General features: G+C 41.5%; 2 protein-coding genes across 4 annotated transcripts; one reads left to right on the forward strand and one right to left on the reverse strand.

Annotated features, from left to right (window-relative positions):
• The first annotated feature begins 14,754 nt into the window (after positions 1–14,754).
• RBBP7 (RB binding protein 7, chromatin remodeling factor) lies at positions 14,755–38,007 on the forward strand. Of its 3 annotated transcripts, none has more exons than XM_057718626.1 (12): positions 14,755–15,079; positions 15,913–16,057; positions 20,350–20,495; positions 24,065–24,238; positions 25,307–25,422; positions 29,786–29,946; positions 30,718–30,844; positions 30,961–31,038; positions 31,941–32,017; positions 33,902–33,959; positions 36,685–36,795; positions 37,552–38,007. In XM_057718626.1, exons 1-12 carry the CDS (start codon positions 15,064–15,066, stop codon positions 37,618–37,620), a joined length of 1,278 nt encoding a protein of 425 aa, XP_057574609.1. In that variant the 5' UTR covers positions 14,755–15,063; the 3' UTR covers positions 37,621–38,007. The 3 variants fall into 3 exon arrangements, with proteins under 3 accessions (XP_057574609.1, XP_057574610.1, XP_057574611.1); XM_057718627.1 differs by having other exon boundaries at positions 24,092–24,238; XM_057718628.1 differs by lacking the exon at positions 14,755–15,079 and adding an exon at positions 15,375–15,636.
• Positions 38,008–39,571: 1,564 nt separating this feature from the next.
• TXLNG (taxilin gamma) lies at positions 39,572–91,114 on the reverse strand. Its single transcript, XM_057718990.1, has 10 exons — positions 90,976–91,114; positions 64,999–65,302; positions 62,223–62,314; positions 56,787–56,957; positions 55,333–55,527; positions 53,366–53,485; positions 51,188–51,262; positions 44,982–45,074; positions 43,292–43,387; positions 39,572–42,422 (listed from the first exon to the last, which is right to left on the reverse strand). Exons 1-10 carry the CDS (start codon positions 91,075–91,077, stop codon positions 42,132–42,134), a joined length of 1,539 nt encoding a protein of 512 aa, XP_057574973.1. The 5' UTR covers positions 91,078–91,114; the 3' UTR covers positions 39,572–42,131.
• Positions 91,115–144,179: the final 53,065 nt, after the last annotated feature.

Consider the following 144,179-nt stretch of genomic DNA (forward strand, 5'->3'; position numbering starts at 1 on the left):
TAAGTGGGACCTAATGAAACTTCAAAGCTTCTGCACAGCAAAGGAAACTATAAGCAAGACGAAAAGACAACCCTCAGAATCGGAAAAAATATTTGCAAACGAATCAACAGACAAAGGATTAATCTCCAAAATATATAAACAGTTCATCCAGCTCAATATCAAAAAGACAGACAACCCAATCAAAAAATGGGCAGAAGACCTAAATAAGCATTTCTCCAAAGAAGACAAATGGATGGCCAAGAGGCACATGAAAAGCTGCTCAACATCACTAATTATGAGAGAAATGCAAATCAAAACGACAATGAGGTATCACCTCACACCGGTTAGAATGGGCATCCTCAGAAAATCTACAAACAGTAAATGCTGGAGAGGGTGTGGAGAAAAAGGAACGCTCTTGCATTGCTGATGGGAATGTAAACTGATACAACCACTATGGAAAACAGTATGGAGGTTCCCTGCAAAACTAAAAATAGAACTACCATATGACCCAGCAATCCCACTACTGGGCATATACCCAGAGAACACCAGAATTCAAAAAGACACATGCACTCCAATGTTCATGGCAGCACTATTTACAATAGCCAGGACATGGAAGCAACCTACATGTCCATCAACAGATGAATGGATAAAGAAGATGTGGTACATACATACAATGGAATATTACTCAGCTGTAAAAAGCAATGAAACTGGGACATTTGTAGAGACATGGATGGACTTAGAGACTGGCATACAGAGTGAAGTGACTCAGAAAGAGAAAAACAAATATCGTATATTAACACATATATGTGGACTATAGAAAAATGGTACAAACCAACCGGTTTGCAAGGCAGAAATAGAGACACAGATGTAGAGAACAAACATATGGACACCAAGTGGGGAAAGCGGGAGGGTTGGGGGGGGAATGAATTGGGTGATTGGGATACCAAATTGTACACTCTAAATATATGCAGTTTATTGTAAAAAATAAAAAAATAAAAAATAAATTAAAAAAAAATCATCCACAACGCTTTTATATGTTTTCAATTTAAACAGCACTGTGTATACATTAAGATGGTTGCTCATAATAGATAACCAACAAGGACCTACTGTATAGCACAGGGAACTATACTCAATATCTTGTAATAACCTATAATGGAAGAAAATGTAAAAAATAATATATATATGTATGTATGTATAACTGAATCACTTTGCTGTACACCTGAAACTAACACATTGTAAATCAACTATATTTCAACAAATATTTTAAAAATATGTAATAAAAAATAAAAATTAAAAAAAAAGATGATTGCTGATGTTTTTCAATCTAGTTCTCTTGTAACTTTCTTCACTCACTTGATTAACTAAACATCATTATCAAACATTTATGACTACCCGTAAGGAACATGGAAGGTAGTGGCTCATATAAATGTCATACCTCCCTTGGGTGAGAAGTTAGAGTGGCAGTTTATATGACCCTGATGCTCGTGAATGTCTTTATTTCATACCAGGAAAACACAATGAGGTCCATATGATCAACTGACTTTACATTATTACGTAAATTTTCATGTTCATTTAAGACTAAACTATTGCAATATTTAGCTGCAAGGCATGGTTAACAAAGAATTTCACTGAATATTTAATATAACTAAGTTTCTCCCAAAAGTTAGAACACTTACTACAACTTGAAATGATCCATCATATTTTCCACATCACTGAAGCCAAAATTGTAGATGAACGCACAAAATGGTTTTCAAAATAACATGGACAGGAAACATTTGAGAGACATAGAAACAAGTTTTCCCTAAAGTTTTCTTTAAAAGATCACCAGGGACTTCCCTGGCAGCGCAGTGGTTAAAGAATCCGCCTGCCAATGCAGAGGACACGGGTTCGATCCCTGGTCCAGGAAAATCCCACATGAGCAACAAAGCCCGTGTGCCACAACTACTGAGCCTGAGCTCTAGAGCCACAAGCCACAACTACTGAGCCTGCGCCACAACTACTGAAGCCTGTGCACCTAGAGCCAGTGCTCCTCAACGAGAAGCCACCGCACTGAGAAGCCCGCACACCACAACAAAGAGTAGCCCCTGCTCCCTGCAACTAGAGAAAGCCCGCGTGCAGCAAGTAAGACCCAACACAGCCAAAAAATAAAAAATAAATAACTAAAAAAGATCACCCAAAAGACTTGATAAAGAAAACTGTTGAATCTTCTGTGTGAGTCTGTTCTTTGCCAGAACACCCACAGCCAAGTGAGGCCAGCTCGGCTGATCTATCAATGCAATCACTGAAAGCCATGTGGTGGGGACAGATACCAATCACAAAGTAAACATCTGGGGAAATGTAAGGGGGAAACATTCATCTCTACTTCTAAAGACAGAACTTCATTCTGAGATCTAGTCTAATTCCTCACTTCGAAGATAACGAAACTGAGGCTTGGAGAGAATAAGATTTTCTTTAATTAATAGACTTTTCTTTTTTTGAGCAGCTTTAGATTTAGAGAACAACTGAGTCGAAAGTACAGAGAGTTCCCATATAGCTCCTCACCCCACCAATCCAGCTTCCCATGTTAATTCATACATGTTAATCTTTATTAATTCAATTTTACACACACTAATCGTGCATTCGTGTGGTACATTCGTTACAATTTATGAGCCAATATAGGTATATTATTGTCATTAACTAAAGCCCATAGTTTACATTAGGGTTCACTGGGTTGTACACTCTATGGCTTTGACAAACACATAATGACAAGTATCCACCATTATGGAATCATACAAAATAGTTCCCCTGCCCTAAAAATCTATTCATCCCTTTCTCCCTTCTCCTGAACCCCTGGCACACTTTTTACTGTCTCCATAGTTTTTAGCCATTCTAGTGTGTACTGGGACTTCCCTGGTGGCGCAATGGTTAAGAATCCACCTGCCAATGAAGGGGACATGGGTTCGATCCCTGGTCTGGGAAGATCCCACATGCCAAGGAGCAACTAAGCCCTCAGTCACAACTACTGAGCCTGTATGCTACAACTACTGAAGCCCACGCACCTAGAGCCAGTGCTCTGCAACTGGAGAAGCCACCACACTGAGAAGCCCGAGTACTGCAATGAAGACCCAACACAGCCAAAAAATATATATGTTATAATAATAATAATAATAAAGTTTTCTTTAAAATAAATAGTGTGTAGTAATATCTCACTGTTGTTTTAACTTGTAATTCTGTAATGACATATGATACTGAGCATATTTTCATGTGCTTATTTGCCACTAATACATCTTTTAGGTGAGATGTCTATTCACATCATTTGCCCACTTTTAAATTGAGTCGTTTTCTTTCTTTTTTTTGTTTTGGGGGGGGGTTGTTTTCTTATTGTTGCATTTTAAGAGTTCTTGATATATTTTGGATACCAGACTTTTATTAAATATACGTTTTGCAAATATTTTCTTCCAGTCTGTGGCTTGTCTTTTAACTCTCTTAACAGAAGTTTGTTTGCTTGCTTGCTTGCTTGTTTTCACAGAGCACAGCGACGTAAAAGCCACACAGTCTTGGGATGTGTTCCTTTCTTCCCTGAGAGAGTCTTGCACATGACTGTGCCTTTGAGGGTGTTGAACGTCTTGCAGTAAAAGGTCCTGGAGTGACACCCCACAGTGTACGGCTGACAGCGGGCAGGACATGGCAGGAATCCTCACTCAGAGCAGAAGTTTTTAATTTTATTTAAACATTTATTAAAAAAAAAATTTTTTTTGGCCGCACCGTGCAGAATGGGGGATCCTAGTTCCCCGGCCAGGGACCGAACCTGCGCCCCCTGCATTGGAAGCTCGGAGTCTGGACCGCCAGGGAAGTCCAGAAGTTTTTAATTTTAATGAAGTCCAGATTAGTTTTTTTTTTTTTAAATGGATCCCGCTTTTGGTGCTATATCTAAGAAGTCATCACCAAATCCAAAGTCACCTAGATTTTTTTCCTATGTTATCTTCTAGGAGGTTCTTTTTTTTGTCCTGCTTAACAGGTATAATTGCCAAATAAAATTGTAAGATAATGTGTACAGTGATGATTTGATATATGTATACATTGTGAAAGGATTCTCCCCACCAAGTTAACATATCCATTACCTCACATATTTGCATTTTTGTGTGTGTAAGAACATTTAATTTCTACTCTCTTAGCAAATTTCAATTATATAATGTAGTATTATCAACTATAGTCACCACATTATATATTAGATCCTCAGACCTTATTCATCTTACAACTGAAAATTTGTACCCTTTTACCAGGTTCTCCCTATTTCTCCCACCATCCAGCCCCTGGCAACCACTTTTCTTCTCTGTTTCTATAAGCTTGCCTTTTTTTGTTTGTTTGTTTTCACATATAAGTGATACCATGTAGTATTTGCCTTTCTCTGTCTGGCTTATCCCACTTAGCATAATGCCCTCCAAGTTCATTCATGATGTCATAAATGACAGGACTTCCTTCTTTTTAAAGGCTGAGGGACTTCCATAGTGGCGCAGTGGTTAAGAATCCATTGGCCAAAAAAAAAAAAAAGAATCCACGAGCCAATGCAGAGGACACAGGTTCGATCCCTGCTTCAGGAAGATCCCACATGCTATGGAGCAACTAAGCCCGTGCACCACAATTACTGACCCTGCACTCTAGAGCCCACGAGCCACAACTATTGAGCCCGCATGCCACAACTACTGAAGCCCGTGCACTCTAGGGCCCACATGCTGCAACTACCAAACCCCACGCGCCTAGAGCCCGTGCTCTGCAACAAGAGAAGCCACCACAATGAGAAGTCTGTACACCACAACTACACAAAGCCCATGTGCAACACCAAAGACCCAAAGCAGCCACAAAAAAAAAACAAAAACAGGACAGAACAAGGTGATATTAAAAGGAGCAATGAGAGAAAAATTGACTTTAAAATAAACAAAAATAAATAAAGGCTGAATAATATTCCAGTGTACATACATACCACATCTTTATCCCTTCAGCCATCGACTGACTTTTAGGTTGTTTCCATACTCTGGCTATTGCGAATAGTGCTGTGATAAACATGAGAGTGCAAATATCTCTGCAAGATAATGATTTGAGGAATTCCCTGGTGGTCCAGTGCTTACGACTCCACGTTTTCACTGCGGAGGGCCCGGGTTGGATCCCAGGTCAGGGAACTAGGACCCCACAAGGTGTGGGCTGTGGCAAAAAAAAAAAAAAAAGATAATGATTTGGTTTCCTTTGGAATATAAACCCAGAAGTGGAATTGCTGGATCGTATGGAAGTTCTCTTTTTAATCTTTTTAGGTGCCTCCATACTGTTTTCCATAGTGGCCATACCAGTTTACATTCCCACCAACAGTACACAAGGATTCCCTTTCTCCACATCCTCACTAGCATTTGTTCTCATCTTTTTGATGACAGCCATTCTGACAGGTGAGGAGTCATATCTCAGTGTGGTTTTGATTTGCATTTCCTCGATGATTACCGATGTTGAGCTCCTTTACCTGTATCTGTTGACCATTCGTATGTCTTTGGGAAAAAGTCTATTCAGGTCCTTTGCCCATTTAAAAAATGCTTCTAGGGATTTTATAGTTTCACATTTAGGTCTATTACCCATTTTGAGTTAATTTTTGTAAAAGATGTATGGTCTGTGTCTCAATTCAATCTTTTGCACGTGGCTGTCCTATTCTTCCCACAGCATTTGTTAAACAGACTATCCTTTGTCCATTGAATTGTCTTTGCTCCTTCGTCAAAGGAGCAAAGACACACCCAGGTGTTCTTCTTGTGTCAGTTCTTTTTGCTGATAAACTGACTATAGCTGAGTTTAAAGGAACTGCACTGGAGTCGAGGACCTAGTGTTTATATTCCAAGCTCCTTCGATTACAAGCTGTGAGATCGTGGGCAAGTTATCTCTCTAAGCCTCAGTCTTCTCAACTGTATAATGGGTTTGTAATAATAGGATTGATAATAATCAGAGGGTTATCATGAGACAAATTTGATAATATATATAAAATAACTGGCACACACTAACTGCTCAATAAATGTTAGTGATTATTATTACAGTACTCTGAATTTAACTTGCTTCCTGCCTCAGGGACTCACCATCAACATATATCAGACAAGAATATTCACATATTTTTCTTCATTCTCTAGATTTCTTTCTAATTTTTATAAAATCGTGTACCATTTAGGTTTGTTGGGTTTTTTTCAAAACCACATTCTCTGTAAACTCATCTATAGTGACAGAAAGCAGATCAATGGTTTTTCTGTGGCCAGAGACAGATGAAGGGGCACAGGGAAACTTGGGAGGACAATTAACATCTCTTTTTTATTGTGGTAGTGCTTTCACAGGTGTTTACATCTATCAAAACTTGATGAATTGTATACTTTAAATGCGTGCAGTTTATGGTACATAAACTGTACCTCAATAAAGCTAAAGCGCATACCTCATTATGTCAGGAAATGTAAATGCTATATGGAAACTGATATCAAGGAATTGTTACTAATTTTTTGTGTGTGAGAAAGTATTGCAGTTATTTTGAATTTTTTGAAAAGGAAGCCCTTAGAATCTTCATACACTATTGATGAGAATGTAAACTGATGCAGCCACTATGGAAAACAGCATGGAGATTATCCACCAAATTAAAAATAGAACTATGATACGATCCAGCTATTTTTGGCCACACTGCTCGGCTTGCGTGATCTCAGTTCCCCAACTAGGGACTGAACCAGGGCCCCAGCAGTGAAAGCCTGGAATCCTAACCACTAAGCCACTAGGGAATCCCCGCAGCTATTCCACTTCTGGCTATTTATCCAAAGAATAGGAAAACATTAATTCAAAAAGATACATGCACCTCTATGTCCATCTCAGTAGTATTTACAATAGCTAAGTGCGCATTAATGGATGAGTAGATAAAGAAGATGTGATACACACGCATGCACACGTGCATGCACACACACACACTGCAATACTACTCAGCCATAAAAAAAGATGAACTCCTGCCATTTGTGACAACATAGATGAACCCTGAAGGTATAATGCTGAGTGAAATAAGTCAGACTGAGAAAGAAAAATACCACATGAGTTAACACATATGTGGAATATAAAACACACACACACACACATAAATGGACAAACCAAACCAAAACAAACACGTACATATAGAGAACAGAGTAGTGGTTACCAGAGAGGAAGGGGGAAAGGACAAAATGAGTAAAGCTGGTCAACTGTATGGTGACAGATGGAAACTAAGTTTTTAGTGGCGGGCACACTGTAAGGTGTAGAGAAGTAGAAATATAATGCTGTACACATGAAACATGTTATAAACCAATGTTAACCTTAATGTAAAAAAATAATAAAAGGGGCCCTTGTATTTTAGAGATGTATATAGAAATATTTACATATGAAATCATATGAGATGTGATATGTGCATCAAAATAAATGAGCAGGAGTGGGTGGGGGAACAGATGAAACACATTTGACCATGAGCTGATCATTATTGAAGCTACGTGGTATATACATGGGCGTTCATTCCACTATTCTCTTTTCTATATGTTTGAAATTGTCTATAATTTAAAATTTGAAAAACCCCACACATGCAGGAACTATTATCTTTACTTCAGTTAGTAAGTGGAACGAGACTGAAAGCATCAATAAGGTTTTTTGATTGTTGCTCCACATCATTTTTCATTTTAATTTGTAAATAAAAATTTTGAGAGAATCGTGGATTCACATGCAGTTGTAAGAAGTATTATAGAGACAGCCTTCATACACTGTGCCCAGTTTCTTCCAAAGGTAACATCATGCCAAACTATAGTATATTATCACAATCAGAATATTGTTACTGATACAATCCACTCATTTGCAGATTTCCCCAGTTCCCACCTGTGCTCATTTGCGTGTGTGTGTGTGTGTGTGTGTGTGTGTGTGTCTTTGTGTATTAAGTGCTACACAATTTTATCCCTGTGTATCCACCACCGCTGTCAAGATACCAAACCATTCCAATACCACAAGCACAAGGATTCCTCATTTTGCTGTTTTATAACCACACTCACATTCCTTAAACCTCATCCCTAATCCCTAATCTCTGGCCACTACTAAACTCTCCTCGATTTCTAAAGTTTTGTCATTTCAAAAATGCTATATGACTGCAATCATGAAGTATGTAACCTTTTGGGACTGGCTTTTTTCACTCAACATAACTTCCTATAGATTCACCCAAGTTGTATCAATAGTTCCTTTCTTTTTATTGCTGAGTACAATTCCGGGGGTATGGATTGTAAAAAGGCTTGTTTAACTATTCACCAGTGGAAGGACATCTGGGCTGATTTCAGTTCTTGGCTATTACAAATAAAGCTGCTATGAATATTCACAGATGCATTTTTCATCTAACACTTTGTTTTGCTAACAGTATAATAATTTCTCCTATTCATTCATCTTAGAAGATTGGTAATTTTGCAAACTTTCCAAATAAAATCTGTTGGGTTAATTGATTTATACATTTTAACCATGTGTACTTTCCCTTAAGTGAGATTATGAAGTATTTTCTTAACAATATAATGAATTTCTCTGACTTTTCTTCTAACATATTTTGAAAAGCAAGTCTCAATAGGAATTTGTAAATGACCTTACAATTACAGAACCTTTTGATGACTAAGAAAGCTTTACATCAATGCTGGTTTCCTCTTTGTAATAATCAAATGAAGCAACCTTGCTGTAACTTCTGCACCTCATAAATATGTATCAGGTGACAAATTTTCCAACTGCTACATCCATATGCCATCACTAAGGGCCAGAGAACATGTTACAGGTTTGAAATTTGTGCCCTTAGGTCTTTCGGTATAAAGTACAATAAAGATGTAATTTACATTCAGTCACAGATATACTGAAAATTCCAATTTACCAGGAAATTCTATTTTCAAAAACCACTACGGATCCTTTTAAAGGTAAAGCGTGCTTTTGTTGTGGTTATTTACCTGCCTGAGCCTTAAGCTGACCCTTTTTTAAAAAAGAAAAATTATTTATTTATTTGGCTGCACTGGGTCTTAGTTGTGGCATGCAGTATCTAGTTCCCTGACAGGGATGGAAGCTGGGCCCCCTGCATTGGAAGTGCGAAGTCTTAACCACTGAACCACCAGGGAAGTCCCATAAGCTGGCCCTTTTTAACTATGCTCTGTGATGCCAGGGCTGGGACTCTACAAACTGCTTTTCCCAAACTCCCAAGCCAGTTGCCTTCCCCTTAGGTTCTGTCAATGGGAGGTTCTGATGGGAGATTGGAAGGAGGGACAAGGGAACTCTGGTTGCCAGCTTCCATTAACAGCCCCCACTCACCCCCCACCTCCAACCTCCAGTTTCTTTCAGCCTTCCCAGCATCACCATACCAGGCACCAGGGCCCACCAGCCATGCCTTCTTGGGGGTCTGAGCAGGGGCTGTGTGGAGTGCCCCCACCAGAGGCCCATGCACCAGTCAGCGCAGGACCTCTCCTCCAAGCTCCCTCTTCTTTCCTTTCATTCCCTGAGCCCTAAGTGTGGTAGCTGCTTCTTGCACTTACTAATATCAGCCCTAGGGGTACAGGAAGCAGTAACAAATATCCAGGTTACCTTGCTGTTCTTTCTTTCAGCTATGTAGCCAATTCTCTGTACTGAATCTGCTCTGTTGGAAACACTTTGCACGACTTTCTGTTTTCCTGTAGCTTTCACACAATTGCAAATACATATTTGCAAAGTTTGGAGTACCTTATCTAGTTCCTCTCCAACTACAAGGGTCATAGTCCTTATTCAGGAGAATCTATGGTTAAATTCAGGACTTGGAGGGGGAAGGGGTTAGATGAACATCAGACATTCTTACGTTGTAAGCAGCAAATGGACTCAGGCTAACTTCAGCAAAAAGGGAATATATGGTAGGACATGTGGAGCTCGCAGGATAAAAGAAGCCATTCTAGAGATCTTGGAAGCAGGAAACAGTGGCCAGCACCTTGGGGTGCTTCACCAGCAAAAGTCTAGGGAATCCACATTCCAGGAAGGGTGTGGCTGACTGGCCCCGCAGGGATTAAGTACCTGCCCTTTGGCTGGGGGAGAGTAGGGTATCCTGATGGACAGTCCTACCAAACTGTAAGAAGTCTGAAGAAGGAAGAGGATCTCACTCTGGAGAAGGAAGAATGGACAATGGCCAGCAATTACACATTTTCACTCCAGTGAACTTCAGAAGAGGTCTTCAGTTGTAAATTAAAATGCATTGTACACTAAAACTTTGAATAAAAGAACAACGTGCTTGGGGTAGAATGCTTAGAGCAAGCTTTCTAAAAGTAGGTTCTACGTGTGAAGTCTTCTCATCTTTGCTTATGGATTGGGCCAAAGCTGGGAGGAATTTCCTATTCAATATTTTTCGTTTGATAAGTATTTATTTACTTCACCCCATTGATTCTAAGTCTAAGCCCCAGGGATTCTGGTTTAAGTCACTGTCACCAATGCAGAGCTTGTATAGCTTAATGGTAACAGCTAGCACATCCAGGGTAAGTTAGCCTTTCAGAAATCCAGAGGGACACTCCACAAGGGTTAAATATTAATCCATTTATAAGTATAAAACAATTACTTCACTCTACCTAATATCACAATAGTAAATGAAAACAAAGTACAAGTTCAAATAAGTATAGTGTGCTTTCAATTTTATAATAATTTTCCTCTAACTCCCTCTCACACAATTGCATTATTTTAAGAGAAATTGCTTAGACTATCATCACACTAAGACAACTCTTTTTCTTTTGTTTGCGTCACTCATCTACCATTGCTTTTCATATTTTTTCTAAAATGTGTGGGGTTTTTTTTCTGTTTATAAGACTGATGTCTGTCCATTGGAGAAAAATTTTAAGTAGAGCAATACATCAAGAATAAAATAACCATCATCCATAATATCAGAAACCAAGAGACAATGACCATTAATGTTTTCATGTATTTTCTTCCACTCCTAATGATTTGGATAAAAACAATTTGGCCATAAACAAAATTGGTATTCTTTATGTTCTTCTTTCGCTTGTGTAATTTTCAGATTTTTCTGTAACGAGCTCTGCTTTTGTAATAAGAAAAACAAACAATAATGGGATGTATGAAAGAGCAGGAGAGCTGTATATGTCTCGTTCATTCCAGGTATCTCCAGTTCCCAGAACACTGCTTGGCACACAGTTAAGTACTGCAACGTTTTTTTTGAATGGCTAAGATTTTTTGCCAAAAACTAGTGAGACAGAGTTGCTAATGAACACAGAATCACCGGCATTTATGTCCGGGTATGATTTCCCTCTCTCATTCCTTTCGGTAAACAGTTCATTTTGTCACATACGATCACTTCTGCTGTCTTAATAGAAGACCGATTAAATTCAAATTCCAACTCCAACACTCACTAACTATGTGACCTTGGCACTGTCTGCCTGAGCTTCCTCGTCTGGTAAGCTCTCGTTCAGTTGGTACACCAAAACAAAGATCCCGCCACCTATTTACATTCTAGTGTAGGAGAAAAAGCCTATGCACAAACATCTGTCGGGTGGTGATAAGTGCTATGAAAAAAAAAAGAAAGGAGATAAAAAGTGATTACCTGTGGAGGCGGATGAGGGTGTGTGTGTTGCTATTTTATAAGGGTGGTCAGATAGAGAACAGACTTGTGGTTGCCAATGGGGGTGGGGCGGGAAGTATTGGGAGGTTGGGATTAGTAGATGCAAACTATTATATATAGGATGGATAAACAACAAGGTGCTACTGTATAGTACAGGGAACTATATTCAGTATTATGTGATAACCATAATGGAAAAGAATATACATATGTGTAACTGAGTCACTTTGCTGTACAAGAGAAATTAACACAACATTGTAAATCAACTATACTTCAATAAAATTTTTAAAAAATTTCATAAAGGGTGGTCAGGAATTGGCTAGAGGTTTCAAAAAATATACTGGTGTCCAGTCTCAAACCACAAGTTGTGACTCAGCGTGATCAGGAAATCAATGTAGGGGGTCATTTGCATATTTTATTTTTAAAAATATATTTATTTATTGGCTGCGTTGGGTCTTAGTTGCAGTGCGTGGGCTTCTCATTGCGGTGGTTTCTCTTATTGTGGAGCACAGGCTCTAGACACATGGGCTTCAGTCGTTGTGGCGCACGGGCTTAGCTGCTCCACAGCATGTGGGATCTTTCTGGACCAGGGATCGAACCCGTGTCCCCTACACTGGCAGGCAGACTTTCAACCACTGCGCCACCAGGGGAGTCCCTCATTTGCATATTTTAAAAAATGAAATAAAATACCAGAGTGCATCACATATATTAAAGGCCAGCACTATGTAGTGTAACTTGGTTTGGTTTACGTACAAGTGTACTAGTCCGTAATACATGGTCGGCATGGAGAAAGGGTAGTTAACACTATAGCAACTTTGAGGTAAGCAGTCTTAGAGAAAGGTACCTAAACAGGGCATCTCTCATTTAAGATAGCCCACACCTTGTGCGTGCACCTGTTGGTGCCTTATTTGATTAATAGATTCAGCTGACTGCAAGAGAGAGAAAAAGACAACCACAGAGAAAGTGGGAGAAAAGAAGAGGACCAGGTCTAAGAAGGTGGGGTGAAAGGCAAAACCAAAACTGAACAGTTCACAATTCAGGAGAGAAAAACTGATATTACATTTTTGAGGCAAGAAAGTACCTGACCAGAAAAAGACCAAAAAAATTTACAGAAACAACTGACAGATTCAATTTAATATCAACAAAATCCAAAACTAACGAAATATGCTGTACCAGATACTTTTGGATTAAGTATATGATAGTGCCTGAATATTTTCACAAACTCCCAAAATAACTGCTCCATATTTCCTACTCAGACCCTCAGTGAGGTAGACAGCATAAAGATTTTAAAGTCATATTGTCTGGGAAGATTTCTTTCAACCCTTTCAACATTTAATAGGTTTTGGAAATCATGCCTACCCATCACAAAATAAGTAAAATACATTAATGGGAGACTGGAAATCATCTGCCAAGCCTTCTCTTACTGTGCACATGAGGAAGTTCCCATTGAAGCAGAGCTATAAGACACAATTATTCTAGAACACGGTGGGTAAACTACAGTCCTACGTCTAAATCTAACTCGCCACCTGTTTTTGTATGGCCCGCGAGCTCAAAATTATTTTTCTATTTTCAAGCGGTTGAAAACAATCAAAAGAACATTTTGTGATACGTGAAAATTATACGAAGTTCACATTTCAGTGTTTATAAAGTTTTATTGGAATACAGCCAGGTTCATCCATATTGTCTACGGCTGCTTTCTCGCTATGACGCTGCCAAGTACTTGCCCCCAAAGCCTAAACTATTTACTATCTGGCCTCTTTTAGAAAAACGTTTACCAACCAGTGTTTTAGAACAAGAAGGCTGTATTGTTTAAACACCCTTCCAACCCTCTTCCCTCTCCAGCCGCTCCCCCCTTCCCCAGCTTTAGTCACTAACATTTCTGAGCCTGACATGAAAGGGAGAGCATTATAATAATGAATTGTATCATATCGGAAACCAGAGACACCAGACAGTAAATTTCTATATAAGGTAATACAAATGGTTCTGCCATGGACTAGAATAATGCCTGGGTTTGTTTCCCGATCAGAAAAGTGGGCATCAGAGCAGCAACTGCACGATTTGGTTTGAGAATCACCATTGTCACCTGCAAGAAGGCACTTGGCAAACATTACGCGGCAGCAAGTGTTCCAGGGCAGGGGTGCTTTTGCAGGGGTAGCCTCTCGGAGTCTGGATGTAGACTGAGGTTCCCTTTGCACTAGGCACCTCGGCCACTTGCCCCCAGCCCGTCCTCTCTGCTCCTGGCCCTCATTTTCATTCCCTTTTGGCCTTGCAGCCAGCTTTTCCCCTCAGGGGCTACCAAGTTATAGGGCAGAGCAAGCCTCAGGCAAGCCGGCCCCAGGTCAGCTCTGCCCAGCTCTTTCCAGCTTCGCGAGCTTGCAGTGGGGTCACCCTGGACCCCCGCAGGTGACAAGTATGACTCAGCAGGGCCCGGAGCTAGGACGAAGACCAGAACACCAGTGCAGGGACAAAATCCTCTGCAGTACGAAAGGCCCCAAACATCGCTTTAAGGACCCAAATTTGTGAACAAACAAAAATGTAATTCAAATCAGCTTCGGGGCGTTGGCGGCCTGTGCCTACACAGGCCGCAGGTTTAGCCTACTAGAGAGGCCCGGCGGCTTCTGCAGTCAGAAAACGCCCGCGGCCTCTGCAAAAGGCCCCCTTTGCCTCCGACAAACCCCACCTCAGCTCGACCAGGCCCCAGAAAAGGCCAATCGGCTGAGGGAGAACTTTCGGGGTGCACAGAATTGCATGCTCGCTACTGTCAGGGAGACTTTGAGGGCACAGTAGTCTCTCGAGACTAGAAACCATTTTCCTCTCTAGCTGAGATTTTGCTTGGCTAAGCGGCGGCAGTCTCCCTGCCCCCCACCTACCCCCACCGCCACGGCCACGGCCGTTGCAAGCAGCCACGCCCCGCGGCACGAGGGCTCGCCACCCCGGGGCTCGCAGCCCCCACGCAGCTTGCACGCCGCGCCTCCCTTCGCCCCACCCCCGCGCGCCCCCATCCGCCCCCGCGGCCAGCCCCGGGAGCGCCGGGCGAGCCCTCGCGCCTGCGCCTCGCCAACTTCCGGCCGCGGAACGCCCCGCCCACCCCAAGAAGCCCGCCTCCGAATGCCGCGTAAAACCTACCTGCCGCACGTCATTGGTCGAGACGACGAAGCCGTTGGCTCCCAGGCCCGCCTCGCCACCGCCTCTCACTTTTCCCAGGGCGGATGCGCCTGCGCTCAGCTGCCTGGGCGGGCTGGGAGGCGCGGGTTGAAAAGTCTCGTTCCAAGTTTGGAGAGAGAGAGAAGAGCGCTTCAGACCTCGGTACCCGCAAGCGGGGAGGAGGCAAGAGAGAAGGACGCAGCGTCTGGGGAGCACCCAGGCTGTAAGACGGAGCTCAGGCTTCGAGAGCTAGAAGTGTGTGACGCGCCTGGGAAAGGCAGGAGCGCCTGCGGTTGGGCTGCTCTTGGTTAGCAAGGGGAGTCCGAGGAGGCGGCGAGGGGCGAACGACCTGACGCAAGATGGCGAGTAAAGAGAGTAAGAGGCCCTGCGGGGCGGCGCGCGGCGGGGGGCGGCGGGGGGCGGCGGGCGGCGGCGGGCGTGCGAGGCCGCGACACGCGCCGGCGAAAGGCGCGAATTGGCGTGAGGAGCAGGGGGCGGGGCCGGGCGCGAGGCTGGGCGCGCGCCTCGAGGGGCCTACGCGGGACGGGGCCGCGGCGCGGACGGCTCCGAGCACTTCCGGAGCCGGGCGCGGGGCCGCGGGTTGGGCCCCCTTCCCGCCACCCCCCCCTCCGCCACCCTTCTCCGGCGGCGTCGCTCCCTCGGCCCCCGGGCGGAGGCGGCCTGCGCCGCCGGAAAGCGGGCACGGCGCCTTCTTCCAAGCGCGCGCGTCGACCGCTTCGGGGTCGCGGCCCTTGTCCGGGGGATTCTGGAACTCGCCGGCTTATGGCTGCCGACGCGGGCTCGTGGGAGCTGAGGCCTCTCCTTGGTTGGGGGATGGAGGGAGCGGGCTGGTGGGTTTCTGCTACACGTGGATTCGTCTAGCAGGGTGGGTCGGTGAGCCCCTCTACATACTGGTCGTCATCTTGGAACAGGTGCGAACAGCTGCAACCGGCAAAACAATTGCGATGTCTGTGTAATTAATTACCCAATTTTGTATACGCAGGCGGTATTGATTTCAAAGTGCAAAAAATAAGCTTCCTGGTGTTAATATCTTCTCCACGTTCTGGAATAGCAGTTAGTTGTTCGTGTCCAAATTAGAGCTAAAGGGAAAGAGATTAGGTGTGGCCGTCTCGAGGTGACCTCCAGTAAAGATTCTGACTTCGATCCCTCACAGCCACTTAATCGTGTGGGCTTTCTCCAAATTTCAGTGTTTGAAGATACTGTGGAGGAGCGTGTCATCAATGAAGAATATAAAATCTGGAAGAAGAATACACCGTTTCTGTATGACCTGGTTATGACCCATGCTCTTCAGTGGCCGAGTCTTACCGTTCAGTGGCTTCCTGAAGTGACTAAGTAAGGGTTTCTGGCAACTTTTATTTTGCATAAATTTAACTGTTGACCTGGATTTCTTAGTTGTTTTTTGGGGTTTTTTTTTTTTTTGGCGTTTTATACATAGAACATAAGCAAGTAATCAATTTAGTCCTTGGGTGATGTGGCAGGTGATTTTAATTTTCAAAACAAGCGATTTATGGGGTGGTTTCTGACGTATAAATGTGGCGTTAAAAGGGGACAAAGAATCTGTTGTGAGGTTAAAGATATTTGTAGGATGCACTGGATGTATTTGACATTTCTTGGACTTAAATATAGATCAGCACCTCCTTGGGCCCCAGACTAATGGATTTCTTTAAAACTTTATGGAGAAAATAGCATATATACAAAAAAGTACTCAAATCATAAGTGTATGGCTTGATGAATTTTTGCAAAGTGAATACACCCTTGTAACCAGCCGCTGAGATGAATACGTTTTAATTGGCAAAGGAGAAAAGAACTTAGCAGCAGTTCACCAAGGAAAAGGTGTTGGTGTTGACATATAATATGGGATACACTTTGAAGTTGCTGTTGGTCTTTGTGAAAGTGTTCTTTCCACCTCTTTGTAAAATTTCTCTGGTAATAATTGCTGACATTTATTGAGCACTTAGAACAGGGCCTGGCGCATCTGAAGAGTTCTATGTCCTATTATTTGGTTTAATACAGCAGTACAATAATTACTTTTCCTCATTCTTTTTTTTTAATCTATGTGGAAACTGGGGCTGAGATGTTAAGTAACGTGCCCCAGATCACACAGCTGGTAAGTGGTGGAGCGGGCTTTCGAACCCAAACCAGGTGGCCCCAGAGTTGAAGTGACCTCTGCACTAGGTTATCTTTCTCATACAGTTGGCACTTTTCCTAGTAGGAACTTGGCCATGTACTTTAAAAGTGTATTACATTTGAGTATGGTGAGCATATAACTAAATGAGGATTAATCAAACTCTAATCTAGAGGGGATTTTGCAACAACTTTTAAAAGTAAGAGTAAATTACCTTCCTATAAATCCCCTCATATGATGGTCAGGTTCTCCATATGCGAGCACTGACTTCCATACAGTTAGGGACTTCCTTTGGGCTTCCCCAAAATCTCAGTGTAAATATGCACATGTGGGAAGAGGAGCCAAGAACTAAATAATGGAGACTTATGAGTGCTTACAACTTTGACCATCAAATGCTTAAGGGTATTGAGGTTCTGGTTTAGAGCATCATGTGCATTTGACTCTATGTCTTCCTGTTAAGCAGATTTAAAACTTAATTTACATTCTCTTGGATCTTTTTGATCTACTCTAACAGTAGAAGAGCTGGCTTGAATCCTGCCCCTTGCTGCTTAGTGTTGTGAATTAGGGCAATTGGTCAGTTTCTATCCTGGAGTAGTCTGGTCTGTAAATGGAGGTGTTGATGGTTCTGACAGCCTACATTTGAGGAAATAAATAAGATCGTGCATGTTTAAGTGCTGGTGCAGAATGAGTACACAGTAAGTGGTGACTGACGGTAATTCTCCCACCCTTTCCTATTCAGAAATAATTTGTTAGGGTGGAATCTCTCTTCTCATTTGTATTTCAATGAAAGCTGCTTACTGAAGTCTTTATAAAATGTTACCTATAACATGTTTTGTGTAAAGATTTTAAGGATAATAAAGATAATAGATCTGTGTGTTCTCAGCCCAGATGTTACTTATATATTTACACTTAGGAACTTAACAGAAAATACTTTAAATTATGTATTCCATGGTGTTCTTTGCATGCAAAGAAGTGGGATCTGGTTGTGGGACGTGCAGTGGCTCTGGGAATGCAAGAAGATGCCAGCCAGCCTGCATTCTTGGGTGTTGAGGATGGCTGTGTGGTGCTTTTCCGGGTTCTGTTTGGGGTATGAAGGGACTGTGATTGTGTTTCATCACTATGTAGAACAGTAGAAATGTTGACTCTCTTATAGCCTGGCTCTTTGAGAGCTAGGCCCTACTCAACCTCATCAGGCTGGCCTTCTGCCTACACACAACATGCTTCTGAATGAGTACTTGCACTTTCTGAGCTGTTGTCCTTAAATTCAGTTAGGTGATCATCCAGATAGTTGATTTGGCTCTTTAAATTATTTAGGTGTCTCTAAGAAATTATTTTTCAAAACTGGTAGATTATTATTTCATATCTCTTATTGAATAATTTCCTAAACATGTCGAGACTTACTGTCTACTTAAAAACCTGTGTGCTCATTCAAACTCAGATGATACAAAAATGCATAGAGTGAAGACTAAGTACCCTTCCACATCCTTTGTTCTCCTAGTTCCCTTACTCAGAGTGGTGGCAGTTCTTGTTTGCGATTTCTTATCCATCCTGCTGGCACAAAGGAGTACATGCTTTGTCCCGCCATCTTTTTTTCTGGTAGCAAGTTGTTGACTTGACTTTGGATCTTAGTTCCCAACCGTGGATCGAACCCATGCCCCCTGCAGTGGAAGCATGGAGTCCTGACCACCAGGGAAATCCGCTTTCACTTGACTTTTTAATTAGAAGTTTATATTGGAGACATTTTTCCTATCAGCATACTCAGATATATGCTGTTTTGTTTTAAGGGCTCCATAAAATTCCTTTTATGGATATACTGTAATCTGTGTCACCAGTTCCATATTGATGGGTACTTGTTTTCAGTCTTTTACTGCTTCAGGCAATGCTGCTGAGACTAACCTTGTGATAATCTGTGATTGTTGGGTGAATTTCTTAGCAGTAGAGTCCAAGTGGTCAAAGGATCCTGGCACTGAAGATAGACAAGGTCTTTTATAATGAGTGCTTCTGCAGCCTTAGGTGCATCCAGTATTGGAGTAAAATAGTGAGACACTGATTGGCTCAGGAAAATAGGCTTGTATTTTAATGATGGAGGTGAACGAATTTGTAGTAAAAGAAAAATCCTTATATGATGATTGGGTCAGGGAAACCGGAATAATTGAATTTTAGAGTTAAAAGGAGTTTTTCAGACCTTCTAGTCCATCTTGGATCCTGCTTCTTAGAAAGGTCATGTGATGAATTGACATGTTTAACCTATAACTTTACCTTTTGGTCTTAGTTTTGTCTGCTTGATGCCATAAAAAAGAAGTCACTTTCATCCTTTTCTGTCAGTCCTAACATTGCTCTGTGGTGCCTCCTTTCTCTCAAGTATTCTTATTCCTTTTCAAATGATTCTCATGAGATATGTTGAAGTTCCCTTTCATTTTAAGCCGTTATTCCTTGTAAAGGTTTTATTTTCTCTAAATCCTCCTAAAGTACATTGCCTAGAGCCTGATTTTCTAAGTGTAGTTTTTCCAGTTAAAAATAAGTGAGTGAATGGTCACGTGTATTGCCTCCTCCTTCCCTATATAAATTCATCTAAGATGAAATTAATTACCTGTTTTGATAGCCACATCGTATTCTTGACTACTGAACGTACGTCGACTCAGACCCGTGTCTTTTTTCAAATAAGCTGCTATTGCTTAGCCATGGCTGCCTTATTCTGTTCTTGGAGTTTTTGTGTATTTATTGCTCATCTTTACCAAATCTTGGTAAGTCAAATCAATCTAAGCCAAATCTTCGTAAAATTTCATCTTGTATTTTTTAGTTATTACTAAATTACATGCCTAGAAGTAACCCACAAACCTTTTCTCTAAACCACTGAATCCTTTGTACAACTGGCATTTAGAAACAGATAAATAGTCTAGGTTGTCTGATGCTGGGGCCCAGAGCCTTATTTCACAGCCTTCCTTACTGAGATGGGACCATGAAGCACAGGCGAAAATTGCTGTTGTAGATAATACAAATGTTAATAGATACAGGTGCAAAACCGTTGCTTGTATCAGGGTGCAAAGAAGCACCAGTGATTTCTTCAGCCACAAAGTGAATTTGCACAGACTAGGGTAACAAAGATCCCACCCCCATAAAAAATGAGAATGCCTATTTTATAAGCTTTAAGCACCATAAATATAAATAAAGGGTTTTCACATCATGCCGTTTTCACTTATAACCTGTTTTTAGGTGAAGAAACTGAGGCCCACAGGGAAGTTGTGATTTAAGGAATTGCACATAACTAATTTTAGCTTGAGCCAGGATTTAAACCCAGTTTTTCTGACTCAGCACTTTATTTTTTCCATTGTACATTGTTGCCTTTTACTCAGAAAGCAGAAACATCTAGTGTATTAAAATTGAAGTTTTTTTTGTAGGCGAGAAGTCGTGATTTATGAATATGGGGATTGATGTACTGAATTTGTTAGCAGCTATATTTCTTATAGGATTAGTATGACTTATTTTCTTTCCTAAACAGACCGGAAGGAAAGGACTATGCCCTTCATTGGCTAGTGCTGGGGACTCACACATCTGATGAGCAGAATCATCTCGTGGTGGCTCGAGTCCATATTCCGAATGATGATGCACAGTTTGATGCTTCCCACTGTGACAGTGAGAAGGGTGGTAGGTATACCATGTATTCCAGTACTGGCATCCAGAGGAGTAGTCCTCTCGTTATATATTATTAAAACTTTATACTAATATCTTTTGGCCTAGCAGTTTAACCTCTAGGACTTTATCCTACAGAACTACTCACCCACATGTGTGCAAGGATTTTACAGTAGCATTATTTGCAAGGTTGAAAAATTAGGCTCAACCTAGCAACCCAGATGTTAGTTTATAGGAAATTGGTGAAACACATTATGGTATGTTTGAAATACTGTGCAGCTATTACTAAGAATGAGCGAACTCTGAATTTTACACACACACAGATAAAGCTGTGTGCACTGGTATGGAAAGGTGTCCGAGGTAAATTGAGTAACTGGTATGTGTGATTATAGTAACTGTTTTGCTAACAGTAAGAATATGTGTTGGTGTAGGCATAGAAAAAAGTCAGGAGGCATTTACACCAAACAGTTAATAGTGGGTTTTTTATGGAAGCTGTTGGCCCCCATCCCCCAATCCAAACATGCATTCCCCTGTTTTGGTATTCCCACAGCCCCCCAAGTGGTGATTTTGCTAGGAGGAGTCACACTATGCTCATGGCTAAGGTTTGTTACAATGAAAAATGCAGAACAACAGCAGGAAAAAGATACACATCAGGGAGTCTAGGAAACTCCAGCACAAGTCTTATCCAGGGCCACGCAGTGTGCTTTCTCTTTGGCAGCAAACGACAGGGAGTCGTGTGGACTGTCTCTGCTCAGGGAAACCCCTTCGAGGGTCAGGGTCAGTCTTTCATGGGGGTTAGTTTTGTAGGCACATCATACTAGCAGCCAGCCATGACAGCTTAAACTCAGGACCCCAGTAATGAAATCAGATGCGTATCGTCAATCTTGATATTTGTGCACAGGAACTCTGACAGACTGGTACAGCACGGTCTGTTGCTTCGGGTGTACACCTCGAAATCAGCCCATCAATGACATAGAGAACATTCTGAGGTCCATGTTCCCAGGAGTTGGTCAGGGGTCAGTCATGGTCCCAATGTCCATCAGGGCTGCAAGGGCTAAGCAACCAGACCTGCTGGATTAGTGCTTTTCCACAGCCCCAAATGGTTGAATAGAGCTTAACATTGTCCAGTATTTGCTTTAAGTTTCTTCTTATTGAAAATAAAATACTACTTTATAGCTACAGTCCTGCCACCCTTACTCCATTCCTCCTAGCTTTTCTCTCCAGAATTCATCACTGTCCTGAAATTAGTGTGCCATTTTCAACTATTTGTATTTTTATTATTCATACAGTAGTAAACATACATAATATTGTATTACAGTTTGCTTTTTTCATTCAGTTTTGTGTTCGTTTAGCATGTAAATGTCTAGCTCATTTTTAACTGCTGTATAGCATTGCATTGTGCTTAAACCTCGATTTATTCTTCTTTTAAGGGGCGATTGGATCGTATCTGTGTGGGTGTTTTGCTGTTAGGAGCAATGCTTCAGTGAACATCCTTGCCACATCTCATACACGTGGGAGAATTTATCTAGTGGAGTGGAATTGCTGAGTTTTTTGGTGTATTCCTTGTTAACGTAAAATAAAACTTTTCCAAAATGATTTATTTAGTTTATCACATTTACAGTTCATAGCCCATTATCCTACAACCTTATGCATTATTTCTGTAAATATTGTTGTAATCAGAAAAATTTTAATGGCTTTTAGTCCTAAAGTATGTACTTAATTAGACTTTCAGCTTAAGAATTAGTCTCTGTGCATAGTATATGGAGATATAAAGTTATTAGTCACTTGTGCAGTGAATTAACAGTCTAACAAGTGACTGCAGTAATTCACAGTTAACCCCTTTTTAAGTTTTCAGTTGTGGTATTTTTAATGGATTCTATTATCATTAAGGTAGTGATTTTTCAAACTTTTCCTTTTGAGTTTGAGAAAACAAAAAACCCTGTGTACACAGTAAATCTTACCTGGAAGCCCAGTTTTTTATTAAAGGAGAGCTTTTGAGTTTGTTTTCACTAAAGGAATTGGGAAAGTTGAGTATCTTTGTAGCAGAAGGGTGAGAAAGAATCCTTGGGGTCCATGGTGATGGGAGGTTGAAAATATAAATGTGGCAGCTTTGGAGCAGGGTCTCAGGAGTTGGCAGCTGCTAGGATCAGGAGGGGTGGTCTTAGAAAGGCTGAGGCATTTTCTTCCATTGACGCGATGGGAAGGGGAAGTGCTGAGAGGGAAATGGGTGTGATTGCGTATGGTCGTGTGAGAGGAGCTGTGTGAAATGGGATATGATTTTCAGCCACAGAAATAGTAAGCAGTGTGTGCCGTAGAGAAGAATGGCTGCATTCTGGCCCTGCCCCCACCCCCGGGCCTCGCAGCTTGCAGGATCTTAGTTCCCCAACCGAGGATCGAACCTGGGCCCCTGCAGTGAAAGGGCAGGATCCCTAACCTCGACTAAATTCTCATAGTAAGGCATGGGAGCTGGTGTTGGTTAAGCATTCCCACATAGCAAGACCTGGCTGAAACTGAGAAATAGCTTACTGCTTTCAGTGTGTTTTTGCCGGGCCCCAGCTAGTCTCTTTTACTTGTTACCTACCTGACTTTATTAGGCATTTGAGTTAGTGTTACTTGACCTGAGACACAGGGTGAGCTATAAAGGAATGTGCGAAGAAGAAGCGATATAGGTCAGGAAGAAATAACAGTTATAATGTGAAGCCTCTGAACTTTTGAAGTGTCAGCAACTAATTCAAGTTTTTATCTATGAGCACAAAAAAGAAAATGTTCTTGTTGGCTATTATCTGCTTAGATGTTCTTTACTTGTATTCTTTCCGCTATCATCTTGTTGCTTCTCAGAAGTTTTCATACTCTTTATGTAGCTTTGTCACTTCCAAGGCCTTTTTAATAACTATTTAACATTATAAGTCATATTCCCACACCAGATAGAGAGGTTAGCCCACTCATTTTAGCTTTGGCACTCTACTAGCAGTTGAACTGACATGTTCAACTGGATTGAATGTGTTCAAGGATTTTGGAGGAACTGGGGTGGGTGGGTGGGTGTGTGTGTGTGTGTGTGTGTGTGTGTGTGTGTGTGTGTGTGTGTGTCTTGGGGTTGGGTGGGGGTTAGCATGGACTTCTGATATGCTGTTTTTCACTTTAAACTCAAGGAGTGTTCATACTCCTGAGGATGAACCTGTCTTAATGAAACCTAAAATACAGTTCTAATTTCAGCACTTCCTAATAAGTTGTATTTGAACTAAAAAGGCTGAGGTGTGTTGTGTGGTTATTTGAATTTTCGTGAATAATTACGTCCTCTTCACAACTGAAGGAAGCTGATTTTTAAATGTTGTAAGTCCAAGGTGGAACTGAATTAACTTGCACAAAATAGGTATCAATATTTTCCAATTCAAATGGGCTTTGAGAATAAATTAATTCCAAGTGGCAAGCGAGCCTATATTTTTGTGTGCTCGTGCGCGTACTCTTGTTCTGTCTTGTCAATTTGTGTGGTATTCTATCAGATTAAAACCTCAGGTTGATTAAACTAAGTGACTTGTGAATTTTAATCGTAAGTGTATGTGTTTATTTCTTTCTTCTCACATTAGAATTTGGTGGCTTTGGTTCTGTAACAGGAAAAATTGAATGTGAAATTAAAATTAACCACGAAGGAGAAGTAAACCGTGCTCGTTACATGCCGCAGAATCCTCACATCATTGCTACAAAAACTCCGTCTTCTGACGTGCTGGTTTTTGACTATACAAAGCACCCTGCTAAACCAGGTATGTAGTAATAAAGTCAGACCATTGCTTGACCCTTCTTGATTTGAAGTGATAATGCTTTGACGTCATTCAAACTAGTATACTCTAATTTTTAAAGGTTTAGAAATTTTTTCAGGGGTCCCCAAATCACGCTCAAGTTCAGTGATTTAACAGAAGGACCTCACAGCAGTTTATTATTAAGTTTATTATAGGAAAGTATATAGAGCAAAAAGCAGGAATAAAAACTGGCTAAGATTTATTATAGGAAAGGATACAGAGGAGAGGAGGAGAAAGATACACATCAGGCACAGTCCAGAGAGGTCAGGCATAGACTTGTGAATCCTCCTGTGGGGCCACACACCACAGGGGCATAAATGTCTCTGCCTAGGGAAGCCCATTTGAGTCTCAGTATCTAGGGATTTTATGGAGGTCTGGTTACATAGGTACATTCTGCTCTGTGACCAGCCATGGTAAGGGAAACTCAGGACCCCAGCAGTGAAGCCAGATACATCATGAATCTTGCTCAACAATCCTACAAGTCTCAACAAGCTGCCACAACATGCCCCACTGCTCTGGGCCTACGCAGCTTCATCAGATGGCGACATGAATTTTGTGAGGGTCACATTCCCAGGGGCTGGCTAGGTCAGTCATGGTTGCAGGCTACCCTGGAGACATGCAAGGACTGAATAGCCAAACCTGCTGTGTTAACTCTTTCCTCAGAAAAATATTTTTAAAAATTGACTTGGAGGTGGGGTGGATTGTCACCATGTAAATTTGTGGGCTGGTATAGTTTTCAGTATTTTGTGTTAGAGCTTAGTACTAGATTTTGCAAAGGAACCAGTCATTTTATGAGCATTAGACCTGGTTTGCATTGAATATTTGAAATGAAGCACAGAGAACAGGCTGTAGGTCAAACCAAGTCTTTGTATGTAGTGCTTTTCCATGCATTGTAATAAATGTTATGGCTCACTCAGGAGTGAGAATTTGCTCTTACCAGCTCTGATAAATAGATAATCACTTAGTAGTTAATGTATTTCTTTTTCTTTTCTTTTTTCTTTTCTTTCTTTCTTTTTTTTCTTTTTTTTTTAGACCCAAGTGGAGAATGTAATCCTGATCTTAGGTTAAGAGGCCACCAAAAGGAAGGCTATGGTCTTTCTTGGAATTCTAATTTGAGTGGACATCTCTTAAGTGCATCTGACGACCATGTGAGAAACCTATTCTTCCTAATCTACTCATGCACTGAGAGTTAAAGACTGTGTCACGGACAGCTCTGCACTGAAGGAGACTAATAGATGAAAGGTTTTTTAAGATAACACTGATTGTTGTGATAACATTTCCACAGGATTTAGAGCAATGGTTATCACACTGCCCTTTTGGAGCCTTAGAATTCCACAAAGCTCTTTTGAAGCAGCCTTAGAGTGGAGGGAAAGTGGGCAAAAGGTGTCCCATTATTTAAAAGTGGACCTCTATAATGGAGACTCTTTAAAGTGTTTGTGAGGCCTGATTAATATAAATTACATTTTAGTTTAGTTTTTGTTTTGTTTTGTGTTTGTTTGTTTGTTTGTTTTTTACTGTTTTTTAAGTGTACAATTCTGTGAGTTTTAGTATATTCACGAAGTTGTGAAACCATCACCACTATCTAATTCTAAAACATTTTCATCAAATGTCATAAGTAACTCCATACCCATTAAACAGTCACTCCTCACTCCTTCCTTACCCCAGTTCCTGGCAACCACTAATTTACTTTCTATCTCTATAGATTTGTCTTTTCTTGATATTTCATATAAATGGAATCATACAGTATGTGGCTTTTTCTGTCTGGCTGCTTTTACTTAGCATAATGTTTTCAGGGTTCACCTATGTGAAAGCATATGTCAGTACTTCATCCCTTTTTATGGCTGAACAATATTCCATTATATAGATATGCCACAATTTAGTCATTTATCAATTGGTAGAAATTTGGGCTGTTTCCACTTGGGGCTACTTGGAGCATTGTTACTGTGAACATTTTTGTGCAGATTTTTATGTGGATATGTTTTCATTTCTCTTGCGTAGTTGCCCAAGAGAGTGGAATTTCTGAGTCATATGGTAACTTTATGTTTAGCTTTTTGAATAACTGCCAGACTGTTTTCCAAAGCAGCTACACCAGTTCACATTCCTGTCAACATTGTACCAGGGTTCCAGTTTCTCCCTGTCCTTACCAACACTTGTTATGGTCTGTCCTGATGATAGCCATTCTCGTGGGTGTGAGGTGGTATTTCATTGTGGTTTTGACTTATATGTATTATTTATTTATTTATTTTTTAGACTTATATGTATTATTGATGTTGAACATCTTTTCATGTGCTTACTGGCCATTTCTGTATCATCTTTGGAAAAATTTGTGTTGAAATGCTTTGTCCATTTTAATTTTGTTTTTTGTTGAGTTTTGAGTTCTTTATATATTCTACATACAAGTGCTTTATCAGATATATGATTTTTAAAATATTTCTCCCATTCTTGGGGTTGTTTCACTTTTTTGATGATTTCCTCTGAAGCACAAAAGTTTTAAATTTTGAGTTCAGTTTATGTGTTTTACATCACTTTTGCTTTTGATATCGTATCTAAGAAACCATTACATAATCCAGCATCACAGAGATTTACACCTATGTTTTTTCCTAAGAATTTTACAGTTTTAGCTCTTATATTTAGGTCTTTGATCCATTTTGATATGGTGTGATGTAGGGGTCCAATTTCATTCTCTGCATAAGGATGTCCAGCTTTCCCAGCTAATCTTGCCCTATTGAGTTGCCTTGGCATTCTTTAATATAAAGTGTTTTAACAATGAAGAGTACCACACAAATGCAAGGTGATATTATTAATTTATTATAGGTCAATGTTAGTAGCATTCTTGCTGCTAACAGCCCCATATTTTCTTTCATGGTTCCCATACTATAAGCATAAAATTTGGTATGACTCCAAGCACAAGCCGAGAGTAGACTTCTGGAAGTTTTGAAAGCTCATGTAACTTGGCCACAGTTAGCATTTTATGTCAGCTTCATGAGAGTACATTCCTCATGTTCTTCCTAGTATATCCCCGTGCCTGGAACAGAGCCTGTCACATCATAGACCTTCTTTATATGTCTGTTAATCGCAATTTCTGTTAAGCTTTTTGGAATATTGAAAGGTAATTGGCCCAGTCAAGATTGTTTCATTACAAGCAATCAAAACCAACTCTGGCTGATTGTTTTGTTTTTCTCTTATTTTTCTCTAGATTTTTGTAAATTAAATTTTCACAATTTTTAGTTTTTCTTTTTAAAGATATTTTTCAGGTGAATTTTCTGAGTGGTCTTTTTAAAAAAATACCTCTTAATTTTTTTGAAATTTTTATTTTTTGCCTGAGTCAGGTCTTAGTTGTGGCACAGGGGATCTTTGATGAGGCATGTGGACTCTTTGTTGCAGCGCTCAGGCTTCTCTCTAGTTGTAGCATGCAGGTTCCAGAGTGCATGGACTCTATAATTTGTGGCACACAGGCTCTCTAGTTGTGGCGCACGGGCTTAGTTGCCCCACGGCTTGTGGGATCTTAGTTCCCTGACCGCAGGTTGAACCCACATCCCCTGCGTTGGAAGGTGGATTCTCTACCACTGGACCACCAGGGAAGTCCCCCTATTTTAATTAATTTTTGAAAAATAAATGTATACCCCTTCACGTATTTCTCCCACCCTCTACCCCTGGCAACCACCAGTCTGTTTGTTATGTCTGTGAGCTTGTTTTTTGTTGTTGCTGTTTTTAAGTTTCCATATATAAGAGAGATCATACAGTATTTGTCTTTCTCTAACTTATTTCACTTAGCATAATGCCCTCAAAGTCCATGTTGTCACAGATGACAAGATTTCCTCTTTTTTATGGTTAAGTAGTAGTCCATTGCATATATATAACATATCTTTATCCATTCATGCATTGATGGACACTTACATTATTTCCATGTCTTGGCTGTTGTAAATAATGCCAAAGTGAAAATGGGGATGCATATATCTTTTCGAGTTAGTGTTTTTGGTTTTTTTGCATAAATACAAAGTGGGATTGCTGGATTGTGTGCTAGTTCTATTTTTACTTTTTTGAGGAACTTCCATAACTATTTTCCTTGGTAGCTGAAGATGGCCACCAATTTAAACAGAAAAGGAATTGATTGGAAGGGCATTGGGTAGGGTAGCTTACAGAATTGCTGTGATGGCTAGAAAATGACCTAGAAAAGAGGAGAGGCCAGGTCATTGACCCAAATTAGGCCAGTGAGGATGTCACTCTTGCCACCCTTGGGAAGTGGACGTAACACCCCCAAAAACACCCCCCCCCCGCCCCAATCATCAGAACAGATTCTCCTTTGTTGCTATTCACACTTCAAAGACCTGGTCAGGTGATAGAGCCCGTGTCATGTTCTTGCAGCCGTGCTGCAAGGGAGGCTGGGAAGCAAGGGTCTATCTTTGTTTTCTGAAAGGAAGCTTTCCTCTGTTCCCTCAAAGTGGACATAGGAGAGTCTCCCAAACAGGGAGGATGGGTTATACTCAAGAACTTAATTACTAGTACTTTTGGAAGACACCACACTGGGAGTTGCTAGTCATAATTAATAGCTGACATTTCCCAAGGGCTCCACATATGCCAGGCATCTTGCTAATGTTCCCAGAATCCTGCTGAGGTGAGAGCAGGTGATGGCAAGAGATCTACACATTGCGTCTCTTCTGTGCATATAAGTTGTGCATCCGAGTGTGTAAGTATCAACACAGAGGCTAAGGGCCACGTGTGTTATGTAACAGAAACCCTTTCAGATAAAAAAGTGATGTATAAAGAGATGAAGCTCATGCTAGTGTCAGTGGAATTAGTTTGAATATACCTTAATGGAATTACCTCTTATTTTAAACCACTGAGATGAGCGTCATTGCCCTATAGCTTGTGATATTTTTTCATAGAAACTTAGGACTTTTCCCAATGATTTTTATAATGAGATGTTGAGATAAGACTCAGCTCCCAGAGCCTGTTCATCTGTGATCTTTGGGGTCTGGGCAGGCCTCTACCAGTAGCCTTGTAGGAGTTCCTAGGTCATTCACCTGTTGTACTTCCTAATGTGTGTAGTAGTTTCTGCTGTGAAGTGAGACTTGTCCAAAGGCTTTTGCTTTTGAAGAGACATATTTTAGTTTTAATTCCCAGTCTCCCAACCCAGCATGAAGTTTTAAGATGTTTAGTAGATACCAAACACCAGGCTCTCAGTGTTGTGTTGTGTAATCTAGATGAATTTTAGATACTTGACTGAATGCATGTAGGTGGAAACTCTAACCTGAGTGTTCCTTGCCTGTCACCATGCTGTCTTCCCATCCCCATTACTCTGTATCTTCCTTGGCCTCTGCATCTCAGATCATAGAAGCTATTCCAATACAGTCTTCTGTTTATGAAGCTTCACTTTTGTTTATATTTCCTCATCCCTCGTGTTTATTTCTAACTTGTATATAGTTAAGTAGTTTTGTTTTTAATAAAGGTGTTTTAAGTAGCTGTTAGCATTAATTCAGTCTCTTATAACTTGTTTTGTTCCTTCTTCAGACTGTCTGTCTGTGGGATATTAATGCAGGACCAAAGGAAGGCAAAATTGTGGATGCTAAAGCGATTTTTACTGGCCACTCGGCTGTTGTAGAGGATGTGGCCTGGCACCTGCTGCATGAGTCATTGTTTGGATCTGTTGCTGATGATCAGAAACTTATGATGTAAGGTGGAAAATTCAGTGGGGTCTCATTATATGGGTGTCCTGAATGACCGTCAGTGATTGTGGTGGCCTGTGGTTTGATTGTTTTTGGTTTTTTTTTTTAATTATGTCTTGGTCTTCAAAAAAGAGAAAAAATAGCTTTAGTGAGGTATAATGGACATAATAAACTGCAAGTAGGTATGGTCTTTTTACATAAAAGTTACTGTGCTGTATGATTGAACACAACTTTTTATTTAGAAAAAGGGAAACAGGTATGTACACATGAAGAAACATGCTTAGGACAGTGGTATGTATCAAAACTGGGATGAGGGTGGTTTGCATTGAAGTTGAGGGAGGAGAGTGATTGCATCAAGGCATGGCCACGGGGCTGCATTCAACCACCTGAAATGCTTTTTATCTCATAAACTAATATCTGAGGCAAACAAAACAAAATACTGAAATTTGACAAGGCTAGGTTGTAGGTATCAAATTGTTACATTATTCTCTATGTAGTATCTTATGTATGCTTGAAATAGCTGGTAATCCAGACAGGAACCTAAGAGAACAAGAAAGCAGAAATAGCCTTAGTTTGTTTTGCGCAGGTTTAGAGCATATCACCTAGTGGTTAGAAGTCCAAATTGCCAACCTGCGTGGTTGGTGGCCCTGAAGGGGGGAGTTAACGAAAGAACAGTGGCGTGGAGTGGTGCTGATGTGGGCGTGAGGGGGAGAGAGAGTGGGCAGGGTTGAGTGGCCTGCTCGTGTGCTGTGTGTGTCTTGTACCTTTGTGTTTTAGATGGGACACCAGGTCCAATACCACCTCCAAGCCGAGCCACCTGGTTGATGCGCACACCGCTGAGGTCAATTGCCTGTCGTTCAATCCCTATAGCGAGTTCATTCTCGCAACTGGCTCTGCAGATAAGGTTTCTAAGTTTTTGCATACTTGGTGTTTACGAACCCGTTTGTCTTGTTACTGCAATATTTTAAAATTCGTATGTAAAGTGCAGAAACGAATTCCTTTTCATTTATTTTTCTTCAGACTGTAGCTTTATGGGATCTGCGTAATTTAAAATTGAAACTCCATACCTTCGAATCTCATAAAGATGAAATTTTCCAGGTATGTGACAGTTTTCTGTTGTCTCTGTCAGATTTCAGTAACTTTTTGGTAGAGGGAAATCAAAAACTTTTTTCCTTTTATATAGTGGGCATGGGGCATTGTTTTTTTGTTGTTGGTTGGTTGGTTGGTTTTTGGTCCGCACTGTGTGACTTGTAGGATCTTAGTTCCCCAACTAGGGATTGAACCCACACCCTCCGCAGTGAGAGCACAGAGTCCTAACCAGTGGACAGGCAGGGAATTCCCTGTTTTTTATTTTTTAAAGCTCTTCTGCTGCTGCGTAAGTTAACTAGTGAGAAATAACTTGGAGCTTTTTAGAAACTATTAGTTCAGAAGTGGAAGGAAAAAACCTTTCAAAATAAGATCAGTTTAAAAAGTGAAGGGAGTTCCCTGATGGTCTAGTGATTGGGATTCGGTGCTGTCACTGCTGAGGCCCGGGTTCAGTCCCTGGTTGGGGAACTGAGATCCCGCAAGCCATGTGGCACGGCAATCAATCAGTTAAATAAGATTTTAAAAAGTGAAATACAAGCATTCTTCCTTTAAGATATGTCAGCTTGGTGGGTCCTTCAGTGAAAAATATCTTGTATGTGGTTTAAAATAGAGATTTGCACAGGCTGAGATACACTTCATTGACAATGTTAAAAGCTTCTGGGACAGTTTTAGGGCTGAATAAGTTTATTGGGACCCCTGGCTGAGTTCGCCTGTACTGGGGAGTATGACCTTCCTGGGGGCAGGCTGAGGAGATGGGCCATTTAAGAGCACCTAAAGGGGCAGGACAAAGAGGGTGAGGGCTTGTAGGCCAAGGAGAGGGTAAGAACACGAAATGGGGAAATGTCAAGGATTAGAACAGTATCCACAGACCTAGGAATGGATGATTCTTTACATTTTCAAATATGTATTGCTAGGTCCACTGGTCTCCACATAACGAAACTATTCTGGCTTCAAGTGGTACTGATCGCCGCCTGAATGTGTGGGATTTAAGGTAACTCGGGATCTGGTGACAAGAAATTGCATAAATATGCTAATCTCTCAGATTATGTAATAATTCATAAACTAAAAGCAATTTGCTAACCCCAATGTAATAAGTCTAAAATTAATTTTAAGTACCTTCCTGAAGAGTCTTTGTTCCATAAAATAGAAATGAATCAGCAAATGGACTGTAAAGTAAATTTATGCAAATGTGAGTTTTGTTTTTCTGTTGATAATTAGGACTGAAGTCAGGGGACGAGGGTGCATGTGTGTTTTAACATTCAGATGATGGTTTTGAAAACACTCTTGATATAGAAGAGGGTAAAGACGTCAGCTGTTCATGTCTCCTTGGATCTCACGTACACCTGCAGGACTAGTCTTTTTCAGTTTTTTTTTACCATTTGCTCTTCTGTGCTTTCATTGATTCTTTTCGCAGGTATGAGCTCCTGTTGTGGGTTGTTTAACTGCTGTGGATAAACTTGGGAACAGGATAAGCACAACCCATGCTGTCAGAGATCTTATGTTCTTCTGGGGGCTTATTGTGTAAAGAGTTTCTCCCAATTCTTAAAGTTCCTTGACTGCAGAGTTGCTATTCCAAGAATTTCAGACTCCTTTGCTTTTTTTCAGCCTTTAGAGCCATTGCATACATCTCTGTGAGATGTCCTTATCTCAAATTTAAATAATTAAATTCCCAAAAATAACTTCTTTCCTACCCGTATTGCTTTGAAGTGGAATGTTTTTAGTCAAGCCTGTCTTAATTACAGAGACAGTAGACGCACTTTTCAGACACTGCAGAATAAAATGCTTGTGTTGTAAAACTGCTAAACATCTAATGTTCTGCGTTCTTATAGAACAAACTCTGGCCATGATCCTTGCAAATGTAAAGAATCTTTAAAACAGACGTTTGAGTGATTTTTTTTTAATTGAAAACAATTTTAGTAATAAAATTAGAAACCTGAAACAAAAACTATAGTGTTGTATAAAGTGGTGCAGCAAGGTTTGGAAGTGTGACGTCCTGGCAACTAAATTGTCCTTAGGGGTGCCAGTAATAAATTTGCAGGCATTGACTAATTTCTTCTTCAAGTTCATTCATGACTTGCTATCTATTAATACGTTAGATAAAATTATGGACTAATGAAATGGTTGATGTTAGCGATTGTACTGACAGTGGGAGGAGAAACATAATTGTCTAGTAGTCCCATGTGTTTGGTTTGTTTGATTAGTTTTATGGGAAAGAAAAAGTCTAGCACTTGGAAAGTTGTGTATTTTGGCTGGGTTTTTTTTTTTGAGGAGTTATTACTAGCAAAGTTCACCTGTGGACTAGGTATCAGGACTGATAATTGGTGTGTAACTTGTATGATTTCACTGTTGGAACTGCTGGAAAATTCTACAAATTGAAGTTTTTAAGATAAAATTAAAACTTAACCTTTCCTTGACTTATACATTCCATAGTTAAAGTTGTTTTGTTGTCATATCTTCAGACAGATATACAGTACTAGTGTGTAATTGTTTTTCACTCCTGGAATGAAAAATGCTTTAAGAGTGAAGTGTAGGGACTGGGCATCAGTTCTTCTGTAGATATTTTATATTCTTTTCACCTTTTAATCCTAATGCAGGAAACATCTCAGTTAAAATAATTGAATGAATTTTAAGTTAATATTTATTAATAATTTCAATTCTGCAGCTTCAGTTATGAACAGCTCTTATTACCATTTCTAGAAAGTAAACACTCCACCCTCCCACCAAGTAAATAATCCAAAAACTCTGGTAACACTATAGAAATAAGTGGTTTTTAGAGTGCGTGTTTTAGGATGGGATTTCTGGGCTGATGCTGGCTTTGCAAACATTGATGCTAGAAGAATTTCAATAATGAAGGCATTATGTTCTTTCTCAATAGCAAAATTGGAGAAGAACAATCAGCAGAAGATGCAGAAGATGGGCCTCCAGAGCTCCTGGTATATATTGGCTTTTCTTATGCAAGATGAAGTGTCATATGCAGATTGGACTATTTGTCATTGTTTCATGTATTTGGAAAATGAGTCAAGAACTTCACATTCTAGCTCTTGAAGATGATTTCAGATTGGAGGCCTTGGAGGTTATTGTGATAGAGTTTTGATATTTATTGAAAATAGTAAATAGAGCCCAGTAGGTTTTACCAGTGTTTCACTAAGAATAATTTAGGCTCCTGGAAAATAGTGTATAATTTCTCACTGATTCTCTCAATTATTATGTTTCTGAGGATTTGGGGGTGAGGGGCATTGATATTCAGTTAGTGATACTTAACACCTTCTAAGAGTATGGAAAAACTTAGTGACCTGATTACGTGCCCTGCCCAGAAAAATGAACGCTTCCTCGATCTCGTTGATGCCAATAGTGTCTACCATCTTCCTTCCATTCCTAATTACATCATCTTGGCATCTCCTTGGCCCTTTGAAGGTTTGCATGGTGGTAGCTGTCCTCTGTCCTCATCCTTCCTGTCTCTGAGTCCTTCATGGTACACTTCAAGTCACTTTTCTATGAATCATTGCCAGACTTGGTAACGGTTCTTTGTCCTCACTCTGACTTCAACATTTGTCTCCACCAGTCATTTGGCAGATAATCACTCATTCCTCTGTAGTGTATTTAGCTCTTAGGCCAGTACTAATTTTTGGAACGCTTGGGCTTTGCCCATCACTTTTAAAAGGTAAAGAAGGCCATTGAGGATGAGCCCTGCGCACAGAAGATGTTCATTAAATCCCACATAGTACGGACATCCGAGACTCCCTTACTCCTTGTCGTGTGTGTTACTGTGCCCGACAGTGCTGGACTACAGCAGAGACGTACCAGTGTTCAGTATTAATACTTCTGCCACTTATAGTATTTCTCAATAAAGTGCTACCGTAGACAGATGATGGCATCTAAATGCTGTATTCTGTATTGGGTGACTCAATCTGAAAAGTCTGTTTTGTGATGCAGGGCCTCATAAATTTTAAAGTTTTTTTTTACCTAAGATGTTGCTACCAACTATTTTTACTTTTTTTTTTTTCACTTTGTTAACACTTCTATTGAGATATAATTTACAGATCATACAGTTCACTATTTAAAGTATACACTTCAGTGATTTTTAGTACGTTCATAGAGGTGTAAAAACCATCATAAGTCAATTTTATAATATTTTTGTCCCCTCAAAAAGAAACTACCCTTTAACCATCACCTCCTACTCATCTTTTGTGAGCCCCTGGCTACCACTAATCTACTTTATGTCTCTCTCGATTTGCTTGTTCTAGACATTTCATATGAGAAGAATCATAAAATAAGTGGTCTGTTGTGACTGATTCTTGCAGTTAGTATATAATGTTTTCAAGGTTTTCTGCGATTTTTTGATATCACAGGGAGAGGACAGTGTATTACTTTGTATATAATGTCTCTAACAATTTCATGGTCCTTGAGAAAAATCCACTAGGATTTTGCTTTTCTTTCTAATGAGAGTTTAAAATCAAGGGACATTTAAATGTAGTAAACTGTATACTAACAATAATTTAAATATAACAATCTCTTGATTTAATGACTCCTGTATATATTCCAAGCTCATGGTCTGAAAGTATTTTCACTTTTGTCCCCCTTACGACTATTTTTAAAAGCTGTTTACCCACCTACATTTTTAAACTGAATTGTTAGGTGAAATAGTTATCTTGCGTATAACCTAATTGGTAGAGACACACCTCATTGTCAGACTAGAGTCAAATCTGACTTTCTGTCAGGAAGGTGACGTAGCAGTTCATAACAAAGTCCTTGTGAGAATTGTTTCTTCCTTTGTTGTTTTATTTTTTTTGCCTCACTGCTTGGCATGTGGGATCTTAGTTCCCCGACCAGGGATTGAACCCGCACCCCCTGCAGTGGAAGCTCAGAGTTTTAACCACTGGACTGCCAGGGAAGTCTCAAGAACTATTTCTTCTGAATCTTAATTCTAAGATAAATGTGGCCCAGTGAAGGAAGTAAGACTGCCTTTCTAAGAAATTCAGCATTTCTTAGCAAATACCTGTTTTGCCCTTATGGGGGACTTTGTGGAGTTCGGGGAATGTTTTTTCCCCCAGCTTTGGGGTAGTGTGCCTTGGAGAGATTGAAGGATGGCTGAGAGGTATGCCTTTCCACTAGTAAGGGAGAGAAAAGGGATCCTTCAGGGGGCCACAGAAGAACCAGGAGACTCCAGGTGGGCCAGTTTTAGGAAAGAGTATATAACATGACATCCTGGAAATGCATTACCTTTAGTATTTGTATCTAAATATATATTTGCTAACGAGGCAGAATTTTAATGTGAATTGTATTAGGATTGCAAGCGGCACTGCGGAGCACTGTGGTCGTGAAGGAAAATGTCCTCTGTTTTAGATGGTGCAGGCTGAAGTATTGAGGGGTGAGGTGTGTTATCTGCAACTTTGTGGTGGCTTGGCAGGTGGTGTGTTAACAAAATAGTATTCGGGGCATCTAGGTGAAGGGTATCCAGGCATTCGTTGTGCTATCCTATTACCTCTTTGGAGGGTTTGGAAGTTGGCAAAATAAAGAGTGGTGGAGGGCTGCATTACTAAGCTTGTACCATCCTCCCTCCAAACTGCAGTTCAACTCCAGTTGCAAGACTGATGCTCTAAAAACTAATTTCTAACATCAGAAGATATGAAACCAAGGCTTTTTTGTTCTTGTTAACAGTTTATTCATGGAGGACACACTGCCAAGATATCAGATTTTAGTTGGAACCCCAACGAGCCTTGGGTCATTTGCTCAGTGTCTGAGGATAACATCATGCAAATATGGCAAATGGTGAGCGAAAATATTTGTTTTCCCTTAGCGACTGTTTTGGAGAGATTTTACTGATAAAGTGTAATAGAAATGTATCAAATATTTAGGTGCATATTATAGCACATATTTATAGAAAGTCTTAAAAGACCTGTATACATTGTAACAGTGTTTTTAGTTCAGTATGCACCTGTTGGGTTGGGAGAACTCTGTGCATGTTGATGCAGACATAGCACCTGCTCCAGTTTTCATGACTGTCATGTGCTTCATCAGTTGGGCTCTTGGCATCACTGCTCCCTGTGCAGTGTCTGCTGTGTCGTAGGCATGGAGGAGACAGGCGGAGACGCCAACGGTTCACGCTGAGTTCTGTGGTGATGCGCCCCAAGCACTTGACGTTTCTGGGGTGCTGTTAACCAGCCCTTTCATAAACTGCAGGACTGCCACTCCATCTAAATGTTGGAAATGCTTTTGGAAGATGTCTTTTATGGATAACTGAAATAAGCAGAGCATGGACAGCTAGATATGTGTGGAATTACATGCTGGCAAATAATTTTTGAGAACACTTGCCTGCTTTTTCCTCATTAACTTTATTAAAGTCTTTGAGGGTAAAACAGGAAACTAAGTTTACTCTATAATGTGTCCACATTTAATTTCCACCACTACATCACGCTGACCAGTGAAACCTCAAATCTGGATAGAACTATTAAATGCTGTTTTTAGATAGTCTTATAAAATCGTTGGGGAGTTTCACCTCTGATTTTATTTGGTTGTTATCTCCAGGCTGAAAATATTTACAATGATGAAGAGTCAGATGTCACAACATCGGAACTGGAGGGGCAAGGATCTTAAACCCAAAGTACAAGAAGCCTTTCTATTGAATGTAATGCTACATAAATGCTTGATTTATCAAGCGCCAAAACGGCATTGTATAGTAGAAGTTTAAGTGGGGTGGCATATGGCGTTCTTTACCTTCTGATCCTAGCACTTTCAAGTGAGCTGTTGCGTACTGTATCATATTGTAGCTTTTAGGGAAGAAAGGAATGTTGCTTAAGAAAGATCATCCGCTGTTGTTTTAAAATACAAGTTAGCAGGGTACTTGCCTTTGATTCAACTATTTTAAGTCCTTGTTTTCTCAAACTAAGTGCTTGCTGTTCCCAAATATGCAAGAATAACTTTTACACTTTTTCCCTCCAACACTTCTTCATTGGCTTTGCAGAAATAAAGTTTTAAAATAAACTTTGTTTTATTCCTTTAGAACCTGGGTTAGGGGGATGTGTGTGTGTGTGTGTGTGTGTGTGTGTGTGTGTGTGTGTGTGTGTGTGTATGTATGTCCCTTTTTTATGTGGAGGCTGTTAGGTATACACACTGAGAACTTACTGAATTTCTTTCCAAGGTACGTGATAGTATCTTTTTTTTTTTTTATTTTATTTTTTTGGGGGTACACCAGGTTCAATCAACTGTTTTTATACACATATCCCCATATTCCTTCCCTTCCTTGACGCCCCCCCTCGAGTCCCCCCCACCCTCCCTGCCCCAGTCCTCTAAGGCATCTTCCATCCTCGAGTTGGACTCCCTTTGTTATACAACAACTTCCCACTGACTGTTTTATCTTAATGCAAGCATCTTAATGGAAGCGGTGGGAGAAGTTAGGAGTCTATTTTGTGGTTGATTGGTGAATATAGAACTACCTAATGTAAGTCATCCGACCTATATGCTATTTGTGCAGGTTTAAACAAACTCTAGATTTCTCCCCAAGAAAGAACAAACGCTTGTTTGCTTGTGTGGCAGGTCAGCAAAGGGGACAAACTGGCCTGCAGCTTGGCCCTCGACCTCTTCTGTAAAGGCTTGCCAGCTAGAGATTAAAATTCTTAAATTTTAATTTATGTATTTATTTTTTGCCACTCCAGGATTTTTGGCCTTGCAGGATCCTAGTTCCCTGACCTGGGCCCTGGGGCAGTGAAAGTGCAGACTCCTAACCATCGGCCTGTCAGGGAATTCTCTACATTGATTTTTAAAGGTGGTTTAGAAAAAACCACCACACTAATCCTAAAATATATACTCTACCTGACTGACTTACAGGAGAAGTTTGTCAACCCTCCCTTATACTTGATTGTGTGCTTACATACTTGTTGCTCACTATCAAATAAGCCTTTCCATGTGCCTCTGTGCACATACCCACATACTCCTGCCATTCAGACAGGCACACCCTGGAATGGGCTAAGAGCTGCCCGAACTGAAGAAATCCATAGTCCTTGTAGATCTTTACAGTTTTGACAGCAGCTACACTGTAGAGTTTTTCTAGGCCTCTATTTTAGAGGTTTAAAAAAAAGGTACTAAGAGGTCTGGTTACATAAAACTTGTCTTCTGTCACCCAGAGTGGCTGGTGCCCCATCCCTTCTTTCTTACATCATACAATAATGAAACTACCTTTAAGGCACAAGAAACTGTATCTACAACTGTCTTTGGACCTGACAGACATTATGGTCACACGGGCAACAAAAGAATACACAGAAGCTGTTAAATTTATCATACATATTTACTTGATCTATACAGAATTGAGTAGATAAAATCAGATTCACATTAGTGAAAAATCTCTACAAAATGTCTTTGAAAAGCAAAACAAGACTGCCTCTTAACAATTCGTATCCTCATGAAAGACGTGGGCTGTAAAAATAAAGCAGTGTGTTTAGCACAAACTAGAAGATATCTGCATCATTTTTTTCACAGTTATTTCCATCTACAGTCTGAAAGAGGTAGATTTTTCTGCAACACCTGAGAATTGAATTGATAACCAGGTGTAATAAAGGCAGTTGCATACATAACTAAAAAACACTGGTCTCAAGACCAAGAAATGTACTCCTACAAGTCTGAGGATGAAATGATCCATTATACAAGACCCAAGTTTTCTCTACTCCTTGGCGTCTCCTGCCACTATAAATAATACACATCAAGATTCCATGATGGTGTAACAAATGCAGTTGAAGCAAATTTGACATTTCAGTCTTTCCTGGGCCAGCCTTAGTAGCATTACAGTGTTCTAGCATGTGGTAGAAACGGGGCGTGCTACAAAGCCACAACACTGGGCTGGTGAAGTGATTGCTTAAGGAGCATGTCCTTCTCGGAGGGTCCCATTTGTATTTATTCACAGGGTAATGGGAGGAAAGAGATTCTGAAAGGATACCAAATGCACCCCAGACAGAATCCATGTCCTTTAAACACCATGAGAGCATCTAGCTAAAAATACATAGTAAGCCAAAAGCAGCAGGCCAAGTACTGTTAATCACGTCGCTTTATAAAGCCCTTGAAAATATGCAACAGGTTCGAGCTTTACAATCTTCCACACAGGACAAGCACCACAAAGAAACGTGGCAGGCTACACAAATGGCTTAAGACGGTAAGAGCTGTACATCCAGCAGAGCGCTTGTGAAATGGGATCATTAGTACTAATTTTACAGTAGAGTATATTTCTGATACATACCTCCATTTTCTCTTGAGGAAATGAGTCCAATATTTCATTTAGTAGTCGAAGGGGATATTTATAAAAGGCTGGCTGTTGGAGGAGGATGTGTTTGTTTTTGCTTCCAACTCATTTTGACGGTAAATAGATAACCAACTTTGTGGGTTTCTTTTCCTCCACTGTCTGGCCCTTTGATTAACGTAACCAATGGTGGAAGCTTAGATACAATCCTCCACTCCAGGTGCCGCTGCCTATCTATCGGACAATTTTCAATTCTTTGAACCCAGTTTAGACCACAGATGTGACAGGACAAATAAAACTTTAACAAAGAGAAAAACCCTTTTAACTGGACAGAAGAGTTTATTCAGTCCAGTAAGCAATTCAAGAAGTGTCGGTTTGATAGTTTTGCTCAGTGGAATGTGCTAACATCAGTTCTAGTAGAGCCTTTTTATTTCATAAAATATTTCAACGCAAATTATACCAGGGACAAAATCAAAACTTGTCAGTGCAGCCTGGTTAATGATGTGTATAAACTCGACCACATTCAACATTGTGAAGAACAAAGGAAGTTAAAGGGCAAATCCAAAAGTGATGTGCTGCGTTTCCAGAGTCCCCCATTCCAAGTGTAGACACCTTGATAATACTGGTTTGTTTTTTTCTTGAAAAAACATAAAAGAGCTAAGAAAAGGGTGAGAAACAGACTGAAAGCATAAGTAGTAAACAGATCCTAGCTACTTAACTCTCTGCCAAGTTTTCTCAAAGTGAAAAATGCTGGTTCCAGTCATTGTGTTTTAGAAATGAAATCAATTTCAGTTAGCATGATCATAATTAAAATTCCCTTTAAAAAACCCTGGAGAACTGTGCTGGTTGGACTGTTGGAACAGTTGGACTCCAACTTTCAAGTAGCCAGAAGGAGGGACTTCTGCTTAAAGAAAGCTACACGTGATTTTACCCTCATTGTCTTAAACTGCCAAAAGACAGAGGAAAGTGGAGGATGTGCACCCAAATCCCAAACAAACCACCAGGCTCCCCACACAGTGGGCATCCAGGTGGTCCAAATTCAGACACTGCTTCTAACCTGAAAACAGAGCGATGGGGCTATTTTTTGGTCACGGAAACGTTAAGCCTGTTTCTCCGATGATTTGCCTGTATACACTATTTTGTTTAAAAGTTACACCTTTGTGTACATATTCTGCCAAAACAAATTCTAGGCTTGTGGCCATCTCAATGTGTCAAATGATATAAATACCAAAAAGCTAATTTGAATCAAATATGCTATGCTTGTTTCTGACCCAAACCTAGAATTTTATTTTTACTTGGCATTTAAATGGGCTATTAGACAAAAATCTAGTCATCTTCATATTTTTCTTTTTTTGAGTAATATTAATGGGAGGGGGCCAGGATTTTTAACTGAACATTGTTTTCACATCAAGGAACCATCAGGGATTTTCCTGGTTGTCCGGTGGTTAGGACTTGGCACTTTCACTGCCGGGGCCCAGGTTCAATCCCTGGTCAGGGAACTAAGATGCCACAAGCCGCGAGGCGGGGTGGGGGGAGGAGGAACCATTATCAGAACAAAGTTCCCTTGTAATGGTCAGCCCTGGTGAGGGAAATTTTAATTCGGACAATTCTGTGCAAGGAGCAGGGGAGAAGGAAAAAGGCAATGAGCACATGCATTCCGATGAAGGGGAACGAGGCAGATGTGCAACACAGCTGAGAAAATGTAGGGAGTAAAACTATTCAAACCTGCCAAGCAGCCTCCTGTACCACATAGTCCAGTAGTTCTAAGAAAATACAGATATGGTAGAAAAAGTAAGAAAATTTTCACCACAAAACCAAGTGACTACTAACAGAGAAAGTTATACACAAAATAGAGCTCTCGATACAGTGATCACACTTGGTCTCAGTCAACTGACTCGATGCTGGACCCGTTGCCCGGGGACGCAGCCTCCGGGGTGACCCGGGTGGCGCTTTGCCAGGTGGTGCCGGGCTCCTCGGGAGAAGCCAGGCTGGTACAGGGCTGGGCCCCGGGTGGCGCTGGGCCCCCGCCCGCCGCCCTCCCCGAGACCTGCTCCTTCAGCACCTCCACCTTCTCGTTGAGCTCATTCCTCTCCGTCTGCAGGGCCCGGCACAGCTTCTCCAGCCGTTCCAGTTTTATTTGAAAGGCCTTGTACTCTTTATCTCGGACAGTTTTCTGTAAAGAGGGAAAAAAGGCAGGATTTGTGTAACCTAACTGAATATGAATTAGGTTACTGGATACAACAAATTAAGTCTTTCGAGCCACTTGTTGGATCACCTCTTGACCATGTTCAGTTTCTTCAAACACCTCCTAACGTCCAGCTAGCTGCATTCTGCACACAGCTACGGACACCAGTTAACGTGGTTCCGGGGTGACAAAAGTGACATTCCCTCTGTCGTGTTTCTTAAAAAGAACCAAAGTCCACCTTTAAAAGCATTTTGTATTGATGAACTAGTAAGGAAATACCACCAAAGACCAGCAGATAAAAAAATTAAGGGCCTGCTTAAAAACAGAGGACTCATCTCCACATAGATTTCTCGTTTTACCAATCCTCAGACAGGAATAAGATTCAAGGTGTGATATTTAGTGTTTGCAAACAGTACATCTCAGCTTTGCAAGACTGGTAAAAGTACTATGTTACCTTTTTGGAAAGACTAAGGGCAGAGAGACAGGTACCCAAGTCGGTGGCCTGTGTCTGCACCGGGAAACCTGATCCAGGCTCAGCCAGGTGGGTGCCTGGTCGAAAGGCAGACTCCCCCACCGCGACCCCCAGACCCAGTCAATCAAACTCTGGCTGGAGCTGGGCAATCCAGGTCTTACAGGCCGGGGCTTCCCGCAGGCTGAGTGGCAGGAAACCCAACACCTCACCTGGGACCTTAGCTATGGCCTAACTCCTGCCGCAGCAGCCCCCAACCCCCAGCTCTGGCCAGAGTCCTCAACTATGACAGCAGTGTCACAGGCGTGTCCCCCTGCCCTGCCAGCCACCTGAACATCATGAGGCCCCGGGACTAAGATCACACCTTAGTCACGGGAAAGCACCTCACCTCTTCAGCCATTTGCAGAAGTGCTTTGTTATTGTTTTCCCATTTGGTCCGCCATATTATTGTTTCTTTTTCCAGTTTTTTAATTTTCTTTGTCATCTGTGAATCAACAGAATTGCAAATTTAAATTCAAAGTTCCATTTCTTATCTCCACAGCCCACCGCACCCCCTGACCATCAGACCGGTCCTCCCCGCCCCTATGATGGCCTGCCTCGCCTGCAGCCGGCTGTGCCAGGTGCCAGGGCAGGGCTCATCTCACAAGCTCCCCAGGGGGTGGCGGGTGGACCAAAGCAGGGGTTTGTTCATACGATGAGAAAAACCTCTCATCTCCTCAGTTTCAGAGGCAGCAACACCTGGAAGAAGCTGCCCGCCAGCCGCTCTGAGCGCCTGCTTAGGCCGAGGCCAGCCCTCCTCCTTCCCAAGTGGTGCCAAAAACCATCTCTGTTCCTGAATTTTCTGTGCATTAACTACTTCATGTCATTCTTACAAGGATCAGGGTGCCTCCTCCTCTCCAAGATGGAGAGCTGCGGGCTGTCTGGGACTGGGGCCCAGGGGAAAGTCATTAACTCTCAGCTTCCCTTATCCTCACGACTCACTTCAGATTTTGCTAAAAATAAAATGGGTCCAAAAATCAGGGGAATGTTCTTAACCGATGCTGCCAGAACCCAGTTTTCAGAAATTCAAGACGAGATTTTGCTCCGGCGCCAGTGAGGCCGGTTCTCAGGTCCTGTGCACCGTGGGCACCAGTGAGTGGGGACGGCCAGCTCCCCCCCAACCAGGGGTGCCTCGGGAAGGCGGCTGAGCCCGCCCACGGCGGCCACAGTCTCCAGGGCCCCAGGGCTACCAATACCTGAAGGGGGTCACCAGAACACTCCCATGGGCAAGCACTGCTTGAAATATGCTACGAAGGGCAGGCATGTTGTTATTTGTAACAAGGAAGGCAAAGAAAGGGCAAACAACTTGCCTGCCGTCACCCAACGCCATGCAGTGGACCCTCACCCCAGGGCCATGGTCCCGCCACCACCACCTCCCCTGCCACCCCGGCCGTAAAAGCCCCTGGTATAAGGATGCATGGATACGAGTGTATCTACTGGTTCTTAGTTTAATATCAAGGATACCGCTCTCCTTATCGTAGGCAGGAAGAAGAACCAGAGGCCAAAAAATCGGTTTGGTTGAGAGACAAAGAATTCAGTGGCAGTATAAATGAAGGGAAAAAAAAAAAAAAAACACAGCTAAAAAGGTAGAAACACTAATATATATCAACCAACCAAAATACACAGTTACTGTTCTGGGCTTAGCAGTCTTGAAATAATTTAATCTCCAAGGACACTGAGCTTTGTGAAAACAGTGGGGGCGGGGGTGGAAGGCAGGGCGGGAGGTATCACCTGAAGCAAATAAAACAAAAAGACACAACAAACAAAAAAGAAACCACTTTATTGCTAACAACAAATTATATTTAATAGAGGAATTAACTTTAATAAAGACAGAATTTTAAGAGCCTAGAGATCACTAGCTACTAGCTACATGGGGTACTAATGAGGGCAAAGTGACTAAATATGATGCCACTAGAAGATCAGAAGAGATGAAGATATTACAATAAAAACATGAACTCATCCAAGTAGCAATCATGCTTAAAATAGCTTCTTATATAAATTCCCTTTTAGGCAATACTCCACTAAAAATAGGCAAATACCTTTTCCATTTCCTGGCGGAAGGTTGTAAACAGTTCATTGCTTTTTGCCATGGTAGTCTGGAATTCTTCAAACTTATCCATATAAAGAGAAAGCTACAGAAAACAAGTATGAAAAATTTAGAGTTCTAGGTAAATGATTTAAAATCCCAAAGACTTTCAAACAGAACATAATATGGTTAAACATTAGTTACCTGTTATAAGTGACAGAAACAAGAACAAAGCACACCCAATCCTTGACCCCAGACAGCAATGGCTGCAGTTCTAAGAACCCACCAAAATGCACTAAAACTTAGGAAGTTATGTTGACCTCACCATCTTTAGATGTAACTGTTTAAAACGTACAAGTATTTATTAGCTCCATTCCACCAATTATAATAAAAATGGAAGGATGTGGAATAGTTATAAATTTCATACAACTTATCTTTTATGAACTACCTCCTCTCCTTATATTTCAAAAATTGTCCTTGGAAAAAGATCATTCTTTTAGAATACCACCTGTACAGTTCTTAGCTTGGTACCAGAGACATCTCTTTTCTTAACATAGGCAGGAAAATGAAACAGAAGCCAGAGAATTGGTTTGGTTGGGGGAGAAAGAATTCAGTGGGAGTATAGATAAGATAAAAAAGCTGAAAGAGGTAGAAACCCTCACCCCAGGGCCATGGTCCCGCCGATTTTTCTTTTAACTCTCACCCTCGAGGAATTTTTATTCTAGCTGGGAAAATAACGCTAACCGACAAGGCAAGCAGAACGTAGAACACAAGAGTCACCCTTTTCTCCCCCAGGACAGGAATGCACAGAAGCCAGAGGTGGGGCGAGGCGTGGTAGGGGTCAGAATAGAATAGTTCGGGAAGCTCCTTGTGGCTGAGGCTGGCGCTAGGTCTCAAGGGCAGGATGAATTATTTCATTTCAGACAAGGAGGGAACCCTGAGAGCCCACCTAATATAATTGCATTATTTCAGGATAAGGAAACAGGCCTGGAGGAATCAAGTGCTTTGCTCAAGCTCACACAATACATATAAAAAGACAGCAGAGAAGAATAAAAGATCACCAGAAGCCAAGAAATAGCACCAGCACCGCCTTTCCACCTTCAGCAGTGCTGTATGCGGAGCATCAGAGAGAAGCTACGACCAGGGACCAGGGTGGGGAGGGGGAGATGCCCCGGGACGGGAGCAGAGTGGCCGGCGGGAAGACGGGCCAGCTCTGCTTTGTGGGACGGAGATGCGGACTGAAAGCGACTCTACCAGTGGCACCAGGCCAGATGAGGCGATGATAAGACAGCCAAAGTATACCCACAGGAGGGTGAGGCCAAAGGCCAGGATGAATAGAAATTTCAGGGAGAAGAGCTCAGAGGATTTCCGAGCAGAGCAGTCCGCAGAGGGGCGCATGGTGACAGAGCCTCCGGGGTTGGGAACAGCAGTGAGGCTCGGGCAGACTGACGGAGGAGTTCTGGCACTTGAGGGAGATTGGAAGTTACGGCAGTCTTAGCATGGTCTGTTTTTTTGTTTCTTTTTTTTTTTAAGATTGATGCATTTTTATTTAACACTTAGCAGGACAGAATCTTTCCCATGGTTTGTAATATAATATACCATGTCATCATATGTACAGATATAGCCTTTTTTTTTTTGAAGTACAGTTGATCTACAATGTTGTGCCAATCTCTGCTGTACAGCAAAGTGACTCAGTTATACACATGTATTAGCATGGTCTGTTTTTATCAAAGACGGAACATCCAGGTGGACTGTCCCATCAGAGTTCAGTGCTGGCCCTCTCTGGGTAATTAATAAGTGGCAACTACCATCTTGGACTTACAGGCCTAGATTACAAAACAGTGGTCAAAACACACCAGTAAGACTAAGATCATCAGTGAAGCCTGGAAACAGACATGACAAGCAAGAGCAGAGAATGAGACCAACGCTTGGGAAGAACAGCACATTGAGGGAGTAGGAAAAGAAGAGGTGGCAGAAAAGGAAACAAACTAATGATCAGATAACATGACTCAGAGCAACACCGACCACAGACAAGAGAAACTGCACTGCTACCAGTACAACAGAGCTGGAGCTGCCTGTGAACTCGGCAGAAGGGTCCTCTGGGGCCTTGCATTAAAGTCCATCTTCCAAAGCCATATATACACTTTTCATATCTTTTTCACATCAATTGTCTTCTCTACTTATATGGACAACTGAATTTATAGGGCTAATAAGGGATTCAAATTTCCTAGAAGCATTCTAGCACAATAACTTATGGTGGAAAGTTCAAACGACTTCTTCAATTTTCACTCTGTTAGGCTAGCTTTATAGGAAATGAGTGTCACAACACTGTAAAACGTTTCCAAAGACAAACAGCTCAAAAGATGTGTTCATAAAGATTCAGGCTGGTCTGCATTTTAGAACTAATTTAGAATCCTTACATTAAAGAAACTTGTTACATAATAAACCTTCAAAATGAGTAATACATTTTTCATTAGAATGTAATCTACTTAACTTTTTCTGAGAGAGGGTGAATTATAGGTGCAAATGCCTAATTTCACCTGTCTGTAAAGACATGGGAAGTCCTTCCTGTACCTCTTCTTTGAGCGGGGAGGCAGCATCTGCTACCCTTACTCCACACAAGGCACCCACAGAAAAAGACTGCATTAGAACAAACCTAGGGCATCTGGACCGAAAAGCAGGGAGGCAAAAAAGAAAAGCCTAGGCCCAGACAGTTTCACGGGTGAATTCTACCACACTGAAAGAAGAACTAACATCAATTCTTATCAAACTCTTCCCAAAAAAATGAATAGAAGAGAATACTCCTGAACACATTCTATAAGGCCAGCACTGCCCTAATACCAAAGCCAGATTAGACAGTACAGGCCAGATAAGAAAACTACGAAGATGGTTCAACATAGGGAAATCAACAAATGCGGCGCCCCACATTAACAGAATAGAATGAAAGACAAAAATCCTATGTTCTCAATAGATGCAGAAAATGCATTTGGTAAAATTCAACATCCATTCATGATAAAAATGCTCAACAGGGAATTCCCTGGTGGTCCAGCAGTTAGGGCTCTGTGCTTTCACTGCTGAGGGCATGAATTCACTCCCTCGTTAGGGAACTAAGATCCCACAAGCTGCACAGTGTGCCCCCCCCCCCAAAAAAAAAAGAAAAAAAATTACAAACCCCAAACCAACAAACACTCAACAAACTGGGTACAGGAAGGAACATACTTAATACAATAAAGGCCACACATGACAGACCCACAGCCAACATCATACTCAAGAGTCAGTGAAAGGCTGAAAGCTTTCCTTCTAAGATCAGGAACAAGACAAGGATGCCCACGCTCACCACTTCTATTCCACACAGTAGTGAAATTCCAAGCCTGAGCAATTTAACAAGAAATAAAAAGCATCCGAATCAGAAAGGAAGCAGCAAAACTGTTTGCTGATGACGTGATCTTATATATAGAAAATCCTGAACACCCCACCAAAAATTGGAAGAATAAATTCAGTAACATTTCAAGATACAAAATCAACACACAGAAATCAGTTGTGTTTCTATATACTAACAACAAAATATCTGAAAAAGAAATGAAATAAATAAAATAATCCTATTTACTATAGCATAAGAAAACAAATTACTTAGGAATACACTTAACCAAGGAAATGAAAAATCTATCCAATGAAAACTATAAGACGTTGTTGAAAGAAATTGAAGACAAAAATAAGTAGAAAGATACCCTGTGTTCATGGATCAGAAGAGTCAATATTGTTAAAAATGTCCATACTAGCCAAAGCCCTACCAAAATTCCAATGGCATTTGCCACAGAAATGTAACAAATAATCCTAAAATCTGTATGGAACCACACACACACACAAAAAGCCAAAGTAATCTTGAGAAAATAAAGCTGGCGGTATTACGCTCCCTGATATCAAACTTTATTAGAAAGCTATAGTAACCAAAACAATGTACTACTGGCATAAAAGCAGAATCACAGACCAACGGGACAGAACTGAGAGCCCAAAAATAAACCCACACAAATATGGTCAATAATATTTTTTTGACCAGGGAGCCAAGAATACTCAATGGGGAAAGGGAAGTATCTTCAATAAAAGGTGTTGGAAAAACTGGATAACCAGATGCAGAAGAACGAAAGTGGACTGCTATCTAATACCATTTATAAAAATTAACTTGAAATAGGTTAAGGACTTAAACAGGAGATCTCAAACTGTAAAACTCCTAGAGGAAAACATAGGTTAAAAAGCTCCTTGAGAGTGGTCTTGGCAATGTTGGATATGACAACAAAAGCACAAGCAACAAAAAGCAAAAAGCAATAAGTGGGAACTACATCGAACTAAAAAGGTTCTACACAAAAAACAATCAACAAAACAAGGAGGCAATATATGGATGGGAGAAAATAACAGCAAACCATATATATCTGATAAAGGGTTAATATCCAAAATATATAAGGAACTCATACAACTCAATATTAAAAAAATAAATTTAAAAAAATTTGTTTTAAATTTTAATCTAATTTAAAAACTAGCAGAGGACTTGAGGAGACATTTCTCCAAAGAGATAAAAATGGCCAACAAGTACATGAAAAGGTGCTCAATATCACTAGTCATCAGGGAAATACAAACCAAAACCACAATCAAATATCACCTCACACCTGTTAGGATGGATATAATAAAAAAGACAAGAGATAACAAATGCTGGTGAGGATGTGGAGAAAAGAGAACCTTTGTGCACTGTTGGTAGAATTGTAAATTGGTGCACCTACTATGGAAAACAGTATAAAGGCTCCTCAAAAAATTAAAAATAGAACTACCATATGATTCAGAAATTCCACTTCTGGGTATGTATCCAAAAGAAATGAAAACAGGATCTCAAAGAGATATCTGCACTCCCATGTTCACTGCAGCAGTATTCACAATAGCCAAGATAAGGAAGAAACCTAAGTGTCCATCAACAGATAACTGGATAAAGAAAATGTGGTGTATATACACAATGGAATATTATTCAGCCATAAGAAAGAAGAAAATCTTACAATTTGTGACAACACGGATGGACTTTGAGGGCATAATGCTAAGCAAAATAAGTGAGACATAGACAAATACTAAATACTGTAAGATCTCACTTACATGCAGAATCTAAAAAAGCCTAACTCAAACAACAGAGTAGAATGATGGTTGCCAGAGGTAGAGGGTGGGGAGAAAGGGGGAGACGTTGGTCAAAGGGTACAAGCTTTCAATTAGAAGATGAGTAAGTTCCGGGGATCTCATGTACAGCATGGTGACTACAGTGAACAATATTGTATAGGGGAAGGAAGGAAGGAAGGAAGGTTGGTTGGGAGGGCCCCCATTAAAAGGTGGCCACCACCTTCACACTCTACCTGGGAGTGGAACTGCATGGTTAACAGGCAGTTTTTTAAATAGGTTACAGGCTCACAGCACAAAACTGTAAAGATTTTAGGTTACACTATATGAAAATGCTATTTTGTAGGTCAAATAGGTATCAGCAATTTCACATGGTTCAACTTCACAAAAAAGAACTAAAATCTGAAGATTTAGCAGTTTTTCTTCAGTAGGAAATTAGCCAACACACATGGGAACAGACAGAGAAAGGGAGGAGGGACTTCCCCGGTGGCGCAGTAAAGAACCCGCCTGCCAATGCAGGGGACACAGGTTCGATCCCTGGTCCAGGAAGATCCCACATGCCACGGAGCAACTAAGCCTGTGAGTAACAACTACTAAGCCCACGTGCCACAACTACTGAAGCCCGCACACCTAGAGCCCGTGCTCCACAGCAAGAGAAGCCACCGCAAAGAGAAGCCTGTGCACCACAATGAAGAGTAGCCCCCACTTGCCACAACTAGAGAAAACCCGTGCACAGCAACAAAGACCCAAAGCAGCCAAAAAGAAAGACAGACACAAAGAAAGAAAGAGAGGAAATTCGTGGGATACTGGAAGGAGGACCCTGCAGATAGCAGGACCAACTGTCCCATCTGCCTGGTTCCCGGGACGCAGGACTTCGAGTACTAAAGCCAGGAAAGTCCTAGGATGAGGTGGTCAACATAAATGAAGAGGAAAACTCCAAGAGGGACATGTGATATATGCTCAGGTCTGCTGGGAACAAGCAAAATCATCTTAGAGGAGATTCAAGGTATGTATCAAATGAACCATAGATTTTTTTTTCTTAAAATTCTACTACCCCTGCTGTCAAGTTACCTGTTGTTTTAGTTGTACTTCTTGCTGTTTCATTTGTTCATATTTGTGTCTTGATTCTGTTGCTTCTTTTAATAACTAGAAAACAGAAACATTCTGGCAAATTACTAACAGTAATTACAAATATGACACTGTCCAAAGACCAGATAGTTAGGCTTAATCCTTCCACTCATTATTTTAGCAAGAACCATGAGTCTATGAATGAAACATTCTGTCACATCAATTGCTAATTACCTGTATCTTTGATCTGTTCCATTGTGAACACTTAGGAATGTAGGAATACTCTTTTATTGCTTAGAAAAAGTACCCGGGAGGCCAAATAATCGATTTACAAAACTCAGGGTTAAATTGTGTTTTAGATGAAAATAATTAGAAGTCTAGTGTTTAGCAGAAAACATGGCTGGGAATCTTGACATTGGGTCATTTAGAAAGCCCCTCTGGGACTTCCCTGGTGGTCCAGTGGTTAAGACTCTGCACTTCCACTGTGGGAAGGGCACAGGTTCGATCTCTGGAAAGGGAATTAAGATCCCACATGCTGTGTGACATGGCACAAAAAAAAAAAAAAAATTAGAAAGCCCCTCTGTTCCCCGACAGGCAAGATGAGGCAGGGTGAGAGGGTGTGGAGCAAAACAATGAAATCAAAACCTGGTTTTTGATCACCTTTTTTTTTTTAAGCTGGGGGGTGGGGGTGGGATGATGGGATGGGAGCTTTAACTTATATACTTGAATTTAAGAAAATTATACAGTGAAACTGCATGGTAGGAAGCTGTGAAATTCAGTCCCTGAAGTAAAATGTCACATTTAATCCAGTAAGTCTTGAAAAATCCTTAAAACCAACCAGAAATACATGTATCGTGTGTGCGTGTATGATATTTCTACTCCAACTAGGGAAATGACAACTGTCTCTTCAGTTACGCAAGGGACGGCGCTGTCAGTTCACATGGAAGGACTACGCCGTGTGAAAAACACGTCTCTCTTAACCCTAGACTCACACTCAGAGTGACATGTTCACATCATGAGGGCCACTCAGAACCCGTGTCTTCACAGCTGGCTCGCTTCGGGGCCTAGGTTACTGGAGTGAAAGCTGGATGGGACAGACCTCATTATCATAACCACTTCTGACTTTTTCTTTTTCTTTTTTTTCTTTGGTTAAGCAGGTGAAGTTGAATTTGCATGTGTTAAATATACACACCCAATGAGGTTCCATTGTATCCACAATTATTGACAGGCAATATAATCTGACTGACAGGTAATATATATTCTGGGAATAATGCTGAGTGATTAGGGTGTTCAGAATTCAGTTAAAATTTTTCAGAAGTGTAAAGCAATTATACTCCAATAAAGAGATTTAAAAAATTGTTTTCTAGAAAATTATACCAGAGTAAACAAATAGTTTCCCTAGTTTCGAGTTACTTGTTTGGAAACAAAATGTAACAGTATGAAGAACACCCATATTTGGTAAGCTTGTTATTAAACTGAATTCCCAAATTTAATATGCTAAATACTGATATAATTTTTAAACTTGGTGGCCATTATCTAAAAAGTGAAATAAATACTCTAAGCACAGAAAAGTCCAATGAGTGCAGCTCATTGCAGTAACTTTGTCTAATCTCTCCAGTGTATCTTCTGTATATAAATAGAAAGAAAAGGCTAATGCTTTCTAATACACACACACCCTTTACAATCTAGAGCAAAAAAAACAATTAGCACAACCCAGTGCTACTTTAAATGTAGAATAAGTGTAAATGTTTTAAATGGCTTTGGTTACAATTTTGGCAATCATTTCTTTTTTTTAAGAAACAGCACTGGGACTTCCCTGGTAGCACAGTGGTTAAGAATCTGCCTGCTAATGCAGGGAACACAGGTTCAATCCGGGAAGATCCCACATGCCACGGAGCAACTAAGCCCATGCTCCACAACTACTGAGCCTGTGCTCTAGAGCCCGTGAGCCACAACTACTGAGCCCACGCACTGCAACTACTGAAGGCCACCCTCCTGAAGCCTGCGCTCTGCAACAAAAAAGAAGGCACCTCGATGAGAAGCCCATGCACCTCAACGAAGAGGAGCCCCTGCTTGCTGCAACTACAGAAAGCCTGTGCGCAGCAACGAAGACCCAACGCAGCCAATAAATGAATAATAAAATAAATAAATTAAAAAAAAAAAAAAAGAAACAGCACTTACAAACTCTCTCTCTCTTTGATGTTTCTCATCAGCTTCTTTTATCAGCTGTGTCGTCTGCTGCAGTTTGGCGTCCACAAGCTGTTGCTGCAGTTCCTTATGTTTGAATACCTTATCAATGTGCTACAGGGAAAGTAAAATTTCTTCTGTCACTTAATGAAAAAAGGGACAGAATGATGAGGAAACATGGCACAAGTTACAAGACCTCGCTCAAGAGGCTGCTTTTCCTGCTAATACCACCAGGACTAATACCAGTGGGTGCCTGTCCACGCGCTGTGCTGGCAGAAGCCTGTGCTCAGCATCCCTCCCCCCAGAGGTGGCCCATCAGCACCTCAGCAGCTGGCCTCATACCTCCTATTTCTGCCCTAAGGTGAAAATGAAGTTCAAATTGTATCAAGAAAAAGATGGCTAAGGAGATCAAACTGTTAAAACCATACATCATACACATAATTCCTGTATATGTTTTTCCTTCCCATTAAATTTTCCCAAATTTCTCAGCTGGAGGCAGCATGCTGTGATGGGAGGAATGGCCCCAGTCAAATGCCCCCCCTTTGCTGAATCTCAGTCCCCTGACCTATGACGGGCAGCCACATCCACACTGCAGAACTGTAAAAGCCAACGCAATGGCTATATGTAAGGTGCTTTGGTGCCAGGCACTTATCAAATAATTTTGGTAAAAGGCCATTACTATTTCCAAGTAAAATTATCAAGTGGTTATTTATGTACAATAAACTCATCAGAACATCCCCCCTGACTAAGGGAAGACCATTCAATAATACTCCAACTGAATAACACTTACAGGTAATGTGATTTCAACATACACAGCTTTCAAATTTTCTATATCTATATATAATGTGGCAGATTGTCATATTAAACAACAAAACTAAAAGAATAATCTTAAGAAAAGTGAGCGCTTTATATTCTAATAGAAAATTTATTCTCTAGGACAAAAAAAGTTTCTTCTGTAAACAAACTGTAAGAATAAAAAAACAGGAGGAAATCTTTATGTTAGAGACTTAAGATCTACCAACCAGTGAAACAGATGGATTTCATTTGGATCTTGATTCAAATAGCTTTTTTCTTTTTTAAAAAACAGGGGGTAGACAATCAGAAAAATTTAAATGACTAAATTTTAATATTAAATAACTACTGTTAATTTTTTAGTGACAGGAATATAGCTGAAACTATGGTTTCATCTGCTGAAGCCAGGTGATATGGTCTCTTCTTTGGTTATAATGTTCCATAATGATAAGAAAAAAAAAAGGTAAGCAAAAAGCACTGAGAGTGATAAAAAGAAAATCTTAAAAAAAACCTAACCCTTTATTCCTGCCTCTTTGACCTATAAAAGGGAGGAGCTCTAAAAAGTACATGATCGCCTATCTGTGTTTAATCTAGACACCACGCCCAGACTTCCCAACTAGCTTGTAGAAGTCTTAGTTGGAGGCCAGGGAACAAGGTGAGTGGCCACAGATCCTTCCAGTAAACTCTTTCTTCAATTGCATATGTAAGGTTTTAGAAATATCAATAGGTTCTATTTTTCTCCCAAATAGTATAAAACCCCCACTAAGAAAAAAGATCTGAAACATAGGTATAATGCAATGATAGTGTAGACCATACAGATTATTACAGATGTCTAAAATACAGTGTATTTTGAGGCCAGTTATTTACTCATTTTTAGTCTAGATAAGGGGAAAAAATCTATGCTAAGATCACAATCTTTCAGAATCACATGGAAGACCACTAGTGCTTAACATTGTCTCCAAGAAATTGTCTCACACACCCAGATCCACTGACTTCTGAGCCATCCAGTGATGGTTCCCAAGAATCCTGTGAGGAAAGGCCCGCCTTGCACTATGTATACACAAAGGTTCTAAAACAACCTGGAATAAGAGTGTTAGTGAATGGTTTCGGTTCGTAGTGAAAGGGGACAGTCCTCACTAACATGGTCTAAACACACCCACTGCCCCTACCTCCTCCCTCAGTGCGTACTGCTCGATGAGCTTCTTCAGCTTCTCTCCCAGCTCGATGTTCTCCTGGCGGAGCTTGGCGTTGTGTATGTCATGTTGCTCTAGCTGTGCCTGGATTTCATTCAAAGTAATTTGGAAGTGCGCAGTGGCTTCTTTCCGTCTCTCTTCCTCCTCTCGTGCCTGCTGCATATTTTCTTCCTTATCATCCAAAACAATTTCTGTTAATGGTACAGACCTACAGATAAGACGCTCACAAAAGACACTGCTGCTGGGTGGGCTCACTGCTTGTGGCCCTGAAGTGGTGCTTCTGAACTAGAATTCCTTCCCTTTATTTATGACCGGAAGGCTCCCATTTGAAAGCAAGCAGCTTCTCCTAAATAGATAATCAGAAAGGCACAGACTGACCTGCTCTACAGTAAGTGCTCCGTGGCCATCTAAAGCCCACCATGCTGAGAGACGAGGAAGAAAGCAGCTCCCCAGGCAGCCAGCTCCCTCCATGTGGGCTTCCCAAATACCCTCCCCATCGCTGGTCCTGCGGGGCAGCATCTGAAATCAGCCTTAAGAGGGGGATCCCTTCCAGCACCTTACTTTCTGGGTCACACCTTCTACTCTTAGCAAGGGACAAAAGGAATCTCTATATTAAAAGCTCATTCCCAACTCTTGCTCAGATACAAGTGCTAAGAGACCCTTATGTGTCTAAACCGTTATCAGTCCAATAAAAGTGTGGACTTGCTGCTATGGGGAAAAAAATACCACTTAGTCTCATAAACACCGAAATCCAAGGATTCAAAAGCAAAGAAAAACTAACAACATCAGGTGAAGATCCATTTCCTGAGGGCTCCTATGTCCTAGGGCCTTGGGTGCCTGCCATGGAGGAGAAGTCTGATGAGCAACCCCAGCTCAGTCAAAATCATACCACAACTGCACATGAGGACAGGCCCACCCTGTGTCTCTGCCCTTTGCCCTTCTTCCTCTGTTGGTACCAACCAACTTTTGAGTACCTGCTGCCTCATCTTTTAACCAGACGAGGAGTAAGTGCTCTTCTAAAAGTACTTGGCAATGGGGAGCTGGGATGGGCAAGGGTGGCTGGACATGTAGCTAATGAACAGCCCTTGAGGAGCTCAGTGGGGCCTTTCCCTTCCCTCAAGTCTGCTTCTCATTTCCCGGTCCACTTTTCACACATGCTAATGAACGATCACAGTACTCTGCAGCAAACTGCAAATCTGCACGTCCTAAGGCATGGCTTCAAGCAGGAAAGCTGTGGTCTAAGCATTAAGCTCATCTAAATTCCCCAGGAGCAAGGATGAGGTGCATTAAAAAGCATCCAGCCAAGCAAAATAGAACGGTGGCATCCCTGTCTCCAAGGACAGATAAGGATTTAGTTTAAAAGGTACACACTGACTATAAATCAAGCTATGTCAGTCCCTCCTGAAAAACAGAAAAAGGAACCAACTTGCCTTTAACGTCTTATTGTGACGCTGAAGTTCCCTGCAAAGAGACTCGAGTTTGCTTCTTGCCAAGATAGCCTTGCTGTGTTCACTCTGCAAGTGAACTTTCTCTTTCACGATCTGGGCTTGCTTCTTCTGCAAAATCTTCATTTGCTTCTGAACGTTCCTGCTCTCCTCCAGCTAAAATGAATAAGCACTTTACATTTAGGAAATACAGTGAAAACCTTTGAGTTATGGCTAGAAGAATTACAGTAAGAACGATGGAACACATTTTCAAAAACCCACAGTATTGTAGTGTAATATTTTATTTAAATTGTTTCATGCCATGCTACTCTGCCAACCTTCTCTCTTTTCCCATTGTGATAGGAAAGTAAGCAAATCACTTAGGGTAGGAAAAGACAATCTTAATCTCTTTATTTATTAAAAACAAAAAAATAATGTTTTGGACAACATTTTAGGAATCAACACCATCAAGTTTTACTTTCTTGAAAAACACACTCAAGCTACTTTATTGAAACGATCCTCCAAATCAGAACTCAATAAGCAGCACTCATGGTTCTTTGCAAGGAAGGGGGGATCACTGCAATTGTAGGTTTGGAGCAAATGTGTCTGTTTCAAGGTTAAACCAACACTAACAGAAAAGAGGACAGCCTTACTGACCTATCACTGAAGAAGGAAAGGATGCTGAGTCACTATTTCAAGAGCAAGGGCGACACCTTGTGGCCTCTTAAAACATCCACGCATTCTTAAAGGCGAGATGCTTACGGCTCTTAAAAACACCTTTATGGAAATTCCCACCAGAAAATAATTTTGTTTTTGTAAGATACTCTCGTAAAGTAATCTTACTCTGGACCGTGGGCTGCAGGATCTGCACACACTATCAGTAACTCCACCAAGGGCTGGAACTCCCCCTGCCCTCCCGGATTCAAGGTAACCACAACCCTGAATCCCGGGGTCACTATTCCTTTGCTCTCCTCTGTATTTTATGTCATCCGTGGGTGGTCCTAAAAGAAATCGTTTTGGTTTCAGTTGTTTTGCCTTTATTGTGCCTACTGCAACCGAGAAACCAGATTTTTACAGAGTAAGAATAAAGATGCAGATGTAGAGAACGGACTTGAGGACATAGGGGGGAGGCGTGCGGGGGACGCGCAAAGGTAAGTTGGGATGAAGTGAGAGAGTAGCACTGACATACATACACTACTAAATGTAAAATAGATAGCTAGTGGGAAGCTGCTGCATAACACAGGGAGATCAACTTGATGATGGGTGATGACTCAGAGGGCTGGGATAGGGAGGGTGAGAAGGAGTCGCGGGAGGGAGGGGATATGGGGATATATATATAAATACAGCTGATTCACTTTGGTGTACCTCAAAAGCTGGTACAACAGTGTAAAGCAATTATATTTCAATAAAGAGCCTAAAAAAAATGAATTCAAGCTTAAATGGCCACATGTGGCTAGTGGCTATCACTCTGGACAGCACAGCTGCAGATTACACTGCTAAGACTCATCCAGATTGCTTGCATGTAGCTACAGAGCAGGGACCAGTACACTCACTCTGTAAATGGCCAGAAAGGAAATATTTTAGGCTTTGCAGGCCACAATATGTCCGCTGTGTTATCGTCATCTTTTAAACAACACTTTTAAAAAACACAAGTAAAACTATTCGCAGCTTGTGGGCAGTACAAAAACAGGCCTTGCCAGCTGTGGCCCACAGGTTGTATAATATTTCACTTTATAAAAAATATACAGCACACAACACACTTTGCTGACTCAGTCTCTTGTCAGTGGGCATTAGTATTGTTTCCAGCTTCTATTACAACAATTCACACATTCTCACACGTGTGCTTCCTGGTATACACCATGCAAGAATTTCTCCTGGGTGCAAACCTAGAACTGGGGTTGTGGGGAAGTGACTTCTAAATGCTCTGTAGCACATGACAATGGCACACTGTTTTCCAGAGTGGCCAGCACATTTACTCTTCCACCAGCAATGTGTAAAAGATCATGCAGATGCACTTCTCCAAAACTTCATATGATCACAATTCTTCATTTATGCCACTTACAATGGACATAAAATAGCATCTCACTGTGGTCTTGATTTGCATGTCCTTGATTATTCATAAGATCGAACATGCCTTGTATGTTTATGTACCTTTATGTTAAGATATCTTTGCATCTTATTTTTCTACTTCTATGAAATACCTCTTACATGTCCCTTGCCCAATTTTCCATTGGGTTAATTGTCCTTTTCGTATTCATTTATTCCTTAGATATTCCTGACACTGAATTTTCTGCTAGTTATAATTTGTTGGAAATTGTTCTCCCCAGTTTATAATGTGTCTTCTCACTTTCTTTTAAAGTGTCTTCTGATTAACAGTCTTAATTTCAATGTAGTCTATTTCTGAAATCTTTTCTCTGGTAGTGCTTTTTCTGTCATAAGAAATCCTTCTCTTAACCCAAGTTTGGAATAATATTCACCTATTAATATACTTAAATAAACCTAAGTGATATCTAAAATTTTCATTTACGCCCTTAATCCATTTGGAATTGATCACTGTATATGGTGTTTAAGGATCTAATTTCATTTTTTTCCCTATAAGGATATCTACTTTTTAAGCTCCATTAATTTCTTAAGGGTAGTATAATTCTCCCCTAAATGCAACTACAGATTCCATAAAATGCTCTTCAAAATTCCCAAGAGGTGTGTTTTTTTTCCCCATGAACTACTAAGTTGAATCTAAAATTTTATAGAGAGTAAAGAGTCAAGAACAGCCAAGATACACCTGATGAAAAGAAGATATACCTACCCAAGCAGATAATCAAGATTTATTAGTACGCTACAGTAATCTACACAAACTAAGGAATAGGAAAGAACAGCACCATTACATACTTAAGGACCATGTTACAGGCCTAATGGGATCCACACTTAGCATGTGAAATGTGATGATTTCATAAACCCATATTATCTGGTGAACGTGGCGGCCACAAGATCTTCCCAGAGGACAATCCCCAATCACAGCGCAGGTGCCCCTCCAGCTGCTCTACAGGACCTTCCTATCTGTCTGAGCCACAAGCACCAGTGATGTCAGTTGATGCTGTCACAAAAAGGACAAAGGACAGTGATGGCAAAAGGGAAGTTTCTAGAATAATCCTCAGGAAAAGATGGTCTCACTGCTACATAACCTATATGCTCTACCTTTTAAAAGAAATGAGGGTTGTTTCAAGAAACAAAGCTTCACTTTGCTGTACAGTAGAAACTGGCACAACAGTGTAAAGCTATTATACTCCAATAAAGAGCTTAAAAAAAAAAAGCTTTATAATGTTTCCTAAAAACAGTACACATTTCATCCTTCATGTGTTCAGCACAAATCTAAATCAAAGAGAGGCTGCTCACTAAGCAAGTCTTCAATGTATCACATCCTAATATGAATGTAGCGATGATTACCAGTGCTTTTAAAAAATTAACCACCCCCACCCAGAGACTGTCATACAGAGTGAAGTGAGTCAGAAAGAGAAAAACAAATATCGTACATTAACACATATATGCGGACTATAGAAAAATAGTACAAATCAACCGGTTTGCAAGGCAGAAACAGAGACGAAGATATAAAGAACAAACATATGGACACCAAGTGTGGGGGAGAGGCCACGTTGGGGGGGGGGGTGGATGAATTGGGAGATTGGGATTGCCATATATACATTACTAATAAGACAAAAAATATCAAATTGTACATTTAAATATATGCATTTTATTGTATGCCCATTGTATCTCAATAAAAGTTCTTAAAGAAAAAATAAAAAACCATCCCCCCCCCCCACACAAAACCAGCACCACAAACAAAACACCCCAGACCCTTGCTACTTAAAAAGTGTGATCCAAGGGCTGACAGTATCATCATCAACCTCACCTGACAGCTTGTTAAAATGCAGACTATCAGGCTCCAGACCCAGTGACTCACGATGTGCCTCTGAACAGCAGAAGTCCCAAGATTGGTGTGACTCTAAGAAGGACTGCCCTAGGCCACTATCTGCCCTTTCTTCTCCTAACCCACATGTGACTGTCTGCTGTTGTTCCAACACTGGGTCAGGTAGCTAACCTGCTACACTGCTTTTTTCTTTTACTCTTTTCTCCAATTTTCTCTTTCCGTTTTTTATTTTTGTCTTTTTCCACCACTTCTCACATGATTCTCTTCATGTGGATGGAGCCAATAGGGACTGGCTTCCATACCCAATGGAAGTGTTCCTTTCCTGAAGCCAACAATCTAAGCTCGTTGTGTTTTCTGCCATCCATGCACGTGTGAGTGTTCTAGGCAATTTTCACTGATGCACAGGGTTTCCTGCTGCTCTGAACAGAAGGTGCCAAACTGCTGAATGCCAGCTAAGTGGGGGTAATACACGGACCCCTTTGTAAACTGAAGGAAAGTATAACTGTAATTCTTTGAGTAATAATTCATTTTCAAAGCTAGTCACTGACAAAAAGTAGTGTTTACGACATGGAATAACTGCCTTAACAATAGGTGAAAACGCATAAAAAGCGGCCATGATAATTCACCCAAGTCTTTCACAGAAGATGCTAATTTAGCATATTAGAACCACTCCCTCTAAAAGCTTCCCAGGACCCTTACTTCAAAGGGTTCTATTCCCATTCTTCAACTTAAAGAGGATGGCAGTGTTTCCATATTGAGAGTGCGTTCATAATTTTGCAAAGAGAATTAATGCTACTTGCAATAACATAGGTGCAGAACAAATGAGGTTAATTTCTTTGGAAGATGGAAAAAGGAATGCTTCGCACATAGTAGATGCTAAATAAATACTTCCTGAGACACAGTATTGTTTTAGTAGACTATTTCACCTAAGTCACGATTTCAATCACAATGGTTAGAGCCTTTCTCTCTAGAATTCCCTTGAGAAAATACAGGAACCACTACACTCCAACTGACTGGTATTTAAAGCAGCACAACACAGGAATCAAAACGTTGACTTAGAAATACTCTAAGACTGGTACAGATGAACCGGTTTGCAAGGCAGAAATAGAGACACAGATGTAGAGAACAAACATATATGGACACCAAGTGGGGGAAGCGGCGGGGGGGACGAACTGGGAGATTGGGGTTGACATATATATGCTAATATGTATAAAATATAAAATAGATAACTAATAAAAAAAGTAAAAAAAAAAACTAGAAAAAAAAGATACTCTGAGTTTTAGAAAATCTATGCTGGATCTTTAGTATTATAATGCTCTCTATGTGTATCACCTTATAAAATGAAGTCATACAAGCAACAAAAAGCCCCAACAGATCAGATTCTCCTCTTCAATTCTGGAGTGAAATATAATTTTACATTTAAAGCTACATCAAAATCATATTTTAAAAAGCTAATCAAGCACATACACAGTTTGCTATACTTTATATGGACCTCACTCCCTTGATTTAATACTCACAAGATCGGCATATTTCTTACAGAGAGCTGCCAGCTTCTCTTCTGGAGTTGAAAGGGTGTTTAGGGCTTGCATCAATAATAAGACTTCTTTTCCTGATGATTAACAAAATAAGAAATAAGTCTCAGAAGAAGAATGAGATCAAATCTAACCTGTAAATTCTAAATAACACTGCCTATGTTCTGACATCCAGAGTAAAATAGTTAAATGCCTATAACTAGAAATAAGAGATTTCCTAGCTAGATTAAGAAAGCTATTTCCAAAATCTCGATCAGCAGGCACTCCTTCCTCCCCACCCCCGGCCCAAATTCTTCACTCAGTAACATTGCCAGCTCTTTGTGAAAAAAAAAAAACTCTTGCTGAAGACCTAAAAATTCCCTTGCTTAACCACTGATATTCAAGTTAAGGCAAAGGGCAAGTTACAAAGGGCAGAATATTTTTAAAAGCTTCCTCCTAACCAAGTACAAATATAGAAGGAAGTTCAAAGGGAATTTCGGCTGGGACTCTCCACCTACCCAAGATGCTCGTAATCACTGGTGACAGATCTTTTCCTTTGAGCAATTTAAACAACCTCTGATGGCTTAGTAAGCATATTCCGTGTGTTTTTTACTGTTTTGTTTTTGGTTTTTTTTTTTTTAAAGAAGGCTGTAAGATGGCACTTCACTTGGGAAAAAGAGGTGAACAGTATTTCAAGGACTTTGGCAGGGAGAAGCAGGTGGCTGAGATAGGAGGGGACAAATGGTGTTTTAAAATAAGTGATAAGTTTTATTTCTTCAGCTGGGTGGTAGGTACCATTTTTCTTTTTTTATTTTTTTTTATTATTTTTTCTTCCATTTTTCTTTTTTTAAATGTTCACTCTTCATGAAGTGTATTTCATTAAAAATACATATGTAATGGGACTTCCCTGGCGGTCCAGTGGTTAAGACTCTGTGCTTCCATTGCAGGGGGTATGGGTTCCATCCCTGGTTGGGGAACTAATATCCCACATGCCACATGGCCCAGCCAAAAAAAACCACATATGTGAAAATGACTTTCGTATATGGTGTATAGATCGCTATGAGGAAAACAAGCAGGCTACCTTCAAAACAGAATCCTTTTCCATCCACAGAAAATTTTAGTAACAAATCCTCTCTCAGTTGGTCCAAGACCAATAAGAATTTCAAAAGAGATAACTAGATATGATTATTGAATATGATTAGAAACAACCATAGGTAACCTGAAATTTTTATGAAGATTTCTAAACTCACACTCTGTTTTTTTCTGAGATACGATTCACATACCATAAAATTCACCCTTTTAAAGTGTACGATTTAGTATAATCACAAAGTTGGACAACCATCACCAGTGTCTAACTTCAGAACATTTTCATCACCCACAAAAAGAAACCCCATGCCCAGGAGTGGCCACTCCCCAGGCTCCCTCCTCCAGGCCCCTGGCAGCCATTACTCTACTTTGTTTCCATGGATTTGCCAATTCTAGACATTTCATATTAAGTGGAATAGTATAATTTGTGGCCTTTCGTGTCTGGTTTCTTTCACTTAACAGAATATTTTCAAGGTTCACCCATTATGTATCAGGACTTCATTCCTTTCTACAACAGAATAATATTCCACTGTATAAACAGACCACATTTTGTTTATTCACTCATGAGCTGATGCGTAACTGTGTTGTTTGGACTTTTTGGCTATCATGAATAATATCTCTTTGAGCACTCCTGGACATGTTTTTGTGTGGACACATTTTCAATCCTCTTGGGAATATAACTAGAGGTAGAACTGCTGGATCGCATGGTAACGTTATGTATAACTTTTTAACACTGACTGCTTTTACACATTTAACTGGGGCTTGCTGATTTTGAAGAATTTTGGTTTGTATGGAATTAAAATTATTTTTCATATTTCTATAAGTTTTTAAGTTTTCCAAGTTAACAGAAAATGGATTTGATAAGAAGGAACATTCCAACTCAGCACATAGAAAACCAAACAAATTAAACACTGTTAATCTCAGGTAGAATAAGTAAAAAAAATTTAGAGGCAACCAGTAAGCTTAATATAAACGGGGAATTCAGATTTCCTAATGAGATTTACCATACCACATTCTTAATCCTAAATCTCAAATACAGCAGGAGAAAGAAAACATACCCTTGAAAACCAGTCTTAAACCACTTCCTGAACTACACCTAGTGTTATGTCATCTCTAAAGTTTTGTGACTAGGTTTAAAATAAAATGATCAGGGACTTCTCTGGCGGTCCACTGTTTAGGACTCTGTGCTTTCCTGCAGGAGGCACGGCTTCAATCCCTGGCTGGGGAACTGGGATCCCGCATGCTGCATGACAAGGCCCCCCCAAAAATAAATAAATAAAAAATTTAAAATAAATAAAACGATCAAACAAATCTACAATTTTCACAGTAAGTTTTCGTCAAACTACATTAAAGAGGCAAACAAGGCAAGTCAAATACTACTTCTGTCTGGGACTTTCATGGCGGTACAGTGGTTAGGACTAGGCGCTTTCACTGCTGGGGCCGAGGTTCAATTCCTGGTGAGGGAACTAAGATCCCACATGTCATGCGGTGTGGCCACACACACACACACACACACACACACCAAAAAAACCAAAAAACTGCTGTGAAGTTGGCCCCACATCTGAAGACGACAGATGTGCTAACCGAGAAACAATGCCCTCGACACAGGCCATGTTCATCCTCACCTGTGTTGCTGAAAATATAAGTCAAACGAGCAATGTATGGAAACGTGCAACCCCCGAGCAGAGGCTGTTACCTAAGGTTTTGTCTTTGTTCCTGCTGCACTCTGAATCCTGCTGGCCGTCAGGCGGGTCTGTTCGAGCCTCTCGCCCCGGAATTTCCTCCCTTGACTCTCGTGTGCAGTACGCCGGGCTCACCAAACTCCTGCCCTTCGTTATAAAGTCACTGCGTGCATCCTCTTCCAAGGAATGCTTGTTACTTGTGCCACCACAGTGTGAGTCTTGATGCTGAAGAACATCATTGGACTGAGAGTTATGCAACATATCTGCTTTCACCCCTAGCCCGCACATTCCAGCTTCTTCCATTGTGCCGATCACAAACTAGAGGAAAGGGGGAGGAGAGGAAAAGACAGAAAGGGGGGTTAAATTAAATGTAATCAATGTTTACTATTAATCACATACCACAGGTTGACAGCTTTTTTCTTTCTTAGTCATTTTAAAAATCGATGGTACCTTCTAAGCTTCACCGAGAGGTGACTTAACTGTAAAGAATAAGAAAATTAAAGTTAAGATGGTCAAAAAGCACATGAGGACTTCCCAGGTGGCGCAGTGGTTAAGAATCTGCCTGCCAATGCAGGGGACACGGGTTCGATCCCTGCTCCAGGAAGATCCCACATGCCGCGGAGCAACTAAGCCCGTGCGCCACAACTATTGAGCCTGTGCTCTAGAGCCCGTGAGCCACAACTATTGAGCCTGTGTGCCACAATTATTAAAGCCCACGCACCTAGGGCCCGTGCTCCACAACAGAGAAGCCACTACAATAAGGAGCCTGCCCACCACAATGAAGAGTAGCCCCCGCTCGCAGCAACGAAGACCCAACGCAGCCAGTAGATAATTTAAAAAAAAAGCACATGAAAAGATGCTCAACATCACTAATTATTAGAGAAATGCGAATCAAAAGTACAATGAGATATCACCTCACACCAGTCAAAATGGCTATCATCAAAAAATCTACAAACAATAAATGCTGGAGAGGGTGTGGAGAAAAGGGTACCCTCCTACACAGTTGGTGGGAATGTAAAAGTTGGTACAGCCACTATGGAGAACAGTGTGGAGATTCCTTAAAAAACTAAAAACTGAGCTACCATATGACCCAACAATCCCACTCTTGGGCATATATCCAAAGAAAACCATAATTCCAAAAGATACACGAGGGGACTTTCCCTGGTGGTGCAGTGGTTAAGAGTCCACCTGCCAATGAAGGGGACACAGGTTCGAGCCCTGGTCAGGGAAGATCCCACATGCCATGGAGCAACTAAGCCTGTGTGCCACAATAACTGAGCCTGCGTTCGAGAGCCCGTGAGCCACAACTACTGAGCACGCACGCCTAGAGCCTGTGCTCCACAACCAGAGAAGCCACTGCACTGAGAAGCCTGAGCACTGCAACAAAGAGCAGCCCCCGTTCACCGCAACTAGAGAAAGCTCGCGTGCAGCAATGAAGACCCAATGCAGCCAAAAATAAAATAAAATAAATTTATTTTAAAAAAAGAAAAAAGAAAAGATACATGAACCCCCAATGTTCATTGCAGCACCAGTCACAATAGCTAAGACATGGAAACAACCTAAATGTCCATCAACAGATGAATGGATCAAGAAGATGTGGTACATATATACAATGGAATACTACTCAGCCATAAAAAGGAATGAAATAATGCTATTTGCAGCAACGTGGATGGACCTAGAGACTGTCATACTGAGTGAAGTAAGTCAGACACAGAAAGACAAATATCATGTGATATCACTTATATGTGAAATCTAAAAAAGTGGTACAAATGAACTTATTTACAAAACAGAAATACAGTCACAGATGTAGAAAACAAACATGGTTACCAGGGAGTAAGGAGGGGGAGGGCTAAATTGGGAGATTGGGACTGACATATACACACTAGTATATATAAAACAGATAACTAATAAGGACCTACCGTATAGCACAGGGAACTTTACTCAATACTCTGTAATGGCCTATATGGGAAAAGAATCTAAAAAAGAGTGGATATATGTATATGTACAACTGACTCACTTTGCTGTACACCTGAAACTAACACAACATTGTAAATCAAGTATACTCCAATAAAAATAAAAATTAAAAAAAGAAAGAAAACTAAAGTTAAATCACACAACTGTGTGGTACCAAAGGAAGCAAGAAATGTCATTTAGTTATACATCTAAAATTTATTTCAAAAAAAAAAAAAGTATGAAGCTGTATTAGTGACCTGGCCAATAAAAAATAAACTTATTATTTCCTTATAAAAATTTACCACTTAAGGACTTCCCTGGTGGCACAGTGGATAAGACTCTGAGCTCCCAATGCAGGGGACCCGGGTTCGATCCCTGATCAGGAAACTAGATCTCACACGCATGCCACAACTAAGAGTTCACATGTCACAAATAAGGAGCCTGCCTGCCACAACTAAGACCTGGTGCAAACCAAAATAAATATTTTTTTAAAATTCACCACTTAAAAAACTAACATCATAAAAGACATGAAATAATCCCAAGTTAACGAATGTTAATTATTCTGGTCTTAGCCTCCAGGAGAAGGTACAGCAGAAATCCAGGCTCCTCTAATATCCTATGGAGCCAGGACTACTGGCCAAGCACTCAGACACTTCCCAGCCCTTCCATCCAGCCAGGACTCCCATGCAAAGTTCCCACCAATAACATGTGAACCCCAGGGATGACTTTCCCTTCTGCAACAAAACTTTTCTTCTTAGAAGCACACATTCTTTCTCTGCCATCTCTTTCCCACTCTGGCTGGACGCAGAGGTCTCCGAGACCCTAAGAGATGGCAGAGTCACAGGATGAAAGCAGCCTGGGCCCCTAAAACTCACATACATATACAAGGAAAGCCACCCTTCTTACTAAGAACACTCACACTGGACTATTAGATGAGAAAGAGACTACCTTTCTCTCTTATAAAGCCAGACATTGTGAGAATTAGGTTTTAAGCAGCTACTCCACCCTAACAAATACAGACAGCAGGCCATGGGAGAGATGGCTTCATTCTATTATTTTATTCTCCACCAGTACTTTAAACTCACTCTCTCTTCTATCATACTGTTAACCCATTTACTTATGGGGGGTGTTTTTCTCCTTGTTGACAATACTTGGTCATGATAGGGCACAAATTTAAATTCTGTACATTTCCTCTCTGTATGAAAGAGGGCCTCTTCCTTTTTTGAGTAATATAACTGATGGGGAGGTGGCTAATACCTTTCTCTTATCACAAGTGGGCAAAAGCTACTTTATAAAGTTAACAGGAGAACAGAGATTTATTATTGCAAGTTATAATAGTATCCAACTGAAGAAATGAAGATAATTTAAAGTATCATCAAAGTAGCAGGGGATGGAGAGGTTAAGGAAACTAAATCTTTATCTTCTATAGTCAAATGCTGATAAATCAAGTACTGTGCTTTGGCAAGAACTGGTGCAGCCACTTTTAAAACCTCTTTTGCAATATGGCTACCTTCCAACCCAGTTAATTCTACCCCTAGGATTTTGCCCTAGTATGTACAGATGTGCAGCCAAAGGCCAAGAATGTTTAAAGTGCAGTATTTGTAACTGTCCCCAAATGAAATCAACCCAAATTTTATCAACAGAAGAATGGATGCACTATAGTGTGTTCATACCATCCAGCAATGAGAACAGAGTACTGCCAGATGCAGCAACAGGGATGACTCTCATAGAATGTTGTGAGGAAGGTGCCAGAAGAAAACATACTACAGGAAACCATTTATACATAAAGTTCAGAAACAGGCAAAGCTAATCAATGGTGCTAGAAATCAAGAGAGTGTTTGCCACTGGGGTAGGGCCTTCTGGGGTGCTTGGTAATAGTCTATTTCTTGATCTAGCTGGGGTAACGTAGATATTCACTTTGTGAAAATTCATTAAGCCTAAACCTTTATGATTAGTATACTTTTCTGAATGTATGTTTTATTTCGATAAGGTTTAAAAGTTGCAATTTATATATTATTGAAGCGTTATGAAGAACCAAAACAGAACTATATTCCTCTGGGGAGAGCGATTAGAGATGCGTTGCCTTTCTGATACTTTTTTAAAAATGTGCATGTAACAGTTTCTCTTCTTAAAAAAAAAAATCAGTGCATTAAGGGGAAACGGGTTGTTCAGAGTTATGGTTTGATACTACACTCAAATTAATTCCAAAAAATTAAAAAATTCTCTTCCACAATGTAATGCACTCCCCATAAAGCAGTGTTTCTCAGATGTAATCCAGAGTCATTAGGCCTACAAAAAATGAAAAAGGATTTAGGAAACGTCTTTTGTTAAATTTCATTACTACAGAAAGTTCCTAAAGCCATTGATATGCCCAAACAACATATTACAGAAATATTATTAATATCAAACCAAATGCAAAGTGATCTTTTTTTTTCTCGGCCACACCGTGGGACTTAAGGGTTCTTAGTTCCACAACTAGTGACTGAATCCGGGCCTTCAGCAGTGAAAGTGCTGAGTCCTAACCACTGGACCACCAGGGAATTCCTGCAAAGTAATCATTTTAATGCTGCATTACACATAGAACTACTAGCTCCACCTCTATTTTATATCAAATATTAAACTGTCATATACTAGTTGGGCAGATAAATAATGTTAACAGAGACCCTTTACACAAAAGCAAAACAGGAAAAAAAAAAGAGTACTATTAATACCATCTTCTCCAATTTTTAAAAAAATATTTATTTTTATTTTATTTATTTGGCTGCACTGGGTCTTAGTTGAGGCATGCGGGATCTTTAGTTGCAGCATGTGAACTCTTAGTTGTGGCAGGCATGTGGGATCTAGTTCCCCGACCAGGGATTGAAGCCACGCCCCCTACATTGGGAGCATGGAGTCTTAACCGCTGGACCATCAGGGAAGTCCCCATCTTTCCCAGTTTTTAGAAACTGATTTTTAAACCTATTCCCTGAAAACCATTAGTATTAAGAATAAGGCTACAAAACCAAAATGCTGGTTTTAAACACTGATGAAAGTCTGTTAAAAGATAATTAAAATGGAAGATTGCTTATCTCTAACACATAATAGAATTTCTCAGAAGCATAATAATAAAACTCACATAACACCAGAAAACATGGTGTCAAGCCATATCAAAAATATAACAAGCAAGCAATTTGTTGGAAGAAGGGAGAGCATAAATAATTTTCATCAAGGAAAACCAGAGGCCTCTCCTAGTATTAATTTTAGCAAGAACGTTACTTGAGGATTGGAATTCGTTACTTCTAGTTTTCTAGTTCAATGAGTGATTTTTCTTAACACCTTTATTGAGATATAATTCACATACCATCCAATTCACTGGTTTTTAGTGTACTCACAAAGTTGCACAACCATCATCACCACAATTTTAGAAAACTTTTTTATCACCTCAAAATGAAACCCAGTACCCTTTTCAGCTATAAACCCCTAATCCTCCCCATAATCCTCAGCCCTAGGTAACTAATGTACTTTCTGTCCCTATAGATGCGGTTATTCTGAACATTTCATATAAATGGAATCATACAATATGTGCCCTTTTGTGTCTAGCTTCTCACACATAGCGTAATGATTTCAAGGTTCTTCCGCATAGCAGCATGTATCAGTACTTAATTTATTACCAAATAATATTCCACTGTATGCATATACCATATTTTATCCATTCATCAGCTGATGGACATTTGGATTATTTTCAATAATCCAATAATCCAAGAATTTATAAATAATTTTGTTATAAACAGTAATGTACAAGTCTTTACGGGCACATCTGTTTACATTCCTCCAGGGTATACCTAGGGGTGGAACTGCTGGGTCATATGGTCACTTTATGTTTAACCTTTTGAGAAACTGCCACACTGTTTTTCTAAGCGACTTCACTATTTTACATTCCCACCAGCAGTGGATGAGGGTTCCAATTTCTCCACATCTTCATCAACACTAATTATTGTCTGTCCTTTTGGTTATAGCCATTGTAGCTGGTGTGAAGTTATCTCACCTAATGACTAGTGATATTGAGAACATTTCCATGTGCTCATTGACCATTTGTATACCTCCTCTGGAGAAATGTTTATCCAGAGCCTTTGCCCATTTTTAAATTTGGGTTGTTATTTGATTATTGAGTTGTAAGAGTTCTTTATATACACTAGATACAAGTCCCTTATCAGATGTATGATTTGCAAATATTTTCTCATTACTATCCTTCATTCTCTCAATTTTGGAGAAAACACATTCACATATTTCAAAATGTCACAGAAGATTTAACTAAAAGTTACTCTGGCTTTCAGATTAAAGGCATATAGGTCAATTACAACTACTACAGACAGAAGAAAGACAGTTTAGAAAGGCCAAAATGTTCACCTAACTCAAAATAAAAGCTGGTGGCATTGAGCATAAATAAGGACATTAAATTAATCTGTGTGGTGCACACATCTCATGTTACCCTTCTAATTTTATTTCATCATTCTCTATTCTTAGTTAACACTACCTCTTTTTTGTCCTTCCAGACACTCCTTTCACCTCTAAACTCCTGTCACACTTATTACATTACCATTTATTTGGTATGTACATCCTCCTAGATAGCAACAGCTTATGCATTAAAGGTGCTCAAGTGCCAACTGAGTGGGAAACACAAGGGGCCAAAATGGCTGCTGAATACAAGCCATGGGAAGTACCTAAGAGCTAGCACACACAAGTTTCAGAAAAATACCACTCATTAGTTTATCAATAGAAGCAAGACAGTATTACATTTCCCTTCTCTCCTGTGCAATTAATTTTGATTTATTCTTCACGTTTGCTAATAGAAGACTTACTCTAGCTCTACAAAATCTTTTTGTTTATGAATAAGCCCAGTTCCAGCTGGGCTTGATTCCAACCCTAGTCTACAAATACTCTTGATATAGCAGGCACCAATTTTCCCTACTTGAGGTTCTGCACTGGACCATTTGATATGAGGCAAATTCTTAGGGCCAACAACTTTATTTAAATTGTAAATGATTTGTAGAGACATGGATGGACCTAGAGACTGTCATACAGAGCGAAGTGAGTCAGAGAGAGAAAAACAAATATTGTATATTAACACATATATACAGAATATAGAAAAATGGTACAAATCAACCGGTTTGCAAGGCAGAAATAGAGACATGGATGTAGAGAACAAACATATGGACAGCAAGTGGGGAAAGCGGGGGGTGGGGGGGGAGATGTTAGGGGGGAATGAATTGGGAGATTGGGATTGCCATATATACATTACTAATAAGAAAAAAAATAAAATTGTACACTTTAAACATATGCAGTTTATTGTACATCAATTGTATCTCAATAAAAATTCTTAAAGAAAAAAAATTGTAAATGATTTCTCAGCCTTCATCTCCTTAAGCAGAGAATTCTATATTCAACGGCCACTACAACCTCCTATTCTGCCCTCTCTGACACCAGTTCTGGATGTCTTTGCTCGGGTACAATCTCTTGTATAAACAACAGCAGCCACAGCTAACACATACAGCAAATACTACAGCCAGGCACTACTGTAAGCACTTCCCATACTCACTAATTCAATCCTCACAATAATGTCAAGAGACAGTTGCCATTATTATCTCTATTTTACACATAAGCAAACTGTGGCGTGGTAAAGTTATGTACCTAGCCAAAGATCATAGTTAGTAAACTGCAGAGCAAAGATCTGAACCGCGGACATCTAACTTGAGTCCACGCTCTTAACCACAGCGATGTACTGCTTCATGGCTAGCCTCTGTCTACTGTACAAACATCCTTGTCCTGACCCAGTCATCTTATAGAAGTCTATTTAATAATGGGGAGAGATGCTCCCAAAGTATTATATACAAAAAGAAATTACAAAACAGTATGCACCATGTATTATGTACACATACATACGCACATAGAAAGTACTGGGAGGAAATACATCTAGAAACAGATGGATTTGGGAACTCCCTGCTTGTCCAGTGGTTAGAGCCCCGAGCTTTCACTGCCAAGGGCCCAGATTCAATCCCCAATCAGCGAACTAAGATCCTGCAAGCCACACGGCGCGGCCATAAAAAAAAAAAAAAAAGTTCAGAACTTTCATTTATGCTCCTTCAAACATTGTTGAAGCTAAAAAAAACATATTTCTTTGATTTAAATGTTTTTAGTGATGGTTATTCTTTTACTAAGACTGGTCTGAAGAAAAAACAAAAAAGCCAACACCCACATTCACTTCCTAATTATTTCAACTATCATCTGCTTAAACCAGCTTGAATGCCTTCGACCAGTGCCCAGTGCCAGGCACATGCTGAGCACAGGGCTGGGCGGCCACAGGAGGGGCAGGGGCGGGGGCGGGAGGGTGAGGCTGTGTACATGGATGCACTTCCCCATTCCTGGCAGGGATCCTGAGCTGCCTCTGGCTCCCAAAGAGTCTCGAGAAACTTACCAAGTAGGTAAAGGGAACCTTCAGAACCTACAAGCCTCGTTTCCCCACTTAACCTTCTCCACTGAGAGGTGGGTCACACTGTTCCCAGGTAAGGAAAATGAGACTTAGTGAAGTGAAGTAACTTGCCCAAGATCAGATTCAGTAAAAGGGGCCAGTAAAACTCAAAACCAGGTCTGTCAAATTCAAGAGCCTATGTTCTGTCCGTTACACCTCTCCCCTCCCTTCACACATCAGCCTTGGAAAATGAAAGTTCAAAGTCAAACATGCAACTACAAAAGATATCTAAGACATTAAATGTCTAAAAACACATAGCATGCTAGATATACCAGCATGAACTTAGGAAAACATTGGGAAACAGCTGGAGAAATCTTAGCAGTAATTAACTCTGGGATTTAGGGAGGTGAGACAATACTAATTTGGGGGTAGAGATATCTTTAAATAATTTTAAGTGATTGCATTTAAGACAGAGGGTTTTTAAAAAAACTTTTTTTGTGTCTTAGGATTAAACTAAATTATCTCTAAAAATCCCTTCAACCCTATGTTTCTAATAACTTCCTCTAAGAGTCATCAAATACAAAGCAGGAATGTGAAGAAAGTGCACGCCTGCTCGGCCGCATGGCGCAGGGAGAGGCCGCAGACACCAGGCGCTTCCCACTCTCAGCACAGCCATGACCAGCGTTATTTGGTTTTGAAAATATGAACCTCTTTCCTAAATGTTTCCAGTATTTTGAGGGGCTTTTACATTTCCAAATACAAATTTTACAAACAAACCTATAAAGTTTACATTTTCATATGCTTTTTTATTATTTATTTTAATAGGTGGATGGAGTTGGTAGGTTCGTGTGCTTTTTATTTTATTTATTTTGCAACTTATTTACTTGCTGCATAGGATTTTCGATGCTGTGAGCAGGCTTTCTCTAGTTGCGATGAGCAGGCTTCTCATTGCCGTGGTTTCTCTTGTTGCGAAGCACAGGCTCTAGGTACACAGGCTTCAGTAGTTGTGGCATGTGGGCTCAGTAGTTGTGACTCACAGGCTCTAGAGCACAGGCTCAGTAGTTATGACGCACAGGCTTAGTTGTTCTGTGGCATGTGGGATCTTTCCGGACTAGAGATCTAACCTGTGTCCCCTGCACTGGCAGGCAGATTCTTAACCACTGCACCACCAGGGAAGTTCCTTTATTTATTTATTTTTTAATATTTATTTATTTGGTTGCGCTGGATCTCATTTGCGACAGGTGGGCTCCTTAGTTGTGGCATGTGAACTCTTAGTTGCAGCATGCATGTGGGATCTAGTTCCCTGACCAGGGATCAAACCCAGGCCCCCTGCGTTGGAAGTATGGTGTCTTAACCACTGTGCCACCAGGGAAGCCCCTTATGTGCTTTTTAAATTAGAAAAGTGGCAAAAGATCTAAAAAGACATTTCTCCAAAGATATACAGATGGCCAAAAAGCACATGAAAAGATGCTCAACATCACTAATTATTAGAGAAAAGCAAATCAAAACTACAATGAGGTATTACCACACACTGGTCAGAATGGCCATCACCAAGAAGTCTACAAATAACAAATGATGGAGAGGATGTGGAGAAAAGGGAACCCTCCTACGCTGTTGGTGGGAATATAATCTGGTACGGCCACTATGGAGAACGGTATGGATGTTGCTTAAAAAACTAAAGATAGAACTACCATATAATCCAGCAATCCCACTCCTGGGCATATATCGAGAGAAAACCATAATTCGAAAAGATACATGCACCCCAATGTTCACTGCAGCACTATTTACAATAGCCAGGACACGGAAGCAACCTAAATCTCCATTTGCAGATGAATGGATAAAGAAGAGGTGGTACATATATACAATGGAATATTAGCCATAAAAAAGAATGAAATAATGCCATTTGCAGCAACATGAATGGACCTAGAGATTATCACACTGAATGAAGTCAGAGAAAGACAAATACCATATGATGTCACTTATATGTGGAATCTAAAAGATGATACAAATGAACTTATTTACAAAACAAACAGACTCGAAGACATAGAAAGCAAATTTATGGTTACCAAAGGAGAAAGGGGGGGTGGAATAAATTAGGAGTTTTGGATTAACATATACACATTACTATATATAAAATAGATAAACAACAAGGACCTACTGTATAGCACAGGGAACTACACTCAATATTTTGTAGTAACCTATATGGGAAAAGAATCTGAAAAAGAATGTATATAACAATCACTTGCTGTACACCTGCAACTAACACAACATTGTAAATCAACTATACCTCAATAAAAAAAGAAAGAAATTAAAAAACTGGCTTTAGCTTTATATATCACTTAAAACAGTTTATATACTAAAGCTATTTTAATCTTCCAAAGAATTACTCTGGATAGCAAAGTTTTCCACACAGCTAACACTTTATCGATCACTCATCTCAAAATTCTGTTTTAACCATTTTGGACCAAAGCCTTCAAAATACATATTACGTAACTCAATGCCTCCTTAAATAGTCTGTTTTACTGCGTTAGAACAAGAGAATGAAAGGGTTTTTATTTTTAACAGATAAAATGATATATTACAGTGTACTAGTATATAACTAGGTTCTGCTGTACTTGTCTCTACAATATACCTATATATATTTTTTCATTTTTATTGGAGTATAGTTGATTTACAATGTTGTGTTAGTCTCAGGTGTACAAGAAAGTAAATCAGTTTTACACATACATATATCCATTTTTTAGATTCTTTTCCCATACAGGCCATTACAAAGTATTGAGTAGAGTTCCCTGTGCTCTACAGCAGCTCCTTATTAGTTATCTATTCTCTATATATAGTCATGTGTATATGTCACTCCCAATCTTCCAATTTATCCCTCCGCCTCCTTACCCCCTGGTAACCATGTTTGTTCTATACCCATGTCTCTATTTCTCTTCTGTAAATAAATTCATGTGTACCCTTTTTTTAGATTCCACATATAAGCAATATATGATATTTGTGTTTCTGTGACTTACTTCACGCAGTGTGACAATCTCTTGGTCCATTCACGTTGCTGCAAGTGGCATTATTTTGCTGTTTTTTATGGCTGAGTAATATTTCATTGTATATGTACCACATCTTTTTTCTTTTAATGTTTATTTATTTCTTTTGGCTGCACCAGGTCTTAGTTGCAGCACATGGGATCTTTGTTGAGGCACGCATGCAGGATCTAGTTCCCTAACCAGGGATCGAACCCAGGCCCCCTGCATTGTAAGCATGGAGTCTTAACCACTGGACCACCAGGTAAGTCCCTGTACCACATCTTCCTTATCCATTCCTCTGCTGATGGATATTTAGGTTGCTTCCGTGTCCCGGCTGTTGTAAATAGTGCTGCAATGAACCAATGCCTATATTCTTTAAGACAAACTCTTAATGTCTCAAAATATAAACTCTCAAAGGTGAGATCTTATTTTTCTTTCAGACATGAAATGCTTGCCTGAGACTTGCTAATTATATAGCACTGTCTTCAGAAACAGGCCACACAGATCCATAAGTGGGAATTTACTGCATTAAAAATGATGTCGGGAGCTCCCTGGTGGTCCAGTGGTTAGCACTCAGCGCTTTCACTGCCAAGGGCCCAGATTCAATTTCAGGTCGGGGAACTAAGATCCTGCAAGTCACGTAGTATGGCCAAAAAAAGGTGTCATTTCAAATTGGCAAAGGAAATAAACGACTTGAGATATTTCCCAAGTCATATGGGGGGGGGGGAGTGATATCCCATCTCACCCCTCCAGATATATCAAGACTGAAACATGAAAAATGAAAACCGCAAAGAGCTAGAAGTTCTAAGCGAAAATTTTTTTCCTATTCTTGGCATGGGAAGAGGCCTTTCTAAGGAAATCAGAAAACTCAGAAGCTATTTTATTTTTTAAAGAGGAAAATCAATTTACTAAATATTAATTGAAAACTTCGGACTAGGCAAAAGGCCATGTTCATAAGGGCTTCAAATGAGTCACAGACCCGATTTCCAAGGATTTCTGAACAAGAAGCTCACAGTTAAAGAACTAAAAATGCCCAACATACAAAAACATGTTCAACCTGGACCTCCCTGGCAGTCCAGTGGTTAAGACTCCATACTCTTAATGCAGGGAGCACGGGTTTGAGCCCTGGTTGGGGAACTGCATGGCACAGTGGGGAAAAAAAAAGTTCAATCTCATTCATAATTAAAGAAATACAAATAAAAATGCAAATCAAAGGAATACTGACCAGATTTAAAAGGATTTAAAAAACAAACAAACAAATCTTCATGTGGGCAAACAGGTCCCCCAGTACAGTCTACAATGGGAGTGTATTGGTTCTGCAGAGGTATTTAACAGTGTCTCTCAATGTCTGAACGCACATTCACTTTCACCAGTGAGTCCACTGTAGTTTATTCCAAATATTCGCACTCAAGGGCAAAGGCTACTCTGCACACCATCGCTTGTTACTATATACAAGAACCAGAAAGTCTACTGATAAAGAACTGGTTAAATAAATAACAGTCACTCACACAAGGTAAAGGGAAGCAGCTATTCAAAAGAGTAAGGTAGAGCCATATCAAAATGGATAGATCTCCAAGGTATAATTAAGTAAGGAAAAAGAAACATTGGGTCCAGGATGAACATGTCAGTATAAACAAAAACCTATTCATACAGAAGCCAGTAAATGGAGAAAACTTTTCTATAAAGATATCCTCCAAACTATTCACCATGACCAGTATTATAAGAAGTATTATAGAAAGTAGTATTAGGGGACTACCATGGAGGTGCAGCGGTTAAGAATCCACCTGCCAATGCAGGGGACACAGGTTCGAGCCCTGGTCTGGGAAGATCCCACATGCCATGGAGCAACTAAGCCTGAGTGCCACAACTGAGCCTGTGCTCTAGAGCCCGCGAGCCACAGCTACTGAGCCCGTGCACCACAACTACTGAAGCCCACTCGCCCTACAGCCTGTGAGCCACAACTACTGAGCCCACTCACAGCAACTACTGAAATCCACATGCCTAGAGCCTGTGCTTCACAACAAGAGAAGCCACCGCACTGAGAAGCTCAAGCACTGCAACAAAGAGTAGCCCCTACTCGCTGCAACTAGAGAAAGCCTGTGCACAGCAACAAAGACCCAACACAGCCAAAAATTTTTTTAAAAAGTAGTGTTAGGGACTTCCCTGGTGGTGCAGTGGTTAAGAATCCACCTTCCAATGCAGGGGACACAGGTTCGATCCCGGGTTGGGGAACTAAGATCCCACATGCCCCAGGGCAACTAAGCCTATGTGCCACAATGACTGAGCCCATGTGCCACAACTAGAGAGAAGCCCTCACACCGCAATGAAAGATACCGTGGGCTGCAACTAAGACCCGACACAGCCATAAATAAATAAATAAACATTAAAAAGTAGTATTATATTTTTTCACTATTCCACCACACCCTAGGGTCAGAGTCTGAAGAGTGCAGGAGTTTGTCTCGAGTTATCTCATGTCATCTTCTCCCTTCACCCTGCTCGAAAGACCCCTGGGTCTGTTCCCCCAGATCTTTACACTACATCTTCTACTGGATTATAGTAGGAATAGTATCTACTAAGCATAAATTTTTGTAGCCATTCTGATTTACCTCCTTCTTAAAACAATTCTGAAAGTTGAAATATCTCACTTAAACTTGGCCTCAATTTACAACTACGGCTAGGGCATCTACCAAATCACTTTACCAGCTTAAAATAAAAAAGGTTCAAGCATGGATAGTTGACTCTTCCCAAGTAGAATCAGACAGTCAGTAGCTAAGCCTACTGTTTGAGATATATGGAATACACAAAAGAGGGTTAACACAGTGTATATACAGCTAAGTTCTGAGTGAAGGAAGGAAGGAAAAAAATCTAACTAATTGCTATGTGCTAGACACTGAAAATACATTATTCAGTTTAGCCTTACAATTCTAAGATAGTGAGAATATTACTTTATTACACAGATAAACTAGGGAGCAAAGTAGGAAGTGAGGGAGGGAAAAAAAGCCACGATTTGAGACCTACATGTATTGAGCCTGTTATGGAGGTAGTGTTTCTATGGGGAATGTCCTAAAGAATCACATACCCAAATGTCCATCAATGGATGAACTGATAAACACAATACGGTAAAGGCATACCTGGTTTTATTGTGCTTCACAGATATCGTGTTTTTTACAAATTGAAGGTTTGTAGCAACTCTGCATTGTCAGACTATTAGCATTTTTTAGCAAAAACTCACTATTTAATTAAGGTATGTACATTTTTTATTAGACATAACGCTACTGCACACTTAATAGACTACAGTATAGTGTAAACGACTTTCTATGCCTTGAAAAACCAAAAAATTCATCTGACTCACTTTATTGTGTTATCTGCTTTATTGCGGTGGCCTGGAACCGAACCTGCAATATCTCCAAGGTATACCTGTATATACGTACATTAGGATATTATTCAACTTTAAAAAGGAAGAAAATTCTGACACATACAACATGGACGAATCTTGAAGACATTAAGTGAGAAAAGCCAGACACAAAAGAACATAGTATGATTCTACTTATATGAAATACCTGGAGTAGCCAGATTCAGAAAAAGAAAACAGAATGGTGGTTCCAGGGGCAGAGGGAATGGAGTAACAGAGGTTCAGTCTGGGAAGATGAAAAAGTTCTGGAGATGGATGGTGGTGTAGCTTGCATGACACTGTTAATCTCTTAATGCCAATGAACTTTACACTTAATGCTTAAAATGGTAAACTTTATGCTATGCATATTTTAACACACAAAGAATCATGACTTCATATATTCAAGCCGTTAGCAAATAAAATCTAACTCTATACTGGTCATCAGGAATTAATGTAAAAATATTCCAGTCGCTAGGATTACTGAATTGCTTCGTTAGCAAGATAAAGCAGTTGAATCAGTAACAATGGGGATGCCACATTCCTCAGAACAGGTCTTAGGAGAAGGCCCGTGAAAAATAAGCCCATTCACTTCTTACAGAATACAGAATAATCTTGGGAAAGATGAAACAAGAAAAAGCAGGCCCCACTTCTGATAAAACAGAGGGCAATGGTTCTCAAGTACCGTCTGTGGACCCTTCCAGGTGGTCTGCAAGCTCAAAAACTATTTTCATAATAATACTGAGATGGCATTTGTCTTTTTTGGTGTTGACATCTGCACTGATGGTACAAAAGCAATAATGAGTAACACTGCTGGCTCCTTAGAATAAATCAAGGCAGCAGCACCAAACTATACTGGAGTCATGGGTTTTGTCACTACTTCATGTACTCGAGATGGGGGCAGAGGGGCTCTTTTACCTAACAATGCCCTTGAGGAAGCAATAAAAAAATGATTAATTTTTATTAAATCTCAACCCTTGAGTACATTATCTTTTTTTATTCTGTGTGAAGATACAGAAAGTACACAGGAAGCACTTCAGCTACACAACAAAGCATGGTAGCGATCCCGAGGAAAAGCACTACTGCAGCTGCCAGAATCATGAGCCCAACCAGCAGCTTTTTCATGGATCACCTTGTTGTTGTTTCTTTTCTTTTAAAGACAACCCACGGGGACCTCCCTGGTGGCACAGTGGTGAAGAATCCACCTGCCTATCAATGCAGGGGACACAGGTTCAAGCCATGGTCTGGGAAGAGCCCACATGCCTCGGAACAACTAAGCCCACAAGCCACAACTACTGAGCCCATGTGCCACAACTACTGAAGCCCACACGCCTTGAGCCCCTGCTCCACAACAAGAGAAGCCACTGCAATAAGGAGCCCATGCACCACAATGAAGAGTAGCCCCCACTCTCTGCAACTGGAGAAAGCCCGTGTGCAGCAACAAAGACCCAACACAGCCAATAAATAAATAAATAATAAATTTATTAAAAAAAAAAAAAAAAGAAGCCACTGCAATGAGGAGCCCATGCACCACAACAAAGAGCAGCCCCCACTCACCGCAACCAGAGAAAGCCCACATACAGAAACGAAGACCCAACACAGCCAAATAAATAAATATTTTAAAATAAAATAAAATAAAATACAACACAACCCATGGCTGTTTATTCAGACTTGGGTATTTGGCAGACATTTTCTCCAATACATACAAAGTGAGCCTGTCACTTCAAGGCAAACAACTGACAGTATTTGTTGCCAAAGATAAAATGTGAGTTTTCAAACAAAATTTAGAATTTTTGAAAACTACCTCCACCATGACCTTCCCAGTACTTAAAAGACTTTTCTGATGAGATCAGTGGTGATATTAACTAATGTGATTTTGATATTGTAAAAAAATGTGGTAACATTTGGAATATCAACACAATTCAGTAAACCAATATTTTCCAAATAACTAATGGACGATGTTACAAAATGATGCATGAGAAAAAACATCTATTCAAAGCACGAAACAGACCCATAGTTTTAAAACAGTACAAAAAGTTACACAGGGTTTCAGATCCCACACTAACTAACTTTAAGAACTACTACTTGCTGAGTTTTGGTGTAGTATCAGTTTCCACAATTATCTGAAAAGGCTATTAAAATACTCCTGCCTGTTTCAACTACATATGTGTGTGAGGCTAGACTGTCTGCACACACTTCAACTAAAATGGCATATTGCCACAGATGGAATGCAGAAGTAGATACGAGAATTCAGCTATCTCCTACTAAGCCAATCACTAAAGAAATCTGCAAAAACATAAAACAATGTCATTCTTCTCAACTTTTATTCTGGAAAATCAGCTATTTTTAATTTTAAAAACAATATTATGTTAATGTGTGGTATGTAGCTTCTGACACAGCCCCCAATGATACTCCTAGTATTCATGACCTTGTATAGTCCCTTCCCCTTGAGTGTGAGCTGGACCTGGCTTCTAATGAAAAGAGAATCTGGCAAAAGCGAGAGGATGTCATTTCTTTGATTACGTGACAAAAGACTGCAGCCTCCTCCTCTCTTGTGCTGGCACGCTCTCTTGCTCCTTCCAATGAAGCCAGCAGCCATGTTGTAAGATGCCTACGGAAAGGCCCTGGTGTCGAGGAACCAAGGGATGCCTCCAGCCAGCAGCTCATGTGGAACTGAGGCCCCAGTCCAACAACCTGCAAGGTACTGGATCCTGCCAGCAACCACATGAGTGTGAGCTTGGAAGTAAGCGGATCCTTCCCGGTCAAGCCTTCGGATGACTGCAGCCCATGAGGTCCTGAAGCAGAGGACCCAGCTAAGCCACTCCCAGACTCCTGAGATCGTAAATGCTGTTTCAAGTGCTAAGTTTTGGGACAATACATTATACAGCAATAGATAAGTAGTACAACGCCAGTTGATTTTTTAAATGAATAATAATTTTAAATTGTTTTAATTTCTAAAATATGGGAAACATTAGATATAACCCACATAAACAAAAGCTCCTTGGGGTAATCGATCATTTTTAGGTATGCAAAAAGACCCTGAAACCAAAAAGTGTGAGAACTGCTGCCCTGGCTGTGGTGGAGCAGGGATAGAGAGAGAAGAGAGGCCAGCTCGGTGAAAGCATGGTCTGAGAGGGCTCCCAAACCAAGCAGATCCATCTCTAGGAAACATGCCCTGGGACCGGGTGGGAGGACAGAGAGAAGAGTGTCCTTTCCTTCCTGTTCAACCACACCTAACAAATCAGCCTCTTTCCCTTTTGGTTAAGTCACTGCAGTACCAATCATTATAATCCACATGGGTGGTGAGGGAGAACTGGGATAAGCCATTTCCCCTTGGCCTTTGTCTGTTGCTCTGGTTTATTTAGAAGCCTCTCAAACAGTACTTGATATACTTCCTCACTGAATCCTCAGAACTATCTTAAAGGTAGGTACGATGAACAAACAGCCTCAGTGATCAGGTAATTTTAAGTAATTTGTCCAGTCATGGACCTAGGACTTGGAAAGCAGAGACTGAATTCTCTTCTTTCTCTATAATATTTCAAAGCGTATATTCTTCCAAAGCATGTTAAAAACAAATGTGGTGATGGCCACACAACTCTGAATATACTAAAAACCATTGAATTGTACACTTTAAGTGGATGAACTGTATGGCATATGAATTATACGTCAATAAAACTGTTAAACAAAAATAATAAATGAACACGAGCAAAGCCAGAGCAATGTCGGAGTTCTGAGGAGGGACAGAAATTGGAGGCAAGGTAAGTTTAGGAGTTGCCCCAACTTCTAACTTTAGGCAGCAAAAGGCTCCAGAGTGATTTGTCACAGCATGTAGAGGACAGGGGAGCACAAAGAGGCATTAATTAGGTAAATGAGAAGAAAAGAGGGGCAAACCAGTGCTGAAGTTAGGACGAAGGCACTTGATTTCTCCCACTGGTGAAGAAGCCAAGAAGCAGCCAACAGGTCTGAAAAAGGCCCGGTGAGGATATAGCTTCTTTGGCTGCACGCTCTCTCCGGTAGGAGTTCGTGCTACTATCTATAGCGGTTGGTGCTAACATCTATCTTAGACTATGCATGTCATTTGCCTTTTAATCCAAGGATGATGGCATTTGATTTCACATTTAACTTCTATGGCCGTTTCTTTTATTAAAAGGAAGGGTGCTAAACTGCATGATTTTGCAAAATCACTTCTAGCTCTAAAAACTATAATTCAGTGATTAGCAGCAATCTGAGAGATACCTGTATCAGCCTAACCACCTATCTAGGCAGCAAAAGGATCAGGAAATATGATTTTAATGCACAAAGCCACTGAATGGGCTTGGGCCTGATCTATTTTGCAGAGGAGCAGGGGCTGGGGCACACATTCAGCATCTTCAAGCCACAGACTCCTGAGACGTAAAATGGTCCTCTGCTTTTATGGGTTACCTAAATGCAACATCCATGTCCTGATTTTTTTTAATTAATTAATTTACTTATTTATTTTTGTTGGGTCTTCGATGCTGCATGCAGGCTTTCTGTAGTTAAGGCGAGTGGGGGCTACTCTTTGTTACGGTGCTCGGGCTTCTCACTGCAGTGGCCTCTCTTGTGTGGAGCACAGGCTGTATGCGCACCGGCTTCAGTAGTTGTGGTTCGTGGGCTCTAGAGCGCAGGCTCAGTAGTTGTGGTGCATGGGCTTAGTAGTTCCGCGACATGTGGGATCTTCAAGAACAAGGGACTGAACCCCTGTCCCCTGCATTTGCAGGCGGATTCTTAACCACTGCACCACCAGGGAAGTCCCTGCACTCCAATTTTATGAAGTCATCCTTCGCCAGCTCCACATGGAGCAATCTGATGCACCTTTGAAACATTGTGCCTTCTCTTTTTCTTGTCCTACTTCACCCGACCACTTCAGCTTTTTGTTAACACTGTGTTGTGTAGACTTTGAGAGGTTTAAAAAGAGGGTCTCTTTCTAAACCCTCTATCTTTCAATTCATCCAAATTACACTTGGAGGTGCCTTTGCAAGGAGTCACAGTGCAGCACACCTCCTATATCGAGTATCTTAAGGTCAACCCAGGACCTAAGGGAATGAAACAAAAGCTGTAAGGCTCAAAACTACCCCCTCACCACCGTTCCTGGATTATAATAGCTTTCCTATGCCCCCAATGACCCAACCCCACCCTTCATAATTTGTGTGGTTTTTTTTTAATATCTATCTATCTATCTATCTATCTATCTATCTACCTATCTACCTATCTATCTATCTATCTATCTATCTATCTATCTATCTATCTATCTACCTACCTACCTACCTACCTACCTACCTACCTATTTTGGCTGCGCCTGGTCTTAGTTGAAGCACACGGGATCTTTTTTTTAATTGCAGTATACAGGATCGTTAGTTGCAGCATGTGGGATCTAGTTCCCCAACCAGGGATCAAACCCAGGCCTCCTGCATCAGGAGTGCAGAGTCTTAACCACTGGAGCACCAGGGAAGTCCCCATAATTTGTTTTAATTTAGCAAAAGCTGTTACTCATTTTACCTACCACCAAGTTTTACTCACATTCATCAAAAGAGCACATTTTTATTTACTATCCTCAAGAAATGTGTTTAGAGAGCACAAGACACATGGAATATGGCTAATGACTTTGGAGCCCAAAGAGGCCGACCTTTGAATATACCACTTATTACCTCCTGTGTGGCCATGAGGAGGTCAACCTCTCAGTTTCCTGCTTTGTAAACTAGAGATGCACACTACCTACCTTCTAGAGTTGTAAGATTAGATATAATGAATATATATTGCTACATGCAGCAGAACTGTTTATAATAATATTTGAATAAGGATGAATTTGCAAAGTATGCAAAATGCCTACATTCTCACTTTTAATATGGCCCACATGTCAATCTAAAACATCCTTAACAAAACGTGCTTCTAAGCTACTGGCACATCTTCCTCATCAAACCATTCTACTTTGACCTGAGTAGAGAAAGAAGAAAAATGAAAAAGTGGTACTTTAGTAATATTATTCGTGGCAGACTACACAGTAGGAAGTGGGGGATAATGGGGGTCATCCTAGGGACATTTTGGAAATGTAACATAGAATGCAAATCAGCACCCTGAGCAGTAAATGTTAATAAAATTATGTCGCCAGCACAACACTGGTCATTTTATTACTTTATTTATTTTTAACATACAATAAACTGCATATATTTAGAGTATACAATTTGGTATCCCAATCTCCCAATTCATTCCCCCCCAACCCTCCCTGCTTTCCCCACTTGGTGTCCATGTTTGTTCTCTACATCTGAACACTGGTCATTTTATATCTTTTCCTTCAAGTAAGAAAATTTAAGGACTTCCCTGGTGGCGCAGTGGTTAAGACTCTGCACTCTTAATGCAGGAGGCCCAGGTTTGATCCTTGGTCAGGGAACCAGATCCCACATGCATGCCGCAACTAAGAGTTCACATGCCACAACTAAGGAGCCGGTGAGCTGCAACTAAAGAGCCCACAAGCCGCAACCAAGGAGCCTGCCTGCTGCAACTAAGACCCAATGCAACCAAATAATTAAATTTAAAAAAAAGAAAATTTAAGTAGTTATAAATACCAAGAGAATTTCAACAAGGAAATAAATTGAACCATAACAACATACTCAAGGTTCAAATCCTTAAAGGGTCACCTGACCTGTTTTATCCTCTTCTCCAAATGTCCCACTTGGGAAAATTTTAAACATAGCTAATTCTCAATGCTGATGAATACTACATTAAACTCATATACCACTTTACACACTTTAAATACTGTCACATCCATTATATTAACTAAAAGTTACCGACAAACATGTTAGAACCAAACAAAAAGTAGTTGGGAAGAAAGCGGGGGAGAGGGGAGGAAGAAGCAAAGGGGTTTCTTTGGGATATTTGGTTCAAACTTACTAGGTAAGCAGAAACAGTCCGTGCAGTAGGGTCCATCACTTGCATTATCAATTACACAATTGTATACCAGCTCTAGGCCAACTTCACCAACTCTGAGCTGTGTTATTTCATTTGAGCAAGATTTCTTGTTGCTGTTGTTTTGACTGAGCTTCAGGTGCCTTATCTATATACCCAGGAATACCACCTATTCTGCAGAGGTAAGGGGATATTAGAACGCAAGCACATTTTAAACACCTAGCACAATGCAGGAAATGGTGAGAACTAGAATTCTTTTCCTTTGAAACTCAAGTCTCTGAGAAGTGTAAAACCTGAACAGCATATCTATTGAAAAGAAAACTATTATAGTGACTCCTGTGAAGAATCCCACACAAAGGCAAATCACACGCGCCCTGTTTTACAGGATCTGAATTTCGCATATACGTTCCTAAATAAAACTTCTCTAGTCAAGACCAATAAAAATGACACAAAATAACATATCCAACATCATCCAGTAATGTAATAAATAACTGTGGCATATTATGATCCATGAATGTGGTACTGCTAGAGGGATGTGCTATATCTGGTCTGCTCTCATTACTGCTTTGCCTGTTCGGTTCTCCATGAAAATAAAATTTACCAAAGCTTGCTGATAGAATTAGATGACAATGTCATAAACAGAAGATCACTTTGATTCTTATTACTTAATCTCTGTGCTAGAAGAGTGGGAATTCATCATCAAGTCCACAAATGGGGAGAAAAACAAGATAATGAAATGGTTTCTTCCTACCACATACTCTCGCCCCACCCTGACCTGATTTCTCCTCATTAAGTCTATCACAGATTCTGGGAAGAGGGAAGAATACAAAGGCTGGAAGACAGATTTACAGAATAACACCCTAAAAGCAAGAGAAATGGATCTTTCATATATGCTCCCCTCCACACCAAGTAAAATTCTACATGCCTGGCACTGTGCTGAATGTGTCACATCAACTCATGCTTCACAGCAGTCCTAGGCGGTAGGGATTAGCATCAACCCCACTTCACAGATGATGCAATTGAGACTTAAGACTGAGAAACCTGCCCGAGGCTGCACAGCTAGTAAGTGGCAAGAGCCACGAGTCTTGACTCCAAATCCGTACTATTTGCCCACTACCACCCTACTTATTACCGTAGTGCAGATGAAGGGGTACTGGGTTCCAGACTTGGCTTCACCCCACGGGCAAATCACTGGACCTTGCTGAGCAATTTGTCATCTATAAATGAGGACAACGACAGCTGCCCAGCCTTCTCCATAGCATCTGAGTGATTCTGAAAGAGTTAATGTGTGTGCAAATATGCCATAAAAACTATAGGGCACCATGTAAATGTAAGATTTCATTCGTTTGAGCATAGATTCCATATATCTCTATCCTTCCTATCTGACCTAAAAGTTTAATAGCAGTTAAATAATTTTTAACACTCCCAAGCAAAAATCTAGGGGGAGAAAAATCAACCTTAGACATTCTGGAAAAGGCAAGACTACAGAGACAGTAAAAAGATCAGTGGTGGCCAGTGGTTTGGGGGAAGAGAAGAAGGGATGGAGGTTTTTAGGGCAGTGAAACTCTTCTGTATATCTTACATGTCAATTAATTTTTTGAAAACTCAACCGTATAAGACAAAATCTAGTAAAAATACAAACAAAGAAAACCTCCACAAATTCTATGTAGGGATTTAGGAAGTACTATGAATGAGCTTGGTGTTCTAAAAATGCCTGGAATACTTGACAAAATAATATCCCATCTTTTTAGACTAGTTCTGTCCAACAGAACTTTTTGCAATGTGCAATGATGGAAATATTCCAGATCTGTTCTAAAACAGTAGCCACTAGTCAGTCACACTGGCTACTGAACACTCACAATGTGGCTAGTATACTGAGGAAGAGAATTTTTAATTTTACTTAATTTTAATTAACACTTAAATAGCCACAGGCACCTAGTGGCTATCACATCACACAGCACAGTTTTAGACAATTCAAGAGACTCTTAGAAATGTTCTGTAATATTAAAGGAAAAAAGTTACCTCAAGAGACCAAATGGCTGTAGTTATGAAACAAAATTACCTGAAGTTATGAGTGACTAGATGGTTAAGACAAACAGGAAGCAACAAAGCCCATCTCCGACTGTTTCTCACTTTAAGTCCTATAATGTAACCCAAGTGACAAAACGGTCACTGTTCCTTTAATTCCTTCAATATTTTCAAAACAACCCAATTTGTTAAACACCATTTCTGCTTCCTGAAAAATAGGGCAGAGGTCAAGTTAGAATTAGGAATATGTTTTCAAGCTAGTGGCCCAAAGGAAATAAAAAATGAAGGGTCCTTAGGAAATAACTTAAGAAGTGACTTCTGCAAACACAAGCTATTCACCCAATTTTTTTTTAATGAAAATTCAAAAACTAATATTTAACCATGTATTTCAATTCCATGTCATAGTCAATTGGAAATCAAAAGGGAAGAAGATACGCAGAAAAGCCTGAGCAAAGAAGAAAGGTGTCTGAGGTAAATAAACAAAAATGAGACAGTTCGGACACACGTGACTATTCTTATCCAGCTGTTAACCAGAACACTGCCTCTTGGTCGTTTAAAATGCTAGCTGATTCAACCTCAGTTCCTAATTCAGACTTTTTAATCCTTATGCAGGAGCATAAAAGGGAACTCATGCCCTCAATTGCAGTGGCTTTTTATCAGACTCCTCCCCTGAAGGACCTGTGAAATCAAACACCGAGATTGGCTCCCCACCCTCAGGGAATAAGTGAGGTGTCCAAAGTGACAGTGTTGAATCCCTAGGGTCACATTCGGTCCACAGCTTCTTTTTCAGTCCTGCAAATACTGGATCTTTCTTTTAGAGTACAAAGAGAGAGAGAGAAAGAGAGGTAATTGAGAAGTAGTAACACCCTCATGCAGAGAGACGTGAAAACACCTAACCTTAGAAACAGGCCCCCCAAAAGCTAATTCTTGACATTCTGCATAGAGGTGAAACGAACCTTTGTTCTTCTTTTTCAAGTTCACGAGTCTCATTAAAAAAATATTATTTCGTAATTTCCTACAGGAGTGATCTTTAAGAGTATTCAAATGCATAATTAAGCAACATCAAACAGTCCCGAGTGATCAAGCTGGACGTCCAACAATTTGAACGTTTCAGCTTGTTCAACCGCAAGGAACGAGACGGGTTTCCACCTTTCCAGCTTTTCCCCGTGCTCCTCGCTTCCTGGGCCCTGAAAGCCCTGTACCCCGTTCGTTGTGCAATCTTTTTCGAACTCCACCCACTGACTCCAGAACAAGTGGAACTCTCCCATTCTGAAGGTCTGGATTTTCCTGTATCCAGGGAGACACCGAAAACTCCTTGACGTGAGTCAAGTAAGGCAAGGGGAACGGTCCAGCCCGACTCCCAGATTAAGAGAGACCAAAGGCCAAGGTGGGGGAGGCGCTCAAGTTTTCGCTCACCAAGAGGGGGGAAAAAAGAAAGAAAGAAAAGGGGGAGAAATAAAGAGGGAGAAGAGGGAGGGAGGGCAGGATTGGGAAGACCGGCTATCCGCGATGCTGCTCCCAACTCTGCAGGACCCAGGTTCTCCAGCATCGTCTCCCCGCCGCCCGCCCCAAGTGCAGCCAAGCCCGCGGCGCCTAGAGGCCAGCCCCAGAGCCTGGGTCCCGGGGGCCGAGCGGCCCCGCTCGCCAGCCCGCGCAGTGGCGGGGAGCGCAGAGGGGGCGGGGGAAGGGGGGCGCGGCGCAGCGCAGCCCCGGCTCCCGCGCGGTTATCTTACTGCGCAACAGCCTCGCCTGCGCCGCCCGGGCGCATCCCGCAGCGCGCCCCGCGCACCTGCCGGGCGCAAGGAGGGCGAGCCCGTAACCCCGGGCAGCCCCCCGACGGTGGCGCCCAGCGCTAGGAGCACGGGAAGCACGCGGAAGGCGGGGGCTGGGAGAGGGAACACCTGGCGCCCGGGGCCCCACGGCGCCGACCGCACGTGGCTGTCACACCTGGCGCGCCCCCGCCAAACACCCCTTCCCCCTCCCACCAGGCTGCGCCCCTACCCTCTCTCCCGCCTCCGCCGCGCGCCCGCAATCCCCAACTATCGCCCCCTCGCATCCCATCCATCCCGGTTCCATTCCCCGCACCTGCTCCCTGCCGTCACCCCCGGGAGCGAAGAGGGCCGGATGTTCGTCCCGTGGCTAAAGGTAACCCGGCAGAGTGCAGAGGTGGACCCTGAAACAGCTAGTCCCAGCATTCCCCCGGCCCGGCAACAACACAGGCACCCCGCAGACTGACCTTCTGCCGCGGGCTTCGTCGCCGTCCGCCCCGTCCGGCCTCAACAGCCTCCTCAGCGCCGCCGCCTCTTCCCCGCGCAGCCTCCTCTACCCGCGTCGCCATGAGGTGACGGCAGCAGCCAAACAAGCGGCCCGACAAGGGGCACGGAACCTCGCTGGGCCTCGCGCCCCGCCCCTGAACCCCTCCGCCAATCGCCGCGTGCAAGGCTCCCCATGTGACCGGAGGAGGTTGGCCCCCGAGGGGACAGAGTGGGATGGGGGTGGGGAGCATTGAAGCTGGGGCTGGGCTTCTGCAGGGCCGAAGGGCGAACAGAGGCCGCGCGAGTCTGCGCAGACGGGGAAAGGGACTCTGGAGCCGACTACAAGTCCCAGCAGGCTGCGCGGCCACGGCTTGCAGACCCGGATCAGGATTGGAGCGTAATGCGGAGTTCTGAAATAGGGGAGAGTATCCGCTGCGCTGGGAGTGCAGCCTCCTAGGGTTTGTAGTTTTCTAGGGGCCATGTACCGGTACCGGAAGGTACTCTTTATTATCCTGTGGGAAAAGTTCCGAAATATTTCAGTGTTTGGGAGGGAGCTCTGGGACACATTGTTGTGCTTTTGTTTTGGTTGCTCTTCTTCGGAATTGAGCCCGAGTGATTGGGAAATGAGAGAAGATACTTCGTGACTTTCAAGGCGGGAGTATAGTAATGGCTTTCAGAATTTGAGGTTTCTGGCTCGGACAACTTTCCTGAGTCCTGCCCCTCCACCGGAGCTCTCAGCACCGTGTACCGGTCCCGAGCTTCTGCGGGATGGGGGCTGCATCGTATTCACCTTGGCCGAACCGCCCCGGCTTCTAGCACAGTTCGCCACCCTTAGTTGGTGCTTAATACACATTGAACGTACCCCGCTTTCTCCGCCAGTCGTTTCGTTACCGAAATTTTTTTTTAACAAATTCAGTTTGCTGAATCAATTTTTTTTTCTTGACGAGATTGGGGCAAGGATGGAGGTTTTCTCAGGAATACTCCCTATTTACATCTGATGGAACCAGATCGCCAAAGACCGAGCTTCTGATAGTCACAGACTGTCATGAAATCCTGACATGTTGCCTTGAATAACTCATTATGAAAATTTGTGTAAATCCTATGTCATTTTTATGAGCGAATACAAAGCAGTGGTAGCAGGTGCCAAAAATTTAATAACTTACATGAGAGTACATTTCAGTACTGGGGAAATTCCTCCTATTAATTTTAATTATTTCTGTACATTTGGGGAAAGTATCATTATTTTATTTCACAGGCAGAATACCTGAGTCCAGCTTTGAGATTTCAAAATTAGAGCAACAGATAATAAACCCATACCTAGACTCTATATAAAGCTGATGGCCTCCACCACTATTCCTCACCTCTTAAAGGCAAAAGTCCCAGCGAGATGCAGAATAAATCTATTGGTAATGACGCTTCTAACCCGCCTGGGGAATTAAGTGTTAAAATGCACCCTAGTTAAATTATGGTACAATATGCAGTTTATTATATGTTAACTGCATCTCAATAAAAGTTCTTAAAAATTATGGTACAAGAGAACACCATGCAGCTGCTAAAAATGGTAAACATTTTTTAAATTGATCTAGAAAATATACATAGCACAGTGAGCTTGAAAAAAAATCAATTTTTATAGAATTGCCTGTAGGTTTATAAAGAGATGTTTAGGAGGACATTATTCAAAATGTTAATAATGTTTTTCCCTGGGAGGTGAAACTTGGGAGTATTTTTATTTCATGATTTTCTGTATTGTTTGAGTATAAGTATGTATGAAACAAAAAAATCAAGTTATCTTTATTAAGAAAACAAAAGGACTATACAAGTGACCTCGTCTTAAGAGAAATGAAAGTTAATTGTATTTGTTTTATTTATATACATTCTTATTTCAAAAGGATTTGGAAGGCTCGTAAATGTATACACGATATGCCACGACATACATATGTGTGTAGATATATAGATATATGTCATATCATTCGTTTGTATACAAATAGAGAGGGAGATAGAGAAATGAGAAGAAAGTGAAAGTGAAAGAAGGATCGCGAAAAATAAGACGAAGTCATGGGTGAGTTGATTCCATAAAACACATGCCTTGAAGTCGTGTCCATAAGCTGGAGGTGAGTCAAATTTTTATTTTGAGATTTTTGACATCTGGGAAAAGAGGAAAACACAATTTACAGAGTGACTCACAACATAAGGATATAAAAACAAACCTGGTGCTCAAGAGAAACATAGCTATTACTGCTCCCTCGAGAAATATGAATTTCAGAGGTCTGCTTCTTATAACGTCTTTAATGGAGGCGATGGTGTTTTTTAAATGTCTACAACTTCTTTGATGCTCCTCCCTTCAAAAGGTGGAGTCTGATTCCCCTATTCTTGCAAGTGGGCCAGGCTTAGTGATCCGTTTCTAAGGAAAACAGCTTAGCAGAAGGGGTAGAGAAAGAATAGCCCCTGCCTGGCTCTCTGAGTCTCGGATCACTCTCTTCTTCCTTGGGTCAGATTAACCTGATTTTTGATAGACCCATTCTTTGTTTAGAATTTTATCTTAAATGCCTTCAAAGAGGTTACTGTCAAGCCTTAACCCAAGGCTCTGTAAAGCACTGTGCTTATCTCTGCTGGGATCCATTGTTGGGGTGATGTTTTAGGTCTTCAAGAGCTATCATTTCTTTATTTCCAAGACTTTAAGAGGCATCCTGAGTTCTGTCTGCATTAATTATTCACACGTTTTGCTCAAGGACTTATTGTCTCTGTTAAGAACTGTACCTGCCAGAAAGGTGAAGGTCACAAGAAAAACATCTCGTCATCAGTAGGGGGTATTCTGCCCCCCTCCTCCCTAAAGGCTTTACATATACCTGAATATGGGCGCACTTATTTAGATGCATAGTAAACCTCCAGGAGCCTGAGGCAGAATGTTCTTAAGAGCAGTAAGCTCAATGATGCCCCCAACTCTCCGTCCTTTTAAAAGGCCAACTTGCTCTGTTGGCCTTATAGCCAGTATCAGGGAAATGGAACCCTCAGAGTCCATAGCTGGACACAGGGCTATTTAGAGGTCTGACCTGTAGCATTACCCGTTAGGGAACAGGCTTCAGGTTGCTAGGTTCTCATACCCTGTCAATGCAAGGGTGAGGAGACTCTCACCAAATTTTAAGCAATGCACATGTCTTGAACATTATTTGTGGGAAGACATTCGGGAACCTTTTTGAAACCTTGAAAATGTTGAAGTATGTGGGCCGAGCGATGGGATTCAGAATGTCCTGCTTGAGCAGTGGAGGAGCTGAGGGTGCGGGGCGTGGAGACTAATATCACCCTGTTTGATCCTGAAGGATGGCTGGTTAGCCAAAGACGGGTAAGATTCCTCAGAGGAGGAACAACCTAAGACAGGCACAGCCGCAGAGGGGCCAACAGGGGTGGTGCATAGAACCTTCCTTATATCACCGTGTTTGGCCCTGGAGGATGACTGGTTAGCCAGAGACGGGTAAGATTCCTCAAGGGAGGAACAACCTAAGACAGGCACAGTCGCAGCGGGCCCAACACGGGTGGGGCACAGACCCCCAATATCTGAGAGAGGTCTCCTGCCCCCAGGGCTGTTTTGCTCTCCACACCCAGCTCAAATCCACACCTGCTCAGCTCGGACCCAGGAGGCAAACAAGGATCATTGCCCCAGTCATGTGAGGCCTTTGATTGTTTATGAGTGTAACCTGAGAATGTTAGCCCACGAACTCAATAAAAGCAACCTGGGATGAGTCAGCAGGGCTCTTGATCCTAGAGGTCTTGAGTCCCCCGGTCCCATCTTTCTCTTCAGTCTGTGTCTGTGTCTTCTTCAAGCTTGCGGCACCCGTCACTCACCTCGAGTCGCCGAGCTGGTCCCGGCAATTATTAATTTCACTGCTGTGAGCCCATTTCTGACACCCATCACACTGGCTAACAAGCTACTAATTTCACCAATGAAAACCCATTACTAACCTTTATTTTGCCACTTAGCAAAGCCTCTGCTGTTGATTGAGCTATGGCTAACAGAAGCATTTGTAGTAGCTAGAATCTGGAATACAGACTCCCTTATTAATATAGTTGACTACCCCTGGTGTGTGACATCCTGAGTGGAGTCATTGCTAGCCCTTAGTTTTAAACAACACACACACATGCGCGCGCGCACACACACACACACACACACACACACACACACACGCTACCACACTACTACTACTACTACTGCTGCTACTACTACTACTACTACTACTGCTACTACTACTACTACTACTACCACTACCACTACCACTACCACTACCACTACCACTACCACTACCACTACTACTACTACTACTACTACTACATGGTCTTTGCTGGCAGTAAACTAACAGACCTCGTCATACCCTATAATATGATCTAAGGTACTGACAAATCTCAAGAAGCAGTGTATGTCATCAGAAGAGTGGAAACCTAGAAAAGGGAGAGTCAGAGAGGCCAGGCTGGCAGAGCCCATCCAAGCAATGTTTGGGAGAGAGAGAATCTTGGTCAAAAAAAGAGAACTTCAGAAATAACAGCCCCAGGACTTCCTAGGTGGTGCAGTGGTTAAGAATCCACCTGCCAATGCAGGGGATATGGGTTTGATCCCTGCTCCAGGAAGATCCCACATGCTGCGGGGCAACTAAGCCCATGTGCCACAACTATTGAGGCCATGTGCCACAACTACTGAAGCCCACGTGCCTAGAGCCTGTGCTCCGAAACAAGAGAAGCCACCACAATGAGAAGCCCACACACCACAGTGAAGAGTAGCCCCTGCTCACCGCAACTAGAGAAAGCCCGCGTGCAGCAACAAAGACCCAATGCAGCCAATAAATTGATTAATTAATTAATTTTAAAAAAGAAAAAAAGAAAACATAGGGGAAAAGCTTAAAATATATATATATGTGTGTGTGTGTGTATATATATATATATATATATATATATATATATATATATAAATAACAGCCCCATTTCCAAGGCTATCTCTAGTGTGGGATGGAGGCCCCAGCATCCTAATCTAATGCCTTTGAACAGGGAGAATTGTTTTCATTTCTCACTCACCAAACAACTTTCCCATTAGAATCTGTCCCGCTATGTGGGTCTGACTCCGGAGAGAGAATGTAGATGTATATAGTCCACTGAAAAAAAAATGAACAACCTAATTGTGGGATCTCAGTTCCGCAACCAGGGATTGAACCCAGGCCCTGTCAGTGAAAGCCCGGAATCCTAACCACTAGGCCACCAAGGAACTCCCTTGAGCTGTTTCTTTTTAGGGTTTGTTAAATGGACTCCCCCAGCCAGGTAGTAAACGAAGTGAGGGCAGAGGCCGTGCCCAAGGAACTCCTGTATTCTCAGCGCCCAGCAGAACGCCAGGCTCAGAGAAAGCTCTCAATACAGACATTTTGCGAAAAAGAGCCACTGAATAGAAAAAATGCACTGACCTCTCAATTTTCTAAATCTGTATAGATGAGGGCCAAACCTCCAATTCCCCAAGGTGATATCCCTTCTCACTACCTCTTAGAGAGTCTCCTGGTGGCAACATCCCACTGCCACACTGAGAAGACCTCAGGCAGCCACAGGACCAACATCATCCCAGGGTAAACTTGGTGGCAATAGAAAGTTTTCATTCATCAGTTAAACATTTACTGAGCACCTACTACATTCTGAGCACTTAATTAGACACCGGGCATACCACAATTTAGAATAAGGGCTCTCAGGCCAACACTGCCAGTGATGCAAGTAACAAACAGTAACATAATTCATCTGTAATGACCTATATGGGAATAGAATCTAAAAAAGAGTGGATATATGTATATGTATAACTGACTCACTGTACAGCAGAAACTCACACAACATTGTAAATCAACTATACGCCAATAAAAAAATTTAAAAAAACAGTAACATAATTCAGAAGATAGAGGTATTGCAAAGTAACGTCTTGAATGTTATTTTCTACTGGTAGTGGGGAAGTTTAAGAAAGGTTTAAAGCGACATCTGAGCCGTATCTTGAAGGGTCAACAGGAGTTAAAGTAACCACGCTAGTGTGACTTGTCTACCTCGGCATATTTTCAGAGAAAGAAAAGCTCCTACTAACCTTTAAGGTAGCCAAGAGTATTATTTCAACAAGAGTTGAATTTCATGTTTGTTGCATGCTATTGGAGTTGTAGGTAGTGAAAAGGAGTATTTGCCTTTTCATAGAACAAAGAGCTTATTGTTTAGTTCAATTACCCAATACCATCCTTCTGTGCTCACCCTGATTTTAGTCCTTATAGGAATCTGGCCAATTTCAGCATTTGCTATACACTTCCACATTTCTGGCAGACACTGTGAGATTTAAAAAATGATTATACTTTATACCCAGCTTGCTAAGGCATATTGATGGCAGGCTGTAGAGTGTACGATTAGATTGGCACACACTGGGATGCCAGTTCCACTAGGAAGAGGATACTTCAAATGCAAACTCCTGTCATGTATGGAATACTGGGAGAGAGTACATGCATTTCAAAAATTCAAATACATATGTTGCATATACAGGCTTCACGAATTTGGTTCTGATTTATTTCCACAAGTTTCGGCCAGAATTATAGACTTTCAAAGAAATGCAAACTATATTTATGTATAAAGACAATGGTAAAGAAAAATACAAAACACTTTTGGAGGTAGGTGCTATTGAAAATCACTATATAAAATATCCTTGAGAAAATATTTCTGACCTGAAATATTATCCTTCTTCACCAGTGTTTTCCAAAGTTGTTCCAAAAACCACAGTTTCAAATTCTCCTCAGATGATAAAATACAGATTCCAGGCCCCCTTCCAAGATCTAATTTGGAGAAGATTGGTATCTTTAGGGATATTTGTCTTCCCATTCATGAATGTAGTATATCTTTCCTTTATTTATGTGTTCTTTAATATCTCCTTACATTGCACGTACATCTTTTGTCAGGTCTATTCCTAGCTACCTTATATTTTTTGGTTGCTAATTAAAATGGTAAAATGAAAATATTAGAATGAAAGATTTCAGACATACAATAAGCTATAAAGCAAACATAATGAATAACTGTCTGTAGTTGATATATCAGTCATGTCCTGTCAAAAGACAGCAGTAAAGGTTATTTTCACATACAAAATTTAATATAAAGGGTGGTTAATTCATTGGAAAGCTGAAAAGACAAAAGGGAACCCTAAGGTAGCAATTGCTAGAAACAGCTATGGCCCCTAGAACTGCAGGGAAGAAAAAAATAGAGGTGGTTATTATCAAGACTGACAAAAACAACAAAGACATACTGTATAGCACAGGGAACTAAATTCAATATCTTGTAATAAATTATAATGGAAAAGAATAGAGAAAAAAAGAATTTAGATATATACATATGTATGTATAACCAAATCACTTTTCTGTACACCTGAAACTAACACAATATTGTAAATCAACTATACTTCAATTAAAGAAAATAAGAAAAAAACAAAATACTGACAAAACTTGGAGGAGGGGCCCAGACCTCTAAAGAGAGGGCGCTGTTGCTGTCGAAGCCTGGGTCTCTGCGGACACCGAGGTGAGGTTGGTTCTGAGGAAAAGCTGCGAAAGGGAATCAACTGCAACCACTGAAAGCAATTACAGCCAGAAGACCGCTGCTGAGTTTCTGCCAACAAAACCAAGAAACAAATCCCCTTTCTGCTCCAGCCTGCCCTCTAGCACCTCCCAGCGGCAGGGCCTAACAGAGAGCTGCAGGCCAAGGAGAAGGGTGGGGCAGGGAAGCTCCGAGAGGAAAGCTTCAGGACCGGCCCAGGTGCTCAACTTCTGGCTGGATGGGTTCTCCGGAGGCCCTCAGCAACGGGTGGGCTTTTGCGGTGTCAATGGCCCGAATGGCAGAGGGACATATTTACAGTGTCATTATCAATGCTAAATTTCCAACAATAATTTCTTAACATCATCCAATATCCAGTCCATTTTCAAATTTACCCTATTGTCTCAAGGGTGTATAGAGTGCATGTATATAATATATCTAATATTGTTTACTATATATTTTTTAATTTATGGAGGTGGAAGTCACATCACATAAAGTTAGGCACTTTAAAGTGAGCGATTCAGTAGCATTGGGTACATTCACAATGATGTGCAACCACCACCTCTATCTAGTTGCAAAACATTTCCATCCCTCCAAAATAAAACTCCTTACTTGTTAAGCAATTTCTCCCCACTCTTCTCCTCCACCAACAACCAATCTTTGTTCTGTCTGAATATTTCTTATGAATGCAGTCATGCAATATGTGACCTTTTATCAGGCTCCTTTCACTCAGCATACTGTATACATCTTATTATATGTTCATATATATAATTTTTAAACTACCACTCATGTTGGAAAGGTAGCTGCCAGTGACTGTAACAGTTTGTCATTCCTAATATTATTAAACTTCCTCTCTCTTTTCTTTCTTGATCAGTGTTTCACTGAGACTAATTTTGGTTTATATTTATTCATTCATTTCTGCTATTTTTTATATTTTCTTCTTTCTAGGTTTTTTGTTCTGTAATGAAATTGCCTTATTGATGTTTCATATTCTAAAAGTAATATATGCTGCAGATGGCCAAAAGGCACATGAGAAGATGCTCAACACCACTAATTATTAGAGAAATGCAAATCAAGAGTACAATGAGGTACCACCTCACACCAGTCAGAATAGCCATCATCAAAAAATCTACAGGGACTTTCTAGGTGGCACAGGGTTTGAGTCCACCTGCCAATGCAGGGGACATGGGTTTGATCCCTGCTCCAGGAAGATCCCACATGCCGTGGAGCAACTAAGCCCGTGAGCCACAACTACTGAGCCTGTGTGCCACAACTACTGAAGCCCATGTACCTAGAGCCTGTGCTCCACAACAAGAGAAGCCACCGCAATGAGGAGCCTGTGCACCACAATGAAGAGTAGCCCCTGCTTGCCGCAACTAGAGAAAGCCCATGTGCAACAACACAGCCAATAAATAATTTAATTAATTAATTAATTTTTAAAAATCTACAAACAATAAATGCTGGAGAAAAGAGAACCTCCTACACTGTTGGTGGAAATGTAAATTGGTGTAGCCACTATGGAGAACAGTATGGAGGTTCCTTAAAAAACTAAAATTAGAACTACCATATGACCCAGCAATCCCACTCTTAGACATATACCCAGATAAAATCGTAATTTGAAAAGATACGTGAACCCCCAATGTTCATTGCAGAACCATTTACAATAGCCAGGACATGGAAGAAACCTAAATGTCTATCGACGGAGGAATGGATAAAGATGTGGTACATATATACAATGGAATACTACTCAGCCATAAAAGAGAATGAAATATAATAATGCTGTTTGCATCAACATGGATGAACCTAGAGACTGTCATACTGAAGTAAATCAAGTAGAGAAAGACAAATGTCATATCACTTATGTGTGGAATCTAAAAAAAAGGTACAAATGAACTTATTTACAAAAGAGAAGTAGAGTCACATATGTAGAAAACAAAGTTATGGTTACCAGGGGGTATGGGGGGGTTAATTTGGGAGATTGGAATTGACATATACACACTACTATATATAAAATAGATAACATAAGGACCTACTATATAGCACAGGGAATTCTACTCAATGCTCTGTAATGGCCTATATGGGAAAAGAATCTTAAAAAAAAGTGGATAGGGACTTCCCTGGTAGTGCAGTGGTTAAGAATCCTCCTGCCAATGCAGGGGACTTGGGTTCAATCCCTGGTTCAGGAAGATCCCACATGCCACAGAGCAACTAAGCACATGTCCCACAACTACTGAGCCTATGCTCTAGACCCACGAGCCACAACTATTGAGCCTATTTGCCACAACTACTGAAGCCCACGTGCCTAGAGCCCATGCTCCGCAACAAGAGAAGCCACTACAATGAGAAGCCTGTATACTGCAACAAAGAGTAGCCCCTGCTCACCACAACTAGAGAAAGTCTGTGTGCAGCAATGAAGACCAACACAGCCAATTAATTAATTAATTAATTAAATTTTTAAAAAATTAAAAAAAGAGTGGATATATGTATGTGTATAACCGATTCACTGTCCTGTACACCCGAAACTAATACAACATTGTAAATCAACTATACTTCAACAAAAATTTTAAAAAGTAATATATACCAAGTGAAAAACTTTCAGACAGATATAAAGAGTCAAAAATGATCACCTATAAACTTACCACCAAGATAGAGCCATTATTAACACTATATTGGATAACCTTCCAGTTTTGTTTTCCAGATACACCAACGGACAGCCCACATCCATGAACATACATTTTTTTCAACTTTTTTTTAATGGTTAAATATACATAACAGGGGCGTCCCTGGTAGCACAGTGGTTAAGAACCTGCCTGCTCATCCAGGGGACACGGGTTCAGTCCCTGGTCTGGGAAGATTCCACATGCCATGGAGCAACTAAGTCCATGCACCACAACTACTGAGCCTGCACTCTAGAGCCCCTGAGCCACAACTACTGAGCCTGAGTACCACAACCACTGAAGCCCGTGAAGCCCGTGTGCCTAGAGCCTGTGCTCTGCAACAAGAGAAGCCACCACAATGAGAAGCCCCTGCACCGCAACAAAGAGTAGCCCCCATTCTCCGCAACTAGAGAAAGCCTGTGCAGCAACAAAGACCCAACACAGTCAATAAAAATAAATAAATATTTAAATAAATAAATAAATATACATAACATAAAGTCTACCATTTTTAACTATTTAGTAATAGAATATGGTGATTTTGCAACCCCCAGTGAATGGATGCACTAGGCATTTAATATCAACAGCTACCAAGGTCCACCAGGAGAAACTAGCAGCCACTCACTTGTCTCCTGATGCGAGAACAGCCACCGGGTAGCCTTGTGTCACTGTGATCAAAAGTGAGTGGGATCAAGCCTGGGCATCCAGCTGCTAGCTTGCAAGAAATACCAAGGGGCAGAATTAGTTACTCCAGGAGCTGCACTTTGAGTTTGCAATCAGCAACATCCAGAGTGTGGGGAGCATCACGGTCAAAGGGCTGGGGTTCCTCTATGGATAAACTGTAAATGAAAGAAAGGGATGGAGGGGAAACTGCAGATAAAATTAATTAAAAGACATTTACATCATTCCTTTTTATGGCTGCGTAATGTTCCATTGTATATATTTTTCTTTGATTATAAAAATGTAGCCCTGCTTTTTCTTGGGGCTCACTCCCTTGCCTGCCCACTTGTATCTGTCACAAGCATCCTATTTTAGTTGTCTCTCTTTGCCTGCCACTTTGCCACATGCTGAATTCTTCCTATATAGAGACAAAAGAATCTGAGCTTCAGTAAGTTCTGACACCAGGTGAGTGGTTTTAATGAAAAAACAGTGGAGGGAGCGGAGTCAAGATGGTAGCGTGGGAAGACGCGGAGATCACATCTCCCCACAAATAGGCTGCTGGAGGCCGGCGGGGGACCTGAGGCCCAAGCAGACCTGGGGGAAGTCAGGGGGGCGGGGAAGGGGAAGCCAGATGGGACCAGCGCCCCTGGGGGGTGGCTGGGTGAGGGGGGAGGTTCCGGCCTGGAGGGACCATTGGGGGCTGGGGAGATCCGAAACCGCGACTGGGTTTCTCCAGCCCAGGAGGCCTGAAGGCCTGCTGAGCTCCCCGGCTTGGGGGCCTGCTGGGCTCCCCAGCGGGGTCCTCCACCCTCCAAGGCCTCCTCTGGGCTGCCTGGGTCCTGGGGGTGTGGGAAGGAGGGAGGAGGGGCGAGGAGGTGGAGAGGTGGACAGGTGGGGGTGGGGGCTTTGAGATCGGGGGACAGGGAGGTGAGAGGGCATTTTGCCAGCCCTCTTGGCCAGGGAGGCCGACTGGGCTCCCGGGCCTGGTCCTTCACTCTCCAGGTCCCCCTCAGGCACCAGGATCCTGGGGGCATGGTGGGGAGGGGGACGGGGTTGGGGAGGGAGAGAGGCAGACAGTGGGGGTGGGAAGGGATCTCTCCAGATCAGAAGAATAGGGGAGGTGCCACCGGGTATTTCTTCTTGGCGGGTCCTCCACCTTCCAAGGCTCCTCCCAGCCGTTGGTCCTAGAAGTACAGGAGGGAAGTGGTGGGGGGAAAAGAAGAGAGGAAGCGGGGAGGGACCCTCTGGGATCAGAGGATCGGGGGAGAAGCAGAAAGCATTTCCACTGCCCACTGGCCCAGGAAGCCTGCTGGGCTCCCGGGCCTGGTCTCCAACTCTCCAGGGTCCCCTCCCAGACGCGTTGGTCCCAGGGGCGTGGGAGCGTGGCAGGGGAAGAGGAAGAGAGGCAGACTGGTGGTGGGACGTTCCAGGAGCAGAGGACCAGGGGAGGTGCGGAAGAACTTTCCCCTGCCCACTTGGGCCCAGCGGGCCTGCTGGGCTCCCAAGTCTGGTCCCTTGGTCTCTGGCTGAGTGGGTTGCACAGGCGTGGGAGGGAGGGAGGAGAGGAGAAGAGGAAGAGAGGCAGACAGCGGTGGGGGGGACCTTGCAGGACCAGAGGATCGGGGGGACGCTGCAGGAAATCTTCCTACCAACTTGGCACCGGGAGGCCTGTTGTGCCCCAGGCCTGGTCTTTGGTCCTCCAGGGGCCCCTCTAGGTCTCACTGGTCCTAGGGGTGTAGAAGGAAAGCAGGAGAGAAGAGCAGAGGCAGACAGGGGAGGGGACCTTCTGGGATTGGAGGATCAAGGGAGGTGGAGAAGGTATTTCCCCTGCCCACTAGCTCTGGGAAGCCTGCTAGGCTCACAGACTTGGTCTTTAACACTCCAGGGCCCCCTCCAGCTGCTTGGGACCTAGGAGAGTGGGGGGTGGTGGAGAGGAAGAGAGGTAGACAGGGACCCTATGAGACTGGGAGATCTGGGGAAGTGCCGCAGGCGTTATCCTAGCCCAGTTGGCCCTGGGAAGCTGTTGGGCATCAGAGTCTGGTCTCCTACCTTCCAGTGCCCCCTGCAGCTGTGAGGGTCCTAGGGGAATCGGAGAGAGGGGGTGAAGAAGAAGAGAACCCAAGGGGGAGTGACCCTCTGAGACTGGAGGACTAGGGGAGGTACCTAGCATTTCTCCCACCAACTTGGGCCCAGGGAGCCTGCTGGGTACCTCGACCTGGCCCTTTGCCCCCAGGACCAGAGGCATTCCTGGGCCCCTCTGCCTCATTGGGCCTAAGCCCCATTCCCCACCACCCCCAGGGCCTTTTCTAAGCATAGGCCCTGCCCATTGCCTAACCTCCCCCCCCACCCCTGGCCCTCGTCTAAGCCCCACCCCCACAGCCAAGGCCTTTTCTAGCGTTTTTTTTTCTTTTTCTTTTTTTTTCTTCCCACCTCACTTAGCCTATTGCAGTTGTGGCTCCATCTTTTTTTTATATATATATATTTTTCATTTTCCTGCTCCACACGGCTTGTGGGATTTTGATTCACAAGCCCAGGGTCAGGCCTGAGCTCCTGAGGTGGGAGCTCAGAGTCCAAAACATTGGACTAACAGGAAAACCCAGTTCCCAGGGAATATTCATCAGAGTGAGGTCTCCCAGAGGTTCTCACCTCAACACCAAGAGCCAGCTATACTCAACAGCCTACAAACTAGAGTGCTTGAAACCTCAGGCCAAAAACCCAGTGGGACAGGAACACAATCCCACCCATCCAAAGTGGGGGGAAAATGAGACGACAAAAAATATGTTACAGATGAAGGACCAAGGTAAAAATACACAAGACCAAATAAATGAAGAGGAAATAGGAAAAATGCCTGAAAAAGAATTCAGAGTAATGATAGTAAAGATGATCCAAAATCTCGATAACAAAATACAGAAAATACAAGAAACAGTTAATAAGGACTCAGACGAACTAAAGAGCAAACAAACAGTAATAGATAACAAAATAACTGAAATTAAAAATAACTCTAGATGGTATAAAGAGCAGAATAACTGAGGCAGAAGAACGAATAAGTGGGTTGGAAGATAGAATGGGGGAAATAACTGCCACAGAGCAGGAAAAAGAAAAAAGAAAGAAAAGAATGGAAGATAGTCTCAGAGACCTTGGTGACAACATTAAGCGCACCAACATTCAAATCATAACCATCCCAGAAGAAGAAGAAAAAAAGAACGGGTTTGAGAAAATATTTGAAGAGGTTATAGTGGAAAACTTTCCCAACATGGGAAAGGAAATAATTAACCAAGTCCAAGAAGCACAGCGAGTCCCATACAGAATAAACCCAAGGAGAAATACACCGAGGCACATATTAATCAAACTAATGAAAATTAAACACAAAGAAAAAATATAAAAGGTAGCAAGAGAAAAGCAACAAATAACATATAAGGGAAAACCCATAAGGATAACAGCTGATCTTTCTGCAGAAACTCTGCAGGCCAGAAGGGAATGGCAGGATATACTGAAAGTCCTGAAAGAGAAAAACCTACAGCCAAGAATACTCTACCCAGCAAGAATCTCATTCAGATTTGGTGGAGAAATCAAAAGCTTTACAGACAAGCAAAAGTAAAGAGAATTCAGCACCACGAAACCAGCCTTACAACAATTGCTAAAGGAACTTTTCTAAGCAGGAAACACAAGAGAAGGAAAAGACCTACAAAAGCAAACCCAAAACAATTAAGAAAATGGTCATCAGAACACACATGTCAATAATCACCTTAAATGTAAATGGATTAAATGCTCCAATCAAAAGACACAGACTGGTTGAATGGATACAAAAACAAAACCCTTCTATATCTGTCTACAAGAAACCCACTTCAGACCAAGGGACACATATAGACTGAAAGTAAGGGGATGGAAAAAGATATTCCATGCACACGGAAGTCAAAAGAAAGCTGGAGTAGCAATACTCACATCAGACAAATTAAAGTAAAGACTATTACAAGAGACAAGGAAGGACACTACATAATGATCAAGGGATCAAACCAAGAAGAACATATAACAATTGTAAATATCTATGCACCCAACATAGGAGCACCTCAATACATAAGGCAAATGCTAACAGCCATAAAAGGGGACATCGACAGTAACACAATAATAGTAGGAGACTTTAACACCCCATCATCCAAACAGAAAATGAATAAGGACACACAAGCTTTAAATGATACATTAGACCATCTCGACTTAATTGATATTTATAGGACATTCCATCCAAAAACTGCAGAATACACTTTCTTCTCAAGTGTACATGGAACATTCTCCAGGATAGATCACATCTTGGGTCACAAATCAAGCCTCAGTAAATTCAAAAAAATTGAAATCATATCAAGCATTTTCTCTGACCACAACGCCATGAGACTAGAAATCAATTACAGGAAAAAAACTGTAAAAAATACAAACACATGGAGACTAAACAATATGCTATTAAACAACCAAGAAATCACTGAAGAAATCAAAGAGGAAATCAAAAAATATCTAGAAACAAATGACAATGAAAACACAACAACCCAAAACCTATGGGACGCAGCAAAAGCAGTTCTAAGAGGGAAGTTGATAGCAATATAGTCCTACCTCAAGAAACAAGAAAAATATTGAATAAGCAACCTAACTTTACACCTAAAAGAATCAGAGAAAGAAGAACAAATAAAAAACTCCAAAGTGAGCAGAGGGAAAGAAATCATAATGATCAGATCAGAAATAAATGAAAAAGAAACGAAGGAAATAATAGCAAAGATCAATAAAACTAAAAGCTGGTTCTTTGAGAGGATAAACAAAATTGATAAACCGTTAGCCAAACTTATCAGGAAACAAAGGCAGATGATGCAAATCAACAGAATTAGAAATGAAAAAGAAGTAACAACTGACACCACAGAAATACAAAAGATCATGAGAGACTACTGCAAGCAACTATATGCCAATAAATTGCATAACCTCGAAGAAATGGATAAATTCTTAGAAAGGTATAATCCTCCAAGACTGAAACAGGAAGAAATAGAAAATATGGACAGACCAATACAAGTATGGAAATTGAGACTGTGATTTAAAATCTCCCAACACACAAAAGCCCAGGGCCAGATGGATTCCCAGGCGAATTCTATCAAACATTTTGAGAAGAGCTAACACCTATCCCTCTCAAACACTTCCAAAATATAGCAGAATGAGGAACACTCCCAAACTCATTCTACGAGGTCACCATCACCCTGATACCAAAACCAGGCAAAGATGTCACAAAAAAAGAATATTACAGGCCAATATCACTGATAAATATAGATGTAAAAATCCTCAACAAAATACTAGCTAACAGAATCCAAGAGCACATTAAAAAGATCATATACCATGATCAAGTGGGGTTTATCCCTGGGATGCAAGGATTCTTCAATATATGCAAATCAATGTGATACATGATATTAACAAACTGAAGGATAAAAAGCGTATGATCATCTCAATAGATGCAGAAAAAGCTTTTGACAAAATTCAGCATCCATTTTTAATAAAAACTCTCCAGAAAATGGGCATAGAAGGAAATTACCTCAACATAATAAAAGCCATATATGAGAAACCAATAGCTAACATCGTTCTAAATGGTGAAAAACTGAAAGCATTCCCTCTAAGAACAGGAACAAGACAAGGGTGCCCACTCTCACCATTAGTATTCAACATAGTTATGGAAGTTTTAGCCACAGCAATCAGGGAAGAAAATGAAATAAAAGGAATACAAATTGGAAAAGAAGAAGTAAAATTGTCACTTTTTGCAGATGACGTGATAGTATACATAGAAAACCCTAAAGATTCTACCAGAAAACTGCTAGCACTAATTGATGAATTTAGTGAAGTAGCAGGATACAAAATTAATGTCCAGAAATCTCCTGCATTCCTACACACTAACAATGAAAGAGAAGAAAGAGAAATTAAGGAAACTCTCCCATTTACCATTGCAACAAAAAGAATAAAATATCTAGGAATAAACCTGCCTAAGGAGGCAAAAGACCTGTATGAAGAAAACTATAAGACACTGATGAAAGAAATCAAAGACGACACAAACATATGGAAGGACATACTATGTTCTTGGATTGGAAGAATCAATATTGTGAAAATGACTATCTTACCCAAAGCAATTTACCAATTCAACGCAAGCCCAATCAAATTACCAATGGCATTTTTCACAAAACTAGAACAAGAAATCTTATGATTTGTATGGAAAGGCAAAAGACCCCGAATAGCCAAAGCAATCTTGAGAAGGAAAGGTGGAGTTGGTGGAATTAGGCTTCCTGACTTCAAACTATACTACAAGGCCACAGTGATCAAGACAGTATGGTACTGGCACAAAAATAGAAAGGAAGATCAATGGAACAGAATAGAGAACTCAGAGGTAAACCCAAGCACATATGGACACCTTATCTTTGACAAAGGAGGCAAGAATATACAATGGAAAAAAGACAGCCTCATCAATAAGTGGTGCTGGGAAAATTGGACTACATGTAAAAGCATGAAATCAGAACACTTCCTAACACCATACACAAAAGTAAACTCAAAATGGATTAAAGATCTAAATGTAAGGTCAAACACTATAAAACTCCTAGATGAAAACATAGGCAGAACACTCTATGACATACATCAAAGCAAGATCCTTTTTGACCCACCTCCTAGAATAATGGAAATAAAATCAAGAATAAACAAATGGGACCTCATGAAACTTAAAAGCTTTTCCACAGCCAAAGAAACCATAAACAAGACAAGAAGACAACCCTCAGAATGGGAGAAAATACTTGCCAACGAAGCAACGGACAAAGAATTAATCTCCAAAATATATAAGCAGCTCATGCAGCTTAATACCAAAAAAGCAAATAAACCAATCCACAAATAGGCAGAAGACGCAAATAGACATTTCTCCAAAGAAGACATGCAGATGGCCAACAAACAAATGAAAAGATGCTCAACATCACTAATCATGAGAGAAATGCAAGCCAAAGCCACAATGAGGTATCACCTCACACCGGTCAGAATGGCCATCATCAAAAAATCTAGAATCAATAAATGTTGAAGAGGGTGTGGAGAAAAGGGAACTCTCCTGCACTGTTGGTGGGAATGTAAGCTGGTACAGCCACTATGAAAAACAGTTTGGAGATTCCTTAAAAAACTAAAAATGGAACTACCATATGACCGAGTAATCCCACTACTGGGCATATACCTAGAGAAAACCATAATCCAAAAAGAAACATACCATAATGTTCACTGCAGCACTATTTACAATAGCCAGGACATGGAAGCAACCTAAATGCCCATCAACAGATGAATGGATAAAGAAGATGTGGCACATATACACAATGGAATATTACTCAGCCATAAAAAGGAATGAAATTGAACTATATGTGATGAGGTGGATAGACCTAGAGACTGTCATACAGAGGCAAGTAAGCCAGAAAGAGAAAACCAAATACCGTATGCTAACTCATATATATGCAAACTGAAGAAATGGTACTGATGAATCCAGTGACAGGGCAGGAGTGGAGATGGAGATGTAGAGAATGGACTTGAGGACACGGGGCTGGGGTGAGAGGGGGGGCGAAGGGGAAGCTGGGATGAAGTGAGGGAGTGGCATAGACATAGATACACTACCAAATATGGGGTGGGTAGCTAGTGGGAAGTTGCTGTATGGCAAGGGGAGATCAACTCGATGATGGGTGATGCTTTAGAGGGCCAGGACGGGGAGGGTGGGAGGGAGTCGCGCAAGGGAGGGGATATGGGGATATATGTATGGATACAGCTGATTCACTTTGGTGTACCTCAAAAACTGCTACAGGAATGTGGAGCAATTACATTCCAATAAAGAGCTTAAAAAAAAAAAAAAAGACAGTAGATTGGTGTCCCAGCCCGTGCGTTCAAGTACCAATGTGAATTTGGCTGGGTTAGAGTCCCACCCAGAAAAGGAATGTGGTTTCAGCTTGAGGATAATAACTGCGAAAAGCAAAAGAGCAAAGTTTGGAAAATAGAAATTACCTCTGTCAACTAATCAGTTTATGACTGTGGTTGTTAACGTTATTTACAAATATTTCTTAAATTTCCTTGACAATTTAGGAGTTTCCTACAAAATAACTGGTACATTTACATTTTTTTCTTTTTCAAGGAGTCCATTACTAAATGTTATTGTAAATTTCCTTCATTTTATGATGAGTATAAATCTTACACAGAAAAGTAGGATAAAGAATTGCGTCCATAATTATGAAAACCAAAGGAAAATGTAACAATATAATAAACATGATTTTCTAATATACAAGTAATGGGGCCATAACTATTTGAGATTTAAAAATTGATTGAAAACAGTGACTCGATTTTCCTTGACAATTAACATTAATATAGATCAAAGGTAAATAGTGAATTAATTATATTAAAATGTTAATCTTTGTGCTAATTCAGCGTATTGAATATTTTACAATAAATTCTTTTAGCAAGAAGTAAAATTTAAAACTCAACAACAAATGTATTTTTCTTCCAAAGAGGCTTTATTTCATTGAACCATTTTATTTATTTTATTTTTAAGGACTTTTATTGAGATATAACTGACATACAATAAACTGCATATAAAGTGTAAAAAAAAAAAAGACAATTACAGAAAATGGGCAAGACTAAAGTATAGTACCTAGGGATGCACATGTGGGTGAACCACAGAGAAAGGAGTAGATGATGACTGTAGAAGTCCCCTGGGGTGGGAGGGAGCAGTGATCCTCACAGGGGATAGGGGTGGGGCTGGCAAAGCTCTATTTCCTGATCTGCATTACAGTTACCAGGGTGTTTGCTTGAAAATACTTTATTAAGCTACACAATTGTTTGTGTGTTCTACTTTTGTTTTTTTAAAAAAAAAAAAAAAAAAGACTAAAGAAAATTGTTTCCTCCTCCACATATGCCCATCTCTCAACTCCCAATACCTGGAAGCCACCATTTTCATCCGTTTAAACAGCCTGATTTGGGAATACCCTGGCAGTCCAGGGAATTCTGCCCACTTCCACAGCTAAGGACCAGGGTTCAATCCCTGGTTGGGGAACTAGGATCCTGAAAGCCGCATGGCACGGCCAAAAAAAAAAAAAAAAAAAAGTATAAACAGTCTGTTTTACTTGCCACTGTATTTTGTAGTAACAAGCTTGGGTTTTGTTTTCTTTTGTTTGTTTGTTTGAAGCTGCTTTATGAATTTCACTTTTAGATCATGGTAGAGACTTCCAGCTGCCCACTTTGTGACCAATTCTTCCTTCTTCCTTAGTAATAACCCCCCCCCCCCAAATTACTAGTTGGACACATGGAAATCAAGAATAAGTCCATATTTCCCAGCCTTCCGTGGAGCTGGGCTGGCCAAGTGACAAAGTCCTGACCAAGTGTCTGTAAGTGGGAACGCAGTGTGGCTGGTTTCTCCTTACCAGACAGCAGATGGCGCCATTTGCCTCTTGTGCCCTTCTTCCATCCGGATGCTGGGAAGGCAGATAAAGAGCCCCTCTAGGCTAACACACACATGAGAATATGTTCAACATGAATAATTATTAGGGAAATGCAAATCAAAACCACAATGCACTATTACTTCACACCTGTTAGAATGGCTATTATCAAAAAAGCAAAAAAAGAACAAGTGTTGGCGAGGATGTGGAGAAAAGGAACCCTCATACGCTGTTTGTGGAACTGTAAATTGATGCAGCCACTAAGGAAAACAGCATGGAGGTTATCCCCAAAATTAACAACAGAACTACAATATCATCCACTTATTCCATTTCTGGCTATTTATTTGAATAATACAAAAACACTAATTCGAAAAGATAGATGCACCCCTATGTTCACTACAGCATTATTTACAATAGCCAAGACATGGAAGCAACCTAAGTGTCCATCAGTAGATGAATGGATAAAAAAGATGTGTTATCTATACACAATAGAATACTACTCAGCCATAAAAAAGATGAAATCAGACTTCCCTGGTGGTCCAGGGATTAGGACTCCACACTTCCACTGCAAAGGGTGCAGGTTTGATCCCTGGTCAGGGAACTAAGATCCCACATTTCAAGCGGATCAGCCAAACAGTAAAAAGTAAATTCCACAAACAAAAAAGATGAAATCTTGCCAGAAGCAACAATATGGATGAACCTGGACAGTAACGTATGATTTTACTCATATATGGACTATAAGAAAGAAAGAAACAAAACAAGATGAATGAACAACTGGAACCAAACAAAAACAAATGTGTAGATACAGAGAACAGAGTAGTGGTTACCAGAGGGGAAATGGGGCGCGGGTGGGGGGGGTGCGGGGTGGCGCAGAATAGATAAAGGGAATCACCTGTATGGTGACGGATGGAAACTACAGTTTTGGTGGTGAGCACGCTGTAGTATGTACAGAAGTTGAAATACAACGTTGTACATGTGAAACATATAATGTTATAAACCAATGCTACCTCAATGAAAAATAAAATAAAATAATGCCTCTAGGCAGCCGAGGACTGGAAGGCGCCAGAGTCCTTCGCTGCTTCTTGGTGCACGTGCCTTGCTCACCTTCTTCTGGACTTCATCGACGTGAGATAGAAATAAGCATCCAGTTTAGACCACTGTAATTTTGGGTTTTCTGTCACATGCCATCAAACCCATTCCTAAATCACAGATGTTATATACAGCTTTGCCTCTAGGAAAGAAGAGGGTCGGATGCTTTTTCACCCATCCTCCCACACCACTGGGACAAAAGGAGAATCCTAAAAGCTTCCAGAGACAAAAGACAGGTCACACACCAAGATTCAAGAATCAGAATTGCATTAGTTTCCCAACAGCAACCCTAAAAGGTAGAAGGCAATACAGCAATGCATTCAAAATCCTGAAAGAAAACTTTCTCCAATCAAGAATTTTACACCCAGGGACTTCCCTTGTGGTCCAGTGGTTTAAGACTCCGGGCTCCCAATGCAGGGGGCCTGGGTTCAATCCCTGGTCAGGGAACTTGATCCCACATGCCCCAACGAAAGATCCTGCATGCCGCAGTGAAGATCCGCGGCTGCAGCTAAGACCTGACACAGCCAAATGAATAATTTTTTTTAAAGAATTTTATACCCAACCAAAATTTAGATATGGAATGAACTTAAGAGTGGCTACGTGAGCTGCTCTGGCCATTGGAAGACGGGCAGAAGAGACACGTGTCACTTCCAAGCAGAAGCATGAGGGTCATCTCTGGTTAGCTGCACTCTCTTCTCTTCTGGCTTGAGACTGATGATGTTCCAGGCAAAAGCTGCTCCATCCCCTGGTCCTGGGGAAAAGATGAGGCAGAGCACAGAGCTACAGACAACCCATGAGGGGCATGTAACACGTAGGAGAAATGTTTGCTGTTGGAAGCCAGTGAGGTGCTGGGGTCGTATGTTACCACACCCTAACTTAACCTTGGGTGACATAAAAGGGGGTGAGCTACAAAAGAGAAAAATAGGAGATAAAGGAAAAGGGACCCAGCAGAGGAAAAAGAAGCAAGGGCCCAGCTCAAGAGAACAAGTGGTCCGTATTGGAGCTGGAGGGCATAGGTTTCCTGGAGGGATGTTTCCTGAAGTAGATAAAATGACTAAATTACCTGAGGAACATATTAGGGTAGAGTAATATTTCTAGCAGAGACTCAGGAAAAGAAATGGGTAACAGGTGTACCAGAAAATCAAGTAAATAAAGACTAAGAAAATGATTAACTCAGAGACAAAAAAAAGTTGAAGAAAAGTAATGTATTTATAGGACACGCGAGGGCTAGGTTGTGAAAAATGCTCACGAGGAAATAATGTAAAAATAGATTAAATTAATAAAATTAAAACAACTATGTCATCAAGATGGTGACGGAGAAATGTCTCTGTGTGCGTGTGTGTTTATGTGTTAAGGAAAAGAATGTTTCCTTAATTCTTCCTTTTTTTCTTTTGTTAGATTCTTTTTTAATTCATTCATTCATTTATTTTGGCTGCAGCGGGTCTTTGTGGCTGCATGCAGGCTCTTCCTAGTTGTGGTAAGCGGAGGCTACTCTTCGTTGTGGTGCGAGGGCTTCTCATTGTGGTGGCTTCTCTTTCTGCGGAGCACAGGCTCTAGGTGTGTGGGCTTCAGTAGTTGTGGTGCATTGGCTCAGTAGTTGTGGCTCACGGGCTCTAGAGCACAGGCTCAGTAGTTGTGGCATATGGGCTTAGTTGCTCAGTGGCATGTGGGATCTTCCCAGACCAGCGACTGAACCTGTGTCCCTTGCACTGGCAGGCGCATTCTTAACCACAGCACCACCAGGGAAGGCCCTCCTTAATTCTTTCTTAATTTTCTCCTTCCCATTTTGTTTTCTCTTTCTGGACTTCCTTTAGGCAGATGTAGTACATTTTAGAACAAATCCTTAATTTTTGACTTTTCCCTCCCATTTTTCTACCTCCTGTTTTGCTCTATTTTCTAGAAGATGGTCTCAACCGTATCTTCTAATACTTCTAAGGAAGTTTTGACCTATACTATCACGTTGCTGCCTCTTATAACACAGGCACTCTCGCAGTAGGGAGGAAGGCGAGAAATGGATATGGAGCTGGCCTGGCCTGCCACACTTTTATATCTTTGGTTCTATCCTATTTCTCATCTGTAATATTATTCGTGCCTTCTTATTTTCCTCGATCAAGTCTTAAAAAAAAAATCACTTGGGGGGAGAGAGAAGTTGGGAGATTGGGACATATACACACTACTATATAGAAAAGAGATAACTGATAAGGACCTACTGTATACCACAGGGAACTTGACTCAATACACTGTAATGGTCTCTATGGGAAAAGAATCTTAAAAAAGAGTGGGTACATGTATAACTGAATCACTTTGCTGTACAGCTGAAACTAACACATTGTAAAGCAACTGTACCCCAATAAAAACTTCTAAAACAATAATTTTGGCTTCCTTGATTCTTTGTCTTGTGTTTCTGCTACACTTATTATTCTTTCCTTCTAATTTCTTTATCTTTGCTTATTATGAAGTCTTTTCATTGATTTTCCTTATTTTCTCTCCATAGGTCAAGCAAAGAAATTTCTGAGAACACAGACAAAAATAAAGAGTTAAAGAAAGGCATAATGGCCAGTAATATTTTAGTGTAAGCATAATTTTGGTGAAAGCACTTTTCTATGCACATAACATGCCCAACACACACACTGATATTTCTTTTTGGAAGAAAAAGTGTAACATTAAATGTATTTTTGTAATTGTCTCTTACCTTTCATTTGCTATTATATTATGAACCTTCTCTCTTTAAATGCAGAGCCCCAAAATCCTTTACCCAAAAGAAAGCACACTCAGAGCCTCGAGGAGCCGAAGAGACGTAGTCAGGGTCCCTTGCAGACTCAACTGGAAGCGGGGCTCCGGCCGCGCTCTCGGAGTGATGGCGAGAATCTCGGGGGGGCGGGGGGGGGGGAGACTCAGCACGCATTTGCATAACCAGAATGAACTGCACACAATATATTTTCAAGGTAAAAGCCATAGGTTTCCTTCAAACCTATTCTTTCAAAGAATAAGACCTCACGCACTTAACTGAAAAAAACTGCTGCCAGCTCTAGACCCGAGTTTATCTTCACCCTCTGTGAAATAGGTATGGCAGTCTCCCCACAGGTGCCTCTCCACGAGCACACGGCTATCTTATTTATCGTTCGCTTCTTTCTCTGGATCGTTGAGTCTTTCCGTTGTTGCTAAGGATTCTGATCGAGGGAGGGACGGTGGTACAATTTTTGGAGGCCTTGTGGCAGTGAACAAGGCCAACAATTCTGTGTTTAAAAATAGACTTAAGCAGAACTCATTGGTTAAGGTCGGCCGTAAAAGCATAGGTTGAAGATAGGTTTCGTTTTCCATTTCGTTGAAAATAGGTTTTTTTTATTTTCTGTTTTGTAGGGGCGACTGTATCTGTACTACGGAGGGTTTGTAGCCCGGAAGTGCTAATGTCGGGTAAGGGAACGTGCAGATTGTACCCTGGAAGTACTTTGGCAGTGCTCGTGGCAGTCCGCCTTTTTGGTTTTGTTAGTCACACAGGTTCTGTGGACGCACGTTTACGTGGGTAAGTGAGTTCGTTTTGTGTCTTTTTTGTCTGTGAGTATTCCAGATGTTCTCACGTGTTGCTGTGTGTAGCTGCTGTTTTGTCTCGTGTACTTTTCACACGTAGTTACGTTTCTGTTTTATGTTGATATACGTCCTCGTTGGGTGCAGCCTGAGGCCCCCAGAACACTATTAGGGATATTTTTGCACGTCCCACCTAGTTGCACCTGGGATATAGCCTTTGATTTATCTTTCACTTTACTAAATAATGGTAACTTTCTAAGTAATCCTATCATTTTAGGCTCCATATGAGAATTGCTAATCAAAGTGTTTCTTTTCGTTTATGTAATGCCAGTTTTTGCTTTTTTTCCAAAGAGATTGTTCCAGTGTATGCTCGCCAGCACTACATCACCCTTACGCTGTTTCACATGCTCAGCAACTCGCTGTTTTCAGGCTTTTACAATTTTTGACCTTCTGGTAGGTGTGAAATCCATCATTTAAAGCATCTGCATATAATTCCACCGCATGGATGAGCCATCACTTGTTCAAATCAAGATTCTGGTGCAGGGCGTGTAGACAGTTTCCAATTTTTCTATTTTATAGTCAAACCAGTGGTTGTCCAATTACTTCCTCAGAATAAATTCCAAGAGTGGAGACGCTGGGCTGAATGTTCCACACATTAAAATTTTTGATCCGTACTACTCAGCTGCCATTCAGAAAGATTTTACAGTTTTACATTTCCATCTACAGTATTTGCATGCCTTCCCCCCCACCCCCCCCCCCCGTTTCAAAAGTAGCTTAAAAAAAAAATCTGGGACTTCCCTGACGGTGCAGTGGTTAAGAATCCGGGTGCCAAGGCAGGGGACACAGGATCAATCACTGGTCCAGGAAGATCCCACATGCCACGGAGCAACTAAGCCCGTGTGCCACAACTAGTGAGCCCACGTGCCACAACTACTGAAGCCCGTGTGCCTAGAGCCTGAGTTCCACAACAAGAGAAGCCACTGCAATGAGAAGCCCGTGCACCGCAACCAAAAGTCGCCCCTGCTCACTGCAACTAGAGAACGCCCTCACGCAGCAGTGAAGACCAAACGCAGCCAATAAATAAATTTACTTATTTTTAAAAAAGACTTAAGAAAAAAAAAATCTGTGATGTATATATCTAATTTTAGCGGTCCAATGACACAAGGCTTTCAGAAGAGCAAAACCCGGACCTGCTTTCCCCCATTCCAGTTCCCACTTCCCAGAAACCACCACTTTAAATCCATAGCAGTTGCATCTGCTTCTGTATCTCATAACATGCTTACACTGCTCTTTCTTCGTTTTGTTTTAAAGTGTGGCAGACACTGCTAGTTGCCCACCCTGATACCAATGTTTCCTCCACCTTCAGAGGTTGCTCAGAATCCCTGAGACTTTCCAGGGTTCTCAAGCTTTAAAATGTCCTTGTCACCACCTGGCTGCTGTTACCTGCTCTCCTGTTTTATCAATATGAACTTATATATTTTCTTTGTATTCCTTTACTGTCGTTTAGTGGGGTTTTGTGGATGGAGTGGAGACAAATGGATGTATTGAACCTGTCATATTCAATCTGAAATCCCAAGATACAGGAGATTTTATTTTTTATTTTATTATGATTGTGGGGTTTTTTGTTGTTGTTGTTGTTTGTTTTTGTGTTTTGGCTGAGCCACACAGCTTGTGGGATCTTAGTTCCCCGATGGAACCCACATCCCCTGCAGTGGAAGCTGAGAGTCCCAACCACTGGACCGCCAGGGAATTCCTGATACTGTAGGTTTTAGGGGGAAAAAACTTTTGAAAACAATTAGAATAGTATCTATTTTACAAAGGCCTCTCTTAAAATAGGATGACATTTGGGACATGGGATGGTCCTTCAAAAACATGCAATCCCACCCTTTTATTTTTCTAAGAAAGCAGCTGAGTGCCCCCTAAGGGAGTATCTTGCCCAAGCAAGTCTTTCTCTTGCCTCCGGTCGCTGCCCTGGGCCCAGCGCTTCCCAATCCCGGTGGTCCACCAAAGGACTTGGGGAGTTTCTAAAAATCCTATGCCCAGGACTCCACCCTGGGCCAATGAAAATATTCTCTCAGGGTGCGGGGATTGGGCATCAGCATTTTTAAAGCTCTCAAGTGGTTCTCAAGTGCAGGATCACTGGCCTAGGCCAAGAAACTCACTGGGTCAGCTCATTTGTAACAGCATGGTAATATCTGGACAGTAAGACATCCATCCCGTGTTCTTGTTATGCAGTTACTTTTGTTTGTTGTCCAGATTCTGAATAGTGTCTATTTTCATGCCTTAATTCCACAAGCATGTATTCTGTTAATTTGATTCACAAAGACTACTTTAAGCTAATTTTGCTGGCGGCATTAATATCGTATTCTGGTGCCACACTCCTTTAGTGGAGGCATACCGTTGAGCTCAGTTCTCACATCACATTTATACCCTGCAGTAAACCTCCATGAGAGAGGGAAAACTGTCGAGTGATGTGGCCATGTTGTACGTATCTAGATTTTTGCATTGTAGGAGTGCAGTAATGGCAGAGAATATTATGGACTTAATGGTTATTATTATGATTGATTATAATGTGGATACTTCAGCTGTAGTCACCAAAATCCTGCATTATAATGAGTTGATCGAATATCTCTATTCATTAAGTCACAGGCTTGATTTTTCCTCCCCAGCATTATTGAGAATAGGCTTAATTCTTAGAGGGGCTGGTTAGCCTTGCTGAGTTTCAGCTCTAGCCTGGAGACAGCATAGTCATCGCTCATCATGGTTATCAGAAAAGAACAAGATGGATCAATATATATCATCAGTACTGGAGCAGGGGAAACTCCCACAACAGCCTGAGTAAAGAATGTGCTGGGGGGATTCTCTGGTTGTCCAGTGGTTAGGACTCCTCACTTTCACTGCAGAGGACACGGGGTTCAATCCCTGGTTGGGGAACTAAGATCCTGAAAGCCGCATGGCACGGCCAAAACAACAACAAAAAAAGTATACACAGTCTGTTTTACTTGCCACTGTATTTTGTAGTAACAAGCTTGGGTTTTGTTTTCTTTTCTTTGTTTGTTTGAAGCTGCTTTATGAATTTCACTTTTAGATCATGGTAGAGACTTCCAGCTGCCCACTTTGTGACCAATTCTTCCTTCTTCCTTAGTAATAACCCCCCCCCCCAAATTACTAGTTGGACACATGGAAATCAAGAATAAGTCCATATTTCCCAGCCTTCCGTGGAGCTGGGCTGGCCAAGTGACAAAGTCCTGACCAAGTGTCTGTAAGTGGGAACGCAGTGTGGCTGGTTTCTCCTTACCAGACAGCAGATGGCGCCATTTGCCTCTTGCGCCCTTCTTCCATCCGGATGCTGGGAAGGCAGATAAAGAGCCCCTCTAGGCTAACACACACATGAGAATATGTTCAACATGAATAATTATTAGGGAAATGCAAATCAAAACCACAATGCACTATTACTTCACACCTGTTAGAATGGCTATTATCAAAAAAGCAAAAAAAGAACAAGTGTTGGCGAGGATGTGGAGAAAAGGAACCCTCATACGCTGTTTGTGGAACTGTAAATTGATGCAGCCACTAAGGAAAACAGCATGGAGGTTATCCCCAAAATTAACAACAGAACTACAATATCATCCACTTATTCTATTTCTGGCTATTTATTTGAATAATACAAAAACACTAATTCGAAAAGATAGATGCACCCCTATGTTCACTACAGCATTATTTACAATAGCCAAGACATGGAAGCAACCTAAGTGTCCATCAATAGATGAATGGATAAAAAAGATGTGTTATCTATACACAATAGACTACTACTCAGCGATAAAATAGATGAAATCAGACTTCCCTGGTGGTCCAGGGATTAGGACTCCACACTTCCACTGCAAAGGGTGCAGGTTTGATCCCTGGTCAGGGAACTAAGATCCCACATTTCAAGCGGATCAGCCAAACAGTAAAAAGTAAATTCCACAAACAAAAAAGATGAAATCTTGCCAGAAGCAACAATATGGATGAACCTGGACAGTAACGTATGATTTTACTCATATATGGACTATAAGAAAGAAAGAAACAAAACAAGATGAATGAACAACTGGAACCAAACAAAAACAAATGTGTAGATACAGAGAACAGAGTAGTGGTTACCAGAGGGGAAATGGGGCGCGGGTGGGGGGGGTGGCGCAGAATAGATAAAGGGAATCACCTGTATGGTGACGGATGGAATCTACAGTTTTGGTGGTGAGCACGCTGTAGTATGTACAGAAGTTGAAATACAACGTTGTACATGTGAAACATATAATGTTATAAACCAATGCTACCTCAATGAAAAATAAAATAAAATAATACCTCTAGGCAGCCGAGGACTGGAAGGCGCCAGAGTCCTTCGCTGCTTCTTGGTGCACGTGCCTTGCTCACCTTCTTCTGGACTTCATCGACGTGAGATAGAAATAAGCATCCAGTTTAGACCACTGTAATTTTGGGTTTTCTGTCACATGCCATCAAACCCATTCCTAAATCACAGATGTTATATACAGCTTTGCCTCTAGGAAAGAAGAGGGTCGGATGCTTTTTCACCCATCCTCCCACACCACTGGGACAAAAGGAGAATCCTAAAAGCTTCCAGAGACAAAAGACAGGTCACACACCAAGATTCAAGAATCAGAATTGCATTAGTTTCCCAACAGCAACCCTAAAAGGTAGAAGGCAATACAGCAATGCATTCAAAATCCTGAAAGAAAACTTTCTCCAATCAAGAATTTTACACCCAGGGACTTCCCTTGTGGTCCAGTGGTTTAAGACTCCGGGCTCCCAATGCAGGGGGCCTGGGTTCAATCCCTGGTCAGGGAACTTGATCCCACATGCCCCAACGAAAGATCCTGCATGCCGCAGTGAAGATCCGCGGCTGCAGCTAAGACCTGACACAGCCAAATGAATAATTTTTTTAAAGAATTTTATACCCAACCAAAATTTAGATATGGAATGAACTTAAGAGTGGCTACGTGAGCTGCTCTGGCCATTGGAAGACGGGCAGAAGAGACACGTGTCACTTCCAAGCAGAAGCATGAGGGTCATCTCTGGTTAGCTGCACTCTCTTCTCTTCTGGCTTGAGACTGATGATGTTCCAGGCAAAAGCTGCTCCATCCCCTGGTCCTGGGGAAAAGATGAGGCAGAGCACAGAGCTACAGACAACCCATGAGGGGCATGTAACACGTAGGAGAAATGTTTGCTGTTGGAAGCCAGTGAGGTGCTGGGGTCGTATGTTACCACACCCTAACTTAACCTTGGGTGACATAAAAGGGGGTGAGCTACAAAAGAGAAAAATAGGAGATAAAGGAAAAGGGACCCAGCAGAGGAAAAAGAAGCAAGGGCCCAGCTCAAGAGAACAAGTGGTCCGTATTGGAGCTGGAGGGCATAGGTTTCCTGGAGGGATGTTTCCTGAAGTAGATAAAATGACTAAATTACCTGAGGAACATATTAGGGTAGAGTAATATTTCTAGCAGAGACTCAGGAAAAGAAATGGGTAACAGGTGTACCAGAAAATCAAGTAAATAAAGACTAAGAAAATGATTAACTCAGAGACAAAAAAAAGTTGAAGAAAAGTAATGTATTTATAGGACACGCGAGGGCTAGGTTGTGAAAAATGCTCACGAGGAAATAATGTAAAAATAGATTAAATTAATAAAATTAAAACAACTATGTCATCAAGATGGTGACGGAGAAATGTCTCTGTGTGCGTGTGTGTTTATGTGTTAAGGAAAAGAATGTTTCCTTAATTCTTCCTTTTTTTCTTTTGTTAGATTCTTTTTTAATTCATTCATTCATTTATTTTGGCTGCAGCGGGTCTTTGTGGCTGCATGCAGGCTCTTCCTAGTTGTGGTAAGCGGAGGCTACTCTTCGTTGTGGTGCGAGGGCTTCTCATTGTGGTGGCTTCTCTTTCTGCGGAGCACAGGCTCTAGGTGTGTGGGCTTCAGTAGTTGTGGTGCATTGGCTCAGTAGTTGTGGCTCACGGGCTCTAGAGCACAGGCTCAGTAGTTGTGGCATATGGGCTTAGTTGCTCAGTGGCATGTGGGATCTTCCCAGACCAGCGACTGAACCTGTGTCCCTTGCACTGGCAGGCGCATTCTTAACCACAGCACCACCAGGGAAGGCCCTCCTTAATTCTTTCTTAATTTTCTCCTTCCCATTTTGTTTTCTCTTTCTGGACTTCCTTTAGGCAGATGTAGTACATTTTGGAACAAATCCTTAATTTTTGACTTTTCCCTCCCATTTTTCTACCTCCTGTTTTGCTCTATTTTCTAGAAGATGGTCTCAACCGTATCTTCTAATACTTCTAAGGAAGTTTTGACCTATACTATCACGTTGCTGCCTCTTATAACACAGGCACTCTCGCAGTAGGGAGGAAGGCGAGAAATGGATATGGAGCTGGCCTGGCCTGCCACACTTTTATATCTTTGGTTCTATCCTATTTCTCATCTGTAATATTATTCGTGCCTTCTTATTTTCCTCGATCAAGTCTTAAAAAAAAAATCACTTGGGGGGAGAGAGAAGTTGGGAGATTGGGACACACTACTATATAGAAAAGAGATAACTGATAAGGACCTACTGTATACCACAGGGAACTTGACTCAATACACTGTAATGGTCTCTATGGGAAAAGAATCTTAAAAAAGAGTGGGTACATGTATAACTGAATCACTTTGCTGTACAGCTGAAACTAACACATTGTAAAGCAACTGTACCCCAATAAAAACTTCTAAAACAATAATTTTGGCTTCCTTGATTCTTTGTCTTGTGTTTCTGCTACACTTATTATTCTTTCCTTCTAATTTCTTTATCTTTGCTTATTATGAAGTCTTTTCATTGATTTTCCTTATTTTCTCTCCATAGGTCAAGCAAAGAAATTTCTGAGAACACAGACAAAAATAAAGAGTTAAAGAAAGGCATAATGGCCAGTAATATTTTAGTGTAAGCATAATTTTGGTGAAAGCACTTTTCTATGCACATAACATGCCCAACACACACACTGATATTTCTTTTTGGAAGAAAAAGTGTAACATTAAATGTATTTTTGTAATTGTCTCTTACCTTTCATTTGCTATTATATTATGAACCTTCTCTCTTTAAATGCAGAGCCCCAGAATCCTTTACCCAAAAGAAAGCACACTCAGAGCCTCGAGGAGCCAAAGAGACGTAGTCAGGGTCCCTTGCAGACTCAACTGGAAGCGGGGCTCCGGCCGCGCTCTCGGAGTGATGGCGAGAATCTCGGGGGGGCGGAGGTGGGGAGACTCAGCACGCATTTGCATAACCAGAATGAACTGCACACAATATATTTTCAAGGTAAAAGCCATAGGTTTCCTTCAAACCTATTCTTTCAAAGAATAAGACCTCACGCACTTAACTGAAAAAAACTGCTGCCAGCTCTAGACCCGAGTTTATCTTCACCCTCTGTGACATAGGTATGGCAGTCTCCCCACAGGTGCCTCTCCACGAGCACACGGCCATCTTACTTACCATTCGCTTCTATCTGTGGATCGTTGAGTCTTTCAGTGGTTGCTAAGGATTCTGATCGAGGGAGGGACGGTGGTGCAACCAGCAAGCAGCTCGTAATTTTTGGAGGCCTTGTGGCAGTGAACAAGGCCAACAATTCTGTGTTCGAAAATAGACTTAAGCAGAACTCATTGGTTGAGGTCGGCCGTAGAAGCATAGGTTGAAGATAGGTTTCGTTTTCCGTGTCGTTGAAAATAGGTTTTTTTATTTTCTGTTTCGTAGGGGCGACTGTATCTGTACTACGGAGGGTTTGTAACCCAGAAGTGCTAATGTCGGGTAAGGGAACGTGCAGATTGTACCCTGGAAGTACTTTGGCAGTGCTCGTGGCAGTCCGCCTTTTTGGTTTTGTTAGCCACACAGGTTCTGTGGACGCACGTTTACGTGGGTAAGTGAGTTCGTTTTGTGTCTTTTTTGTCTGTGAGTATTCCAGATGTTCTCACGTGTTGCTGTGTGTAGCTGCTGTTTTGTCTCGTGTACTTTTCACACGTAGTTACGTTTCTGTTTTATGTTGATATACGTCCTCGTTGGGTGCAGCCTGAGGCCCCCAGAACACTATTAGGGATATTTTTGCACGTCCCACCTAGTTGCCCCTGGGATATAGCCTTTGATTTATCTTTCACTTTACTAAATAATGGTAACTTTCTAAGTAATCCTATCATTTTAGGCTCCATATGAGAATTGCTAATCAAAGTGTTTCTTTTCGTTTATGTAATGCCAGTTTTTGCTTTTTTTCCAAAGAGATTGTTCCAGTGTATGCTCGCCAGCACTACATCACCCTTACGCTGTTTCACATGCTCAGCAACTCGCTGTTTTCAGGCTTTTACAATTTTTGACCTTCTGGTAGGTGTGAAATCCATCATTTAAAGCATCTGCATATAATTCCACCGCATGGATGAGCCATCACTTGTTCAAATCAAGATTCTGGTGCAGGGCGTGTAGACAGTTTCCAATTTTTCTATTTTATAGTCAAACCAGTGGTTGTCCAATTACTTCCTCAGAATAAATTCCAAGAGTGGAGACGCTGGGCTGAATGTTCCACACATTAAAATTTTTGATCCGTACTACTCAGCTGCCATTCAGAAAGATTTTACAGTTTTACATTTCCATCTACAGTATTTGCATGCCTTCTCCCCCACCCCCCCCCCCCGTTTCAAAAGTAGCTTAAAAAAAAAATCTGGGACTTCCCTGACGGTGCAGTGGTTAAGAATCCGGGTGCCAAGGCAGGGGACACAGGATCAATCACTGGTCCAGGAAGATCCCACATGCCACGGAGCAACTAAGCCCGTGTGCCACAACTAGTGAGCCCACGTGCCACAACTACTGAAGCCCGTGTGCCTAGAGCCTGAGTTCCACAACAAGAGAAGCCACTGCAATGAGAAGCCCGTGCACCGCAACCAAAAGTCGCCCCTGCTCACTGCAACTAGAGAACGCCCTCACGCAGCAGTGAAGACCAAACGCAGCCAATAAATAAATTTACTTATTTTTAAAAAAGACTTAAGAAAAAAAAATCTGTGATGTATATATCTAATTTTAGCGGTCCAATGACACAAGGCTTTCAGAAGAGCAAAACCCGGACCTGCTTTCCCCCATTCCAGTTCCCACTTCCCAGAAACCACCACTTTAAATCCATAGCAGTTGCATCTGCTTCTGTATCTCATAACATGCTTACACTGCTCTTTCTTCGTTTTGTTTTAAAGTGTGGCAGACACTGCTAGTTGCCCACCCTGATACCAATGTTTCCTCCACCTTCAGAGGTTGCTCAGAATCCCTGAGACTTTCCAGGGTTCTCAAGCTTTAAAACGTCCTTGTCACCACCTGGCTGCTGTTACCTGCTCTCCTGTTTTATCAATATGAACTTATATATTTTCTTTGTATTCCTTTACTGTCGTTTAGTGGGGTTTTGTGGATGGAGTGGAGACAAATGGATGTATTGAACCTGTCATATTCAATCTGAAATCCCAAGATACAGGAGATTTTATTTTTTATTTTATTATGATTGTGGGGTTTGTTGTTGTTGTTGTTGTTTGTTTTTGTGTTTTGGCTGAGCCACACAGCTTGTGGGATCTTAGTTCCCCGATGGAACCCACATCCCCTGCAGTGGAAGCTGAGAGTCCCAACCACTGGACCGCCAGGGAATTCCTGATACTGTAGGTTTTAGGGGGAAAAAACTTTTGAAAACAATTAGAATAGTATCTATTTTACAAAGGCCTCTCTTAAAATAGGATGACATTTGGGACATGGGATGGTCCTTCAAAAACATGCAATCCCACCCTTTTATTTTTCTAAGAAAGCAGCTGAGCGCCCCCTAAGGGAGTATCTTGCCCAAGCAAGTCTTTCTCTTGCCTCCGGTCGCTGCCCTGGGCCCAGCGCTTCCCAATCCCGGTGGTCCACCAAAGGACTTGGGGAGTTTCTAAAAATCCTATGCCCAGGACTCCACCCTGGGCCAATGAAAATATTCTCTCAGGGTGCGGGGATTGGGCATCAGCATTTTTAAAGCTCTCAAGTGGTTCTCAAGTGCAGGATCACTGGCCTAGGCCAAGAAACTCACTGGGTCAGCTCATTTGTAACAGCATGGTAATATCTGGACAGTAAGACATCCATCCCGTGTTCTTGTTATGCAGTTACTTTTGTTTGTTGTCCAGATTCTGAATAGTGTCTATTTTCATGCCTTAATTCCACAAGCATGTATTCTGTTAATTTGATTCACAAAGACTACTTTAAGCTAATTTTGCTGGCGGCATTAATATCGTATTCTGGTGCCACACTCCTTTAGTGGAGGCATACCGTTGAGCTCAGTTCTCACATCACATTTATACCCTGCAGTAAACCTCCATGAGAGAGGGAAAACTGTCGAGTGATGTGGCCATGTTGTACGTATCTAGATTTTTGCATTGTAGGAGTGCAGTAATGGCAGAGAATATTATGGACTTAATGGTTATTATTATGATTGATTATAATGTGGATACTTCAGCCGTAGTCACCAAAATCCTGCATTATAATGAGTTGATCGAATATCTCTATTCATTAAGTCACAGGCTTGATTTTTCCTCCCCAGCATTATTGAGAATAGGCTTAAGTCTTAGAGGGGCTGGTTAGCCTTGCTGAGTTTCAGCTCTAGCCTGGAGACAGCATAGTCATCGCTCATCATGGTTATCAGAAAAGAACAAGATGGATCAATATATATCATCAGTACTGGAGCAGGGGAAACTCCCACAACAGCCTGAGTAAAGAATGTGCTGGGGGGATTCTCTGGTTGTCCAGTGGTTAGGACTCCTCACTTTCACTGCAGAGGACACGGGGTTCAATCCCTGGTTGGGGAACTAAGATCCTGAAAGCCGCATGGCACGGCCAAAACAACAACAAAAAAAGTATACACAGTCTGTTTTACTTGCCACTGTATTTTGTAGTAACAAGCTTGGGTTTTGTTTTCTTTTGTTTGTTTGTTTGAAGCTGCTTTATGAATTTCACTTTTAGATCATGGTAGAGACTTGCAGCTGCCCACTTTGTGACCAATTCTTCCTTCTTCCTTAGTAATAACCCCCCCCCCCCCCAAATTACTAGTTGGACACATGGAAATCAAGAATAAGTCCATATTTCCCAGCCTTCCGTGGAGCTGGGCTGGCCAAGTGACAAAGTCCTGACCAAGTGTCTGTAAGTGGGAACGCAGTGTGGCTGGTTTCTCCTTACCAGACAGCAGATGGCGCCATTTGCCTCTTGCGCCCTTCTTCCATCCGGATGCTGGGAAGGCAGATAAAGAGCCCCTCTAGGCTAACACACACATGAGAATATGTTCAACATGAATAATTATTAGGGAAATGCAAATCAAAACCACAATGCACTATTACTTCACACCTGTTAGAATGGCTATTATCAAAAAAGCAAAAAAAGAACAAGTGTTGGCGAGGATGTGGAGAAAAGGAACCCTCATACGCTGTTTGTGGAACTGTAAATTGATGCAGCCACTAAGGAAAACAGCATGGAGGTTATCCCCAAAATTAACAACAGAACTACAATATGATCCACTTATTCCATTTCTGGCTATTTATTTGAATAATACAAAAACACTAATTCGAAAAGATAGATGCACCCCTATGTTCACTACAGCATTATTTACAATAGCCAAGACATGGAAGCAACCTAAGTGTCCATCAGTAGATGAATGGATAAAAAAGATGTGTTATCTATACACAATAGAATACTACTCAGCCATAAAAAAGATGAAATCAGACTTCCCTGGTGGTCCAGGGATTAGGACTCCACACTTCCACTGCAAAGGGTGCAGGTTTGATCCCTGCTCAGGGAACTAAGATCCCACACTTCAAGCGGATCAGCCAAACAGTAAAAAGTAAATTCCACAAACAAAAAAGATGAAATCTTGCCAGAAGCAACAATATGGATGAACCTGGACAGTAACGTATGATTTTACTCATATATGGACTATAAGAAAGAAAGAAACAAAACAAGATGAATGAACAACTGGAACCAAACAAAAACAAATGTGTAGATACAGAGAACAGAGTAGTGGTTACCAGAGGGGAAATGGGGCGGGGGTGGGGGGGGTGTGGGGTGGCGCAGAATAGATAAAGGGAATCACCTGTATGGTGACCAATGGAAACTACAGTTTTGGTGGTGAGCATGCTGTAGTATGTACAGAAGTTGAAATACAACGTTGTACATGTGAAACATATAATGTTATAAACCAATGCTACCTCAATGAAAAATAAAATAAAATAATGCCTCTAGGCAGCCGAGGACTGGAAGGCGCCAGAGTCCTTCGCTGCTTCTTGGTGCACGTGCCTTGCTCACCTTCTTCTGGACTTCATCGACGTGAGATAGAAATAAGCATCCAGTTTAGACCACTGTAATTTTGGGTTTTCTGTCACATGCCATCAAACCCATTCCTAAATCACAGATGTTATATACAGCTTTGCCTCTAGGAAAGAAGAGGGTCGGATGCTTTTTCACCCATCCTCCCACACCACTGGGACAAAAGGAGAATCCTAAAAGCTTCCAGAGACAAAAGACAGGTCACACACCAAGATTCAAGAATCAGAATTGCATTAGTTTCCCAACAGCAACCCTAAAAGGTAGAAGGCAATACAGCAATGCATTCAAAATCCTGAAAGAAAACTTTCTCCAATCAAGAATTTTACACCCAGGGACTTCCCTTGTGGTCCAGTGGTTTAAGACTCCGAGATCCCAATGCAGGGGGCCTGGGTTCAATCCCTGGTCAGGGAACTTGATCCCACATGCCCCAACGAAAGATCCTGCATGCCGCAGTGAAGATCCGCGGCTGCAGCTAAGACCTGACACAGCCAAATGAATAATTTTTTTTAAAGAATTTTATACCCAACCAAAATTTAGATATGGAATGAACTTAAGAGTGGTTACGTGAGCTGCTCTGGCCATTGGAAGACGGGCAGAAGAGACACGTGTCACTTCCAAGCAGAAGCATGAGGGTCATCTCTGGTTAGCTGCACTCTCTTCTCTTCTGGCTTGAGACTGATGATGTTCCAGGCAAAAGCTGCTCCATCCCCTGGTCCTGGGGAAAAGATGAGGCAGAGCACAGAGCTACAGACAACCCATGAGGGGCATGTAACACGTAGGAGAAATGTTTGCTGTTGGAAGCCAGTGAGTTGTTGTGCCGAGACCAGCTCGGCGACTCGAGGTGAGTGACGGGTGCCGCAAGCTTGAAGAAGACACAGACACAGACTGAAGAGAAAAGTGGGACCGGGGGGCTCAAGGCCTCTCGGATCAAGAGCCCTGCTGACTCATCCCAGGTTGCCTTTATTGAGTTCGTGGGCTAACATTCTCAGGTTACACTCATAAACAATCAAAGGCCTCACATGACTGGGGCAATGATCCTTGTTTGCCTCCTGAGTCCGAGCTGAGCAGGTGTGGATTTGAGCTGGGTGTGGAGAGCAAAACACCACCCCTGTTGGCCCCTCTGCGGCTGTGCCTGTCTTAGGTTGTTCCTCCTCTGAGGAATCTTACCCGTCTTTGGCTAACCAGCCATCCTTCAGGGCCAAACAGGGTGATATTAGTCTCCACGCCCCGCACCCTCAGTTCCTCCACTGCTCAAGCAGGACATTCTGAATCCCATCGCTCGGCCCACATACTTCAACATTTTCAAGGTTACAAAAAGGTTCCTGAATGTCTTCCCACAGTGTTGGGGTCGTATGTTACCACACCCTAACTTAACCTTGGGTGACATAAAAGGGGGTGAGCTACAAAAGAGAAAAATAGGAGATAAAGGAAAAGGGACCCAGCAGAGGAAAAAGAAGCAAGGGCCCAGCTCAAGAGAACAAGTGGTCCATATTGGAGCTGGAGGGCATAGGTTTCCTGGAGGGATGTTTCCTGAAGTAGATAAAATGACTAAATTACCTGAGGAACATATTAGGGTAGAGTAATATTTCTAGCAGAGACTCAGGAAAAGAAATGGGTAACAGGTGTACCAGAAAATCAAGTAAATAAAGACTAAGAAAATGATTAACTCAGAGACAAAAAAAGTTGAAGAAAAGTAATGTATTTATAGGACACTCGAGGGCTAGGTTGTGAAAAATGCTCACGAGGAAATAATGTAAAAATAGATTAAATTAATAAAATTAAAACAACTATGTCATCAAGATGGTGACGGAGAAATGTCTCTGTGTGCGTGTGTGTTTATGTGTTAAGGAAAAGAATGTTTCCTTAATTCTTCCTTTTTTTCTTTTGTTAGATTCTTTTTTAATTCATTCATTCATTTATTTTGGCTGCAGCGGGTCTTTGTGGCTGCATGCAGGCTCTTCCTAGTTGTGGTAAGCGGAGGCTACTCTTCGTTGTGGTGCGAGGGCTTCTCATTGTGGTGGCTTCTCTTTCTGCGGAGCACAGGCTCTAGGTGTGTGGGCTTCAGTAGTTGTGGTGCATTGGCTCAGTAGTTGTGGCTCACGGGCTCTAGAGCACAGGCTCAGTAGTTGTGGCATATGGGCTTAGTTGCTCAGTGGCATGTGGGATCTTCCCAGACCAGCGACTGAACCTGTGTCCCTTGCACTGGCAGGCGCATTCTTAACCACAGCACCACCAGGGAAGGCCCTCCTTAATTCTTTCTTAATTTTCTCCTTCCCATTTTGTTTTCTCTTTCTGGACTTCCTTTAGGCAGATGTAGTACCTTTTGGAACAAATCCTTAATTTTTGACTTTTCCCTCCCATTTTTCTACCTCCTGTTTTGCTCTATTTTCTAGAAGATGGTCTCAACCGTATCTTCTAATACTTCTAAGGAAGTTTTGACCTATACTATCACGTTGCTGCCTCTTATAACACAGGCACTCTCGCAGTAGGGAGGAAGGCGAGAAATGGATATGGAGCTGGCCTGGCCTGCCACACTTTTATATCTTTGGTTCTATCCTATTTCTCATCTGTAATATTATTCGTGCCTTCTTATTTTCCTCGATCAAGTCTTAAAAAAAAAATCACTTGGGGGGAGAGAGAAGTTGGGAGATTGGGACATATACACACTACTATATAGAAAAGAGATAACTGATAAGGACCTACTGTATACCACAGGGAACTTGACTCAATACACTGTAATGGTCTCTATGGGAAAAGAATCTTAAAAAAGAGTGGGTACATGTATAACTGAATCACTTTGCTGTACAGCTGAAACTAACACATTGTAAAGCAACTGTACCCCAATAAAAACTTCTAAAACAATAATTTTGGCTTCCTTGATTCTTTGTCTTGTGTTTCTGCTACACTTATTATTCTTTCCTTCTAATTTCTTTATCTTTGCTTATTATGAAGTCTTTTCATTGATTTTCCTTATTTTCTCTCCATAGGTCAAGCAAAGAAATTTCTGAGAACACAGACAAAAATAAAGAGTTAAAGAAAGGCATAATGGCCAGTAATATTTTAGTGTAAGCATAATTTTGGTGAAAGCACTTTTCTATGCACATAACATGCCCAACACACACACTGATATTTCTTTTTGGAAGAAAAAGTGTAACATTAAATGTATTTTTGTAATTGTCTCTTACCTTTCATTTGCTATTATATTATGAACCTTCTCTCTTTAAATGCAGAGCCCCAAAATCCTTTACCCAAAAGAAAGCACACTCAGAGCCTCGAGGAGCCGAAGAGACGTAGTCAGGGTCCCTTGCAGACTCAACTGGAAGCGGGGCTCCGGCCGCGCTCTCGGAGTGATGGCGAGAATCTCGGGGGGGCGGGGGGGGGGAGACTCAGCACACATTTGCATAACCAGAATGAACTGCACACAATATATTTTCAAGGTAAAAGCCATAGGTTTCCTTTAAACCTATTCTTTCAAAGAATAAGACCTCACGCACTTAACTGAAAAAAACTGCTGCCAGCTCTAGACCCGAGTTTATCTTCACCCTCTGTGACATAGGTATGGCAGTCTCCCCACAGGTGCCTCTCCACGAGCACACGGCTATCTTATTTATCGTTCGCTTCTTTCTCTGGATCGTTGAGTCTTTCCGTTGTTGCTAAGGATTCTGATCGAGGGAGGGACGGTGGTACAATTTTTGGAGGCCTTGTGGCAGTGAACAAGGCCAACAATTCTGTGTTCGAAAATAGACTTAAGCAGAACTCATTGGTTGAGGTCTGCCGTAAAAGCATAGGTTGAAGATAGGTTTCGTTTTCCGTGTCGTTGAAAATAGGTTTTTTTATTTTCTGTTTCGTAGGGGCGACTGTATCTGTACTACGGAGGGTTTGTAACCCAGAAGTGCTAATGTCGGGTAAGGGAACGTGCAGATTGTACCCTGGAAGTACTTTGGCAGTGCTCGTGGCAGTCCGCCTTTTTGGTTTTGTTAGTCACACAGGTTCTGTGGACGCACGTTTACGTGGGTAAGTGAGTTCGTTTTGTGTCTTTTTTGTCTGTGAGTATTCCAGATGTTCTCACGTGTTGCTGTGTGTAGCTGCTGTTTTGTCTCGTGTACTTTTCACACGTAGTTACGTTTCTGTTTTATGTTGATATACGTCCTCGTTGGGTGCAGCCTGAGGCCCCCAGAACACTATTAGGGATATTTTTGCACGTCCCACCTAGTTGCACCTGGGATATAGCCTTTGATTTATCTTTCACTTTACTAAATAATGGTAACTTTCTAAGTAATCCTATCATTTTAGGCTCCATATGAGAATTGCTAATCAAAGTGTTTCTTTTCGTTTATGTAATGCCAGTGTTTGCTTTTTTTCCAAAGAGATTGTTCCAGTGTATGCTCGCCAGCACTACATCACCCTTACGCTGTTTCACATGCTCAGCAACTCGCTGTTTTCAGGCTTTTACAATTTTTGACCTTCTGGTAGGTGTGAAATCCATCATTTAAAGCATCTGCATATAATTCCACCGCATGGATGAGCCATCACTTGTTCAAATCAAGATTCTGGTGCAGGGCGTGTAGACAGTTTCCAATTTTTCTATTTTATAGTCAAACCAGTGGTTGTCCAATTACTTCCTCAGAATAAATTCCAAGAGTGGAGACGCTGGGCTGAATGTTCCACACATTAAAATTTTTGATCCGTACTACTCAGCTGCCATTCAGAAAGATTTTACAGTTTTACATTTCCATCTGCAGTATTTGCATGCCTTCCCCTCCCCCCCCCCGTTTCAAAAGTAGCTTAAAAAAAAAATCTGGGACTTCCCTGACGGTGCAGTGGTTAAGAATCCGGGTGCCAAGGCAGGGGACACAGGATCAATCACTGGTCCAGGAAGATCCCACATGCCACGGAGCAACGAAGCCCGTGTGCCACCACTAGTGAGCCCACGTGCCACAACTACTGAAGCCCGTGTGCCTAGAGCCTGAGTTCCACAACAAGAGAAGCCACTGCAATGAGAAGCCCGTGCACCGCAACCAAAAGTCGCCCCTGCTCACTGCAACTAGAGAACGCCCTCACGCAGCAGTGAAGACCAAACGCAGCCAATAAATAAATTTACTTATTTTTAAAAAAGACTTAAGAAAAAAAAAATCTGTGATGTATATATCTAATTTTAGCGGTCCAATGACACAAGGCTTTCAGAAGAGCAAAACCCGGACCTGCTTTCCCCCATTCCAGTTCCCACTTCCCAGAAACCACCACTTTAAATCCATAGCAGTTGCATCTGCTTCTGTATCTCATAACATGCTTACACTGCTCTTTCTTCGTTTTGTTTTAAAGTGTGGCAGACACTGCTAGTTGCCCACCCTGATACCAATGTTTCCTCCACCTTCAGAGGTTGCTCAGAATCCCTGAGACTTTCCAGGGTTCTCAAGCTTTAAAACGTCCTTGTCACCACCTGGCTGCTGTTACCTGCTCTCCTGTTTTATCAATATGAACTTATATATTTTCTTTGTATTCCTCTACTGTCGTTTAGTGGGGTTTTGTGGATGGAGTGGAGACAAATGGATGTATTGAACCTGTCATATTCAATCTGAAATCCCAAGATACAGGAGATTTTATTTTTTATTTTATTATGATTTTGGGGTTTGTTGTTGTTGTTGTTGTTTGTTTTTGTGTTTTGGCTGAGCCACACAGCTTGTGGGATCTTAGTTCCCCGATGGAACCCACATCCCCTGCAGTGGAAGCTGAGAGTCCCAACCACTGGACCGCCAGGGAATTCCTGATACTGTAGGTTTTAGGGGGAAAAAACTTTTGAAAACAATTAGAATAGTATCTATTTTACAAAGGCCTCTCTTAAAATAGGATGACATTTGGGACATGGGATGGTCCTTCAAAAACATGCAATCCCACCCTTTTATTTTTCTAAGAAAGCAGCTGAGTGCCCCCTAAGGGAGTATCTTGCCCAAGCAAGTCTTTCTCTTGCCTCCGGTCGCTGCCCTGGGCCCAGCGCTTCCCAATCCCGGTGGTCCACCAAAGGACTTGGGGAGTTTCTAAAAATCCTATGCCCAGGACTCCACCCTGGGCCAATGAAAATATTCTCTCAGGGTGCGGGGATTGGGCATCAGCATTTTTAAAGCTCTCAAGTGGTTCTCAAGTGCAGGATCACTGGCCTAGGCCAAGAAACTCACTGGGTCAGCTCATTTGTAACAGCATGGTAATATCTGGACAGTAAGACATCCATCCCGTGTTCTTGTTATGCAGTTACTTTTGTTTGTTGTCCAGATTCTGAATAGTGTCTATTTTCATGCCTTAATTCCACAAGCATGTATTCTGTTAATTTGATTCACAAAGACTACTTTAAGCTAATTTTGCTGGCGGCATTAATATCGTATTCTGGTGCCACACTCCTTTAGTGGAGGCATACCGTTGAGCTCAGTTCTCACATCACATTTATACCCTGCAGTAAACCTCCATGAGAGAGGGAAAACTGTCGAGTGATGTGGCCATGTTGTACGTATCTAGATTTTTGCATTGTAGGAGTGCAGTAATGGCAGAGAATATTATGGACTTAATGGTTATTATTATGATTGATTATAATGTGGATACTTCAGCCGTAGTCACCAAGATCCTGCATTATAATGAGTTGATCTAATATCTCTATTCATTAAGTCACAGGCTTGATTTTTCCTCCCCAGCATTATTGAGAATAGGCTTAAGTCTTAGAGGGGCTGGTTAGCCTTGCTGAGTTTCAGCTCTAGCCTGGAGACAGCATAGTCATCGCTCATCATGGTTATCAGAAAAGAACAAGATGGATCAATATATATCATCACTACTGGAGCAGGGGAAACTCCCACAACAGCCTGAGTAAAGAATGTGCTGGGGGGATTCTCTGGTTGTCCAGTGGTTAGGACTCCTCACTTTCACTGCAGAGGACACGGGGTTCAATCCCTGGTTGGGGAACTAAGATCCTGAAAGCCGCATGGCACGGCCAAAACAACAAAAAAAAAAGTATACACAGTCTGTTTTACTTGCCACTGTATTTTGTAGTAACAAGCTTGGGTTTTGTGTTCTTTTCTTTGTTTGTTTGAAGCTGCTTTATGAATTTCACTTTTAGATCATGGTAGAGACTTCCAGCTGCCCACTTTGTGACCAATTCTTCCTTCTTCCTTAGTAATAACCCCCCCCCCAAATTACTAGTTGGACACATGGAAATCAAGAATAAGTCCATATTTCCCAGCCTTCCGTGGAGCTGGGCTGGCCAAGTGACAAAGTCCTGACCAAGTGTCTGTAAGTGGGAACGCAGTGTGGCTGGTTTCTCCTTACCAGACAGCAGATGGCGCCATTTGCCTCTTGCGCCCTTCTTCCATCCGGATGCTGGGAAGGCAGATAATGAGCCCCTCTAGGCTAACACACACATGAGAATATGTTCAACATGAATAATTATTAGGGAAATGCAAATCAAAACCACAATGCACTATTACTTCACACCTGTTAGAATGGCTATTATCAAAAAAGCAAAAAAAGAACAAGTGTTGGCGAGGATGTGGAGAAAAGGAACCCTCATACGCTGTTTGTGGAACTGTAAATTGATGCAGCCACTAAGGAAAACAGCATGGAGGTTATCCCCAAAATTAACAACAGAACTACAATATGATCCACTTATTCCATTTCTGGCTATTTATTTGAATAATACAAAAACACTAATTCGAAAAGATAGATGCACCCCTATGTTCACTACAGCATTATTTACAATAGCCAAGACATGGAAGCAACCTAAGTGTCCATCAGTAGATGAATGGATAAAAAAGATGTGTTATCTATACACAATAGAATACTACTCAGCCATAAAAAAGATGAAATCAGACTTCCCTGGTGGTCCAGGGATTAGGACTCCACACTTCCACTGCAAAGGGTGCAGGTTTGATCCCTGGTCAGGGAACTAAGATCCCACATTTCAAGCGGATCAGCCAAACAGTAAAAAGTAAATTCCACAAACAAAAAAGATGAAATCTTGCCAGAAGCAACAATATGGATGAACCTGGACAGTAACATATGATTTTACTCATATATGGACTATAAGAAAGAAAGAAACAAAACAAGATGAATGAACAACTGGAACCAAACAAAAACAAATGTGTAGATACAGAGAACAGAGTAGTGGTTACCAGAGGGGAAATGGGGCGCGGGTGGGGGGGGTGCGGGGTGGCGCAGAATAGATAAAGGGAATCACCTGTATGGTGACGGATGGAAACTACAGTTTTGGTGGTGAGCATGCTGTAGTATGTACAGAAGTTGAAATACAACGTTGTACATGTGAAACATATAATGTTATAAACCAATGCTACCTCAATGAAAAATAAAATAAAATAATGCCTCTAGGCAGCCGAGGACTGGAAGGCGCCAGAGTCCTTCGCTGCTTCTTGGTGCACGTGCCTTGCTCACCTTCTTCTGGACTTCATCGACGTGAGATAGAAATAAGCATCCAGTTTAGACCACTGTAATTTTGGGTTTTCTGTCACATGCCATCAAACCCATTCCTAAATCACAGATGTTATATACAGCTTTGCCTCTAGGAAAGAAGAGGGTCGGATGCTTTTTCACCCATCCTCCCACACCACTGGGACAAAAGGAGAATCCTAAAAGCTTCCAGAGACAAAAGACAGGTCACACACCAAGATTCAAGAATCAGAATTGCATTAGTTTCCCAACAGCAACCCTAAAAGGTAGAAGGCAATACAGCAATGCATTCAAAATCCTGAAAGAAAACTTTCTCCAATCAAGAATTTTACACCCAGGGACTTCCCTTGTGGTCCAGTGGTTTAAGACTCCGGGCTCCCAATGCAGGGGGCCTGGGTTCAATCCCTGGTCAGGGAACTTGATCCCACATGCCCCAACGAAAGATCCTGCATGCCGCAGTGAAGATCCGCGGCTGCAGCTAAGACCTGACACAGCCAAATGAATAATTTTTTTAAAGAATTTTATACCCAACCAAAATTTAGATATGGAATGAACTTAAGAGTGGCTACGTGAGCTGCTCTGGCCATTGGAAGACGGGCAGAAGAGACACGTGTCACTTCCAAGCAGAAGCATGAGGGTCATCTCTGGTTAGCTGCACTCTCTTCTCTTCTGGCTTGAGACTGATGATGTTCCAGGCAAAAGCTGCTCCATCCCCTGGTCCTGGGGAAAAGATGAGGCAGAGCACAGAGCTACAGACAACCCATGAGGGGCATGTAACACGTAGGAGAAATGTTTGCTGTTGGAAGCCAGTGAGGTGCTGGGGTCGTATGTTACCACACCCTAACTTAACCTTGGGTGACATAAAAGGGGGTGAGCTACAAAAGAGAAAAATAGGAGATAAAGGAAAAGGGACCCAGCAGAGGAAAAAGAAGCAAGGGCCCAGCTCAAGAGAACAAGTGGTCCGTATTGGAGCTGGAGGGCATAGGTTTCCTGGAGGGATGTTTCCTGAAGTAGATAAAATGACTAAATTACCTGAGGAACATATTAGGGTAGAGTAATATTTCTAGCAGAGACTCAGGAAAAGAAATGGGTAACAGGTGTACCAGAAAATCAAGTAAATAAAGACTAAGAAAATGATTAACTCAGAGACAAAAAAAAGTTGAAGAAAAGTAATGTATTTATAGGACACGCGAGGGCTAGGTTGTGAAAAATGCTCACGAGGAAATAATGTAAAAATAGATTAAATTAATAAAATTAAAACAACTATGTCATCAAGATGGTGACGGAGAAATGTCTCTGTGTGCGTGTGTGTTTATGTGTTAAGGAAAAGAATGTTTCCTTAATTCTTCCTTTTTTTCTTTTGTTAGATTCTTTTTTAATTCATTCATTCATTTATTTTGGCTGCAGCGGGTCTTTGTGGCTGCATGCAGGCTCTTCCTAGTTGTGGTAAGCGGAGGCTACTCTTCGTTGTGGTGCGAGGGCTTCTCATTGTGGTGGCTTCTCTTTCTGCGGAGCACAGGCTCTAGGTGTGTGGGCTTCAGTAGTTGTGGTGCATTGGCTCAGTAGTTGTGGCTCACGGGCTCTAGAGCACAGGCTCAGTAGTTGTGGCATATGGGCTTAGTTGCTCAGTGGCATGTGGGATCTTCCCAGACCAGCGACTGAACCTGTGTCCCTTGCACTGGCAGGCGCATTCTTAACCACAGCACCACCAGGGAAGGCCCTCCTTAATTCTTTCTTAATTTTCTCCTTCCCATTTTGTTTTCTCTTTCTGGACTTCCTTTAGGCAGATGTAGTACATTTTGGAACAAATCCTTAATTTTTGACTTTTCCCTCCCATTTTTCTACCTCCTGTTTTGCTCTATTTTCTAGAAGATGGTCTCAACCGTATCTTCTAATACTTCTAAGGAAGTTTTGACCTATACTATCACGTTGCTGCCTCTTATAACACAGGCACTCTCGCAGTAGGGAGGAAGGCGAGAAATGGATATGGAGCTGGCCTGGCCTGCCACACTTTTATATCTTTGGTTCTATCCTATTTCTCATCTGTAATATTATTCGTGCCTTCTTATTTTCCTCGATCAAGTCTTAAAAAAAAAATCACTTGGGGGGAGAGAGAAGTTGGGAGATTGGGACACACTACTATATAGAAAAGAGATAACTGATAAGGACCTACTGTATACCACAGGGAACTTGACTCAATACACTGTAATGGTCTCTATGGGAAAAGAATCTTAAAAAAGAGTGGGTACATGTATAACTGAATCACTTTGCTGTACAGCTGAAACTAACACATTGTAAAGCAACTGTACCCCAATAAAAACTTCTAAAACAATAATTTTGGCTTCCTTGATTCTTTGTCTTGTGTTTCTGCTACACTTATTATTCTTTCCTTCTAATTTCTTTATCTTTGCTTATTATGAAGTCTTTTCATTGATTTTCCTTATTTTCTCTCCATAGGTCAAGCAAAGAAATTTCTGAGAACACAGACAAAAATAAAGAGTTAAAGAAAGGCATAATGGCCAGTAATATTTTAGTGTAAGCATAATTTTGGTGAAAGCACTTTTCTATGCACATAACATGCCCAACACACACACTGATATTTCTTTTTGGAAGAAAAAGTGTAACATTAAATGTATTTTTGTAATTGTCTCTTACCTTTCATTTGCTATTATATTATGAACCTTCTCTCTTTAAATGCAGAGCCCCAAAATCCTTTACCCAAAAGAAAGCACACTCAGAGCCTCGAGGAGCCGAAGAGACGTAGTCAGGGTCCCTTGCAGACTCAACTGGAAGCGGGGCTCCGGCCGCGCTCTCGGAGTGATGGCGAGAATCTCGGGGGGGCGGGGGGGGGGAGACTCAGCACACATTTGCATAACCAGAATGAACTGCACACAATATATTTTCAAGGTAAAAGCCATAGGTTTCCTTTAAACCTATTCTTTCAAAGAATAAGACCTCACGCACTTAACTGAAAAAAACTGCTGCCAGCTCTAGACCCGAGTTTATCTTCACCCTCTGTGACATAGGTATGGCAGTCTCCCCACAGGTGCCTCTCCACGAGCACACGGCCATCTTACTTACCATTCGCTTCTATCTGTGGATCGTTGAGTCTTTCAGTGGTTGCTAAGGATTCTGATCGAGGGAGGGACGGTGGTGCAACCAGCAAGCAGCTCGTAATTTTTGGAGGCCTTGTGGCAGTGAACAAGGCCAACAATTCTGTGTTCGAAAATAGACTTAAGCAGAACTCATTGGTTGAGGTCTGCCGTAAAAGCATAGGTTGAAGATAGGTTTCGTTTTCCGTGTCGTTGAAAATAGGTTTTTTTATTTTCTGTTTCGTAGGGGCGACTGTATCTGTACTACGGAGGGTTTGTAACCCAGAAGTGCTAATGTCGGGTAAGGGAACGTGCAGATTGTACCCTGGAAGTACTTTGGCAGTGCTCGTGGCAGTCCGCCTTTTTGGTTTTGTTAGTCACACAGGTTCTGTGGACGCACGTTTACGTGGGTAAGTGAGTTCGTTTTGTGTCTTTTTTGTCTGTGAGTATTCCAGATGTTCTCACGTGTTGCTGTGTGTAGCTGCTGTTTTGTCTCGTGTACTTTTCACACGTAGTTACGTTTCTGTTTTATGTTGATATACGTCCTCGTTGGGTGCAGCCTGAGGCCCCCAGAACACTATTAGGGATATTTTTGCACGTCCCACCTAGTTGCACCTGGGATATAGCCTTTGATTTATCTTTCACTTTACTAAATAATGGTAACTTTCTAAGTAATCCTATCATTTTAGGCTCCATATGAGAATTGCTAATCAAAGTGTTTCTTTTCGTTTATGTAATGCCAGTGTTTGCTTTTTTTCCAAAGAGATTGTTCCAGTGTATGCTCGCCAGCACTACATCACCCTTACGCTGTTTCACATGCTCAGCAACTCGCTGTTTTCAGGCTTTTACAATTTTTGACCTTCTGGTAGGTGTGAAATCCATCATTTAAAGCATCTGCATATAATTCCACCGCATGGATGAGCCATCACTTGTTCAAATCAAGATTCTGGTGCAGGGCGTGTAGACAGTTTCCAATTTTTCTATTTTATAGTCAAACCAGTGGTTGTCCAATTACTTCCTCAGAATAAATTCCAAGAGTGGAGACGCTGGGCTGAATGTTCCACACATTAAAATTTTTGATCCGTACTACTCAGCTGCCATTCAGAAAGATTGTACAGTTTTACATTTCCATCTACAGTATTTGCATGCCTTCCCCCCCACCCCCACCCCCCCCCGTTTCAAAAGTAGCTTAAAAAAAAAATCTGGGACTTCCCTGACGGTGCAGTGGTTCAGAATCCGGGTGCCAAGGCAGGGGACACAGGATCAATCACTGGTCCAGGAAGATCCCACATGCCACGGAGCAACGAAGCCCGTGTGCCACAACTAGTGAGCCCACGTGCCACAACTACTGAAGCCCGTGTGCCTAGAGCCTGAGTTCCACAACAAGAGAAGCCACTGCAATGAGAAGCCCGTGCACCGCAACCAAAAGTCGCCCCTGCTCACTGCAACTAGAGAACGCCCTCACGCAGCAGTGAAGACCAAACGCAGCCAATAAATAAATTTACTTATTTTTAAAAAAGACTTAAGAAAAAAAAAATCTGTGATGTATATATCTAATTTTAGCGGTCCAATGACACAAGGCTTTCAGAAGAGCAAAACCCGGACCTGCTTTCCCCCATTCCAGTTCCCACTTCCCAGAAACCACCACTTTAAATCCATAGCAGTTGCATCTGCTTCTGTATCTCATAACATGCTTACACTGCTCTTTCTTCGTTTTGTTTTAAAGTGTGGCAGACACTGCTAGTTGCCCACCCTGATACCAATGTTTCCTCCACCTTCAGAGGTTGCTCAGAATCCCTGAGACTTTCCAGGGTTCTCAAGCTTTAAAACGTCCTTGTCACCACCTGGCTGCTGTTACCTGCTCTCCTGTTTTATCAATATGAACTTATATATTTTCTTTGTATTCCTTTACTGTCGTTTAGTGGGGTTTTGTGGATGGAGTGGAGACAAATGGATGTATTGAACCTGTCATATTCAATCTGAAATCCCAAGATACAGGAGATTTTATTTTTTATTTTATTATGATTTTGGGGTTTGTTGTTGTTGTTGTTGTTTGTTTTTGTGTTTTGGCTGAGCCACACAGCTTGTGGGATCTTAGTTCCCCGATGGAACCCACATCCCCTGCAGTGGAAGCTGAGAGTCCCAACCACTGGACCGCCAGGGAATTCCTGATACTGTAGGTTTTAGGGGGAAAAAACTTTTGAAAACAATTAGAATAGTATCTATTTTACAAAGGCCTCTCTTAAAATAGGATGACATTTGGGACATGGGATGGTCCTTCAAAAACATGCAATCCCACCCTTTTATTTTTCTAAGAAAGCAGCTGAGCGCCCCCTAAGGGAGTATCTTGCCCAAGCAAGTCTTTCTCTTGCCTCCGGTCGCTGCCCTGGGCCCAGCGCTTCCCAATCCCGGTGGTCCACCAAAGGACTTGGGGAGTTTCTAAAAATCCTATGCCCAGGACTCCACCCTGGGCCAATGAAAATATTCTCTCAGGGTGCGGGGATTGGGCATCAGCATTTTTAAAGCTCTCAAGTGGTTCTCAAGTGCAGGATCACTGGCCTAGGCCAAGAAACTCACTGGGTCAGCTCATTTGTAACAGCATGGTAATATCTGGACAGTAAGACATCCATCCCGTGTTCTTGTTATGCAGTTACTTTTGTTTGTTGTCCAGATTCTGAATAGTGTCTATTTTCATGCCTTAATTCCACAAGCATGTATTCTGTTAATTTGATTCACAAAGACTACTTTAAGCTAATTTTGCTGGCGGCATTAATATCGTATTCTGGTGCCACACTCCTTTAGTGGAGGCATACCGTTGAGCTCAGTTCTCACATCACATTTATACCCTGCAGTAAACCTCCATGAGAGAGGGAAAACTGTCGAGTGATGTGGCCATGTTGTACGTATCTAGATTTTTGCATTGTAGGAGTGCAGTAATGGCAGAGAATATTATGGACTTAATGGTTATTATTATGATTGATTATAATGTGGATACTTCAGCCGTAGTCACCAAAATCCTGCATTATAATGAGTTGATCGAATATCTCTATTCATTAAGTCACAGGCTTGATTTTTCCTCCCCAGCATTATTGAGAATAGGCTTAATTCTTAGAGGGGCTGGTTAGCCTTGCTGAGTTTCAGCTCTAGCCTGGAGACAGCATAGTCATCGCTCATCATGGTTATCAGAAAAGAACAAGATGGATCAATATATATCATCACTACTGGAGCAGGGGAAACTCCCACAACAGCCTGAGTAAAGAATGTGCTGGGGGGATTCTCTGGTTGTCCAGTGGTTAGGACTCCTCACTTTCACTGCAGAGGACACGGGGTTCAATCCCTGGTTGGGGAACTAAGATCCTGAAAGCCGCATGGCACGGCCAAAACAACAACAAAAAAAGTATACACAGTCTGTTTTACTTGCCACTGTATTTTGTAGTAACAAGCTTGGGTTTTGTTTTCTTTTGTTTGTTTGTTTGAAGCTGCTTTATGAATTTCACTTTTAGATCATGGTAGAGACTTCCAGCTGCCCACTTTGTGACCAATTCTTCCTTCTTCCTTAGTAATAACCCCCCCCCAAATTACTAGTTGGACACATGGAAATCAAGAATAAGTCCATATTTCCCAGCCTTCCGTGGAGCTGGGCTGGCCAAGTGACAAAGTCCTGACCAAGTGTCTGTAAGTGGGAACGCAGTGTGGCTGGTTTCTCCTTACCAGACAGCAGATGGCGCCATTTGCCTCTTGCGCCCTTCTTCCATCCGGATGCTGGGAAGGCAGATAAAGAGCCCCTCTAGGCTAACACACACATGAGAATATGTTCAACATGAATAATTATTAGGGAAATGCCAATCAAAACCACAATGCACTATTACTTCACACCTGTTAGAATGGCTATTATCAAAAAAGCAAAAAAAGAACAAGTGTTGGCGAGGATGTGGAGAAAAGGAACCCTCATACGCTGTTTGTGGAACTGTAAATTGATGCAGCCACTAAGGAAAACAGCATGGAGGTTATCCCCAAAATTAACAACAGAACTACAATATCATCCACTTATTCTATTTCTGGCTATTTATTTGAATAATACAAAAACACTAATTCGAAAAGATAGATGCACCCCTATGTTCACTACAGCATTATTTACAATAGCCAAGACATGGAAGCAACCTAAGTGTCCATCAATAGATGAATGGATAAAAAAGATGTGTTATCTATACACAATAGACTACTACTCAGCCATAAAAAAGATGAAATCAGACTTCCCTGGTGGTCCAGGGATTAGGACTCCACACTTCCACTGCAAAGGGTGCAGGTTTGATCCCTGGTCAGGGAACTAAGATCCCACATT

This window comes from Hippopotamus amphibius, chromosome X (genome assembly GCF_030028045.1).
Source record: "Hippopotamus amphibius kiboko isolate mHipAmp2 chromosome X, mHipAmp2.hap2, whole genome shotgun sequence".
Lineage (NCBI taxonomy): Eukaryota > Metazoa > Chordata > Mammalia > Artiodactyla > Hippopotamidae > Hippopotamus > Hippopotamus amphibius.

Coding starts and splice junctions, on each gene's coding strand:
- RBBP7 (XM_057718626.1), top strand. Junction 31,039..31,940: donor ATAAAGATGAAATTTTCCAG/GTATGTGACAGT, acceptor ATGTATTGCTAG/GTCCACTGGTCTCCACATAA. Junction 33,960..36,684: donor ATGGGCCTCCAGAGCTCCTG/GTATATATTGGC, acceptor TCTTGTTAACAG/TTTATTCATGGAGGACACAC.
- TXLNG (XM_057718990.1), bottom strand. CDS start 91,077: ATGGCGACGCGGGTAGAGGAGGCTGCGCGGGGAAGAGGCGGCGGCGCT. Junction 55,528..56,786: donor GTCACAATAAGACGTTAAAG/GCAAGTTGGTTC, acceptor TTGGATGATAAG/GAAGAAAATATGCAGCAGGC. Junction 45,075..51,187: donor AAGTACAACTAAAACAACAG/GTAACTTGACAG, acceptor TGTTTTCTGTAG/CTTTCTCTTTATATGGATAA.